The 144,179-nt window shown below is 41.5% G+C and overlaps 1 protein-coding gene across 1 annotated transcript; it reads right to left on the reverse strand.

Annotated features, from left to right (window-relative positions):
* Positions 1 to 28,921: 28,921 nt before the first annotated feature.
* LOC134338037 (protein tyrosine phosphatase type IVA 2-like) lies at positions 28,922 to 116,109 on the reverse strand. The gene is made up of 6 exons (XM_063033551.1): positions 115,966 to 116,109; positions 57,775 to 58,313; positions 54,752 to 54,844; positions 31,524 to 31,654; positions 30,160 to 30,234; positions 28,922 to 29,414 (listed from the first exon to the last, which is right to left on the reverse strand). The coding sequence occupies exons 2-6, from the start codon at positions 57,868 to 57,870 to the stop codon at positions 29,303 to 29,305; spliced, it is 507 nt and encodes a 168-aa protein (XP_062889621.1). The 5' UTR covers positions 57,871 to 58,313; positions 115,966 to 116,109; the 3' UTR covers positions 28,922 to 29,302.
* Positions 116,110 to 144,179: the final 28,070 nt, after the last annotated feature.

Consider the following 144,179-nt stretch of genomic DNA (forward strand, 5'->3'; position numbering starts at 1 on the left):
CAGCCCAGGGCATATGGCATCTGCTCCACACACTGCTTCAAGTACCGGTCTGAGAAAATCTACAGCACCAGCCGAGGAAAATAAACAACCCCTTCGCCATAATGTGGGAGGTGTTGTGGGGTGTTGGGGTGGATTTCAAAGCCGGACCAGAGAATCCAGAATCTGGACCGGGAAAACCTGGGGCAAGTTCGAAATCTAGAGAGCGAAACCTCTAGCTGCCAGCCCAGGAAATAGGCACCTGGTACTCACCCTGTGAAATAATGTATGGAGTATCTAGCCACAGAACTTTGGGTATATCTCCCAGCCAGGAAGTAGTCCACCTGCTCCTCAATCAGGGGAATGCTGCTCTCGGATCCAAGTTAGCAAATGTGCAACAGCTGCGCGTTCCTGCACCTAGTCCTGCTTCTGGAGGTATTGCACCTGCCCCCCAGGTCTAGAGAATATTGCACTGAGAGCTGCATCAGGTTCAGATTTATCTATCAGGTGCACATTGAAACGGAGCGCGAAATGCATCACTTGCGTGAACATCCAGGGATGTGCTGGGGGCAGTCCGCAAATGTCGCCAGACATTCAAGCTAGCTGGATATTGCATGCCCACAATGCTCGGCAGAACAACACAAACAGCAACGAACAACAACTGCGAAACAAAGTCTCTTTTCCCAACCTCCCACTTCCACCCACACACAGAAAGGTCTGACCTCGGGTTGGACAGACCTCCCACTTACAAACGCACACACACACACACACACACACACACACACAGAAAGGTCTGTCCTAGGGTTGCACAGATCTCCCACTTACACACACACACACAGAAAGGCCTGTCCTAGGGTTGGAGAACAAGTTTCTTTGGATAATCAAATTCCTAGCCTTGGGAATACCATCTCCCTTGGTAGATCCAGCCCTGGGAAAGCACCAGTCTCTTGTGTACTCATCCAGGACACAGCACGCCTGGTGTTTATGAGCACACCGCATTTAGTACCCCTCCTGAATAAAGCACCACAGCAATTGATCTGAACATATTGAACCCAGTCCTTACATCAAAGCAAATCCTATTTGCACTTTGACACCTAGAAGTGTACTTGAACTTTCATGCACATTGTAGGGTTTATTGGCCATATTTACTGCATTTATTTTTGTTTTTGTTTATTCAGATAGACATTTTACAATGAGCAATTAACCTACTAACCGGTACGTCTTTGGACTGTGGGAGGAAACCAGAGCACCTGGAGGAAACCCATGTGGTCACAGAGAGAACATATGAACTCCTTACAGGCAGCGGTGGAATTCTCGCGATCTTCTCCTTAAGGACGTGATAAATATGCATACAGTATTTCCCAGTATGATGCCACCAGAGCTATGGAAGGTTTAAACTTTAACAGCATAAAAATTCTATCCTTAAAATGTTTGTGTGCTTCTTCATCTGGGATTTGCCTGCTCCCTGTGTTTGACATACAGACACACTGAGACTACAGGCTCTGAACATATCCCTTGTGCAGAGTCATGTTGCGCACACAAGGCCCACAGCAGCAAGTGTCTCACAGCTTGATGCGGTTTAGATCAGCAATGAGGGCTGCTTTGATGTTAGTCAAGATTGCCTGGGCTGCTGCCAGGAAGTCCAGGTGTACTTCTGTTTCATCTTCACTGTACATGATCGTCTTCACGTTTCTGCCCGTTTCTGTCATTCCCATCACTGCCACACACTCACTTCCATTCACCTTCCTGAACATCCTTGCAACCTCCAGGATCACCGCACGCACTTCCTCATTTCCACCCGAGTCTCACCACCCCACCCCAGTCAGCTCTGCACCCTCTGAACTCAGCACCAACCCTTCCCTGCTACTACCCCCAAACCGGATCTCTGCACACCAACTGCATGATCAGCGGTGGGAAGTGGTGGAAATAAGCCCTTTGTGTGTGCATAACAAGCAAGACAAGGCAAACTGATGAAGGTAGAATGGCAGATGTGGTGTATATGGATTTTAGTAAGGTGTTCAGCAAGGTTTCCCATGGTATGCTCATTCAGAAAGTCAGGATCCAGGGACACGTGGCAGCATGGATTGGGAATTGACCTGCCCACAAAAGGCAGAGGGTGGTGGTAGATGGAGCCTATTCTGCCTGGAGGTATGTGACTAGTGGTGTACCACTGGGATCTGTTCCGGGACCTCTTCTCTTTGCAATTTCTATAAATTACTTAGATGAAGAAGTGAAAGAGTGTGTTAGAAAGTTTGCAGATGACATGAAGGTGTTGTAGATAGTGTAGAAGGTTGTCATAGGTTAGAATTGGACATTGACAGGATGCAGATCTGGTCTGAGAAGTGGCAGATGGAGTTCGGTCTGGAAAAGTGTGAAGTCATACATTTTGGCAGGGCAAACTTGAACACAGGGTTCAGTGATAACGGCAAGATTCTTAGCAGTGTGGAGGTACAGAGGGATCAAGTTACTGGCATGGTTTGAGCATTGGCTGATTGGTAGGAGGCAGTGAGTGGGTATAAAAGGATCCTTTTCTGGTTGGCTGCCAGTGACTAGTGGTGTTCTGCAGGGGTCAGTGTTGGGACCACTTCTTCTTATGCTGTATATCAATGATTTAGATGATGGAATAGATGGCTTTGTTGCCAAGTTTGCAGATAATACGAAGATTGGTGGAGGGGCAGGTAGTGTTGAAGAAACAGGTAGGCTACGGAAGGACTTATACAGATTAGGAGAATGGGCAAGAAAGTGGCAAATGAAGTATAATGCTGGAAAATGCATGGACGTGCACTTTGGTCGTAGAAATAAATGTGCAGACTATTTTCTAAACAGGGAGAAAATCCAAAAGTTTGAGATGCAAAGGGACTTGGGAATCCTTGTGCAGAATACCCTAAAAGGTTAACTTGCAGGCAGAGTGGGAGGTGAGGAAGGCAAATGGAATATTAACATTCATTTTAAGAGGTCTAGAATACAAGAGCAAGAATGAGATGCTGAGTCTTTATAAGGCACTGGTGAGGCCCCGCCTTGAGTATTGTGAATAGTTTTGGGCTCCTCATCAAAGAAAAGATGTGCTGGCATTGGAGAGGGTTCAGAGACCGTTCACAAGGATGCTTCGAAGAATGAAAGGGTTATCATACGAGGAACATTTGATAGCTCTGGGTCTGTGCTCACCAGAATTTAGAAGGATCTGGGGGGCACTCATTGAAACCTTTCAAATGTTGAAAGGCCTAGACAGAATAGATGTGGAAAGGATGATTCCCATGGTGGGGGGAGTCTAGGACAAGAGGGCACAGCGTCAGAATAGAGGAGCATCCAATTAAAACAAAGATGCGGAGAACATTTTAGCCAGAGGGTGGTGAATTTGTGGAATTTATTACCACAGGCAGCTGTGGAGGCCAGGTTGTAAGGCAGAGATTGATAGGTTCTTGATTGAACATGGGATCAAAGGTTACGGGGAGAAGGCCGGGAACTGGGGCTGAGGAGGGGAAAAAAGAGGATCAGCCATGATTGAATGGCGGAGCCTCGATGGGCCAAATAGTCTAATTCCATTGCTTTGTCTTATGGTCTTAGCTTGGGGTCCAAGTCCATTGATCCTTGAAGTTTGCTGCGCAAGTTGATAGTATTGTAATGAAGGCATATTGTCTGTTGGCTTTTGTTAGTCAAAGGATCGAATTCAAGACCTACAAGGTAACGTTACAGCTCTACAAAACCCTGGTCAGACCGTAGGTGGAGTATATGCTGAAATGTTTATGGTCCATGTTCTAAATACAGTTACATCACTTACAATGTTTTGAGACCACAGTCCACAGTCTAGAATCTCAGTACCTTACAAAACAAAGCTGTTTTCCTTCTCTCTCGGATGATATTCGAAGAATAGTCAGGGAATTTTCCTGGTGTTCTTTCCCATATTTATCCCTCAAGTAACATTACTGACAACACAATATCTGATCACTTTGCACTAAGTCACTGATTCAGTTCGTAGGCTGTAATGTTGATCTTTCAGATCCACGTTATTAGTTATAAAGCTCTTTGGTAGCTTGTGAAAGACGCTGAATGAATGCACGAACTCTCTTTACATCTGAGCAACATGACACGCAGGTGAAATGGTCATTAGCAAAATGGCACAATCCAAGCTGTAGAGGTATGTACCGTCGGAAACCTGGTGCAGTCACCACAAAGGCTCTCATAGCATTACAAAGAGAGATAGTATGGAAACAGACTGCTGCCAAATGCCGGTTTCATCAGTGTGGACTTAGCTAAGTCCGCTCTGAATAAATCACTCACACCGATGCTATTTAATTCCACTCTATTCTCCTCACATTCTCATCAACCCCTCCCAAATACTACTACTCACCTACATGAGGTGACAATTTAGAGTTGCCAATTCACCTACCAAAACCACACGGCTTTGGGATGCGAGAAGGAACCGGAGATCCCAGGGAAACCTGCGTGGTAACAGGAATGACCGAAGTCCATATAGGCAGCACCCAAAGTCAGGATTGAACCCGAGTCCTTGGTGCTGAGAGGCAGCAGGTTTGCTAGCCCTACCTCTGTTCGGCAGAACCACAGTGTGGACTCCTGCCACCGCTGAACTGTGAGGGGGCTGGGCACTGCGTAACAGTCACGCACACAACATGCTGGAGGAGCTCAGCAGGCACACAGTACACAGTCGATGTTTCAGGCCAAGGCTCTTTATCAGGACGGGAGAGGACGGGAAGAAGTCAGAATAAGGTGGTGGATGGAGGCTGGAGGAAGTACAAGGTGGCAGGTGATAGGTGAAACCAGGGGAGGCGGGGTGGGTGAAGAAAAGAGTTGGGAAGTGGATTGGTGAAAGAGACAAGGGGCTGGAGAAGGGGGGAATCTGATCGGACAGGATACAAGGACCACGGAAGAAAGGGAAGGGGGAGGCGAATCAGAGGGAGCTAATGGGCAGGTAAGGAGATAAAGTAGGAGAAAGAAACAGGAATGGGGAATAGTGAAGGTGGGGGGGAGGCAATTACCGGAAGTTCAAGAAATCGAAGTTCATGCCATCAGGTTGGAGGCTGCCCAGATGGAATACGAGGTGTTGCTCCTCCATCCTAAGGGTGGCCTCATCGTATCTGTGTAACACCACCCAGACTCTTCGCTGGACGAAGAGACTTCAACCTAGAACATTATTTTTTCTTTCCATGGATGATGACTGTTTGGCCACGTTCTCCCCACATTCCTGCCTTTGCTTCATGTTCCAGCATGGGCCGTTTTATTTGCTTTTCTTGTAAGAGAACACACTGACCTGATGGTGCAATGAACACAGAGAAAGACACAACCTGAGGAGTCTAAATGTAAAAGTAAGTACATTTTGGGCCGAGACCCTGTTGGGTCTCCTTCCTTTGCAGACACCTGTCACTTTTTTCAAGTAATGTGTAGCATACACAGCATATTTGTAGAACTGGTGTGCCCCACTATCTGAATGATGTTCATAATGTCTTGATGGCAATGTATTTAAATGCCTCTGTAATGGTGAGGCTTAATGAAGCACTGGTGAGTTTTCAATTGGACTATTGTGAGCAGTTTTGGGCTCCTTATCTAAGGAAGGATGTACCGACACTGGAGAGGGTTCAAAGGAGGTCCGCGAAAATGATTTCTGGGATTAAAAGGCTTATCACGTGAGGAGTGGTTGATGGCTCTGGGCCTGTATTCAGAAGAATGAGGGGGGACCTCATAGAAACCTATCAAATGTTGAAAGGCCTCAAAAGGGTGGATGTGGAGAGGATATTCCCTATGACTCTACGACCAGGGGACACAGGCTCAGAATATTGGGACGTCCATTTAGAACAGAGATGAGGAGAAATGTCTTCAGCCAGAGAGTGGTGAATCTGTGGAATTTGTTGCCACAGGTGGCTGTGGAGGCCAAGTCATTGTGTATATTTAAGGCAGAGGTTGATAGATTCTTGATTAGTCAGGGCATGAAGGGATACGTGAAGAAGGCGGGAAATTGGGGCTGAGAGGGAAATAGATCACACGTGATGAAATGGTAGAGCAGACTTGATGGGCCAAATGGCCCAATTCTGTTCCTATATCTTACAGTCTTAAAAATCACTTGCAAACGTACAATGACATAATGTTAAATCATGGACAAAAAACTTTTTTTTACATCACTATCGGCTCATCCACGGAGATGAATGCAGAGCAAATATTTCTTATTTGTAAACGCAAGAGATTCTGCAGATGCTGGAAATCGGAGCAACACACCCAAAATGCTGGAGGAACTCAGCAGGTTAGGCAGCATCTATGGAGGGGAATAAACAGTCGACATTTCAGGCCAAGACCCTTCATAATGAAACGTGGACTGTTTATTCTTCTCCATAGATGCTGCCTGACCTGCTGAGTTCCTCCAGCACTTTGTGTGTGTGTGTGTGTGTGTGTTGCTGTTTCTGATTTGCCTTGCGCTTCCCAATGTCAGAAACTGTGTGCCCTCCTGCATATATCAACTGCAAACCAATGCAGACCGAATATGTTGTGGGGGAGGGAAGGGTAGGGGACAAGTTGCCTGCGCTTTACAAAACCCTTGTCAAGTTCTCATTACATTTCCTTATGATACAGAGCAAGGCATTAATCACACAATGCAAAATAAAAACACCAATACAGAACTTTGCAGGATAATTAAAGGCAAAACACCATCATTTTATGATGATTTAGTAGGTGAAACCTACTAATTTTGGTCAAAGGCTGAGCCTGAGCGCCAAACATCCCATGCTTTGAATGAGGTTCTGTCTTCATTGTCTTTTGTTGTAAGGGACGAGGCCACTTTACCAGCACTTCTGAGTCTCTGTCTGCCGTCATGGTGATGGTGCCCCTGTGGCCAGAAATTTCTAGAATTCCATTTAATTAGAAGCTCCTGCAATAGTCTGTGGCCCTGTTTGTGCAGACTGCTCCAGGAGGAACAAAGGCAGGAAGAAACAGGCCAAGACAACTAAAAATAAGTTTCATTTGGAATGCATCGAGAAAGGGCTGGCACTACGATCACTTGCTCCACTTCCTCTCCGTTCCTGAAATGGCTGAGCTGCTTGACTGGCTTTTCACAGAAGTGCCATTAAAACAAACGTGAGTCGCTCGGTAAGTTATGCACAACGATAACGTTTTCCCCCCTTGACCTCTGGCATCAGGAAGATGTGCATGATGCGAGAGTGAGGGCGACATTTCAATGGGCCCGCTACTTACCCAGCCTGGGCGAGCTGGTGGCAAGACTGTGAATCAGCATGCGCAGTGTGCGGTGGGCTCGTGCCATACTTCACGGCGGACGCAGCTACATGTCCACCCAATTCAAGTGATATAGATTTTATAATTATTTAGAGATACAGAACGATAACAGGTCTTTCCAGCTCAATGAGCCCATGCTGTCCAAATGCACCCACTTGACCAATTAACCTACTAATTGGTATGTAGGAGGGAACTGGAGCCAACCCACACGGTCACGGAGAGAACACACAAACTTCTCACAGGAATTGAACCTGGGTCACTGCACTGTAAAGTAAATGCCACAACACTGTTTGTGGTTTCAGTGCTTAAATAGGCTCTAGAAGTTAGCTTTTATTGTTAGCCCTAGATACAAGGCTAGAAACCACCGATTGTGATGAAGGCTGAAAGTATTCCTGCCCTCCTAAGTCAATGATGTTGTCACTCACCCAACACAAACCTGGACAACACAAGGAAACAATCGGAGACAGGAGACCTCAGTCCTTAGAAGCCCATCTCTCCAGGACCTTAACGGTCCGACCTCAGCAATCTGACTGGCTACAAGCCTCACTGATTTTGGATCCGTTACCCCAGCCAGTAACTCGGCAATCTTTGTGAGAAGAATTCCTTCCTGATGTAAACGACAGTGGTGGATTAGTGATAGCAGTCAAACAAGAAGGTTCTGGATTCTATCCCATCAGCACAGAGGTAAGCAGTTGACCTGGACTCCAGTGCTGAACAACACAATGCTCCCAACAATCTTGCCCTTTAAGAGGATTCTTCAAACTTAAAACAAAAAGTTCTCTTACTACCTTGGAGTGCACACACATACTATGTCTACATTTCAATGCATTCAGTTGGCTGTGCCAAGTTTTGAGATGGCTTCTGGTTGTGACAAGCATTGTATCAAAGATGCATGTCCTTTCTTTTCACATCTTCTCCAGCTTACTCATTTTAATTAGCATGATATTGGTAGAAATATTAAATATTTTCAGATTTGTACACTTCAGTGTGGATCCCCATTCACCACCATCTTTATAAATTACTGAGGGAAAGAGGAGGGTGGGAGGAATTAAAAAACAAAGAAGGATTTAATTTGTAGAAGAACTTTGGTCTTAAATTCTGGAATTCAGTCCCATTTCCTATCTGACTTTCTTTCATTGAAACTACCTTCTTGTGAGACCTCAGTCATCAACTCTAATATCATTTCCCATTGACCATAATAAATTTATTTACTGTGCTCCAGTGAAATACCCAAGGTTCTTTTGTATGAATGCAAGTTTTCATTGTGGTTGACCTTTCCAAACCGTGAACAGGCATTTCTTCCTCATTCAATAGATGCTAGAAAAGGATATTGAATCTGGTTAAATTATTTTTTTAAAATGCCAACTACTGTTAAGTTAGCTGCGTCAGTTCTTTTGAGTGAATGTGGAAGATCTTGCATTACTATTCAAAGAAAGGTTGTCTTTCTGGTATCCAGGACAACATTCTTCTCTCAGCCAAATTAACCCATCATTATTTTTGAGACCTTCCTCTATAAAAATTCACTCAAGTGCTTCCACACAATCATCCTCTTTGGCAGTCCCTTCAATTCAAGACTGCGACCTTGCTGGTAGTACTAATACTTTAGGGCAGTTTCTTTCATAAAGAAGTTGCTTGCCTCACATACGAGAGGTCCCCTGTTTGATCCCAGGTAGGAAGATACTTTCCAAACCAGTAATAAACCAAATCAATCCTGCTTTGATCAGTGGTGAGGTTAATAATGTGCGATCTGCAGACTTCAGCAGGTCTGGTCTCACTGGATATTCCTGTGTTTGCAGTAGTGCAGTGTAAGTTCACTCCAGGTTGTTTCATAGAACATTACAGCACAGTACAGGTCTTTCTGTTCACGATCTTGTGCTGATCTTTAAATCTACTTTAAGATCAATCTAACCCTTCCCTCCTATACAGTTCTCCATTTCCCTATCTCTATTTGTTTATCCAAGAGTTTCTTAAATGCCCCTAATGCATTTACTTCTGTCACCACCCCTTAGCAATTTATTCCACACACCCACCACTCTTTGTGTAAAAAGCAGAACTCTGTCATCCCCCATATACTTTCCTCCAATCACCTTAAAATTATGCCTCCACGTATTAGCTATTTCTACCCTGTCGAAAAAGTTGCTGGCTGTCTATTCCACCTATGCCTTTTATCATTTTGTAGCCCTCTATTAAGTCAACTCTCATCCAGCTTCACTCCAGAGAGAAAAGCCCGAGTTCACTCAACCTACCCACATAAGGGATAGTAGGTTCGCAGATTATACAAGAAGAGCCTGCAACCAGGAATGTAAACAGAAAATTCTGAAAACACTTAGCAGCTCGGGAAACACCTCTAGAAAGGGAAGGAGTCAGGTTTGAAGACCCCCTTTTCAGAACTGCAAGGACGAGCAGATTGATCTTAAGTTGCAGAGAGAGTGAAGGAGGGATGTCAGGACAAAGTGAGTATCTTTATAAGGTGAGGCCAGCGACCCATGGGGAGAAGCTGTCAACAAGGTGAAATGGTTGACTGGGTTCTTTGGACTGCCCTCATTAGCCAAAGGAACATAAAAGCTGAGAAATGGAGACAGATGGAGAGTGAGAACACAGGGTACTCAGAAACTGCAAAATGCAGTGCAGCAGGATGTGACAGGAAAACTGAGCCACTATCACAGACAGCCGGTGCAGATAGACACAGCAAAACTGCAATCAAGCCCAGGAGGGAATGGCAAATTGTTAAGGCCTTTATCCCATGGTAGAAATGTCGAATGCTAGAGGTTATTGCTTTAAAGCTGGGACAGGGCAAGTTTCAAGTCTTTTTTTTAAATGACACTGGCAGTTGGGCTTCTGGGATAGTGGTGGAAGCAGATTCAATAGTGGGTTCAAAAGGCTTTTAGATGAGCGTATGAATAGGCAGAGAATGGAAGGCAGGAGAACATGCAGACGGAAGTGATTCGTTTAATTTCACACATTGTGGGCTGAAGGTCCTGTTCTTGCATTGTACTGTTGAGTGTTCTATTTAAGGCTGTAAATTGCCCAGGCAGAGGATGAGGTGTTGTGATTTTGGCTTCTTTTGAGGCCCTAATATAAACAGTAGAGGAATCGATGGAGAGACGGGACAGAAAATCAGAGGAATTAAAGTGTTAGGCAATACGAAACTCAGGGTCACCCCAATGGACTAAGCTCAGGTTCTGCTCAAGATCCAACCAAATCTGTGATTGGTTTGTTCAACGTAGAGAACACTGAATGCTAAACTGGAAGAAATACCGCTTCAGCTAGAAGACTGTTGGGCCCCTAGTTGATGTGATGGGAGGAGGTCAAAAATAAAAGGACAAGGCAGCTGCCAAAAGAAATGGAAGGTCGAAAACAACAGATTGGGGAGTAGCTTGTTGAAAACACTGATGAGGAGGTGTGTTTGGTAGTGGAATATTGTTGACAGAAATTGTGAAGGACAATTGGTTGAACATGAAAGTTGTTGGAGTGGAACGTGAGGACCAGGGAAAGTGTATCTTGTTTGGTTGAGGAAAGGAGGAAAGGAAAGTTGTAGGAAATAGATGTGACTTCAGGTAACTTGTTTGGACAAGAACCGGCCAGCCCATCGGTGATATTTTAGTTTTATTTAGTTTTAGGGATACAGCACCATAACAAGCCCGCGCCATCTAATCACACCCACGTGACCAATTAACCTACTAACCCATAGGTCTTTGGAATGTGGGAGGAAACCTGAGGACCAGGAGGAAACCCACTCTCTAAACTGCCCCAATAACCCAGAAGTCAGATGACCTTGTTCATTGCTTATTCTCACAGCAATCTTGGCCTCACCTTATCAGAGATATCTACTTAGCCCTATCCATCTCTCTCCCATTCACCTTCTGCTATTTCAAACCAATTTGTTTTCTCCAATTAGCATTCAACCATGCATGGATGCAACCAAACAAAACACAGCTCCTCTGGGACCAAGGTGCAAAACATACAAAAAAATTACATAGTCACGCAAAAGGAACACATATATAGTCCAAGACCCACAGCGACATTTCCTGCAAATTGGTGGTACAGTTTCCTGCCACTGCGCAGGCATGCCCAATCCAGCCTGTCATTCCACTGATCAAACACAGGAGGGCAGCACTGATGGGAAAGGCCAGCTCCCAATAGTGTATGGATGCCACACTGCACCACCTCCAGCATCTCCTCATCTGGACTGCAGCAGCAGGCAGGCCCGCAGCTTGAGGCCTAGTCCTCACTATAACTGAGACCACGCAGCTCCCACACCGCCTGTCTTCCCACCAAACAAGAGAAACGGGCCTTTGGCATCTTAAGTTATCAATATCCACCAGGGTCTTGCAATTGCAAGAGAAACGTCCAAGGCAATCACCCACGGTTACACCGCATGCTGCCTTTGCACTCTAACTCCAATGCCTTCGAGCAGTAGGCAGCTCCTCCAAACTCAATATGGCTCCTCCACCAGCACTCCAGCAGCCAACTCCAGTCAATGAGCAGCTCACTGATGCAGTAGACCTGTTGTCCCCAAAGTTCTCGGAGTCCAGTATTGTCTTGCGATCATAAAAAAAAGGCACATTTAAAGGAAAAAAAACACCTTTGGTTGGCCCCCAAAAGGCCACTGCATCTGAACACGCCACCATCTTACTTGAAGAAAAGAAGTCTCCAGTTCTGAAGGTCTATGACCTGAAACTTTAACTCTTTCTCTTTGTATAGATGCTGTCTAATCTGCTGAGAGTTTCCATCACCGGCAGTTTCTTGACTGTCGACTACTGGATCTATAGCTTAGGAAAAATGAGAGATCTCACTGAAGTGTACAAAATTCTATGGTGCTTGACAGAATTATTCAGGGATAATGTTTTCTTTGGTTTAAGTGCTTAGAACCGGGGATCGCAGTCTCTTTAAAAAAAACAACCCATTCAGGACAGAGATAAGAAATGTATTTACTAAGATAATAGTAAATCTTCAGAATTCTCTATGTAAGCAGCAGGTGAAGACCCGATTGCTATGTATGATAAAGAAAGTGATCAATGTCTTTGAAAAGCAAGTAAGAAAAAAAGGAGCAATGGAGTTAGCGAGGAAAGGGACACAGAGGTTTAAAAAAAATCAGCCTGTGTCATAGTGAATAGCAGAGCAGGGCTGGGTGGCCTATTCCTGATTTATGTCTCGTTCTATTGTGCAAAGGGAACGATTACAATGCATCGAAGATTCTGGGTCTGATCCTCAAAAGAGTGAAGCATAGAGTAAAAGAGCAAGAAGATAGTAATGAATGTTTATTGAACATTGCAGATGTGACTGAACCAATACTGTGTCCAGCTCGGAGCACCAGACTTCAGGAAAAATACAAAAGGTTGGGAAATACGTCAGGGATCAGTGACTTTATGGACAGACTGGAGAAGCTGAAGTTGTTTCTCTTGAAACAGAGGTAAAGATAAAATTAGTCTTATCTGTCACATATATTGGAACATACTGTGAAATATGTTTGCGTCAATGACCAACACTGTCCACGGACATGCTGGTGAGCAGCCTACAAATGTCGTCATGCTTCCAGTGCCAACATCAGGTGACCTCAATATGAGGTGACCTGATAGAGGTGTACTAGATGATGAGAGGCATTGATTGTGTGGATAGTCGGAGGCTTTTTCCCCAGGGCTGAAATGGCTAGTGCGAGAGGGCACAGTTTTAAGGTGCTTGGGAGTAGGTACAGAGGAGATGTCAGGGGTAAGTTTTTTTACGCAGAGAGTGGTGAGTGCGTGGAATGGGCTGCCGGTGACGGTGGTGGAGGTGGATACGATAGGATCTTTTAAGAGACTCCTGGATAGGTACAGGAAGCTTAGAAAAATAGAGGGCTATGGGTAACTCTAGGTAATTTCAAAGGTAAGGACATGTTTGGCACAGCTTTGTGGGCCGAAAGGCCTGTATTGTGCTGTGGGTTTTCTATGTTCTATAATATGCCCACAACTTACTAGCCCTAACCCATATGTCATTTTGGAACGTGGGAGGAAACCGATGTGGTCACAGGCAGAACCGATGTCCTCACAACACTCACAACATGCTGGAGTGTTGCTTTGATCCCAGCATCTGCAGATTATTTTGTGTTTACAAACTCCTCACAGACAGTGGAGAGCACTGACTCCCAACCGCCGATACTGTAAAGGCACTGCCATGAGTATCAGAGGAGACAAACTTCATTATAGTCTTCAAACGTGGGCAGGGAAAGGAAATCATTTGTAGGACTATGCAGGGCAGAGGAGTGGGACGGCCTGGGTTGCTCTAAGATGGACCTGTAAAGAATTCTTTGTGTAACAAGGCTAGGTGTGTGATTCTGTGGCAGGATACCAGATCCATAGCAGAGTCCCTTAGAAGCTTGTAGCAAAAGGCAAGCACAAAATATTCATAAGGTTTATACCTGATCTGGACCAAGCCACCGTTATGCTTGCACCATGCAAAAAATGCAGCCGAGCCGCTTTAACAATTCAGAGACAGGTAGCCCTGTAAATCTGTTCCCTGTGGCTGTGCCCCCCAATAGAAATGCATTAGAAAAGCAGAGACTTAGAACACAAAGAAATAGAAACCAGGAGTATGTCACCAAGTCCCTCAAGCCATTCAATGATGTCAGCCTTAGCTTCTCTTCTGTCTGTTCCTCACAACCCTCAATTCCTTAATCTTTCAAATATTTATATATTCCCACCACTATCATTCTGTAGGACAGAGAATTCCAGAAACACATTACCCTCTGAAAGAAATTACAACACAACTGAAATTTAGCTGAGTTCCATTGTTTCATGGCTCTCTCCACTGGTGGAAACAGCTCAATGTTCAAAGTTCAAATTAACTTTATGATCAAAGTATGCGTATATCACCAGATACAACCCTGAGATTTATTTTTGTTCTGGGCATTCACAGTAAGTACAAAGAGACACAATTGAACTATTGGAAAATTGCACACAAGACAAACAAATAATCAATGTGCAAAATATGACAAACTGCAAATACAAAAAGAAAAAAATAATAATAATTAATTAATAAGCAAGAAATATCAAGAACCTGAGATGAAGAATCCTTGAAAGTGAGTCCATTGCTCGTGGGGACAGTTCGGTGTTTGGATGTGTGAAGCCGAGTGACATTATCCCCTCTGGTTCAGGATCCTGATGGTTGAGGGGGTAATAACTGCTCTTGACCATGGTGGCATGGGGTCCGAGGCTCCTGTACCTCCCTCCTAAGGGCAGCAGCGAGGACAGAGCATGGCCCGGATGGTGGGGGTTCTTGGTTATGAATGCAGCTTTCCTGCAACAGTGCTCCTTCTAGATGTGCTCACTGGTGGAGTGGGGAGGGCTGTATCCATTATGGATTGGGGTATATCTATTATTTTTTATAGGTTTTTCCATTCAAGAGCTTTGGCATTTCCATACCTGGCCACGTAACCAATCTGTAAATTCTACACTGCATATCTATAGAATTTGTCAAAATTTTAAAAGGTGTGCTGAATCTTCTCAAGTTTCTATGAAAGTTGAGGCACTGCTGTGTTTTCCTTGTAATGGTGCTTATGTGCTGGATCCAGGCCAGATCCTCTGAAATGATAATGCCGAGCAATTTAAAGCTGCTGGCCCTCTCCACCTCTGATCCCTGATGTGGCCTGGCTCATGGACCTCTGGTTTCCTCCTCCTGCAGTCGACTATCGGTTCGTTAGTTTTGCTGACACTGAGTGAGAGGTTGTTGTGGCACCATTCAGCCAGATTTTCAACCTCCCTCCAATATGCTGATTCATCACCACCTCTGATTTGGCCCAGTTGACGGTGGTGTCGTCAGCAAACTTCAATGTGCTTACCCTCACAGTCATAAGTATAAAGTGAGTAGAGCAGGGGCTGAGCACACAGCTTTGTGGTGCTCCCGTGTTGATGGTGATTGTGGAAATGTTGCCAATCCAAACTGACTGGAAGTGAGGAAACTGAGGATCCAATTGCACAAAGGTGTATTGAGGGCCAGGTCCAGGAGCTTACTGATTAGTTTTGAGGGGGTAATGGTATTGGAGGCTGAGCTGTAGTCGATAAAGAGCATCTTTGCTGTGCAGATGTTTCAGGGTTAAGTGAAGAGCCAACGAGATGGCATCTGCTGTAGACATGTTGCTTGGGTAGGCAAATTGGAGTGGATCTTAGCCAGTTCTCATGCAGGAGTTGATATGTTTCATTGCCAGCCTCTCAAAATACTTCATCACTGCAAATGTAAGTGCCACTGGACGATAGTCATTAAGGTAGGACACCACATTCTTCTTGGGCACTGGTATGATCGAAGTCTGCTTGAAGCAGGTGAGTACCTCAGACTGTCAGAGCATGAAGGTAAAGATCTCAGTGAACACTCCAACCAGTTACCCAGCACAGGTCTTCAGTACTCGTCCAGGTATCATCCAGACCAGATGCTTTCCATGGGTTCCTGAAGGGTGCTCTCACTGCGGCCTCAGACACTGAAATCACTGGGCTGTCAAGGGCTATGAGTGTTTGTGAAGGTACCTCTATATTTTGATGGTCAAAGCAAGCATAAAAGACATTGAGCTCATCTGGGAGTGAAACCTTATTGTCACATATGTCATCTGGTTTTACCTCGTGGGAGGTGATAGCATTCAAGCCCTGCCACAGCTGTCGAGCATCCTTCTGTGATTCCAGTTTGACCCTGAATTGTCACTTTGAGTGTGAGATGGCTTTCTGGAGGTCGTACCTAAACTCTTGTATTTACCTGGTCGCCAGACCTGAAGGTCACTAACCTGGCCCTCAGCAGAATGAAGATCTCTTGGTTCATTCGGGGCTACTGGCTAGGGGAAAACTCTACTGATTTTGGGGGGACATCCTTGTCCATGACTGATTTATAAAGTCAGAACCAACAGTGGCATATTCATCAGAATCAGAATCAGGTTTATTATCACCGGCATATGACGTGAAATTTGTTAACTTAGCAGCAGCAGTTCAATGCAATACATAATATAGCAGAGTGAGAAAAAATAATAATAATAAAGTAAATCAATTATGTATATTGAATAGATTAAAAACTTGCAAAAACAGAAATACTGCATATTTAAAAAAAAGTAAGGTAGTGTCCTAAGACTCAATGTCCATTTAGGAATCGGATGGCAGAGGAGAAGAAGCTGTTCCTGAATCGCTGAGTGTGTGCCTTCAGGCTTCTGTACCTCCTACCTGATGGTAACAGTGAGAAAAGTACATGCCCTGGGTGCTGGAGGTCCTTAATAATGGAGGCTGCCTTTCTGAGACACTGCTCCCTAAAGATGTCCTGGGTACTATGTACAGTAGGCTAGTACCCAAGATGGAGCTGACTAGATTTACAACCTTCTGCAGCTTCTTTCGGTCCTGTGCAGTAGCCCCTCCATACCAGACAGTGATGCCGCCTGTCAGAATGCTCTCCATGGTACAACTATAGAAATTTTTGAGACAAGCCAAATCTCTTCAAACTCCTAATAAAGTATAACTGCTATCTTGCCTTCTTTATAACTACATTGATATGTTGGGACCAGGTTAGATCCTCAGTGATCTTGACACCCAGGAACTTAAAGTTCTCATTCTCTCCATTTCTGATCCCTCTGTGAAGATTGGTACGTGTTCCTTCATCTTACCCTTCCTGAAGTCCACAATCAGCTCTTTCGTCTTACTGACGTTGAGTGCCAGGTTGTTACTGTGGCACCACTCCACTAGTTGGCATATCTCACTCCTGTACGCCTTCTCGTCACCACCTAAGATTCTACCAACAATGGCTGTATCATCAGCAAATTTATAGATGGAATTTGAGTTATGCCTAGCCACACAGTCATGGGTAATATAGAGAGTAGAGCCGTGGGCTAAGCACACAGCCCTGAGGTGTGCCAGTGTTGATCATCAGCGAGGAGGAAGTGTTATCACCAATCCACACAGACTGTGGTCTTCCGGTTAGGAAGTCGAGGATCCAATTGCAGAGGGAGGTACAGAAGCCCAGGTTCTGCAACTTCTTAATCAAGATTGTGGGATCATTCAGATCCTCTGAGTCCTTGAACATGGCCCAGTCCACTAACTCCAAGCAGTCTGGTATTAGCTCCTCTGCCTCTATTGGCCACTTCTTCATTCTCCCTACTTCTCTTGATTGTCTCTTGGTTATATACAGACTGCTTTGAGATTCCCTTCAACTCTACTTGCCAAGGACTTTCCTTGGCCCCACCTGGCTTTACTAATTCTGAGGTGTTTTTTTTAAAAAAGTAACTTTATATAAATTGCATGGGGTGTCCAAGGAGGGATAACACATCTGGTGAAGGGGCTTGTCGCGTCCATATCGGGGCAGCTCACTCGGCTTTGGTCCCCATTGGACACTCAGTTCTCACCTGTGGCTCCAAGTAGCTCTTTCGCATGCGATGTGGCCACACCCCAGTACAGCGCTTCAACAGGCGGGCTTAAGCAGGTGAGGGGGGTAGCCTGGTGACTTAGGGACATGCCTATCCCAGCATTAATAGTCAGCTCCAGCGGACTGGGCAGATGAGATCTACGGTGAGAGCCAATGACCAGGAACTCAGTACTACAACACTCCATGGACGTGACAAGGTACAGAAGACGTAATGGTCATCCTCCACAATCAAGGAAGACCCTAGTTTGTGATGCTTACTTGTACCACTGGACTTGGACTTCTGAGATCAAGAGAGTGGAACTGCCCTAGTTCAATAGCTCTTCCACTCTCCCGCACAGGTTTCCTGTCATCATCGGACATTAACAGATGCCAGGAATTGTCAGGATCAAATGGAGCCCCTGTAATGAAGCTTAAAAATAGCTTAAGAGCTGTCTGATACCGGAGGGCATGCATTTGAAGGTGAGGGGAATCAAGTTCAAAAGTGAAATGTAGGGCTTTTTTAAAAAATAGAGTGGTACACGCCAGGAACACACTGGCAAGTAGGTTGATGGTGTTAAAAGGATCTTAGGCACGTGAATGCGCAGAAAATATAAGCATACAGACATTGTATAGGCAGAAAAGATTCGTTCAGTTACGCGTTTAATTATGTACTGTTCCATGTTTTCAATTTCCCCCTCACCATCCTGTGACATCACATTTTCATTTCCTCTTTATCGATTTAACTGCCTGTTCCTAGAAAGCATAGATTTATTCGTACCGGGCTCTGCCTTATTCGAGTGACTCAATGCTGAATTAGAGAGCCTTCCTGAAATCCCACGTGTAGCAGTGGGCTCCAAGTTAGCCACAGATGTCTGGGAGGCTCGGAGAACAAAAAGCTCAAGGCTGCCATGCCTTAACCACTTCAGCTCAAATACTTTGGGTACAGTTCTCTCATAACATTGATATCACAGGAAGACTGATATTAGACTCTTCTCATTCGACACTTACGAAATGCAATTGTGCGAGATAAATTATCTTGAGTTGCAATCATCAGCAAACATCCCTATGTCTGAATTTATGACAGAAAATATACACAGAAGAAACTGGGGGAGTTGAGCATTTTTCGATTTTTATATTCATCTAGCAGAGATTAAATATACCATGTTGTTCTTTTTTTCAAATATATACTTTTGCTTTCTGAAATTGTGTTCGTATTACTTGTTAATAAGTAGCTACAAGTTTTTAAAAAAGGCCAGTACAGGTGATCCTGCATTACTGCAGTGCAGCTAATGGAAATTTTCCATTAGACTTCACAAATCACTACCAATCTAGAATGTGGAATAAACATACATTAATACGTAATCTGTGAAAAAAGCTCGACTTGTATTTCTTGACACAAATGCAGCAGAAATAGATTCTGATTATAGTAAATTGCGATGCACTTTTTTTTAGTAACACGCTCCTCTTCCACCCCCCCCCCACCCCAACACGTGGGGGTGCCTGTGTATTTGCGTGACATTGTATTGCGCTGCCAGGTCCTTACATGTACATTTTCTTCCAGTATCCCAAAAGCAAACTATTTAATATTTGTTTTAAGCCAAGGAGTTGCTTTGTGAAAGCACCAATTTACTTCCAAATAGTTTTATTAGGTACCTGTTGAGCACAAGCTGAAATTACCTGTTTTACATTTGCTTTTCGTTATATGAAAAGGGTTTGCGGGATAAGAATTAACACTTTGGGTCCAGTAATAACACAGTTCAACTGTTCTCTGAGGGTATGAACTAGTGTTGAGTTCTGCTGAATGTTGTGAGATATCATGGTTTGATTTGGCATATGATGCAGACTGGTCAAAACACTGGACAACAAACTTTTTCAAAAGTGTTACTTCCTCAGAATTTTTTTTTGTTTATGATAGACTGCTTGAAGATGAACACAAGTATAATTTCAGACTACTTGTATCACGTAGGAATTTTATTGAATATAATGTGTTTAATTGCATAATGGTGCTGATGCTTAATAGTTCAACTAAGTTAAAAATATTTTGTTAATGATTTTCATTTGTACCCAGTGTCTGAGGCTTCTCGCTTAAGTGTCCAACAATAATTCACCAGCATTGATGGATTCCAGCTGCCCTGGTATCTTTGCTCCATGACCACAATGTCCTGGTGAAACCTTTCACCATGCTCATCACTAACAGCACCAAGATTTGCAGGGAAGAAGTCTAAATGGGAATGCAGAAAATGAATCTTCAGTGACATGTTGCATTTCATGGTTTTATATGCTTGAAGCATGCTTTCAACCAGCTGCATGTAGTTTGGTGCTCTGTAGATGCCGAGAAAAATTTCAACAACTTCCTTGAATGCCTTCCATGTGATTTTCTCCGGTCCCACTAGAAATTCTTCAAATTGCCTGTCATTGATGACCTGTTTGACTTGTGGAGCAACAAAAATGCTTTCCTTAATCTTGGCATCAGTTATTCTGGGAAGCATCTGTCTCAAATATCAAAATCCTTCATAGAAACTTTTGTGCCTGGTGATAGCAAATTCCATCCTTACAGGCCTGAACCCAATGATTATTACTAAAATCTGTCCTGCCATGCAGCAGCCACGCCGCCCAAGCATGCCTGGACAAGATAGGAAACTTTCCAGCTTATATTGCAGGCAACATTTTAATTAACTTGAATTATGAATTGAAATAATAAACAAAAGTTTATTTTAAAAAGGTGCGCGATAGGGAAATTTCATGGTGATTTTCATGATCAGTAGCCCAAAATTCATAAGATACACCTAAAGGTATTCAGGAAGCAAAACCTTTGTTGTCCAGTGTAATCTGACCATAAATTTAGGTATTCTATTCTATGAGGAACACGAGATCTGTACACACTTTTCCAATTGTAGTAAGGCATCTCAACACTGGCACTTAATCTTGCAACAAAGGCACACACGCTACTTGCCTTCCTATTTACTTGGTATGCTTGTAAGTTACCTTTCAAACTTTCTCGGACACCCAGATCCATCGGAACAAAAACAGCCTCACCATTTCTAGTTTTTCCAACTTGGATGACCTCATATCTTTCCACGTTATATCCCATCTGCCACATCAACCACACATTAGAACTTGCAACATCTATACTCCAGAATCTAAAAAAGATCAAACAGAAGAGTTCAGACATATAATCTAAATCTCCTGTGCAAAGACTCAGAAGGATCTGCCCAGCTTGCGAAGCAAGTTCCTGTAAACTCAACTCTAAAGGCTAATAAGAATGAACAGAAAAATGCCATTGAAACACACAATCATTATCTGTGAAGAGAAGAAACAGGCACTGGCGTGTACAAGGCAAAATTGTTTCAGATGAGTACACACACACTACTCTCTTCCAGATTTTGACTTCCATGGCAGATAAAGCAGACCTTTATTTGTAAATTTGTGTGTTGCATTTGTTAGGATTTTTATTTTAGTTGCATATTCAAATCGACTGAATAAGAAACATACAGAAGACAGTTGTGGGTGGAGGGGATTGTGCATAGCAACCTAGTTTGCTTACTTTGAAATTCTAGTGATTTTGATTTGAGAGTGGGATTTGGCTCCTATGTTAAAAGCTTTCACTATTAGCCTGTATTTAAGCAAAAAAAATAATAAAAAGGAAGTTATCATTCATGCTTAAGAGCGAAACCATTACATCTAACTCTCCTTCACTTGCAAACAGGTGTCATATTGTTAGCATGGATCAATGTTGGGATTAGCTTGATAAATAGGGAGTCCACATAACTTATATAATGTTACAAGAATAGTTTTGACAAGAGACCCAGAGATATATCACTTCTTGATGACATGTGGTTCCATTAGAATATTCATCACTCAAGCATAGTTTTAGGTCTCGTACAAAGATGACAAGGCAATGCTCCATTATGAGCACACACTCCTTCTCGCATTCACATTATAGAGATCTGAGGCAGGACACTGGTTATTTACTTACCCTCAACTCAATTGCACAAAAAGTTAAAATAATGGTTACAGTAAATGACTCAAAGATCAATGAACTTAGCTGTGGAACTGTAATGTGCTTCAGGTAGTCACCAAGAAAAATTGCTCTGCTCTGTCTGCACCCATAAATGTGTGGCTAGGCACAACTCAAATGTCATCTATAAATTTGCCAATGACAACTATTGTTGGCAGAATTTCAGATGGTGATGAGGTTACAAGCGTGAGGTAGATCAGCTGATTGAATGATGTTGCAATATTAACCTTGCACTCCACCTTTTGTAAGACCAAGGAATTGATTTAGAATTCTGGAAGAGGAAGTCAAGAGAACAGACACCAGACCTCATTGACAGATCAGAATTGGAAAGGGTGGCAACATCTCTGAGGATCTATGCTGGGCTCAACATATTTACACAATTACAAAGACACAACAGCAGCTACATTTCATTTGAAATTTGGTATATCACCAAAGTCACCAGCAAATTTTTACAGATGTACCACAAAGAGCACTAACTGGCTGCATCACTGTCTGGTATTTGGGGTGCAGGGGGCACTGCACAGAAAGTTGCAAACTCAGCCAGTTCCATCATGGGCACTAGCCTCCCCAGCATCGAAGACATCTTCAAAAGGCGATGCCTTGAAAAGATGGTATTAAGGCTTTAAGGACCCTATCATCTAGAACATGTCCACTTCTCATTGCTACCATCAATGTGGTGGTACAGAAGCCTGAAGACTCACATTCAACATTGTATCAACAGCTTCTCTCCCTCCACCATCAGATTCCTGAACAGAGAAAGAATCAATGTATTCTACTGTGCTTTGTTTTTGCTCTTTTGCACTACTTAATTTATACACAGTAGACTCCAGTTAATTGGGGCGGCCGCTTATTTGGGACAAAAAGAACAAAGAACAAAAACTAATCGAGAAAAGAGTCTGGAAAGTTCCCTTTGTTTATTTGGAATATTATGCCACTTAATTGGGAAAGGAGACCCAAAGTTGCTGAAGTTTCTAACTACGTTAGACAATACACTGTGCTTAGACAAAAGTTTTTAAATAGCATCAGTGGCATGTGTTTGTGTTCAAAAAGCAGTGATTTTTTGTCACTGAGTGTTGGTGAGAAATAAGCAGTAAGACAATTTAGAATTGTTTTGTTTATTGTGATGTCAAGCATTTGGGCTTGGATGCCAGAAGTGACCAGGAGTGAAAATGAAATGATTTCACTTCTTGAACGAGTGAGGAACAATGGAAAATTTTAAAGTATTATCATCTCGAATGTTACAATGAAAATGAAGTTTTGGAGGATGTAATCATTGAAAACTTGTACGAGGGCAGTCAACTATCTGCACTAGATGTCTGCGCTGATTTTGTTCATTTACAATCAAAAGAACATGGCAGCATACAGTGAATAAATTTCTCCACTGATAACTATTAGGAACAAATAGTTTTATAATATTGTAATAGTATTGGTAGTGTTTGAATTTGTTCTGTAAATATATATTTATTATTGAAATTATGTACTGCTGCAGCAAAACAACACATTTCATGACATATGCCAGTGATATTAACCCTGATTTGAATTCAGTTGGCCTGAATGGGATCGAAACCTAGGAACTCTGAAATCTGGTAATTCACACAAATATTCAACATGCACAATGGTTGCTGTTCTGCTGGAACTCTATCCTGTTTCAGTATGTGAAAGCAGAGAAGGAATAACTTTGAATTTATGGCTCACTGATCAGAGGAACAGGAAGACAAATCTCAAGCTGCAGCAAACCTGATTTCTATGTCAGTTGTACATGTCAGTATGTCAATGGCAACATACTGTACATGTTACTTAGTCAACCAGCATCATTCTATATAAATGTTAAAATAATCAAAGGAAAGAAGGAATCATTAAAGTTGTTTTCAGTTTTGTAATTTCACGCTGACCTACTACACAAAATTGATCAACATAAATTGTTCACTATAATAATGTTCTCAAAACTGGATAGTGCCAATAAATCTGAGAATTAGAAATACTGTGGTGGAACTGTGCATTTATAAAGTCAGGCAATCGACACCGATTATATAATCTGAGATGTGTTTTGCTGGAGACTGAAGGTTATTCAGTAATATTGCTGAAGCACTGGGTTACACGTGACTGCATGGCAAAGGAACTTGGCTCATTAACTACAATTACAAATGCCAATCATTTTGTGGGCTATTGAATGGCAACTTAGAGTACCAAGTGATTGTGTTTTAGCACGGTACTTCATTGGAGATTTTTGGCAAGCACAAGTAGCTTTTGTTAAATCAAACTTAAAAATTCTCAGTGCAATTTGAATAATTGACTCAATTCAAAGGACACAAAAACAAAATGAACAGGGGAAGAGTGGATTGAGATAAAGGAGACAGAAAAAAAGTTAATTTATTGTAACTTTTAAAATGACCACACAATATTGAAGATACATTGAGACAAGGTTTAAGTTACACACCCAGGAAGGTGAGTATTCACTAGCCCTAATTTCTACTCGTGTATAGTGAGCTTTGTTTTAAGTACTGTAACATAATCTTTGTATTTGACTGCCAAATCTGATAACTGATACGTTGCCTGTAACAGGAGGAAATTAAAGCTCAAACCATTGCCATCCAATTATATTTAACTATGCACATGCAGATCTTAATAATAGCTGAAATGAAGACAGAAAATGTTGTAAATACCCAGTTCAGATGAAAAGATCAATCTGAAATACTAACCTTGTTTCTCTCTCCACTAATATTGTCTGATCTGAGTATCCAGCATTTTCTATTGATAGAGGTCATTACAACAGTATCTCTCCTGTTGCAGCTGCCCAATTAATGGAATAATGGCTAGTGCTGATTGCCCAGATTTTGCCAACACAAAAAGGGTTATGTGTTCCTGTTCATACAAGACTTGTGACTTGGTGGCCAAACTGACACACTGGGTTGTAGCTTAGAAATATTATACGTAAAGCTCACAAAATTGCTTGGAAACAAGTACTTAATTTTATTAAAATGTTTTCAACAAGTATCGAGAACAATGGAAGTAGTCACCTGATACAAAGGCTTCATATGGGTTTTTCCCCACAACAACTGACCTAATTGAGCAGTATAGCCACATCAGTTAGGTATCAGGCATGGCTCAGTGTTAATGCAACTGCCCAAGTCAGGAGAATGTGAACTTAAGTCATTCTTATCAGAGGGCTATACAAAGGCATTTTTCTTTCCATCATGTTCTATTCAAACATTACTTGTTGTGAAGAAGTTTACCTCCATCAGACCCGAGCATGCATCCTTCATTTCCATCAGTTACTGCGTAAACACAAGCATGACCACCTATAGAGGCAATCAGTTGATAGGCTTTAAGCAGCCGACAAGAGAGAAACTATTTTTTGTTACAAATTGAGAAAATAAATGGATGACAGATCCAATTTTTGGTATAGTGATTACTAAATCCAGAATGAATTGCAACATTATAAATATATTTTCTAACATTAGCCCAAGTTGCAAAAACCAATGAAACAGAAACAGTGAGAGTGCTCTAAAGCTGAAGTCAATTGATCTCTTTAATATCAAATCAATAAAAGCAGTATTTATACCAGAAATACTATTCCAGAAAGACTGAATCCCTTTGGTCTACAAAGAAGGTAAAGGCAGCTCACAGCAGGGACAGTTTTCCTGCAACAATGAGCTGTAGTTCCAATGCTATTTTGTTCTGCAAAATGAGAAATATATACTTGGAACATAATTGGCTTAAGTTTCTTTTGTAATAAAGCTGAGTGATTGCTAGTATACATACATACATACACACACGCACACAAACAGCCCCTTACCCCAGGCATACACAGAAAAGGCAGATCAGTGGTGTTGACACAGAATTACCTAGGATAGGTATGAGATCCATGCCACTCAGTCACTTAAAAGACACTTCAGTTTAATTCAAATCACAGGCAACAGAATGTCAGCACTTTCTCTCTCTCTCATTCTCAGTGCCCACTTTCAACAGGAAATACCACACTCCAAGGCCTGCTCAAGTTTCAGATTTGGTTAACCATTTTTGTCAATTTGAGCTACCTTTGAGAAACAACATGTGCCAATTAAAAGGAATGCAGTCTTTCTAGGACAGGCATCACTAAGTTCTTCAACAAATCACCATTTAGAATAGTATATTCATTTTGAAATGACAAAATATTGATTAATCTTACATGTGAACCTTTTGAAATCATGATAAGGAATCTTATCATTTCACTCGTGCATGTATTTTAGCAGCCAAAAGCACAAGATTGGTAACATGAAAATCCACAGAAAAATCTGGACCTGTGTATAGCAGTTGGGATATCAAAGATCATCACTGGAAGTGACTGGGTAAAATACACTGAGACATTTTCAGCAATGAGCTGGTGGTTGCAGTACCTTGCTTGCAAGTGCCAGTCCATTATTCCTACTGTTCTTTATTTCTTAGCTCCATTAGTAACTGTCATGAGATGTACACAAATAAAATAGTACCCAGCTGATGGCTGCAGACAAAAAATACAAACTAGCTCAAGGAAATAGAGAAAAAAAAACACCTGCACATTGGTGCTCATGAATGCTTTGCAAATATTTTCACCAAGAACCTAATTCATTTCCAACGCACAAGATGCATTTGGTGCAGCACCAAACCCTCTCAATGTTAGGGCCTGTAAATTCTTACTGGTTAGGGCTCTTGAAGATGGAGGCAAATTTGACCATGTGAAGTTGGTTCAGTGTTTAAGCATAACAGATGAATCATTAGTTAATTGTCCAATGTAGCAGAATTTTGTAGGCCCTTGTAATACTCAAATACAGGAGATCTTGATCTTGCCCTTCCACTGAAAGTGCAAAACAGCTTGCCCATATTGACCTAATGCAGATGGTGTTATAGATCCTACAAAGGCCTCCTTCCTGGCTTACATTAATTCCCTAGTTTAGTCAGTAAATACAAGGCACTCAAAGAGCCCAGTTTTGCTTACCGTGTAACTGATGTTTCAAATAAACCCAAGGGTAACGACATATTAATGATAAAGCTACCCTGAATGCCCAAGTCAGAGTGCAATGCTATTAGACTTTTGTCTCAGTAACATGTCTCAAGTCTGTGTGCTTCTTAACCGCGCAGCTACTTCTGAAGTCATTCCCACTGACAACATTTAACAGCGTGTATATCTAAGACTAAATGGAATCAGTATTTTAACACATTCATTGTGCTGCAAATTAAGGCAAAATCCTTTGGATTTTTTTTGGAGACGTATGGGAGTTCACCTTCTAACAAATTTCTGTGATGTACACTTAAATGTTGAAAATATAATAAACAGTTTAGAAAATTCTGCAAAAGGCTTGCCTAGCATTGGGGAAAAAAGCAAATCACAAGAGCCATGAATTAGTAATGGACAATTTTAAAACTAACACTGTTCCAAGGTTGTATCAAGTTTAATGTGGAAAAATGAATGTTTGAATCAGGGTTAAAAATGGCACAAATTCATACTCAACAGATAAGTGCAGTTAACGATTAGCCAGGCTTTAGACAATCTAACTGATATGATCTAAGCTACCCAGTTCTTCTCATAACGTGTTACATTTTTCATATTACAAGATGCTGACATGAGGTTGGCCACAAAACTAGTGCTTCCAATAGAAGAAACAGAATTATAAGCATTTTTCAGGGACCTTTAGTGGGTTTAAATTTCGTTACACATTTCTGTACCGGATTGTATCCCTATAATCATGTATTTTGAGCATACAAGTCATGGCTAAAGGATGGCAGCAAGAGGCAGTATAAAGGATCCTAAAATGTTTCAAAAACAGGAAGCCCTCCATTAAGTGTGTTACTTTAGCTACAGACTCTGGTCAGTTTATCTTGCAAAGCTAATCACCAGCTCAGCCTCACATTTAGTGAGGAACATTGAAGTTCCTTCTGTTAAAATTAAGACCCAACAGAATTGAATAAGGATTTTTTTTAAAAATTATATAAAAAAGCTGCCCATTAGTTCTGCAGATTCTGCATTGTACATGCATTGCAGTGCAACTTTGCATATTTGGCCACGAGTGTTGGAAGCTCTTGCACCAGCCACACCTGTGGTATTACAATAAAACCACAAAACAGTTTACTGAAGCAACATTTCAAGCTGTTTTAAACCATTGGGCTGGTACATCTACTGCTGTTCATCCAGTAGCAATGCTTTCCGTAACACAAAAGAAGTTCCCGTACAGAAATAAGTTTGCAACAGATAAAAATTAAAGCGTTAAAAAGAAAAAAATTTAAAAATTAAACCGCAACTCAGAAGCATTTTCACCTTAAGATGATCGTTGGACACAACTAAAAGTGCCTCCTTTCCCCAAAGATTAAACAATTTTCATTTTACACAAGCCATCTCACAAAGTTCCTGCCCCTATGCTAAAATGGAAGTGAATAAAAATTAAATCCAGTTCAATTTGCCTTTTGATTTGCAATGGCTGGAAAAGTTTCATAAGAGAAAACAATAAGTCTAATTTTTAAGGTGAATGAATGTTAAAGACAAACAAAGCTTTAATATGAATTTAAATGGCAGCACAAAATAGATGTCCATTGTTAGACATGTGCTTTCACTGTACTAATAATTCCACTTTTTATCTGTCTCCTCTAAGCTTCCTTCAGCTGGTTGGCAAAACTATTCAGGCTGGCTGTTATGCAGATATAAAGTGGATCGATCCTCCTATACTACCAGCACACTGCCTGTCTCAATCCACTTCACTTACCATTATTTTCCTATTTAGAATAAATTGGTAACAATGATTAAAGAATAACATTACTGTGGCATCATTCTTCTGTGCTCAAAGAGCACAGAAAAATGCATTAACAGCAAAATATCCACCTGGGTAGACTTCCCAATTAACAACACTGCTGCAAGGATTTCTAATACATACAAGTCATTGTCCAAGTGACTTAACTATTTTGTTTCCCCACAGAAGCCCATGTGATGATTTTCTCTATTCCTCTGATCAAGTCAGAATACCCAGGGATGAATGAAGTGTGAAACATTATCCAGTTGACCATAAAGATTCTAATCATATTAAGGGGATCTTTCCTAGAAATGGAACTCAAAGCCAAAACTACAAAATCTAACAAAAACTTTTCAGATTTTGGGAAATGTTTCATGTACACTAGAGTGCCACTGCATAGGCACTCCAAACCAAAAATTGTTCAGCTTTTATTGAAAGGACAGATTCTTCCTTGCTTCTCAAACATATTGAACGAAAAAACGCTGGCAGATTTAAAAAGAGATTAAAATACAGATGTTATTCCAGATTTAATTCTTATGTTCTGTAAATATATAAATCAAAACAATGATTACTTCTAAAGGATGGCATCATTTCCCCGAAATCAAATACAAAACAATTACAGTGCCAGATTCCACCTTTATTTTGCCTACCTGTAGCAATCAGAAGGATAAACTATTGCATCAAACCATATCCTCATCAAGTTATTGTGCAATACAAGTGAGGTTTACAAAGTGAGGTGACAGAGTGCGGGGCTTTGCACAGACATAATCTTAACCTCCTGTTCACAGAGGTAACGGATTCCTTTCTATAGACTCCTTGAACCTCCCTGATAAGATCAATCATAATATGAAACATACACAATTCCTTCACCACAAAAGACAGATTTCTTTTTTAAAAAATTCACTCCAAGATTGACGATCTTGACTTCACCACAGCGTGGATACATCTCAATTGTGTGTTCGTGTCACCAGGATGTCTACAGTCTGGTCTTAGAATGCTACTGGATGCAGCAGCTGGTACTATTAGGCGCCCTGAAGCGCAAACGTAATTTTGGCCGATATTTCTCGAGGTAAAGTAGTTGCTTTGAATTAAAAGCTCCACGTCTTTTCCTGAAGTGCAAAAAGAAGTGTAACAATATGGTTTCAGCAGATTTACAACAGAAGTGAATTGAACTTCATAATTATAACTTTTTCCTCCCCAAAACAGCCTTCCCTTTTCTGCATTTGACATTTTTGATGCAACATTAAATTTTAATCTGCACAAGTTACTTAATTTCACAACTGATTGTTCCTATAACCAGAGGTCAATTTCAGCATTCCCTTTGGGAACAATATAGAGTAAAAGCCCAGAACCCTGCACTCTGATTGTTTAACTGCAGTTTCTACCCTGAGATGCTAAAGTGCAGCTGTTGCGGTTAATACATTAATCGCTTGCCACATCAATTGAATAGAAATTAATTTTGCATACAGTTTGATCATTTGGACAGGTCAGATTTCCAAGTTGCTGCATACACATATTAGCTGAATAAACTTGGATAAAAATGCTGCAAAGTTTAGCAGCTTTCCGGTAACATGATAAAACATGACTCTGATAGCAGACGAAGCAAAAAAATCCCCACAAGCTGCTCATTACTGACGTACAAATAGCTGTATTACTGACGTAGCTGTAATCGTATGTATGCCAATTATTTGGGGACAGATTTAATTCTTAAGGAAATTATATTTCTACTTTCTGGCACAACCTACTTCTGATTCAGTTTTGAAATTAAACACTCCCTCAGACTAAATTCTATAGTCTACCACTAATAAGCAAAACTTTAAACATCCTAACAAATAACGACTCTGATTTACTTACTGCCGGATAAATTGAACTGCATCTTCATACTTCATTCCTGATTCAATCAACGCTAGTGCAACAAGAACTGGAGCTCTGCAAAGCAAAACGGGTAAACTGGGTAAAACTGGTGCTTATTCAGTGAGGCTTTCGTATCATATCACAAACAGAGAATAGGAACAAAGAAAATGGCAAGAACCCGATGAACCCAGTACACCACAAACCACACCATCTATTATTCTATCCAACAATGCACTGTCTTATTTAAAAACATTTCCATTTAATTTATACATTTATTATGAAGTGTCAGATTAACTGTTTTCTCCACTAGGACCCATCTTCATTCCTTCTCTCTCTCTCTCCTTTGCAAGTGGCGCAGTGATCAAACAAAACTAAAACTTTAAGTAGCTAAAATATTACAAATTGTCAATGCTTCATACTTTTTAATCCACTCTTTTTAATTCATAATTTCCTTCGAAATTTAATATTGATATTATCTTCAGCTAAGTGTACTTCAGGGTCTCTTTGGCATTTCTAATAGTGCTTAGAAACGCTTTAAAAGAAATTGTTAATGCACTTGCTGCAGATCCCTTTCCCTAATTTTAGTGGATTATTTGTAGAAATTTCCTTTATTGAACTTTTCCAAGAAATAATTGTCAGAACAGTTAGTTTAAATCTATCCTTTGACTGTTGCTAATAATGCAAAACTCAATACTGCAATTCTATGTTGTTTTTCATTAGTCTTCAGTTAATTTATTTTAGTTCCTCAAGCTCCTGTTGATCTTTTCTTTCAAAAATATACATCTCTCGTGTGCCTTTTACAGGTCACAAAATGGTTTAATCAAACATATTACTAAAACGTCATTAATCACATTTTCCAAACCACATTGTAAATAGCTGATGATTCCCAAACTCGAGAAGTTTGACAAAGACTTAGAATTTCAACTACTTAATGATGCATACTTATCTTCATCAGGAATTTTTTTTTTAAAAATAGACAAGCAGGAACGAGATGACCACTTCAAAAATTATGATGATATCAGCATCAGTTACTAATTTGTAAGATTTTTATGGAACCGGATACAAAACTCTGGAATATAGCACTTGATACCAAAACAGAGCAGTTAACATTTGAAGACTACTATTGATAAAACGTTGCACCCACAAGGACGTGATCTGGTTGGTATGCAAGATTTCCAGTTTTGGTTGGTTTGATCAGATTGAACAGTAGTTAGGGCAAGTACCTCCCCATAAAATGTATGCAAGGCTAAGCTGAGGCCATAGCATTAGCAGCAGGGATCTAGGATAAGCTGCTGGCATTGCTTCCAATGGAGTCCTTTATTAAATTCAGCTTTTGAAAACTATAAAATGAGTCTCTTTCTTACCGTCCCAGTCCTGCCACACAGTGCACAGCAATGCAGCATCCAGGATCATTATGAAATCTCTCTCTCAACAGATTTAACCAATCATCCACAATCTGGGTAGGAGGTGGAGCACCATCATCGAAAGGCCAATCCTAAAACAGAAGAGGTGTGAGATTTCCGCAGAACCAATTGGTGCAGCATATATTGCAGTTGAAAGGATCCCTTGCCTACTCCCGTCTCATCTTAAATGCAGATCACTAACTTAGCATTGGTTGCTTAACATGAATGCAGTACACATATAAAAGTGCCAATAAAGTAAACCTGTAATTAGAAGCATATTACTCTGAATCATATGCTATTAAATTACATAAGGAAAAACAGTAACATTCTTGTCACATCACATCTTATTGAACATAGAAAACCTACAGCACAATACAAGACCTTCGGCCCACAAGGCTGTGCTGAAAATGTCCTTACCTTAGAACTACCTAGGCTTACCCATAGCCCTCTATTTTTCTAAGCTCCATGTTTCCATCCAGGAGTCTCTTAAAAGACCCTATTGTTTCCGCCTCCACCACCGCTGCCGGCAGCCCATTCCACACACTCACCACTCTCTGTGTAAAAAAAAACTTACCCCTGACATCTCCTCTGTACCTATTTCCAAGCACCTGAAAACTATGCCCTCTCGTGCTAGCCATTTCAGCCCTGGGAAAAAGCCTCTGACTATCCACATGATCAATGCCTCTCATCATCTTGTATACCTCTAACAGGTCACCTTTCGTCCTCCGTCACTCCAAGGAGAAAAGGCCAAATTCACTCAACCTATTCTCATAAGGCATGCTCCCCAATCCAGGCAACATCCTTGTAAATCTCTGCACCCTTTCTATGGTTTCCACGTCCTTCCTGTAGCGAAGCGACCAGAATTGAGCACAGTACTCCAAATGGAGTCTGATCAGGGTCCTACTGGGGTTGTATACACTGGAATTTAGAAGGATGAGAGGGGATCTAATTGAAACATATAAGATTATTAAGGGATTGGACACACTAGAGGCAGGAAACATGTTCCTGATGTTGGGGGAGTCCAGAACCAGAGGCCATGGTTTAAGAATAAGGGGTAGACAATTTAGAACAGAGTTGAGGAAGAACTTTTACATACAGAGGGTTGAGGTTCTGTGGAATGCTCTGCCTCAGAAGGCAGTAGAGGCCAATTCTCTGGATTCTTTCAAGAAAGAGTCAGATAGAGCTCTTAAAGATAGCAGAGTGAAGGGATATGGGGAGAAAGCAGGAAAAGGGTACTGATTGTGGATGATCAGCCATGATCACAGTGAATGGTGGTGCTGGCTCGAAGGGCAGAATGGCCTACTCCTGCATCTATTGCCTATACAGCTGTAACATTACCTCTTGGCTCTCAAACTCAATCCCACAGTTGACGAAGGCCAATACACCGTATGCCTTCTTAACCACAGAGTCAACCTACGTAGCAGCTTTGAGTGTCCTATAAACTCTGACCCCAAGATCCCTCTGATCCTCCACACTGCCAAGAGTCTTACCATTAATACTATATTCTGCCATCATATTTGACCTACCAAAATGAACCACCTCACACTTGTCTGGGTTAAACTCCATCTGCCACTTCTCAGCCCAGTTTTGCATCCTATCAATGTCCTGCTGTAACCTCTGACAGCCTTCCACACTATCCACAACACTGCCAACCTTTGTGTCATCAGCAAATTTACTAACCCATCCCTCTACTTCCTCATCCAGGTCATTTATAAAAATCACGAAGTGTAAGGGTCCCAGAACAGATCCCCGAGGCATTCCACTGGTCACCGACCTCCATGCGGAATATGACCTGTCTACAACCACTCTTTGCCTTCTGTGGGCAAGCCAGTTCTGGACCCACAAAGCAATGTCCCCTTGGATCCCATGTCTCCTTACTTTCTCAATAAGGTTTGCATGGGGTACCTTATCAAATGCCTTGCTGAAATCTATATACACTACATCTACGGCTCTACCTTCATCAATGTGTTTAGTCACATCCTCAAAAAATTCAGTCAGGCTCATAAGGCATGACCTGCCTTTGACAAAGCCATGCTGACTATTCCTAATCATATTACTCTCCAAATGTTCATAAATCCTGCCTCTCAGGATCTTCTCCATCAACTTACCAACCACTGAAGTAAGACTCTCTGGTCTATAATTTCTTGGGCTATCTCTGCTCCCTTTCTTGAATAAGGGAACAACATCCACAACCCTCCAATCCCCTGGAACCTCTCCTGTCCTCATTGGTGATGCAAAGATCACCAGAGGCTCAGCAATCTCCTCTCTCGCTTCCCACAGTAGCCTGGGGTATATCCCATCCGGTCCCGGTGACTTTCCTAAAGCTCCAGCACATCCTTTTTCTTAATATCTACATGCTCAAAGCTTTTCAGTCCACTGCAAGTCATTGTTACAATCGCCAAGGTCCTTTTCCATGGTGAATACTGAAGCAAAGTATTCATTAAGTACCTCTGCTATCTCCTCCGGTTCCATGCACACTTTTCCACTATCACACTTGATTGGTCCTATTCTCTCACGTCTTATCCTCTTGCTCTTCACATACTTGTAGAATGCCTTGGGGTTTTCTTTAATCCTGTCTGCCAAGGCTCTTTCATGGCCCTTTCTGGCTCTCCTAATTTCATTCTTAAGCTCCACCCTGGTAGCCTTATAATCTTCTAGATCTCTATTTTTGAACCTTTCACAAGCTCTTCTTTTCTCCTTGACTGATTTACAACAGCTTCGTACACCATGGTTCCTGTACCCTACCATCCTTTCCCTGTCTCAATGGAATGTACCTATACAGAACCCCATGTAAATATCCTCTGAACATTTGCCACATTTCTTCCATACGTTTCCCTGAGAACATCTGTTTCCAATTTATGCTTCCAAGTTCCTGCCTGATAGCCTCATATTTCCCCCTTACTCCAATTAAATGTTTCCCTAACTTGTCTGTTCCTATCCCTCTCTATTGCTATGGTAAAGGAGATAGAAATGTGATCACTATCTCCAAAATGCTCTCCCACTAAGAGACCTGACACCTGACCAGGTTCATTTCCCAATATCAGATCAAGTACAGCTTCTCCTCTTATAGGCTTATCTACATATTGTGTCAAGAAATCTTCCTGAACACACCTAACAAACTCCACCCCATCTAAACCCCTCACTCTAGGGAGATGCCAATCAATATTTGGGAAATTAAAATCTCCCACAACAACCCTGTTATTATTACACCTTTGCAGAATCTGTCTCCCTATCTGCTCCTCGATGTCCCTGTTACTATTGGGTGGTCTATAAAAAACACCCAGTAGAGTTATTGACCCCTTCCTATTCCACCCACGGAAACTCTGTAGACAACCCTTCCATGACTTCCTCCTTTTCTGCAACGGTGACACTATCCCTGATCAACAGTGCCACGCCCCCACCTCTTTTACCTCCCTCCCTGACCTTTCTGAAACATCTAAAGCTTGGTACTTGAAGTAGCCATTCCTGCCCCTGCATCTTCCAAGTCTCTGTAATGGCCACAACATCATAGCTCCAAGTGCTGATCCACACCCTAAGCTCATCCGCTTTGTTAATAATACTCCTTGCATTAAAATGGACACACCTCAAACCATCGGTCTGAGCGTGTCCCTTCTCTATCACCTGCCTATCCTCCCTTTTGCACTGTCTCCAAGCTTTCTCCATTTGTGAGCCAACCTCCTTTTCCTGTCAAAATTATTATAAAAATGTAATAATTGACCCATATTACATTTTTAAAAATGTCAAATGGAGGCAAGCTGCATTCATTCTACATTCTGCCCACAACACAACTGTCACTGAGCAATTTCAAGCAGTAATAACTCAGGAGAATACAATCCTCCAGCTTTACACAATGTCAAAGAGGCCTTAGTTCACTTCTGTAAAAGCTTCAACAAAAGAAAGCAATGGCAGACTTGCGTGTCTAACAAGCAGGAGTTCTCTGATTTTCCTCCAAAACAGTGAACAGCAGCAACTTGGCACATTACTACCACTCTCCAATACAGCATACCACTAAACTCCAATGTTTAACTTTTCAAACACAATTAATACAGACTCTTAGAACAACTGATGTTTTGACTGACCAACAAAAGAATCAAAATGTAGTCGAAGACAGACATCTAAATGATTAGAAGGATAGACAACAAGTGCAAGTCATGTATGGTGAGATGTCTCGCAAAGGTTTCTCAAGGCAAGAGAAAAGGAATTTAAAAAGTAAAACCTAGTTCCTGTGGTCGATGATGCAACAAAACAACAAGGTAAAAACAGGAAGGTGATCCTACAAGAACTTAACAGGAATTAAAAATGAAATTAAAAACAAAAGAAAGGTGATACTACCTGGATTGCTGCAGAAACAAATGCAAATTTATATATGAACTGGAAAATGAGCATGTGACTAAATGGGTCATCAATCCATCAGTACCTTAGCAGCAAAAGTCTAAGGCATGGGGTTCCCAACCTGGAGTCCACAGACCCCTTGCTTAATGGTATTGGTCCATGGCATAAAAAAAAGTTGGGAACCCCTGGTGTAAGAGAAAAGTTCCCTTAGAAAAAGGCATAAATGGAAAAATTACAGTATTTAAGTTTGAAAGACTGGCATGGAGGATAAAGGGCAAATCGACAAGTTATGAAACAGGTCTAAAGTACTAAATAGGAAAACACATTCTGAGCAAAGTTGTTGAGTTCAAGCATAAAAAGTCAATTAAATGTAATGCTAAACAAATTGTTAAAAAAAACCCGTCAGACTGTCAAAACTGCATCTGTAGTAAGAAGCAGGCAATTGAATCACGTTTGGGATTACCAAAATGGTGCTGCAGTAAAATCAAATGTGGAGTTGAACACAGTGGAGCACATTTGGGAATAATGGGAGATGGAACAATTGCATTCAGATAGCAGAGTAACAGAAGAAAAAAATTGATGTGAACTCCAATAGGACAGGGATACAAAGTATTTACCCGTAAAACAAAAAGCACAAGTCCACAGACCATGAAAATGGAAAGCAATGTGTAAAAAATGTAAGTATGCTAGGAAAATGACTAAAGAAAAACCATGGGAAATTTGAACTACTCCAAAATTGCTTGGCTACAGGAGTTAGGTAAAAGGGGATAATGGAATGGTGCTCCTACAAGGAGAAAACATTTGATAAGAAAACACATGTTAGTGAGGAATGAGCCAAATTGAAACAAGCAATAGGGGGAAAATACCTAGGTAACAATGACCATAACGTTATATGATCAAGATGAACTTCTGAGAAAATGCCGATTTTTAGGCCACTGTGGATATTGAATAAGAATGGATAAAATACCAAAGGTGCCTATATCTGGGAATGTGATAAGAGTTAAGATGGCAACTGTGGAAAAACTGATCAGAATCTGCATGTCTAGCATCATTTCATGTTTCTACTAAAGCATAGGTCTTTCCATCCCATTTTATTTAGGCCATACATAAGTATATGATTTCAATTCAGTGTCCAGAGAGAACTAATTCAGATTCAGATTATACATCAAAACAAACAGTGAAATGCAGTGTTTGCATTAACAAACAACAAACTAAAGGATGTGCTGGGGCCAGTGCACAGGATCACCACAAATTTTGGCGCCAAAACCCACAATGTTCAGTAAAGTATAAGCAACACAAAACAGACAATCGCAAAACAAGCAAGCCCCTTTCCCACCCTCCCACACACAGGCATATGCCACTGACTATAAATCCAATTCTGGCCTTTCCCATCTCTCCTCATAACTTATACACTAGCCCTGGCAACATCAAAATATTGATTTACATTCTAGTTATAATTCTGTTAGGGAGTATTCTGGAGTTATATGAACATAAACTCTAGTAAGAACTAGTTTTCAGTTCTTATGTAAATTGTAAACTGCAAGCAGTAAATTGAAGTTAAAAGCACACCTCTGCATATAAATAATACTATCTGTGAAGCACAGGTTGGTCCACAGACTCACAAATATGGCTTGCAAAAATGGTGACCATGATTATTTACAGATGCATCGGCCAAACGTTAAAAACAATGGGTTTGTGTTAATTACCCAGGAGGCTATGGATTTAAGTAATTTGCATCATTGTAAACAAATTCAAGGAACTTTGTAGACCAGACTGATACTAACAGCACATCAAATAGCTGATCTATCAATGGTTGGGAGATTTGGGTACTCAGAGTCAGCTCTCTCAACACTAATTTTGGGTGTCTGGCTCTCTGTCCTCAGATGTATTTAGAATATCTGTATCAATTAGTTTGTCCCAGCAAAGGTATTTGAACATTCAGAGATGTCTCCCACTCAAGGGAAGCATTATCAACCCAAAGTATTGAAGAAAATATTGTCATTGTAACTTCTGAAATTGTATTGAATTACCTACTTAAAGTTATAAAGATGCAATGTACTTTTGAGCTTGTGAGAGGGGGTCTCCAAAAGAATACCTGCTTGTCATGATGAATAGACTTGATAGTGCCTATAAAAAGTATTCGTCCCCCTTGGAAGTTTTCATGTTTTATTGTTTTACAACATTACAACATTAATTAATTTGCCTTTTTTGACACTGATCGACAGAAAAAAAGACTGCCTTGTCGAAGTGAAAACAGATTTCTACAACGTACAAAGCGATCTAAATTAATTACAAGTATAAAACACACACTGATTGATTGCTTAAGTATTCACTCCTTCAAGACAGTATTTAGCACCTCTGGCAGCAATTACAACCTGGAGTCTGTGTGGAAAGGTCTCTATCAGCTTTGCACATCTGAACACCGCGATTTCCCCCTATTCTTCTTCACAAAATTGCTCATGCTCTGTGTGACTGAATGGTGATCGTGAGTAATAGCCCTTTTCAAGTCCAGCCACAAATTCTTAGTTGGATTGAGGTCTGGACTCTGACTTGGCCACTCCAGGACAATAACTTTGTTTTTAAGCAATTCCTGTGTAGCTTTGGCTTTATGCTTGGGGTCATTGTATTGCTGAAAAACAAATCTTCCCCCAAGTTGCAGTTCTCTTGAAGACTGCATCAGGTTTTCCTCCAGGATTTCCCTGTATTTTGCTGCATTTGTTTTACCCGCCACCTTCACAAGCTTTCCAAGGTCTGCTGCAGTGAAGCAGCCCCACAGCATGATGCAGCCACCATCATGCTTCATGGTAGGGATGGGGTGTTTTTGATGATGTGCAGTGTTTGGGTTACGCCAAGCTTCGGGTATAGCCTGATGTGAAAAGGCTCTATTTTGGTTTCGGCAGACAACAGAACTGAATTCAGAATCTCCCACGTGCCTTCTGGCAAACTCTAGCTGAGATTTAATGCGAGTTCCCCCCACCCCGCCAATAGTAGCTTTCTCTTTGCCACTCTCCCATAAAGCCATGACTGATGAAGCACCTGGGCAACAATTGTATGCGCAGTCTCTCCCATCTCAGCCACTGAAGCTTGTAACTCAAGAGCTGTCATAGGTTTCTTGGTGGCCTCCCTCACTAGTTCCCTTCTTGCAGTCACTCAGTTTTTGAGGACTGCTTGCTCTAGGCAGATTTACAGCTGTGCCACATTCTTTCCATTTCTTAATGACTGACTTAATTGCACCCCGAGGGATATTCAGTGACTTGAAAATTTTCATGTATCCATCTCCTTCCTGACTTGTACTTTTCAATAACCTTTTCCACAGAGTAGCTTGGAGTGTTCTTTTGTCGTTATGGTATAGTTTTTGCCAGGATACTGACTCACCAGCAGCTGAACCGTCCAGATACAGGTGTGTTTTACTACAGTCAATTGAAACACCTTGACTGCACAGAAATCTCCATTTAGCTAGTTATGTGACTCAGAACATATAACATAGAAATCTACAGCACATTACAGGCCCTTCGGCCCACAATGTTGTGCTAATCATGTAACCTACTCTAGAAACTGCCTAAAATTTCCCTAGCACATAGCCCTCTATTTTTTAAGCTCTACGTACCTATCTAAGACCCTCTTAAAAGACGGTATCGTATCCGTTTCCACCACTGCCACCGGTAGTGCATTCCACGCACCCACCACTCTGTGTGAAAAACTTACCTCTGACATCCCCTTGGTACCTATTTCCAAGCACCTTAAAACTATGCCCCCTTGTGTTAGCCACTTCAGCCCTGGGAAAAAGCCTCTGTCTATCCACACAATCAATGCCCCTCATCATCTTATACACCTCTATCAAATCACATCTCATCCTCTGTCGCTTCAAGAAAAGGCCAAGTTCACTCAACCTATTCTCATAAGGTACACCCTCCAATCCAGGCAACATCCTTGTAAATCTCCTCTGCACTCCCTCTATAGTATCCACATCCTTCCTGCAGGGAGGTGACCAGAACTGAACACAGTACTCCCAAGTGGGGTCTGACCAAGCTCTTGTATAGCTGTAGCATTACCTCACGGCTCTTGAACTCGATCCCACAGCTGATGAACGCCAACACACCATACACCTTCTTATCAACACTGTCAACCTGCACAGTAGCTTTGAGTGTCCTTATGGACAAGGACCCCAAGATCTCTCAGATCCTGCACACTGCCAAGAATCTTACCATTAATATTATATTATGTCTTCAAATTTGACCTACCAAAATGTACCACTTCACACTTATCTGGGTTGAAGTCCATCTGCCACTTCTCAGCCGGTTCTGCATCGTATCGATATCCCACTGTAACTTCTGACAACCCTCCAGACTATCCACAACACCCCCAACCTTTGTGTCATCAGCAAACTTACTAACCCACTCTTCTATATCTTCATCCAGGTCATTTATAAAAATCACAAAGGGAAGGGGTCCTGGAATAGATCCCTGCAGAAAACCACTGGTCACTGACCTCCATGTAGAATACGAACCATCTACAACCACTCTTTGCCTTCTGTGGGCAAATCAATTCTGGATCCACAAAGCAAGGTCTCCTTGGATCCCATGCCTCCGTAATTTCTAAAGGAGCCTTGCATGGGGAACCTTACCAAAGGCCTTACTGAAATCCATATACGTTACTGAAATACATTACGTTTTGCATTTTGTTACATCCTCAAAGAATTCAATCAGGCTCATAAGGCACGACCTGCCCTTGACAAAGCCATGCTGACTATCCCTAATCAGATTATGTCTCTCCAAATGCTCATAAATCCTGCCTCTCAGGATCTTCTCCAATAACTTGCCCATCACTGAAGTCAGACTCACTGGACTATAATTTCTTGGGTTATCTCTACTCCCTTTCTTGAACAAGGGAGCAACATTTGCAACCCTCCAATCCTCCGATACTCCTCCCGTCCCTATTGATGACACAAAGATCATTGCGAGAGTTCAGCAATCTCCTCTCTCACTTCCCACAGTAGCCTGGTGACTTATCTAACTTAATGCTTTTCAAAAGTTCCAGCACATCCTCTTTCTTAATGTCTATACGTTCAAGCGTTGCAGTCCACTGTAAGTCATCCCCACAATTGCCAAGGTCTTTTTTTCCTGGTGATTACTAAAGCAAAGTATTCATTAAGTACCTGCACTACCTCCTCCCCTCCATGCACACGTTTTCACTATCGCACCTGATTGGTCCTATTCTCACACAGCTCATCTTCTTGCACTTTACATACTTGTAGAATGCCTTGGGGTTTTAATTCTGCTCATCACGGCCTTCTCATGGCCCCTTCTGGCTCCCTTAATTTCATTCTTAGCTCCTTATTAGCAACCTTGTAATTTCCTAGAGTTATAACAGTACCTAGTTTCTTGAACTTATCGTAAGCTTTTCTTTTCACTAGATTTTCTACATCCTTTGTACACCATGGTTCTTTAACCCTAGCATCGTTTTTATGCCTCAATGGAATATACCTATGCAGAACTCCATGCAAATGTTCCCCGAACATTTGCCACATTTCTGCCCTGCATTTCCCTGAGAACATCTCCTTCCAAGTTCTTGCCTAATAGCATATTTTCCTCTACCCCAATTAAACGTTTTCCCAAATTGTCTGCTCCTATCCCTCTCCAGCACTATGGTGAAGGAGATAGAGTTGTGGTCACTACCGTCAAAATGCTCTCCCACCGAGATCTGACACCTGACCAGATTCATTTCCCAATACCAGTTCTCCTCTAGTCGGCTTATCTACATATTGTGTCAGGAAACCTTCCTGAACACACCAAACAAACTCCACCCCATCTAAACCCCTTGCACTAAGGAGATGCCAATCAATATTAGGAAAGTTAAAATCTCCCATCACAACAACCCAATTATTATTGCACCATTCCAGAATCTGCCTCCCTATCTGCTCCTCAATATCCCTGTTACTATTGGGGGGGGGGGGGGAGGAGGGTCTAGCACCCAGTAGAGTTGTTGCCCCTTTACTATTTCTGACTCACCTACACTGACTTCAGTAGACCATCCCTCCATGACTTCCTCCTTTTCTGCAACCTTGACACTATCCCTAAATAGTAATGCCACGCCCCGACTCTTTTGCCTCCCTCTCTTTTCTTTTTGAAACATCTAAAGGCTGATTTATACTTCTGCGTTAACTCGACGCTGTAGGTATGGCGTAACCGCGAACCCTACGCAGTGTCTACGCGGATCCCTATGCCGTAGCCTGACGCGCACCTCTCCCAAAATGTAACTACGCATCGCGGCAATGCAGACCGCAACAGCTGTGATTGGTCCGCTTGGTAGCATCGCATTTCCTCCTACGCTGCAATAGCTTCCCGTTAGGCGACTGAAGGACAGGGAAGGAACCCTGACTGCAATGCTTTCCATAAAGCTTAACAGATCTCCGAAATTATGGAGGACACATTTCGCTTTTACAAAAAAAGACGCTCGCTTCTTGTTTTCCTGAGAAAGACTACCATGACCAGGAAGCCTTGCACGGGCAGGTGTGTGCACATGTGTGACGTGCGCAAATTGCAGAGCGACGCAGACACACCAACGCACAAGTATAAATGCTCACAACGCGCGTAGGTCACTTGCGTAGATTAATCAGCCTTAAAGCCTGGCACACTCAGCAGCCATTCCTGCTCCTGAGACACCCAAGTCTCTGCAATGCCTTCTACAATCAAACGGCTACACCAATAATGATTTGGTGTGTCATATTAAAGGGGGGGTGGTGATTATTTATGCAATCAATTATTTTGCGTTTAATATTTGTAATTAATTTAGATCACTTTGTAGAGATCTGCTTTCACTTTGACAATAAAGAATCTTTTTCTGTTGATCAGTGTCAAAAAAGAAAAAAGCGAAATCAAATCCAATGTGATTCAATGTTGAAAAACAATAAAACATGAAAACCTCCGGAGGGGAAGAAATGCTTTTTATAGGCACTGTACATCAACAGCTTCAGTGTGGTTTCGATCACAGTCACAACTCCATTCGTTTTTTAAAAATCCTACCAGAATGTAATTAACATTACATACAGTTCTAGTTTCTTATCTCTTGTATTCTTTCACAGACTAGACAATGATATTTAAAGATGCCTTTCTTTCCCATCTTTCATCAACATCATGTTCTCAGGGTGGATACAGACCTGTGATCCTTCAAGTGCTGTGAATAACAATTATTTTTTCTATGGCTTATCTTTTGGGGAGATGGTTTGACGTAAGCTTTGCTTCTTATTTATAATCATGCTAGACATTTCACTTCAAAAACAAAAATTTCTGTTTGTTCTAAACTGTCAACGGTACGTGCACCAGATCTCTACCCAGTCTTTCTGGCTCCCAGAATCACAAGAACAAGAGTTTGTAAAAGGTGGCTCAAACATACTTCTCAGAATTTGATGCTATAAATATTCAAAATTAAGAATTTGCAGGCAGGATATTAAAGTAAAAAGCTGAGCTAAAGCCCAAATTGTCTACATGCTTCCTTATCCCACAAATCAGTGATAAATATTAGGTAAAAACACAAACGCAAAAAGCTTATCAGCACCTTAACAAAAGTCAAAACAATGCAATATTTAATTAACTGTTTCTTAGTGACATTGTTCCAGAAACATCAGCAGAGGCATTTTAATACAGTCTGAAAAAAAATTGTTTATTTAAAAAGCTGCTATCAAACATCATCAGACAGGGAGAGCAAAATGTAAAACACCAAATCTCTGGCAATTCACGTGGACCATCATCGTTGTTCAGAGATTCACACCTCATGCGCTCTTATCTACCAGTTCTTCAAAATCAGGCAGTTTCCAAATACAAAAACCTTTAGGGTCTATCAAGGAGCTCAGCTGTATGACCCTACTTTAATTATAATTAATGCTTGGATAGATAGGCATTAATGCACCTTTGAAAAGTTACCCTATTCTGCCCTCGCTCAAGAGTTTTCCCTGTTTTCTCAAGCTAGACAGATAGATAACTCCAGTTCCAGTGTAGCTATAGTTGAAGGGAGTTTTATTATTCATCAACGCATTACAGTACGCTAGGAGCTGGTGTAAAAAGACAGTACTTCTCATCGTTCTAACAAAAGGCAGATTCAAATATTGATCGAAATTCCTTTGACATCTAACAATTGCTTCTAACTATTAAATGAAATGTACAAACAATTATATAATGGCCGGCCTAATGTCAAAAGCTAATTGCTTAACAATGCGGTAATAAGTAATCAACAACAGCTGTGAACTTACAAGTAGTGAGTTCTAGTAATTAGAGAAAAAACAGACCACATCAGGTAAGCTATAACATACCCATTTAGATAAGATTTGTGTACAAAATACTTACCTCTTAATTTGGCATGTCCCCATTAATAACAGATAAGGATCATATGCACACCATATCACCATATAAATGCAGCCATCTAGATTAGATTAGATTATGAGGACACTCAGTCCTCGTTAATTGTCATTTAGAAATGCATGCATTAAAAAAATGATACAATGTTCCTCCAGTATGATATGAAACACAGGACAGACCAAGACTAAAACTGACAAAAACCACAATTATAATATATAGTTACAACAGTGCAAAGCAATACCGTAATTTGATAAGGCAGACCATGGGCACGGTAAAATAAAGTCTCAAAGTCCCGACAGCTCCAACATCTCACGCAGACGGTAGAAGGGAGAAATTCTCCCTGCCATGAGCTTCCAGCGCTACAAACTTGCCGATGCAGCATCCTGGAAGCACCCAACCACAGTCCAACTCTGAGCCCGTCCAAAAACTTCAGGCCTCTGACCAGTCCTCCAACACCGAGCACCATCTCTGCCGAGCGCTTCGACCCCACCCCGGCCGCCAAGCAACAAGCAAAGCCGAGGATTCGGGGCCTTCCTCTCTGGAGATTTCGGATCACACAGTAGCAGCAGCAGCAAGACAGGCATTTCAGAAGTTTCACCAGATGTTCCTCCGTGCTCTCACACCTACCTCCATCAAATCAGAATTGTGCACGGTATCCTACTTGACAAATAACAGATATTCATCACTGGAGAGGCCACACGCGCTGCGTTGCGCTGCCATCTTCTCCTCCTCCTCCATCTGGGTACATCATGGCTTGGTATAGCAACTGCTCCACCGAAGACCACAAGGACCTGCAGACAGATGTGCATGTCTACATGGACTGTCTACTCTCACTGCCTTGGGAAAGCAGCCAACATAATCAAAGACTCCTCCCACCCAGAAATTCCACCTTTTGGGAGAGGGAGAAGATACAAAAGCCTGAAAGCACATTCCACCAGGCTTAAGAACAACTTCTATCCTGCTGTTATAAGACTTATTTAACGAACCTCTGGTATGACAAGATGAGTCTTGACCTCACAATCTACAGCATGGCTTTGCACCCTACAGTCTAACTACACTGTACTTTCTCTGAAACTGTAATGCTATATTCTGTAGTTGCCTTTCCATTATACTATCTTGACGTGCTTTGTATCTTGGTACATGTAAATAATTACTGATTTAACATCGCAGCAAATATACTTACACTTAAGAAATACCTTTATTCCTCAAAGACTAAGGATTTATATTTAAAAGACATTTAGCAATAAAAAAAAACTGTATCTGGCTAATTTCGTCCTGGTCCACTTCTTAGTTACAAAAATCACTAATGTAGCATTGAGCAGGCAGTAACAACCTTAGTTCCTAATCCCCTTACTGAGAACAGAATCTGGAGATTCAACATGAGACATTAAATTATCATTGGGTAAATAACTTTTATACAGAACTTCTAATTTGTCTTGTAATTTTAAATGGGTCACTGAACAAAAGTCATACCGTGGTTTTCCTTTCTCTAAAGTATCACTGCTGCAGTTAATGACCTAAACTTTATCTGGAAGTCTCACCAGCTGCAAAATTCAGTTTATATTTTATTTACAGATTGGAGGAGATTTATATTACATTGACTTTTGCTTTGTAAATACTATGAGTTTCTAAATAGATTGGAAGCTTTTCACTTGTAAAGCTATTAATGGGTCTTAAATTCTTGACAGGCTGAAGTGACAACCAGAGTTTTAGACTCTTGACAATACCTCGTCATGGTACACAGACGTGTCTCAGTCCTGCTCACCTGACCTCAGACATCTAGTGATCAAGCATCATCCACTTTATCAGCCAAGGGAGTTTTCAGCTATCATCCTGGTAGTGGTATACATTTCATCTCAGGCCAATGTCGGATAGGCTTTGGAGGAGCTGAGTATCATAATCAACAGCACACCCTGATGCCTTCCCCATCATTGCAGGGGATTTTAACCAGACCAACTTGAAGCCTCTAAACAACTACAACCAACATATCACCTGGAGAACCAGAGGAGCCAACACACTTGACTACTGTTATACCACTATCAAGAATGCTTACCATACCATCCCACGCGCACATCTTGGAAAGTCCGATCACCTGGTTGTACTTCTATTCCCGGTGTATAAGCAAATACTAAAGACCACAGCACCACTGGTGAGGCCCAAGAATGCATGGTCAAAAGAGTGCTTTAGTTGGTGACTGGACAATATTCAGGAACTCGCCTTCAAGTCTGAATGAATATGCCACAGTTGTCACCGATCTCATCAAGGTATGTGTGGATGAGTGTGTGCCTTGGAGTACATACTGGACATACCCAGACCGAAAGCCATGGATGAACCAGGAGACTTATAGTCTGCTGAAGACTAGATCGGTGGCATTCAAGACTGGTGAACCAGAACTATACATGTCCAGGTATGACCTATGGAAGGCTAAGTTAAGAGACAGAATCAGATGCACGTCAGCTCCGAAAGGATTTGCAGGCCATTACTTCCTTCAAAGCGAAACCCAACATCATGGATGGCCGTACTGCTTCACTCACTCAATGCCTTTTATGCACACTTTGAAAGGGAGAATAAAGCTACACCTGTGTGAATCTCTGCAGTATCTGGTGACCCTGTGATCTCTGGTTTGGAGGCCATTAACAGAAAATCTTTAAGAGGTTCGACCCTTGCAAGCCTTCAAGCCAAATGGTGTACCAGGTAGGCATTAAAAAACTGTGCCAACCTACTAGGAGTGTTTGAGGATATCTTCAATCTTTCACTGCTGCAGTCAGAGATTGTCACCTGCTTCAAAAGGGCATTAATTATATCAGTGCAGAAGAACAGCAGGGTGAGCTTCCTCAACAACTGTCACACAGTTTTACTCACCCCTACTGTGATGAAGTACCTTGAGAGGTTGATCATGGCTGGAATCAATTCGTGCTTAAGAAGCTAGACCCATTGCAATATGCCTCTTGCCACAATCGGCCGAAAGCAGGTGCAATGTCACTGAATCACCTGGACAACAGCAATACCTATCTCAGGCTGCTGTTTATCGATTACAGGTCAACATTCAACACAATCTTGCCCTCAGTTCTAATCAACAAGCTCCAAAACCAGGGCCCATGTACCTCCCTCCGCAAATGGATTCTTGACTTCCTCACCAGGAGACCACAGTCGGTGCAGATTGGAAATAACATCTCGCTGACAATTAACACTGGCACTCTTCAAAGTTGCATGCTTAGCCTACTACTTCACTCTCTGTACCCATGACTGTGTGGCTAGGCATAGATCAAATGCTATCAATGAATCTGTTGATGACAACTATTGCTGACAGAATTTCAGGTGTTGTTGAGGTGGCATACAGGAGAGAGATAGATCGACTCATTGGTGTCACAACAATAACCTTGCACTCGGCATCAGTAAAACCAAGGAACTGATTGTGGACTTCAGAAAGGGAAAGTTGGTGGGGGGGGGGGGAGAAACACCAGTCCTCATTGATGGATCAGTGGAAAGTGTGAACTTCAAGTTCCTGGTGTCAACATCTTTGAAGATCTATCCTGGGTCCAACATATTGATGCAGTTACAAAGAAGGCATAACAACAGCTATATTTCATTAGTAGTTTGAAGAGACTTGGTATGTCATCAAAGACTAGCAAATTTCTACAGCTGCACCATGGAGAGCATTCTAACTGGTTGCATCACCATCTGGCATGGAGAGGAGCCACTCTACTAGATCAGAAAAAGCTGCAAAAATTGAAAACTCGGCCAGCTGTGTCATGGGCATTGGCATCCTCTGTATCACAGATATCTTCAAAAGGCGATGTTTCAAGAAGGCAGCATCCCCCATTAAAGACCCCCATTACCCAGGACATGCCCTCTTTTCATTGCTACCATCAAGGTAGTGCCACAGGCACCTGAATACACACACATTTCAGGAACAACAACCCTTTATCCTCTGCTATCAGACTTCTCATTTGACAATAAACCCATGAACACAACCTCACAATAATTTTTTTGCTCCTTTTTGCACTTAATTTTTTATATATTTCTTATTTGAAGTTTAGTTTTTTTAAATTATGTACTGCAATCTACTGCTGCTGCAAAACAAATTTCATCACATATGCCAGTGATATTAAACCTGATTCTGATATTGTAGCATTAAATGTGTCAACTATCTTTTCTATGAGTGCTCTAATATTAAATGGAAGCGAAAAATTTCAGATCTCCTGTTAAGAAATTTAACAGGACTCGGTTTTAATAGATAATTGTCAATATTCTGCAATTTAATGTCGTTCTTGTGCAAAACCACTGAAAAACAATCTTCCACTGAATGCCAGAGGATGACTTGTTCAGGTAGTATAGCATTACTGGTATAACTGTGAATGAATCAGGAAGGATGCATGTGATAGTCTATTCAGTGTAACCCTCAGCAACTGCTCTGTTGTACAAAAATGTTCATTGTAGCAAAGTTGTACTTCGTTCTTCCTGGCTAACAACAGACATTCTTAACCGAACACAAGAGGCAAACTAATTTAGTGTCCAATCTCCCCCATATGCAAATCACATAACCCAAGTTAACTAATCATTCAATCGTTTTTACTGATTAACCATCGCCTCAATGGAATACGAATACAAAGTTGTTAGGGAAATGAAAACAACTAGTAAGGCCCTTATCACAGCACAGTTATTAGCTAAGTTACTTAACTGACATTCCTCTTTCCAGAATTAATATACACAGGTTATCAAGAGAACGAACACCTTCCATCTATGTGGTTTCCAAAGAACCCAAACTGATTAACCAGAGGAAACTGGACTAATTTCAGAAACACAGAATTTAAAGAAAAACATTATTAATTGTCTAAAACAACATTTGCTATTTTTAGAAGAACTCAAAACCAACCCAATTAAAAGGGAAATGAAAACAAAACTTATGCCCTTTTTAACCCCCACCCCAAATGAACCATGGTACAAACTAATTTACCAACTTATTTACCATCACATCCCAAAGCATGTCATTGCTCAGTTCCCTTATTACTGCATTTAAACTATGATCCTGAAGTATGACTGTGTGGCTAAGCACAGCTCCACTGCCATATTGAAATTTGCTAAGGACACCACTGTCACAGGCCGAATCAAAGATTGTGACAAATCAGCAGATTGGAGAGAGACTGTTAACTTCATGGGAAGGCCCATGAACCAGTCCTCATCAGGGGAAATCAGAGGTGGAGAGAGTAAGCAACTTTAAATTCCTCAGTGTTATCATTTAACACGACCTGGCCTGGACCCAGCAAGCAAGTGCAATTACGAAGAAAGCAAAGCAATGCCTCTACTTCCTTAGAAGTTTGCGAGGACTCAACATTACATTTAATACTTTGGCAAACTGCTACAGATGTGTGGTGGAGAGTATATTGACTAGATACATCATGACCTGGTACGGGAACACCAATGCCATTGAATGGAAAATCCTAAAAAAGTAGCGGAATCAGCCTAGTCCATCACATGTAAATCCCTCCATGCCACTGAGCACACCTACACAGAGTGGTGTCACTGGAAAGCAAAATCATCAGGGAACCCCACCAACCAGGTCATGCTCCCTTCTCGCTGCTGCCATTAGGAAGGTGGTACAGGAGCCTAAGGACTCACACCACCAGATTCAGGAACAGTTATTACCCCTCAACCATCAGGCTCTTGAACCAGAAGGGATAACTTCACTTTCCTCATCACTGACTATTACTCAGCCTATGGACTCACTTTCAAGGACTCTTCAGCTCACAATATTTATCATTCTGTTTTTCTTTCTTTTTGTATTTTCAGTCTGTTGTCTTTTACACACTGGTTGTCTGCCTTGTTGGTGTGGTCTTTCATTGATTCTATTATGGTTATTGGATTTATTGAGTATGTCCACAAGAAGATGAATCTGAGGGCTGTATATGGTGACATACAAGTACTTTGATTTGAAATTTACTTTGAACTTTCAACTCTGGGCTGATAGTGTTTACATTGAGACAAGTATTACTTTGGTAAGATGTCACTATATAGGTACATTAGATTTAATCAGATCTTGTGATGTTCACAAATCTACATAACCATTGATGCTTTTCCTCTTTAGGGTGGCTCAAGACAACCTAGGTTCTTCAAGAGATTTTGGGCTTCTAGTCTTTGTGTGATATTCATCAAATGAGGATTCAGGGCTGCCGCTCCTCCTCTGCTCTCCAACCAAAATATTTACTGAGAGCAAAACCTACCCTAGGACAAATGAAAGGAGCGTAAGTAGTCCTGTAGGATAATACTAATACCTTCTGGCAGAAAAGTAGAGTCACAGAACACTAAAGTGCAGAAATGGGCCCTTCAGCCCATCTAGTCCAGGTCAAACCATTAATATGCCTAGTCCCATCAACCTGCACCCAGACTATAGACCTCCACACTCCTCTCAATCTAACTATCCAAATTTCTCATATTGAAATTCACCCTGCATCCACCACTTGCACAGGCAGCTTACCCCACACTCTCAAACCCTCTGAGTGAAGTTCCCCTCATGTTCTCTTTAAATATTTCACTCTTAACCCATGGCCTCTAGTTGTAGTCTCACCCAACCTGTGTTAAAAGCCTGCTTGCATTTACCCTATCGATGCCCCTCAATCTTATATACTTCTATCAAATCTCCTCTCAATCTTCTACATTCTTCCAATCAACTTCCTAGCTCTCAGCTTCATCCCCCCTCCTATCCAAGTTTCACCTATTGCCTGGCCTTTCTCTCCCCACTCCCCACACCCAGTTTTCAAATCTACTCTGCAGCATTTTTTCTCCAGTCCTGTCGAAGGGTTTCAGCCCGAAACTTGACTGTGCTTTTTTTTTCCCTATAGATGCTGCCTGGCCTGCTGAGTTCTTCCAGCATTTTGTGTGTGCTAATTCTAATTCCTGTACTCAATACAATGATTTGTGAAGGCCAATGTGCCAAAAGCTCTTACTTTTGACCCTATTTACCTGTAACACCAGTTTCAAAGAATTACAGATCTGTATTCCCAGATCCCTCTGTTCTACCACACTCCTCAGTGTTCTACCACTCACCATGCAAGACCTAATTGATCTTCCCAAAAATTGCAACACCTCACACTTGTCTGCATTAAATTCCATCTGCCATTTTTCAGCTGGTCCAGATCCCAATGCAAGCATTTTTAGTATTCCTCGCTGTCTGCAAAGCCCCCAATCTTCATGCCACCCGCTAATTTACTGATTCAGTTTACCACATTATCACATCACTGGTGTAGATAAGGACCCAGCACCAGTCTCTGTAGCACACCACTAGTCGCAGGCCTCCAGAAAGAAGCAATCATCCTACAACCACTCTCTGGCTTCTTCCGTGAAGCCATAAATAAGCTTATTAACTCACTGCAACATTCTATCACTCAGGAGCCATTTGACAAAGCAGTAACTGACCCCCAGCCACACCGTTTTAAGATGTTCGAGGAAACTCAATGACTCTGAGGAAACTCATCGCAGGGAGAACATGCAAAACACATGCAGACAGCCCCCAAAGTCAGGATTGAACCCAGCTCTCCAGCATTGAGGGACAGTGGCTCTGCCTGCTGTATCATGTGCTGCCAGAGACCAGAGTTGTTCAAGTACTTGAACAAAGTTCAGAGTCTGTAATAAAAAATCCCTGACTAGGAGTGAAACAACAACCACAAACATGTGTGCCTTCAGCACATTGCAGCATAGCGTCCTTCACAAAATATTTGAGCAAAACCAATTTAACCGACCCACCAAATTCATTTCAATTCAAGCAAACATTGCAAAAAGGATTAAAACCTGACAAAATTCATGTAACACAGGGGGAAGTTCAAGGGTTGTTTAGTAATAAGCACTGAAGAGTTGATTTTCAGCAAATTCATTAAAGCTCCACAGCTTTTATTATCCAACTGATATAGAACACTATTGTAAAAGCAACATCTGTGAGGTGATCAGAATGTTTTAGAGTGTACACACACACTTAAACTCTAGATCCAGTTAGTGCTGCTTCCATTTAGTAAAATAAAATGCAACATAATTGTAAATTTAAATACACACATAAAAACAGTATTTTACAAAAATTACATCCTAGTAGACTGTTCAGCACAAACAGTCCATTCTGGCTCAATGGAAGATCAATCCATTTGTTGCACTTCCCTGCCCTCTCCTTGCAACTCTGCAAATTCTTTCAAGTTCATTCACGTCATTCAGTTTCCTTGATTATATTTATTTAACCTGCCTTCACTGGTATCTCTAAAGGTGTATCCGAGACCATAACCATTCGCTGTGCAAAACGTTATTCATGATGTTACTGTGCTCTTTTATCAATCACTTTCATTTACCTGGTCCTAAAACAATGGGAGCAGTTTCCACCTACTGTGTCAAAAACCCTCCACAATTTTATATACATCTAATAGATTGCCTCCAAATGTCACCTTCTTCATTATAAGCATATAATTAAGCCCTCTTCAGGAATCATTTAGTAAGTCTCCTTTGTACCCTCGCTTAGGTCCACAGATCTTCTCTAAATGTGGTGTCCTAAACCTGACACACTGGATAAATTTAACAATTCTTATTTAAGTGGGATAAATGACTAGAAGACAGGTAATGAGGCACAGTGTTTAACAGAATAACTGTGGAATTACTGAAAGCGAAGAATAAAGTTCATGCAATTTAACATGACATCAGTTCCCCTTTTCTGAAGGGGAAGGTCACCGACTCAAAAAAGATAGTACTTTTTGCATGATATGCGAGAATACTACCAACATTTCCAGCAAGCATTTAAATGTTTCTAACAGCTAAAATAATTTGTTTTCATGTTATTTTCTACTTGAAGCAAAATATTCATTCAACTCAAATTAGGGGGAAATGTGGACCAGTTATATACAGAATAGTTGGTACTCAGATATTAAATTGCAGTTGCATTGTTGACTTTTATGCATATGCAATCAAAAGTGGAAACCTGGTACTTGCTGACAAATTTGGAATGTTGAATCTATGTGTTCCATCCCAGGAGTTATTCAGTATTAAGTATTACACCTAGGGATCACAAGAACGACAAAGTCATAGTCATAGTCATACTTTCTTGATCCCGGGGGAAATTGGTTTTCGTTACAGTTGCACCATAAATAATAAATAGTAATAAAACCATAAATAGTTAAGTAGTAACATGTAAATTATGCCAGGAAATAAGTCTAGGACCAGCCTATTGGCTCAGGGTGTCTGACCCTCCAAGGGAGGAGTTGTAAAGTTTGATGGCCACAGGCAGGAATGACTTCCTATGACGCTCTGTGCTGCATCTCGGAGGAATGAGTCTCTGGCTGAATGTACTCCTGTGCCCAACCAGTACATTATGTAGTGGATGGGAGACATTGTCCAAGATGGCATGCAACTTGGACAGCATCCTGTTTTCAGACACCACCGTGAGAGAGTCCAGTTCCATCCCCACAACATCACTGGCCTTACGAATGAGTTTGTTGATTCTGTTGGTGTCTGTTACCCTCAGCCTGCTACCCAGTAAGCACACCTTAAATTATTACACCTAACTATGCCGGAGCTAATGTTGTTATATTGTTTAAGAAAAGCTCTAAGAATAAGCCAGGGAATTATAGGCTGGTGAGCCTGACATCAGTAGTAAGAAAGTTATTGGAAAGTATTCTAACAGACCAAATATACAAGTATTTGGATACGGAGACTGATTAGGGATAGTCAACCTGACTTTGTGCATGTTAAGTCCTGTCTAACAAATTTTAAGAGAGTTTTTTTGAGGAAGTCACCTGGAAAGTTGATGAAGGCATGGCAGTGGATGTTACCTTTAACATCTGTCGGACGATGCTGAGGATGTTCTACGAGTCTGTGGGGGCCAGTGCTATCATGTTTGCTGTTGTGTGCTGGGGCAGCAGGCTGAGGGTAGCAGACACCAACAGAATCAACAAACTCATTCGTAAGGCCAGTGATGTTGTGGGGATGGAACTGGACTCTCTCACGGTGGTGTCTGAAAACAGGATGCTGTCCAAGTTGCATGCCATCTTGGACAATGTCTCCCATCCACTACATAATGTACTGGTTGGGCACAGGAGTACATTCAGCCAGAGACTCATTCCTCCGAGATGCAGCACAGAGCGTCATAGATAGTCATTCCTGCCTGTGGCCATCAAACTTTACAACTCCTCCCTTGGAGGGTCAGACACCCTGAGCCAAAAGGCTGGTCCTGGACTTACTTCCTGGCATAATTTACATATTATTATTTAATTTTTTATGGTTTTATATTGCTATATTTATACTCTATTCTTGGTTGGTGCAACTGTAACGAAACCCAGTTTCCCTTGGGATCAATAAAGTATGACTATGACTATGCCTACGTGGACTTCAGCAAGGCCTTTAGCAAGGTCCCGCATGGGAGCTTGGTTAAGAAGGTTCAGTCCCTTGGCATTCAAAATGAGATAGTAACTTGCAATTCCAGAGCATCTAACACAAATTCTGCACTTCAACAAACTTCAAACATTTTCAATAATTACTCACCAAAACCCTGATGCCTTCTTTTTCAACAGGAGCTTTGTCATAGGTTGCTTCACAAACTCGAACCAGCGTGGTAACACCATACTTCTTGAGCTCCTGTAATGATTCACATGAAAGAGATTTGCAACAAGTGTCTCTGACCAAATACTACCTTAAATGAGATTCAAAGAATAAATCTTGTGGTTCATGTTACCACCAAACCAATGACTTTAGAACTTTGGATTTTTTGATAAATGAATGTAATTGCAAGTTTAACTGAAAACTTTAGTTTTGTTTTCCCCAAAATATTAAAAAAAGGGAAAACCTAAAACTGAAAATCAAGTTAAACTGAAATTTACAGATGTGTCATGTAGGCAAACGGAGAAAAAGAATGCATATCTAAGAATTACAGAACAATGGAAGTCTGTGGATCCTTCTCGGCATTTTACTTTTTGAAATTAGGCCTGGATAAGAGGGATATCACGCGGTTAGAAGAGTAGTCCAGTCAGAGCCCTGACCTTAACCCGATCGAATATCTCTGGTAAGACCCTGAAATGAGGAAATCTTGCTCCATCACGTTGTGCAAAATAGAGACATCAAAAAAGACTGTAATAGATGCAAGAGATGGTTCAACTAAGTACCAAAACTGGGAGGGGGGGGATGGGGGCAGGCGGGAAAGAGATTATTACTTTTGAACAACTGGCATTTCAGTTTTTGAATTTTTAAGTTTTTCATGCTTTACAATTTTCTGTTTTATGGACTCTTCTGTGGAAAAAAAAAGGAGCATATGATTCATAAATAAAAATTCTCAGTTGAATTGATCAAGATCCCTGGTTGTAATACTCACTTATTTGAATAAAGGGCTGGGGCTGAATACTTTTACAAGGCACTGTATATTCTGCTGTATCCTCTGACAATCTTTCTCGCTATCCATAACTTAACCAATTTTCACCTCTGTTGATGCATCTGTACAATCTGTTTTATCCTATATACTGTATCTTTCAACCTAGAGATTTATACAACTTAAACCATCAGGCAAAGGATTCCTTCCACAGACTGTACTCTTGGAGGCATTATTTCTTTGCTGGTTCAGTATTTGAATGGAACGTCAGACTAACTACAAATTGAGCTTAATAGTTACTTAAAATCTCATTTACCAACATGAAAAATCTAGAATCAATTTCATTACATTGTGCAAAATATATGCAGATGAGTGATTATAGAGAACAAAAAGCATACAAATTCCTACAAGCTATTCCATGAGATCTGCTTAGCTCAGAAAACAGATTTGTTGAGCAAAAGAAAGCACAAAATACATATAATTGAAACTTTTCAAAAATTTTACACATTGACAATTTAGAAATTGTGATGAATTTAGAAAAGTAAGCCACTTCATTATACATTTCTTATTCAAGATTAACATCTTTAATTGAGGATCTGAAACCCAAAACAATTTATAAATTGATTGTTTACCTTAAACTTGCTTGACTTCAAAGCACTATACAATATAAATGCATACTTATGTGATATGAAATAGTTGTATGTAGCTTTTACCAAGTTTCAAAACAAAGTAGATTAATTTAATTAAGCTCTATATCAAATATATCTGAACTGCTAGATTTAGATTTATGCAAAAAATTTAATAAACGGTAATGATTACAAAATATTCCTTTAGTAAATTGAACCCTGCAACATGGGGCAGCAAAGAATGGGCAAGGAGGGCAGGCAAAAAAGATAGGTGACTTAGCTGGAAGTTTCCAGCTATTTGTTTGGGATAGAAAAGGAACATTAACTAAATTAAAGTTTTAAAACATAAACATTTTACATTAATGCAAAAAAATGCTAATACATTTCTAAAAAATGATTTTCTAGCTTCTGCTCATGCTTACTTTCTAACCAGTAATTTGTGACCCTTTAGTATGATCACCCACATGAGAAACAAGAAATAAAAATTTCAAGTACAGTGCAGAAGTGTCAAACAAGTTGTTGGTGACTAACCAGCTGTGGCTACTATTTCAGTAGCGACAATCAAGTATTTTTGTTTAAACACTTCAGATTCAGGTTTATCACCACCGGCATGTGACGTGAAATTTGTTAACTTCGCAGCAGCAATTCAATGCAATATATAAAATAGAAGAAAAAAATAATAATAATTAATAAATCTTATTCAGTATACTTTATACAGTATACGTATACTGAATAGAATAAAATCATGCAGGAAACAGAAATACTATATATTAAAAAAGTGAGGTAGCTTATTGTTTAGAAAATCATATTACAGATTAGGTTTGTGTCCGGAAGCTTTGCAAAATTAAATGCAGAAGTCAGGAAACGCTTCATCATATCAAGGATAACCTGTGTAACAATATTGAATAAATAGTTGATGTTTTGGGTCGAGACCCTACATCAGGACTGGTAAGAAAGGGGAAAAATGCCAGAATAAGGAGGGAAGGGAAGTAGTACAAGCTAGGTGACTAGTAAAGCCAGCAGGGTGAAAGAGGGATATGAAGTAAGAAGCTAGAAGGTGATACGTGGAAAAAGTAAAGGGTTAGAGAGGAAGAAATCTGATGGGAAAGGAGAGTGGACCATGGGAGAAAGGGAAGCAGTAGGGACTCCAGGGGAGGTAAGGAGAAGAGAAAGTTTAAGATGCAGGCTATGTGGGGAAGGGGGGAAGGGGGGAAATTATCAAAAGTTGGAGAAATTGATGTTCATGGCATCAGGTTCAAGGCAGATGGAATATGAGGTGTTGCTCCTCCAACCTGAGAGTAGCCTCATCATGGCTCTAGAAGAGGCCATGGACCAACATGTTAGAATGGGAACGGAAATTGGAATGGTTGGCCACTGGAAATCCTGCTTTTTCTCCTCCACCTAAGCTGGGTTTGAAACCTACAGGATGAAAAGTTATCACTAACTACCAATTCCTTCTAAACTCTCTTTTAAAAATAACTATCAACCAAAAAACTAAGCAAGGACAAGAGTACATCAAAAAAACACTGGTTGCTCTGATAAGTTATCAATTGGCTTATAAGACAAATTTGTTTTTTTACCTCTGTGAACTTGTTGAGAGTAGCATCAGTTGGGTTGTGTGTGATGAGAAATCTCATACTCTCGGAGCGTATTTCTACTGGGGCTGGGCGGTTCATTGTGGCTGCAATACTTAATTCAAGTTTCAAAAATGGGGAGACGAAGCAGAACTGTGTTTGATTTCACCGTTGGTACTTGTGCTTTTAAACCTCCACTGACAGCTGGATATAGAACGCAGGATATAAAGTTGGTGTCCTTGTGCAATGGTGCTACTTAAAGCATCCAAGTGCACAAAACACCAGTAGATTTACCCCATCCAGACAAGGTCACTGAAAGAACAATTGCCCTCTTCTTCTCACAAATTATCCAATTTTTAAATCCAGTATCCAGAGGAATCCCAGTTTGTTGATGCCAATTTTCCGTTTAAAGTCGTTTCCCAATGGAATGGTAGGAAAGAGACCCAAGTTCACTTGTCAGCGAGGAGGCCGTGCTGTGCCTGGCAATAATCACTGCTGCCCTTCAGAAACTCCATAAATGAGCAACCGGAAATACCGCTGAATTGCTGTTGAAGAGAAAGAATCACTCATGAGTACATCTTGTTTAAAATGCATGCAAAAATATACTGTTTTGAATATTGATATTACACTAAAACGTAATATACTTCATATTACCTAGAAAGAAACATACCGAAACATTCAACCCTTTGCTAGTTGTGTAAAAAATTTTAATCCCAACCCAATATCATTTCAGTATTTACTCTTTCAACTTCTTCCAAAAATGTCATTTAGTGGACATCAACACATCTTAAACAGTTTACCCAATTCCTGACAAAGTTACTTTTCTCAGGGCTTTCCAACGAAATTCTGCCTTGACAAATGCATTTCAACAGCTTGGATTACTGAGTTTGGCACTGTTACTCGATAAGACATAACTGAAAAGTTATTTGGAAAATATATACCTCTCCTTAATGTGTCCAGATTCTAACTCCTCCCTTGAGCTTCCCTTGGAATCACTATGACTCCTGGGGCTCTACAAGGTTTCCTCTAGTAGTACTGCATCCAAGTTGGTTGTTCTTCATGTACAAACTTAGCAAGCCAGTAAATCTTGCCAAGAGTCAGCAACACATCCTAGCATTACATTTAAAGCCACCACAAATGAATATACTTTTCAGCAGCAATAAAAGGCCTTGTTTGTTGACAGCAACTGGTGAAATAAATGTATTATCACCACCCCCCCCCGCCCCGTGTAGCTTTATAAACTGAGCTGTGCCACTGGAGAAACACACAATCCAAAATTCTGTCACGATTCCTCTCCATATCCAGTGTATGCTTAAAAATGTAGTGAATGATATACAGAACCACTACTGCAATGATAAAAAGGCAAACAAACTTCCACTGAAGAGCAAGTGGGGGAACTTTAACAAAATCAGGACCAGGAAAGAAATAAAACTGGCAGTGTTTGCCTCAAAATAATCAAAACAGCCCATGAGCTCAAGGCAGACAGGAAGCTTCAGTTCGTATATTGGCAGCAGTTCGAATTATTCAAATTAAAAATAAACTGCACCAACCATCTAGGATCAACTTAAACTTCAATTTAAAGAAAAGCAGCTTAAATTTTACAATTACATGGCAATCATGTCATGCACTTACTGCGCACAGCCTTCTAGCATTAGTTGTTAACTAGAATTCAAAAAGTATGAAGCCTAACGATATCTACATATAACGTTTGAGTACATCAGTGCTTTCAAAAGTTACAAAGTGCAGCTTTCAAAAACATCTGCACACCTAAGCAAAGTTGCAGATTAAACACCTCTTCATAACCAGGCACATACTTACCCCAAGTTTGAAATGAGAGATTTAAAAGATTGTACATCATACAGAAAATCAATAGATGGTCATAACATAAGTTAGTTTTGAAACTTTTTATATAAAATGGTTATCAAAGTACAGCATCAAACAGGAGTGTTGATACCCAAATGAAAATATGGAACTTGTCTAAAGAATGACAACTTGAAGACTAGATTGCAGCTGGGTTAAAACATTCTTTCTAAGAATGATGGCAAAGTAAAATGCTTATTGCCTTCAAAGCCCAAGGAATCCCCAAACTGCTGCATCTGCAAGCAACAGAAACAAAAAAAAATGCAGCTACATGCAGCATAGACCTCTGTATTTTCACTATGACAGTTTAAACAGTGCAACCTGCTTTGCAGACTTTGAGACAGATTAAGTTACCGAATCAGCCAGCTGACTTCTATCAGGAAAGTAAAACACCTTGGAGTAAGTGACAAAACCTGCAGTTGCAGGTTTGTGCACATTGTTTTACTGTTGTCTTTGGGCTAGCAAAGCTCCAACCGGTTGCTATAAATGGGCCACTTTGTTCCTCCCTTTCCCTCCACAACCCTAGAACATCCTGGCTCAGTACTGTAACCTGCAATTAAGTTTTTCTCTGGTTACTAAATGCCAAATTTGTTTCCTACATCATTCCGTTCTGGTTATGCAGCAGACATTTTTCAGAACAGAATATTATGCGCTATGTGTACAAGACTCCCACAGTACACACCAAAATCTGCAGCAACCACCACTGAAATGTGGTTAAAATATTAACTATTAATGTAACTTCAAAAGAAATGCATCAATCAAGCCTGACGCCAGCTCACATTCCATTCACATCAATGGTATTTTTGTAAGTGTCACAAGATATACTTGCCTTAATATTAACTTTGGAATTTTTAAAGTTTGTAACAGTAACAAGACCACGTCCGACTAGAGGCCAATACAAGTCATCTGAATTTCCGCTCCTTTGGTTAGACTTCTGACCTTAATCCTTGTTTCACTTTCTTATGCTATGGACATTGAGAAATTGGCTGTATTTATGTTTAAAAAGCCTTCCAACATCTACCTAACAGTATGCTGTTAACCAGGAGGATGATAACACAAAGTCTGGCTACATCATACATCTTCACCCTGACACATTTCTATCTTCAGGAATGCAAAAAAAAAATTAAAAACATGTAGCAGTTCTTCAGTATTTCACCCAGGCGCCTACATGTGTGTTCCCATATGGGCTGATGGTGATGGATTGTTTTACTGTTGAGGACTGGAGGGTCGTAAAATGACACATTCCAAATAAGATTTCTGAGAAATCTGACTTTTTCTTTCTTCTCTCTATTCTGATGTTATCTCAGACCATCAATAGTAAAAGGTGAATAATTGCACAACACAGTCACAAAATCACATCATGAAACAAAAATAACTAAAATTTTGAAACTTACAGAAAATAACTATAAAACAACCAGCATCTTGAATTTAAAAAAAAGTGTCCGCCCTTGGGTAGTTGTAATCTGGCAGTTCATACAAATCATGCTTCCCTGATAAACAAACGGCAGCATTGAAATACACCCAGTTCAAAGACATGGGCAACCAGCAGTTCCTACTACTCGATGCTCAGGTATTCCTTATTAGTTTCACCTCTCAGTACATGGATTATAAAACTGTTTAAAATGACTTGTGTTCTTTCTTGTAGGAATTGAGTACAATTTATGTTTGTATTTTTCTTGAGAATTCTGTTTTTCTGATACTATATTTTTGCAATAATGTGAGAATTTTATTGTGCTTGTGCATATACATACTTGTGCATATGACAATAAAATCAAGTTTAACAGATTAGCAGCAACATTTATATGCCTCAAATACTTTTTAAAAAACCAGTGCAACGTATTTCCCAAAACCCTGGTTACTCAATGCCAGCAAGAGCAAGGAGCTGATTAGAGACTTCAGGAAAAGGAAACCAGGAGGTCCATGCGCCAGTCCTCATCAGAGGATCAGAGCAAGAGAGGGTCAACGATTTTAAATTCCTCAGTATTATTATTTTGGAGGGCTTGTCCTGGGCCTAGCATGGAAGTGCAATTACGAAGAAAGCACAGCAGCGTCTCTGCTTCCTTAGGAGTTTGCAGAGATTCTGCATGACATCTAAAACTGACAAACTTCTATAGATGTGAAGTGGACAGTATATCAACTGGCTGCATCACAGTAACACCAATGCTCTTTAACGAAAAATCCTACAAAAAGTAGCAAATACAGCCCAGTTGATCAAGGGCAAAGCCCTCCCAACTGAGCACATTTACATAGAACAGTGTCACAGTAAAGCATCACCCATCATCAGGGGCATGCTCTCTTTTCACTGCTGCCATCAGGAAGAAGGTACAAGAGCCTCAGGACTTGCACCACCAGGTTACTACCCCTCAACCATCAGGCTCTTGAACCAAAGGGGATAACTTCACTCGCCCCATCATTGAAACATTCCCACAACCATGGACTCACTTTCAAGGACTCTTCATCTCATGTTTTTGACATTTATTGATTATTATTGTTCCCTATTTCACATTTGTGTACTTTGCTGTCTTCTGCACTCTTGGTTGAACGCCCTAGTTGGGTGGTCTTTCATTGATTGTGTTTATTTTTTTTGGCGTGTGCCTGCGTGCGTGCAAGTCTGTGCGTGAGTCTGCGTGTGCGTGCGTGTCTGCATGTGTCAGTGACGATATCTTTTTCATGGCTTTTACAAGGCGGCGGAACAAGAGAGAGACTGTGTGACACGCCACTCCTCACACAAGCATTTTCGCAGTATTTTTCCCTTTATTTTACAAGGTCAAGTTGCGATCTCGACACTCAACCCAGCACAGATGGAAAGCGTAGTGGACACAACTGGTTTCGAACTCGGGAACCTCCCCTCCCGGGTCCAGCGCCGAAGTCATTGCGCCACCAGCCAGCCCCATTGATTTTGTTTACGTCTGTGTCTCAAATTATAGTTCAACCAAAATTTTTATTTCTTCAATCATCTGTATATTATCATACAGTTTTGACAGCTTTCAAATTCAACACAGATTACTATTTTAAAAAATGATCTATAAATTTGCAGAACATTTATGAAGTCTGAAGGAGGAAATCTACATTACCACATATACTACTGTTGAATGTTAAACAAGTATTCTTTCTACTGATGAGTATTCTTGCGGCAGAATGAAAATTATATGAATGCAGAAAGCCTTCTTGTGAGATTTTTTTTAAAATCACACAAGGATGTACATTTTGAAATTTTAAAATGGTATGTTTAAACAAAAGATCCAAACACATTGCAGCATTAAAGTATTAGAAATCATTTTCAGTGTACATATCTATTTTCTTTCTACATCTGACACAAGAGCCAAGTTGTTGTTGATCTTTACACATTTCCCATTCCTCTCAGTGTTCACGGTAAAGAGACTTCATATGTAGTGTAATACTCAGGCTTGGCTCAATAGTAGCATCTTTACGAAACCCGTTGGAGATATTAAGCAGGCTATCTAGTTTGACACCTCAATGTAGGACAGAGAGAATGCTGCACCATCAGTGATACTAACATTTGGATGTGACATTAAATTGTGGGCACATCTTGGCTAAATGCAAAACAATTGCCAAAATGCTATTTTGGAAGACAGTAAACACCATCTGGAACAATATTCATCCAGTTTTTTTAAAAACTACGTTTGCAAAAAATAAAACCCATATCTTGCTTATTTAAAATTATATTCAAATCTTTCAAGTTTCATTAATAACACCATTTAAATTATCACACTGCCACGTCCAAAGTAGATGTGCACCATACTTAGCTTCCTTGATACTGACAGCTCAGCAGATTACTCCGTGATTTCCAAGGTTAATTATTTAGTTTGTTGTTTATATACCACGCTTGGTTCCCTGTGCGCAGGAAGTAGTTGATAAAGGAGGTTTATGGCTAATAAGGATTGTTATCCATTCACGGAATGCAGAATTTCTGGCAACATTACAAGATCCATTGAATAAAAATTCAAGTTGCAACTATTACTTCAAATAGGTCAAGACAGATATATATAATCAAATCTCCTGAATTTGTCACCAACAGCATGCTTGTACTTTTCCTGTTTGATTTTATTGCTGCATTAATGTTCCATCATTCCTGACAAAACCCAATATTTGGAAACAGGCATATCCTGAATCTTCTCTTAGAAACTGCAGAACAATATACAGCAACCACATATATTCTTCGTCAATAATACAAAATGCAATCCTAGTGTGCTTCCTACCAACTTTTATCCATTCCATAAACCACACACATAAATATGATGCAAACCTCCCACTTCAGCATGCCCAGACTTAATTGCTTTTCCTCACTAACAAGATCCAACAGATTTCCTGACCAACCTCTCTATGGGCCTTTAGAGTCTAGGCATTATGACCTCCATTGCCATTTCTCTTTGATACTCCCAAATCTCAGTCCTGACCCAAAGCCTTGTTTAGTCTATAATAACTCTGCCCACCACCAATAACAAACCTTTCGTTTGAATAGACTCTGGAAATAACCCCAAATTTAATGTTGCTTATTTGTAGATTTTGTTTTGGATGCTAAAGTGAAATGGAAGAGAAAATTAGAAGTCGAGTTTCTACTCTGAAAAGCAAAATTAACAAATAGAATTATTCAAAAGATCTAAGGCCTGGTGACATTCAACATCCAACAGCAACACCCCATAATTAAAAAAAGAAGTAAATTTCAAGTAGTTCAACACTTTAAATTGTGACATAATGTGCTTTCAGTTTTAAAAAAAGTTCAGACAACTGCAATGAAGAATTGCAAGTTTCCAATATACTGTAGAAGCTTGCTTTGTGAAAACTGGCTCAAGCAGATTTTTTTAAAAAATCGTTAACACTGCAAAAAGGAGTATAGCTTTGGAGTGCAGCAAGACAATGTATGATACTCCTCAAGCACACACACACTATAAAAGAGCATTCATTAGAAGGAAATGTGAAGTTATTAATTTATCCTATTCATTCTTCAATAGAAACAAACTATGAGGCCATTACTACAACTGACATGAGTGGTTAAGAATTCCAAACAAAATTTCCTTGAACTCTCTTCCATAGTAATGCTCAGATTAAATTAGAAATACTACTTGGGACTGTCAAAATGTTAAAAGGCCTGCAGTTGCCTCTCTGGAAAAAGTCCAAAGCATTGTCGTGAACTTGTCCAATATCACAAGTGTTACACTTAACATTACACATGGAGGTCCAGCTTCCTCAGCAAAATCTGAGGTTTTGTATAGTATAAACGAAATACTGGTTTCCATTTCACCATTAGCAACACAATAACCCAGGTTACTATGAAGATCGACCATTAGGCCAATCAAGACACTTGTATTTTTAAAACAGCATTTGTGAGAGGATAAATAATATATTAAAAATAGATTTAATGTGCTTTCTTACAAAAATTAAAGTAGCAGCAGTAGCAGTCAAGAATTGAATACTTGCTAAACATTAAATTGTATCAAACATGAGTTCAATTATATATGCTTTTAGTCATCATATTACAGGAAATTTTTATATAGAATGAGAGAGTATAGAAATAGTTCGTCATGTCAGTGCTGGATAATTATTATCCAAAAGTAAAATACAGCAGATGGTGGTGAAGGTCAGCGCAGGAGAGAGACACACACAATGAAATCAGTTTCAGAATAGTGACATTTTATCAGAACATTTGAGTAATTCCAGTACTTTCTGTATTTTTCCAGAACTAGTTATGGCAAAGAATGAAAAGGCTGTGTTCTTTTTCACTGGAAAGGTTAACGAGTGGTGATTTATTTGAATTGTAGGTCTTTTCTGCCTGTTTATTCCCCTTAACATAGAATTAGACTACTGACAAGACTGAATCAGAATCAGGTTTATTATCACTGGCACGTGATGTGAAATTTGTTAACTTAGCAGCAGTTCAATGCAATACCAAATATAGAAGAAAAAAGATAAAATAATAACAAGTAAATCAATTACAGTATACATATATTGAATAGATTAAAAATCATGCAAAAAACAGAAATATATTATATTTAAAAAGTGAGGTAGTGTCCAAGGGTTCAATGTCCATTTAGGAATCAGATGGCAGAGGGGAAGAAGCTGTTCCTGAATCGCTGAGTGTGTGCCTTCAGGCTTCTGTACTTCCTACCTGATGGTAACAGTGAGAAAAGGGCATGCCCTGGGTGCTGGCAGTCCTTAATAATGGACGCTGCCTTTCTGAGACCTCCAGACCTCTATTAATAACCTCCATTATTAATGCTCCTTGAAGATGTCCTAGGTACTTTGTAGGCTAGTACCCAAGATGAAGCCAACTAAATTTACAATCCTCTGCAGTTTCTTTTGGTCCTGTGCAGTAGTCCCTGCCTGCAACCCCCCCCCCCCCGCCCCCATACCAGACAGTGATGCAGTCTGTCAGAATGCTCTTCACGGTACATCTGTAGAAGTTTTTGAGTGTATTTGTTGACATACCAAATCTCTTCAAACTCCAAATGAAGTATAGCCGCTGTCTTGCCTTCTTTATTACTGCATCAATAAATTGGGACAAGGTAAGATCCTCGGAGATCTTGACACTCAGGAACTTGAAGGTACTCACTCTCTCCACTTCTGATCCCTCTGAGGAGTGATAGGTGTTCCTCCGTCTTATCCTTCCTGAAGTCCACAATCAGCACTTTTGTCTTACTGATGTTGAGTGCCAGGTTGTTGCTGCAGCACCATTCCACTAGTTGGCATATCTCACTCCTGTATGACTTCTCATCACCACCTGAGATTCTACCAACAATGGTTGTATCATCACCAAATTTATAGATGGTATTTGAGCTATGCCTAGCCACACAGTCATGCATACACAGAGAGTAGAGCAGTCGGCTAAACACACACCCTGAGGTGCGTGGGTGTTGACCATCAGCGAAGAGATGCTATCACCAATTGAGAAATAAGTTTTCATGTATCCAATGCTGGGAGTCTAGAACTAAGGGCAGGATCACTGCCGCATTTTAAAAAAATTACAGGAGTAAGTTCAAAATCATGTGGTAATGTTCCAGCTTTATGAAACTCTGGTTAAACTGCACTTGGAATATTGCATTCAATTCTGTTCACCTCCTCATAGGAAGGATGTGGAAGTTTCAGAAAGGGTGTAGAGGAGATTTACCAGGATGCTGCCTGGATTAGAGAGTATGTCTTATGAAGATAGGCAGAATGGGCTAGCGCTTTTCTCTTTGCAATGAAGGAGAATGAGAGGTGACTTGATAGATGTGTGCAAGATAACAAGAGAAGTAGATAGAGTAGATGCTGCCTGACCTGCTGAGCCCCTCTAGTACATTGTGTGTATTGTTTAATGTCTTCTTCTGTATTCAAGGTTAAACACCACAGTAAATTACCCATTGTAAATAAATGGATAGTAGAACAGGGCGGAGTGGTTGGACACGAAAGGTTACAGGGAAATACCTATAACTGGATGAACAGGATTGATGGGATTGTTCTGAAAATTGATATAGAAACCACAGACTAAATGGCTTGAGGAATAATAAAAGGTTATACAACATAAGGGTGGTTGGAAAAGTATCAAAAAGCGAAAAATGGAAAATCAATGTGGCTCAATTGTAGTGAAGTTTAAAATCTGCATGTGTAAACATACATGAATGAGAAAAGCAAATATTTAAGTGTGAAATGATTGAAGACTTAATTCTAGTCCAAATACAAAGAATGGTCATGTTTTATACTTATAATGACATAGGTGGTAGTTTGTAAGCACTGAAGCAATATTTAATTTGCATGATGCTTCTACACCTACACTTCCTGCCAATCACTATATCTCATCCATGAATGACAGGCAACACAACTGTTGACCAGACCACATCAAGATGAACGAAGATAACTTTAAGACACACCATATTTTGAACTGGTGGTTCACTTAAGACTGTTACATTGATATTTGTCTTTACAAGTCATATACACATTCCAACATACCACAAATCAATGTTAGTTTAACCAGAATACATAATCAGCAGTGGTCAGAAGTACAGCGTAAACAAGTCAAATGATTTTTCTACCCACCAACTAGACTTAAACTGCTTTTAACCAAACATACACCAAAAAAAATGCCTTTAAACAGCAGAGATCTCACCTTCATGCCTTGCGTTAAGAAAGGTCACTTGAAAGTTGCGGCTCTAAGATGACAAAAAGCAAATGCAGCTCGAAGGTCATCAACTATTAATGGTCTCTTTTGTTTTCTTGGAGTTTGTTATTCTTCCAGTGCAATGAATAGTCCACAATTGAATTATGCAGACTGGCACATTCCAAGATTCAGGAATACATGCTGGGGACACAAATCTTTATGCAGCTGCTATAAAGGGTCCAAGAAGGAAGCCTACAGTTTCAGATTCCAATCTTATTGCACACAGTGGGACTGGAAAAGTAAATGACATGATGATATAATGGAAATCCAATAAATGGAATGACGTGGTCTGACTGAAAATGGTGACATAAGTACTGCAATCTATACGAGTATAGTAAATAATAAATACCTTGAAAGTAAAGTTAATACCATCTCTGACTCCTGAAATCTGGGTTTTCAAAAATAAAAAGTTTTTGAGAATCAGAACCCTTACCGCGGAGAGCATTCTGACAGGCTGCATCATTGTCTGGTATTGGGGGGCTACTGCACAGGACTGAAAGAAGCTGCAGAGGGCCGTAAATTTAGTCGGCTCCATCTTGGGTACTAGCCTACAATATACCCAGGACATCTTCAAGAAATGGTGTCTCATAAAGGCAGTGTCCATTAAGTACCCCCAGAACATGCCCCTTTCTCACTGTTACCATCAGGTAGGAAGTACAGAAGCCTGAAGGCACACACTCAACAATTCAGGAACAATTTCTTCCCCTCTGCCATCCGATTCCTAATTGAACATTGATCCCGTGAACACTACCTCACTTTTTTAAAAATATATATTATTTCTGTTTTTGCAATGTTGTTAATCTATTCATTATACATATACTGTAACTGATTGACTAAATTTACAACCCTCAGCAGTTCCTTTCGGTCCTGTGCGGTAGCCCCTCCCATACCAGACAATAACGTAGCCTGTCCCCAAACTCCTAATGAAGTATAGTCGCTGTCTTGCCTTCTTTATAACTGCATTGATATGTTGGGACCAGGTTAAGTCTTCAGAGATCTTGACACCGAAGACCTTGAAACTGCTCACTCTCTCCACTTCTGATTTACTTATTTATTAATTATTATTTTTTCTTCTTCTATATTATGTATTGCATTGAACAGATTTCATGACACATGCTAGTGATAATAAACCTGATTCTGATTCTAAAGACTTCAGAAAGAGTATAGATTTGCATAAATGATTTCAGGTATGACAGACTTATAAATGGAGAAGATGGAATTGTTTTCTTTGAAACAGAAGAGTTGGTAAAGGAATCTGAAAGGGATACAGTGGATTTCAATTAATATAGAAAAAAATAAATAAATCAATTGCAGTATACATCTAAGGAACAGATTAAGAATTGTTCAAAAAAACAGAAATAGTATATATTTAAAAAGTGAGGTTGTGTCCAAGAGTTCAATATCCATTTAGGAATCGGATGGCAGAGGGGAAGAAGCAGTTCCTGAATCACTGACTGTGTGCCTTCAGGCTTCTGTACCTCCTGCCTGATGGCAACAGTGAGAAAAGGACATGCCCTGGGTGCTGGAGGTCCTTAATAATGGACGCTGCCTTTGTGAGACACCACTCCTTGAAGATTTCCCGGGTACTTTGTAGGCTAGTACCCAAGACTAAATTTACAACCCTCTGCAGCTCCTTTCAGTCCTGTGCAGTAGCACCACCCCCATACTAGATAGTGATGCAGCCTGTTAGAATGCTCTCCAAGGTATATCTACAGAAGTTTTGAGTGTATTTGTTGACATACCGAATCTCTTCAAACTCTTAATGAAGTATAGTCGTTGTCTTGCCTTCTTTATAACTGCATCAATATGCTGGGATCAGGTTTGGTCCTCAGAGATCTTGACACCCAGGAACTTGAAACTGCTCACTCTCTCCATTTCTGATCCCTCTGAGGATTGGTATGTGTCCCTTCGTCTTAACCTTCCTGAAGTCCACAATCAGCTCTTTCGTCTTAATGACGTTGAGTGCAAGGTTATTGCTGCGACACCACTCCACTAGTTAGCATATCTCGCTCCTGTACGCCCTCTTGTCTCCATCTGAGATTCTACCAACAATGGCTGTAATAATTAGCAAATTTATAGATGGTATTTGAGCTATGCCTAGTCACACAGTCATGGGTATAGAGAGAGTAGAGCAGTGGGCTAAGTGCACACCCTTGAGGTGCACCAGTGTTGATCATCAGCGAGGAGGAGATATTATCACCAATTCACACAGATTGTGGTCTTCCGGTTAGGAAGTCGAGGATCCAAATGCAGAGGGAGGTACAGAGGCCCAGGTTCTGTAACTTCTCAATCAGGATTTTAGGAATGATGGTGTTAAAGCTGAACTATAGTCGATGAACATCATCCTGACATAGGTATTTGTATTGTCCAGGTGGTCTAAGACTGTGTGAAGAGCCATTGAGATGGCATCGGTTGTTGACCTATTGTGGCGCTAGGCATACTAAAGTGAGTCCAGATCCTTGCTGAGGCAGGAGTTCAGTCTGGTCATGACCAACCTCTCAAAGCATTTCATCACTGTAGATGTGAGCACTACTGGGTGATAGCCATTAAACAGCACACATTATTGTTTTTATAATTGCTGCCTTTTTTGAAGCAAGTGGGAACTTCCGTCCGTAGCAGTAAGAGGTTGAAAATGTCCTTGAATACTCTCACCAGTTGGTTGGCACAAGTTTTCAGAGCTTTACCAGGTACTCCATCAGGACCTTCTGCCTTGCGAGGGTTCACCCTCTTTAAAGACAGCCTAACGTCGGCCTCTGAGACAGAGATCACAGGGTCACCGGGTGCAGCAGGGATCTTCACAGCTGTAGTTGTATTCTCTCTTTCAAAGTAGGCATAGAAGGTGTTGAGTTCATCTGGTAGTGAAGCATCGTTGTCATTCATGCTACTGGGCTTTGCTTTGTAAGGAAGTAATGTCTTGCAAACCTGCCAGAGTTGCCGTGCATCCGATGTCACCTCCAAAGTCGTTCAAAATGGTCTCTTCACCCTTGAAATAGCCCTCCATAAATCATACCCGATTTTCTGATACAGACCTGGGTGGCCAGACTTGAATGCCACAGATCTAGCCTTCAGCAGACGACATACCTCCTGGTTCAGCCACGGCTTTTGGTTTGGGAATGTACAGCAAGTCTTTGTAGGCGCACACTCATCCACAGAGGTTTTAATGAAGTCGGTAACACCTGCAGCATACTCAACCAGATTCGAAGATGAATTCCTGAATACAGTTCAGTCCACCGATTCAAAGCAGTCCTGTAAGTGCTCCTGTGCTTCTCTTGTTCATTTCTTCTTGGTCCTCACTACTGGTGCTGCAATCTTCATTCTCCGCCCATACTCAGCGAGTAGAAGTAAAGCCAGGTGATCAGACTTCCCGAAGTGAGGGCGTGCTTGATGGTGGTGTAACAGTGGTCCAGTGTGTTGTTTCCTCTGGTATTGCAAGTGATCTGTTGATGGTAATTGCTTAGTGATTTTTTTCCAGACTGACCTGGTTAAAATCCCCCAAAATGATGGTGAAGGCGTTAGGGTGCGCTGTTTTGCGCATGTTGATCCTATTGCTCAGATCATCTAAAGCCTGATTGACATTGGCCTGAGGTGGAATGTATACAGCTACCAAAATGATCCCGGAAATCTTCCATGGCAGGTAAAATGGACGGCACTTAACTACAAGAATTGGGACAGCACTGATATATTCGTGCACCACCAAGGGTTGATCATGAGGCATACTCCTCCACCTCTGCTTTTAAGAGACTCTACAGATCTATCCTGACAATATATAGTAAACCCATCGATCTGAATCACTGCATCTGGTTCAGAAGGGGCTAACCAGGATTCTGTGAAACAAAGGACACACGTCGTCCTAACGTCCCTATGATTCAGCACCCTAGCTCTGAGATCATCGATTTTATTCATCAAAGACTGCATGTTTGTCAGCAAGATAGTTGGCACTGGGAGTTTAAAACCCTGTTTCCTTAAATGCACTTGTATCCCTGACCTGCAGCCACATTTCCTGCGTGGAATCTGGTGAGGGGTACGTCCACAATCGGCATTGTTTCTGTCAGTTTTAAGCAGCGATAGTTCCTTTAATCGCATTAGGAAATCTTTGTTGACTTTACTGACCATGGAAGCAATTGTACTTTTTAGCTGTATCAGGCTGAAACGAGAATATTTAAATCATATCCATTAAGAGTTTTGCTGCCACACGAGTCGCCTTGAGGCACCCCGGAAGTCTATTTATACATTTTGTCTGCAGCCACAGCAGAACAATATTGTAATTATGGCCAATCAAGGCTTTATAAAAATACTTCACATCTTTCTTCCTCCTGCACTCAAATGTTTCCATTTATTCTGAATACTTTTTCCTGATTGTCTCAACCCGTCTTGACAAATTTCACAAACTATTCTCATATAACACAAGCTCCCTCACTATTCTTATACGGTTTGACAATGTGCCTTCTGGTTTATATTGCCTCGCCTCATTATTTTCACCAAAATGTCATACTGCATTTCTCAGTATTTAATCTCAGCTATTTCTTACCTGCCTTTCCAGTAACCTATGTTCTTGAGGTTGTTTACTAACTTCCTTCCAGTTTATTATGCTCCAAGTTTTGTACCATGTACTGTACAAATGGGAAATTGCGTGCTGGGACTCACCAATATGCTCACAAGAGCACAGGGAGACCATAACCTCCTGATGCCTGAATAGCACCAGGTGATGAACTGAAAATTCTCAAGGCTTTCTAAAGAGATCCAGAGGTTTTACGCTCGGCTACAAGTGGAGAAGCTATTGGTTCACAGTGGAACTGGTGGTGGTGGATACGAAGGTAGAGGAGGAAGGAGTTGTTTCAACCAAATTGTTCTGAAAGGAATAGGCCCCCAACAACTACTTGAAACAAAGGAGAAAAACAAATACCATGCACATGATCAAGGTATTTTTAGCATCCCACTGGGTACCTGAGAGATTCAAGCTGTTTTTAAACATGCACAGGCACAAGTCGGAGAATGGCCACAAGCACAAAGTATTCTCTAGAGCAGAGAAATATCTACTGCAGTGGAACTGCTAAATTGTAATTTTAACCAGCTGCAAAAAAAAACAGGAAGTCTTCTCAATGCTATTGTGAATCAGCTCTTCCAAAACCGTCTTATTTTTCCCCTTGCTGTGTCTTCACCCTCACTTCTTTCAGTCTGAAAATTATATTCTACTTTACCCTTCACATTATCTAGGATTACCACAAACCTGAATTAAAATGGTAAACAAGCTTAAACAAATCAACTCCAAAGATATGCCATCTTGTGTTTATATTAAAACAAATGCTTTCAAGTGAAAAGTAAATAGGTGTGCAAACAAGTGACAGAACGGGTACACAAGCAAAAAGGATGATTTTTTTAAAATAGTGAATTAGTTCAGATCAATCATGTTTCTTATCTGGTCATCAGTCACTTGCTGAGGTTTACTCCTTCTGTCCTACATTCAAAACAAGGGGAAAATTGAGAACAACAAATTAACTTCTTAGTGCTCTGGATCAGAGACAGGCACAGACAACTTCAGTATTTTCAAAGTAGGTAAGATAATATACAGTCCTATTAGAAATCTGCTTCATTCCCAAATACAGAACACCAAATATGAGCCACTTGGCATGATCATTCTAACTTCTCCCCAAAAATAATTACAAAAATACTTCACGCAATACCAAAACATAACTTGTCACATTACACCCTAAAGCTGTTTAACTGTGCACTGTGTCCTAACTTTTTAAAAGTTTGTCTTGATAGTCAATGACTGCTAGGAGCCAAGTAGCTTCCTGAACCACCACACAAGTGCTATTGAACAGCCCAGTATATCCGAGAATAGGAGTTATCAGGCCCTCAGGTCAGCCTCTTGGCTGATCTAGCTTCTTTCAACTTCCTTTCTATGTCACTTCCACATTGCTCTCAGTTGCCTGACCTTTCAAAAAAAAATTCCTCTTCTTTCAATACCTCCAGACTTTTACTCTGCACAACATCTCAGGTTACAGAATTCCAGATATTAGCCATATTCTGCAAGAAAGTGAAGGGTGGACCTTCTCAACTTTCTATTACTTTCCCTAGGTCCCTTCATCCTTCCCACTCTCCTCTCCTATTAGATTCCTTCTCCAGCCCTTGACCTTTCCCACCCACCTGGCTTCACCTATCACCTTCCAGTCAGCCTCCTTCCCTTCCTCCAAAATTTTTATTCAGGCACCCTTCCCCTTCCCTCTCAGTCCTGAAGAAGGGTGTCAGTCTGCAATGTCAACTGTCCATAGATGCCGAGTTCCTTCAATATTTTGTGTGTTGCTTTGGATTTCCAGCATATGCAGACTTTCTCATGCCAGTAATCAGTGTATTTTTTTCTGGACTGCTTCTAATGCTAGGATATTTCTTAAGTAACTGGACCAACGCTGTCCACTGTATTCCAGGTGTGGAATCAATAAGCTGTACAACTTTTTTTTGAAGAAGCTCCAACTCCCTTGCAATAAAAGCCATTTTTTCTTAGTCACTTGCTACACCTGTACACTGACATTTTGTGCTTTTCTGCTTACTCTGCACATTTGCAGTATTCCTCCATTTAAATTAGTCACTGTTTTGATTCCTCATACTGAAGAGTGTTACCTCACATCTTCCTACATTAAACTCCATTTACCAACTTTCTCGCCCACTCAATTTACACCCACTTATGGCATCCAAATATTTACATCCCATCATGCCCTCCCACCATCAGCTAACTTGGTTACCTAATAAATGGGAAATTACTGACGGCCAATGACTGATCCTTGGGACACTCCATCCATTATTTATGTCGCTCTAGTTTGGAAACTATGCATCGATTAACTCTCTGCCATCTTGTGCATATAAATGAATCAATAGATTTGTATTGGAATTGGAACATAAAACCTTTTGCTCATTTCAAAATAACTTGCATCTTTAGCTTTAAAAGGGAAAGTGAGCAAAGAATTTCAAACCATAACCAAAGATTGAAAACAACTCCCATCCACTGTCACTAAGAAAATTGAGGAAAAACGTTTTAAATATGATTTACTTTTAAAGTCCTTGGAGACCATTTTAATAAAAATAATTGGGTACACTCCGGATTGAAAGTAATAACAAGGGATCAGATATCCTTAGATCAAACAAAATCATAGACAAAGAACATTAGGCAGATTCAGCACATCCAAGCTCTTCTTCAATGACATGGGATTTTTCTTCTTATTTTAAAAAAAACACACTTGATGATCTTGGTTTAATGTCAGATCTGAAAATGCCAAGCTCCAAAGGAGGATGCATTGGGGTATTGGCCTGGATATTGTTTTCAGGACTCTTGAATAAGAGAAATCCATAACCTTCCGGCTTGCATGCAGAAGTTTTACATCCGAGCCAAGGCTAAAATTTAGTATGTTCCATTTTCTTTTGCTGTATCATTAAATGTGAAAATTACAGTGGATCGAAGTTCAAGTACCACAATCTCCACTAACTACATAACAAGTATACATAGATCTGTGACTCAAATTTTGTATTTTAAGCACTATTATTGTCACTTGCCATGTTCAGTGCTTTCTAACACCAAAACACCGTACTGAATTGAGATTAACAACACAGCAAAAAAATAAACTATTATAGGAACTTAGTGTAACAGGTAGCATCAGCAGAGGGAAATTGACAGTCAACATTTCGGATAGAGGAAAGCCAGTATGAAGAGATGAGGTGGGGCAAGAGCTAGCAAGTGATAGGTGGAACCAGCTGAGAGGGGTCATTAGCAGATGAAGTCAGTGGGAGTCAGTGACAAAGGCTGGGAGGTAACAAAGGGGTGAAAATGGTAGAATTGGTTAAGGAAAAAGTGAAGTGTGGAACCAAAGGAAGTGGGTTAGGAAGATGGGAATTGACAGTGGGAGGGGCCCCAGTGGAAAGATTGGAGTAGGTAAGCAAAGACACTGGGTGATGGGAAACTGGGTGGGGGGGGGGAATTGTTCATGTCATACGTCAGATTATTTAGGTGAAATTAGGAAGTGCTAATATAAACTGCTGCAACAACTTTGTTTTTCCTCTAGTTTGTATTTGGACTCACCCTGACAGTGTGTGAATGGATGGGGCAATTGAAATGCTAGCAACCCAGAGATCCAGATGGCCCTGGCAGTTGAAACACTGGAGCTTGGCAAAGCAATCACCTATATTCTAACAGAAAGAAAAACTGAATGCTACTCTACCACAGAAATAACAAGGCAAGACAACATTGACTAAAAAAGGTCATGCAGGAATGGAGGGACTTCCTAGCACACATGCACAGGTATTTGAGAGTAGTAAGGTATGTTGAAAGAGTGGTTAATAAAGCATACGGAATCCTGGAATTCATAGGAGTACAATAACGGAAGTTATGTGAAACCTGTAAGTTACTGGCTGAGTGAATTATTATGTTCTACTGATATGATACACCCATCAGTGCAGCAAAGATTTATTATAATAGTTCGAAGGATAAGGGATTTCAGGGACAAGGCTAAACTAGAGAAGTTGGGTTGGTTGTCTTGGAGGAACAGTGTAAGTACTTTGAACAGAATTACAAGATTAGGACCAGTTTAGGTAAGATAAAAAGATGGACACTCAGCAGCCTCAAGAATAACACTCCCTGTATCTTTTTTAATGCTGCGTGGACCAAACATTTCTCTGAGCAGGACTTTTCCCCCCACAGCCTGAAAACAGCACAGCACTTTAAATTAACATTATATAAAAGAAATTTCATCTCTGCAGTAACAAAGGTTATGTGCATGGAAGCATTTCAGATACTGCATGGCCGCACAACCTCGCAATTTAGAGGGAACAGTGTTCAAGAACCAAGAGGCACATCCCATAATTTCTTTACGATACTCAATAGGTATATGGTCTCCTATTGTGGCACTATGATTCAACATTACTTATACAGCCCATGTCTGAGTATTATCTAGATCTCACCACATGCAGGCACAGCTAGTTTCTTTACACAAATGCACAGGCTTTCTTTGAAAATTTCTGAAATCTCTTTCCCAACATTACCTTGTACAATTAATAACTACATTCATGCATCTATGTTTGGGAATCTTTAACTAGTTGTTCATCTGGATCTATCAGTCTTCCAAAGAAACATTCACTTGCAACACAGGGCCCAAAGTGGTGAGAAAACCTACTTAAAATTCCGCTGCTGCAACAACTTTGTTTTACTGGGAATAGATTGCTAATTACTAGTGAATGCAAAATAGACTAACTAATCCACAGACTGCAGCCATGCAGAACGAGGGACAAAAATAGCAAAATTACAGGCTAAATTGAGTTGTTCGCCAGCACAAATATAGCCTAGACAGATCTAGACAGAAATTAAGTGTATCTAAAGAATTGTCTGGGCACTCACTGTGGATTGATGTAATCAACCAATGGTGATAATTCAGCCAGCTCCTTTCAATAATAGCGATAATAATATTTAATGGTTAATAGAAGTTCTTTATATATAAACTTCACCCAAAACTTGTGAAATTCCTGCAACACCTGATGAAGCATTTGCGTACTGTATATTAACAACCAGAAATGAACAACCACTGTTATCAAAATAAACAGAGACATTTTCCAAGGCGACTCCAAGTCCACTATGGTTCTGTCAAGCTTTAAACCCATTCTCTAATTTACTGAATCAGACAAAAATTGGGTATCAAATCAGAAACAACGAAATGAGCCATACCTTAGCACACCTTTTATACGTGGATGATTTGAAATGATACGCTCCTTCATCAGTTGAGCTAAAGCAATTAATTTAAATAGTAGAGCTATTTTCCAAAGATAAACATGAACAGAACATTAAACATAAAGGTGCAATAGAGCTTATAGAATACAAGACAGAGCAGCAGGGTACAATACTGCCAAAGGATGAATATGAAACACAAGTATCTGGGAGATCAACAAGAAAATAGATCATAGTGAGTGCAATCATCAACAATAGCCAGATCAGAAATGCTGATCAAGTCAACTAGTTCCCAAAGAGAACTCTGACAGGCCAATCAGATGGTTCACTGCTGCTCAGTGATAGAACACAAAACAAGCACAAAGGTTGCTAGCCCCTGTACCCCAGAAACACACCTGAGCGGTGGGGCAGAGGTATGTGCTATGCATGACCTGATCTGAAAGCATCATGTTGACTCATAGCAGATCGTGTTCACGGTGGAACAGTTTAGTCAAGGATGGGGTGATCAGCACAGATGGACAAATTATGCCTCCACTACCCCTTAATACTGACAGAATTTACTTCAAAGCTTAAGAAAATCTGCCAATCAAAGCCCAACAGTAAAAGTATAAGGGAATAAAAACTTAGGCTAAACCTATATTAATATATCCTTCGGCATGATATCTTGGTCTGAAACAAATGTGGAAAATTTACAAAAATAAGAACTGAAATAACAAATTTCAAAAAACATTATGTACACTCAAATGTGTTTAGATTAAAACTACCTAAAACAGAAAGGGGAAAAAGGAATATCAGACATTAAAAATCTACACAACAGTCAGATAAAACTTCTAAGGATATACTTTCACCAACGAAAGCAGGAATCAGCACTCCACGCAAGCATATGCAGTTCTGATAACAAGTATACTGTGGCGACCCACTTTCTAGCACACACGAACCGGCTCACGAAACAGTGTGCACAGGCAAGGAGGGTGGCCCCAAAAAGGGCGCCAGGCCATCTTCACCAGCAGGGGAAAATCCCGCGCGCGGAAAGGGTCTGGGAATATGCATTCCCCACAGCAGTCCCACCCAGGGAGGGCGGGAACGGGAAGGCTTTAAAGCAAGCCGCGAAGTTTGAATAAACCTCTTTTATCGCAACTCCAACTCACCGACTACGTGTGGTTATTTTAGCGCTGTGTGTAGCGCACCACTACATTTGGTGACCCTGATGGCCCAAACGATAACTGGACCAGAGATGACCGACGCCACATCTGTTCACGCAGTTTCGTTACAACTGCCAAGCTTTTGGCCGCTGCAACCTCGTCTGCGGTTCGAAAAAGCAGAAGCTCAATTCCACATTCGACAGATAACCTCGGAGTCCACTCGCTACTACTACGTGCTGAGCTCCCTCGACCGGGAGACAGCTGCACAAGTTGAGGAGTTTATACAGTCGCCCCCGGAGGACGGCAAATACACAGCATTCAAAGCCCTGCTCATAAGGACTTTCAGACTCTCACGGCGCGAACAAGCACGCCGTTTAATGCACCTGGATGGTTTGGGAGACAGGCCGCCGTCAGCATTAATGAACGAGATGCTGGCCCTGGCTGAAGGACACAAACCCTGCCTCATGTTTGAGCAGGCGTTCCTAGAGCAACTGCCCAAGGACATACGCCTGTTGCTGTCCGACGCAGATTTCAGCAACCCCCGGGAGGTGGCGGCCCGAGCAGATGTGTTGTGGAATGCCAGGAAAGAGAGAGGGGCATCCGTCGCACAGATCACCAAGCCGCATGCCCAACGACAGACCAGACCAGGCCCGGCAGCAAAGCCTACAAAACCCGGCGACGGGAGTGAGGAGCCCAATGAACAATGGTGCTTCTACCACTAGCGGTGGGGCACAGAGGCCCGCTGCTGTAGACCACCCTGCAAATTCCCGGGAAACGCCAAGGCCCAGCTGCCGCTGATGGCTACGGCGGCTGGCCATCAGGACAGCCTCCTGTACGTCTGGGACAAGCAGTCGGGACGCCGCTTTTTGGTCGACACCAGAGCGGAGATCAGCGTCTTACCTCCAACGAGTTACGACATCCGCAACAGAGAACCGGGACCCACCCTGAGGGCCGCAAATGGCAGCACAATACGAACCTACGGCACCCGCACGGTGCGGCTACAGTTCAGCTCCAGCCGGTTCACGTGGGACTTCACACTGGCCGCCGTGGCCCAACCACTCCTGGGGGCGGATTTTCTACGAGCCCACAGCCTGCTGGTCGACCTGCAAGGGAAGCAATTAGTCCACGCCAAGACTTTTCAAATGTTCTCCCTGGGTGAAGCGAAGTTGCCAACCCCACACCTGGACTCCATCACGCTGTCCGACGATGAATTCACCAGGGTCCTGGCAGATTTCCCATCAGTACTGACACCGCAGTTCATGGCAGCCATGCCCAGACATGGAGTACAGCACCACATCCCGACCCAGGGACCACCCCTCCACGCCCGTGCTCGAAGGCTTCCCCCAGACAAGCTCCGACTGGCGAAGGAGGAGTTCAAGAAGATGGAGGAATTGGGGATCATACGACGGTCTGACAGCCCATGGGCCTCCCCCCTGCACATGGTGCCAAAGGCAACGGGGAGCTGGAGACCATGCGGTGACTACCACAGACTGAACGAGGCTGCAACGCCAGACCGCTACCCTGTGCCGCACATTCAAGACTTCGCAGCAAACCTACATGGCGCAAGGATCTTTTCCAAGGTAGACCTCATCCGGGGATACCATCAAAACCCGGTACATCCGGACGACATCCCCAAAACAGCACTCATCACCCCGTTTGGACTTTTCGATTTCCTCCGAATGCCATTCGGTCTAAAGAATGCCGCACAGACATCCCAGCCGTTAATGGACGCGGTGGGACGCAACCTGGACTTTGCATTCATATATTTGTACGACATCCTTATAGCCAGCAGTAGTTATCAGGAGCATCTGTCCCACCTCCACCAGCTCTACTCCCGCCTGAGCAAATTCGGCCTTACAATCAACCCAGCCAAATGCCAGTTCGGACTCGACACCATCGGCTTCCTGGGCCACAGGATTACTAAAGACGGGGCAATCCCGCTGCCCGCCAAGGTAGACGCGGTCCACCACTTCCCCCGACCCAACACAATCAAAGGCCTGCAGGAATTCGTGAGTATGGCGAATTTCTACCACCGTTTCCTCCCCTCAGCAGACCGAACCATGCGCCCCCTGTTCACTCTGATGTCGGGTAAGGGCAAGGACATTACCTGGGACGAAGAGGCCGCAGGCACTTTCATTATAACCAAAGAAGCCTTGGCAAACACCGCGATGCTAGTGTACTCCAGAACGGACGTTCCTACTGCCCTCACGGTGGACGCATCCAACACAGCAGTCGGTGGGGTGCTGGAACAACTCATCGAGGGTCGCTGGCAACCCCTGGCGTTCTTCAGCAAACACCTACGACCACCCGAACTCAAGTACAGTGCTTTCGACCAGGAGTTATTGGCACTATACCTGGCAATCCGACATTTCAGGTACTTCTTAGAAGGTAGGCCCTTCACCGCGTTCACAGACCACAAACCGCTTACCTTTGTGTTCACGAATGTGTCCGACCCCTGGTCGTCCCGCCAGCAGCGACATCTGTCCTACATCTCCGAGTACACGACGAACATCTGGCATGTCTCTGGAAAGGACAACGTCGTGACGGACGCACTTTCCAGACCTACCATACAGGCCCTGTCCCAGGGGGTGGACTATGCAGCGCTGGCAGAGGCACAGCAGGCAGACGCTGAGATCCCCAGTTACAGGACTGCAGTCTCCGGTTTGCAGCTCCAAGACCTCCCCGTAGGCCCAGGTGAGAGGACCCTACTATGTGACGTAGCTAATGGCCAACCCCGCCCCGTCGTCCCAGCAGCCTGGCGCCGGCGGGTTTTCGAGTCCATTCACAACTTAGTGCACCCCTCCATCAGGACAACCGTCCGGCTGGTCTCCAACAGGTTCGTGTGGCATGGGCTTCGTAAACAGGTCAGTGAATGGGCCAAAATGTGCATGCAGTGCCAAACGGCCAAGGTGCAGCGGCACACCAAGGCTCCGCCACAGCGGTTCGAACCCACCCGCCGGAGGTTCGACCACATCCATGTGGATATCGTGGGGCCCCTGCCAGTATCACGAGGAGCACGGCACCTCCTAACTATGATAGACCGGTTCACCAGATGGCCAGAGGCGGTCCCGCTCACCGACACCACCTCCGAATCCTGCGCCCGAGCACTGATCGCAACCTGGGTAGCACGCTTCAGGGTACCAGCCCACATTACCTGAAACAGGGGCACCCAGTTCACCTCCAGCCTGTGGTCAGCTATGGCCAACCTTTCAGGATCGCAGCTACACCACACAACTGCCTACCACCCACAGTCGAACGGACAAGTGGGGCATTTCCACCGTCACCTGAAGTCGGATCTCTTGGCCCACCTGGAGGGGCCTAACTGGGTGGACGAACTTCCCTGGATCCTGCTCGGAATCCGCACGGCGCCCAAGAAGCATCTGCACACCCCGTCGGCCAAGATGGTGTACGGCGTACCCCTGGTCGTCCCAGGAGAGTTCATACCGGCCCCAAGGGGGCAAGAGGAAGAACCCACAGCAGTCCTGGACAGACTACATGAGAGGCTCGGTAACCTGGCTCCCATCCCTACTTCACAGCTCAGACAGAGCCCGACCTGCGTACCCAAAGACCTGCAGAACTGTAAGTTTCTTTTTGTACGACGGGGCGGACACCAGGCACCGTTACAGCAGCCCTACGAGGGGCCGTTTAAGGTGATCAGGAACAATGGGTCCACGTTCGTGCTGGACATTGGGTGGGGGGGGGCAGAGAGGAGGTTTTCACGGTGGACCGACTCAAATCGGCCCATGTGGACTTGGCGCAGCCGGTCCAGGCTCAGGCACAGCGGCGGCGCAGGGGCAGACCTCCCAAACAGAGGCCGATCCGGACTGTGGACATTGGAGGTGGTATCGCCAGCTTTGGGGGGGTTATGTGGTGACCCACTTTCTAGTACACACGAACCGGCTCACGAAACAGCACGCGCAGGCAAGGAGGCCAGCCCCAAAAAGGGCGCCAGGCCATCTTCACCTGCAGGGGGAAAATCCCACGCGTGGAAAGGGTATGGGAATATGCATCCCCCACAGCAGTCCCGCCCAGGGAGGGCAGGAATGGGAAAGCTTCAAAGCAGGCCGCGAAGTTTGAATAAACCTCTTTTATCACAATTCCAACTCACCAACTACGTGTGGTTATTTTAGCGCTGTGTGTAGTACATTGCTACACCACTAAACTTAAATGAGAGCACAACCCAGAAAAATGGAAGACATTATCATTATTGAAGAAAAAGTTAACTATTGGAAGAACATGACCCTCCATGGAAAACATCCCCATGATCTGAGCAGACTAGATGTCGACAAGGAAGCATCAAATGCTGGCTCAGAGTTGGAGGCCTCTTCCTAGAAACAGAAGGGTTCCTTGTGGCAATACAGGACCAGGTGATTAACACAATTATCAAAAATACATAATAAAACACCAACAAATTCAAGATGACAAATGAAGTACCAAGAAAAACCAGAAACAATCCAACACATCACAGCATCCTACAGCAATTTAACACAATCTGATTACTTACACAGGAACAATCAAGTGGCAAACAGTCTTCATCAAAATCTTGCTTTAAAATACAAACTCACAAATGAAATTACACCTTACTATAAATACAAGCCTGATCCAGATTCAGAGTCAGAATACCACAAATTATATCATGACTGATTAATTACAGATAGCATAAATCCATAAACATCGTCCAGATAGAATAATTCAGGATAAACAAGAACAACTTGTTTAATGGATATAGAAATTCCAAACACCCATAACATACAGACATCAATAAGTGAAAAACACCAGAAATATGCTGAATTAAAAGAGGAAACTGAAAGACTTTGGAACATGAACAGGGTATACATCATCCCGATAGTAATATTTACCACTACTGTCATCCCAAAGGCACTACACAACAGCATTAAACAATTAAGGCTTCACAGTAATATCTATGTAAATCTTCAGAAAGCCACAATACTAAAACACTACTTGAATAGTCCAAATGTTCCTCGCAATTGACAAATGAGTGTGCTTGGCTATGCCCACACCTCAAGTTTTAACAGCTTGAGCTGAGAAATAATAATATTCTGTGACTCCATTAATTATTAATTCCAAATGAGTATTAAGTTCAAACAAAACTATAGAGATTACAAATACAGTGAACTCCAGTTAGTTGGGACAAATCAGGACCAGTACATTTTGGTTTAATTAAGGAACTGCCCCAATTAGCTGAAGTTTTATGAAAGTAGTTAAAAAAGTATAAAAAAGAAATTACCATTTAACTGATAAACAAATTAGGTATTTAAATGAAATACCCAACAAATCAGAACACTCCCGATGCTACTAAAGTATAATAAAACTCTGAATTAGTTCCTAATAGTTACTGACAGTGGAATTCATCCAGTGTATGCTGCCATGTTCTTTTGATTTACTGTAAATTAATAAAATCGACACAGACCCCTAATACAGATAATGGACTGACTTAATACAATGCTTTCAACAGTTGCATCATCCAAATCATTTTCATTGCAATATTCAAGGTGATTTTCGATACCTTCAAATTCTTCGCAGTTTCTGACTTGAAGTGAAATAGTTTCATTTTCAACCCCAGCTATTCCCCCAAGTCTGAATGCTTGAAAATGCAATGAACAAAACTGTTCTGATTGCCCTACTGTTTATTTCTCACCAACTATGACAGAAACTACTGCGTTTTGAACACAAACACACTAGCTGATGGTCGCTAAGCATGGTGTAGTGTCCAATGGCCACACAAGAACACACAACTGATGCTAGTTAGAAACTGTTGGGCAAGTCTCCTGTCCCAATTAATTGGCACATTGTACCAAATAAATGAAGGGCATCCCGTCTATTTTCCGAATTTTTGTTTCTTAAGAGTTGTCCCAAATAAGCTGTTGTCCTGATTAACTGATGGCCCGATTAACCGGAATCCACTGTGTATAGAAGGCAGTGAAGCATGCTGAAGTCTGAAAAGGCAGAGCTGCTCTAAATTTAAAAACTTAACGTTTCAAATTAATTGGATTTACTCCTTTATTTTTAATATCACAATTCACCTGAAAGCTGCATTATTTAATAAACACTTTTTAACGGCTTGCATTACCTTACATTGGAGGTATTTGTTTAGTGATTTGAAGAATTCAATATGGCATCATGGAAATACCAATGCTCAGGAATGGGAATGGTTCCAGAAAACGGTGGATACTGCACAGTGCTACAGGCAAGGCCTTCCCCACAACTGAGCACATCTACATGGAGCACTGTCACAAGAAAACAGCATTTGTCAAAGACCCCCACTACGCAGGTCATGCCCTCTTATCCCAACTACCATTGGGTAGGAGGTATAGCAGTCTTAGGTTCAACACCACCAGGTTCGGGAACAGTTACGACCCCACAATAATCAAGCTCCTGAACCAGCATAGATAACTTCTTTCACCGCTATTATGAAGTGCTTCTATGACCTGCAGACTCACTTTCAAGGAGTCATTAAAACTCGTGCTCCCAATATTATTTTTATTTGCAATTTATCTTCTTTTGCACATTGGTTGTGTAGGTTTTCATAAAATTCTATTGCAATTCATTCTTCCTGTAGATGATTGTATGAAAATTAATCTCAAGGTAGTATATGGTAACATATACATACTTCAGTAATAAATTTACTTTGGTCTTTGCTATATAAATAGAAACATAAATAAGTTTGTGCTAAAGATGTAAAATCAGAGCTATTATTTCCCTTACTTATCATTACTTGCATATAGTACTATTAACAATTAACGATTATAGTACTATTACTATTACTTATGGTTCTATTACTATTTATTATTTATGGTGCAACTGTAACAAAAACCAATTTCCCCCGGGATCAGTAAAGTATGACTATGACTAAAGTCTGTCATGAGCCTTGTGGCCCATCAGGCTGGTGCTTATGCCAGTTTCCGTGGAGTGAAGGGACAGAGTATGAAACTCCTCCCCCAACCCCGGATAGGATGCCAGTCTATATTGTGAGGTTAACCCCCCAGTATTTTTGCCGGTGCCCATTCTCAGCTGGTAAACTGGAGCATCGTGTGGTTAAGTGCCTTGCTCAAGGACACACACGCTGCCTCGGCCGAGGCTCGAACCCACGACCTTCAGATTGCTAGTCCAACGCCCTAACCACTTGGCCACACACCACACATATAGTACCATGCAAATGTAAAAAAAATCTACCAAGCAAAGATGCTTTCAAAAATAATGAAGTTTCTAAATAGCAAAAAAATTACTATAAAGAGCAGTAAACAGGAAATAACTAAATTAAATCAATTGTTAGTGTGATCACCCTTTGCCTTTAAAACTGTATCACTTTTCTCAGGTATACTGTCGTGCATTCTATAAGAAAATCAGCTGGGTTAGGCTGTTCCAAGCATCTTGGAGAACTTGCCACAGTTCTGCAGACTATGGCTGTCTTGTTTGCTTCTGTGTCTCTGTAATCCCAGACAGCCTCGATCATGTTGAGATCAAGGCTCTGTGGAGGCCATAACGTCCGTTGCAGAGTCCCCCTTCACTGAAGATAGTTCTTTATGACCTTGGTCATATATTTGGGGTCATTGTCCTGCTGCATCAAAGTTGGTATCGATCAGACACCTCCCTGATAGCATTGTGACAGATGAGAATCTGCTTGTACTCCTCAGCATTGAGGATTGCATTCATTCTTACCAGATCACCAACTCTATTTGCAGAAATGCAGCCCCGAACTTTCAGGAAACCTCCACCATGCTTCAATATTGGCTGCAGACACTCATCCACGAAGCGCTCTCCAGTTCTTCTATGGACAAACTGCATCCTGTTTAAGCCAAAAATTTTAAATCTTGATTCATCAGTCCAGATCATTTGCTGCCATTGTTCAGCACCCCATTCCTTGTGTTTTGTCTGTAGGCGAGTCTCTTGGTTTTGTTTCCACTTCGAAGGAATGGCTTTTTGGTAGCAACTCTTCCACGAAAACCACTTTTGACAACACTTCTCTGGACCATAGAGGGGTCTACTTGGGTTCCACTGGTTTCTGTGAGGTCAAAGCTGATAGAACCACTGGACTTCTTCTGATTTAGAAGGGACATCATCTCATCTGCTGCACTCAGTTTCCATGGCCAATCACTGCATTTCAGGCCCTCAACCTCGTCTGTTTCTTTGTGCTTTTTCAGAACAGCCTAGACAACACATCTTGAAACACCTGTCTGTGCGAAATTTGTTTGGGAGAGACCTTGCTGGTGCAGAATAACCACCTTGTCTCGTTATCATGCTCACTCCTGCCATGGTGTAAGAATTGATGATTTAAAGGTTAAACTGTCACATCTACCACACCCTCAACCTTTTAGTTTGGTTGTCCTTCACCCAGTTTGATTCCTTCTATACCTGTTTCCATTTCAGTTTCATTCATTCAACTCATTACATCATTGATCATTAGCACCTTTGTTATCTTCATGCACTGGGGTATGTATCTACAAAGTGATCAAGTATTTATTTGAAATAAGGGGTATAGATAGGGTAAATGCAAGCAGGAATTTTCCACTGAGGTTGTGTGGGACTACAACCAGAGATCAGGGGTTAAGGGTGACAGGTGAAAAGTTTAAGGAGAACATGTGAAACTTCTTTACTCAGAGGGTCGTGAGAGTGTAGAATGAGCTGCCAGCACAAGTAGTACATGCAAGAAAGTGTGCAAGAAAGCTACCCCAAAATTTTAAACATCTTGTTAAAGAGCAAAGCTTAATTTTTAAATTTCAAGAGATTGTGCAGCTAAACATTTTGACGAAAGGAACTTCAGCATTTGTTAACAGCAGCATCGGTTTTCATAACAGGTTAAGTTTGGCTCTGTAGCTGGAGGTGCTGCAGATGATCAGTCAATAGTAGAATTTAAGAGTAGCTAGCACATTGGAAAAAAAATTATCTTAGGTGCAAAAGAAAATATGTCTCCAACTGTTAAAAGGCTTGAAGCTTTTGGCAAACTGCTTGTTGTGCTTGTCTCTACAAGACAAATTCGGATTCAAGCTCATGGTGTAATCCAGATATGCATTACTAACCCACTTAGACATAATCATGCAGTCTGGGACACAGTCCACCCACTTCTGGACTGAGAGACGTGGCCTTGTAGAGCAAGTGACTGATCATGTGTCTCACAAATCAGAATCAGGTTTAGTATTGCTGACGAATATCACGAAATTTGTTGTGTTGTGGCAGCAGTACATTTAATTAGGCAAAAAGAGATCAAAAAGAAAAAGTAGCATACATGGACTCATTATCTATTCAAAAATCTTATCATGGAGGAGAGGAAGCTGTTCCCAAAATATTGTGCGTGTCTTCGTACTCCTGTACCTTCTCCTTGATGATAGCAACCAGAAGAGAGCGTGTCCTGGGTGACTGGGGTCTTTAATGACGAATCATCCTTTGAAGATGTTCTCTAAGCTGGGGAGGTTAGTGCCCAGGATGGAGCTGGCTAAGTTTGTAACTTTCTACAACTTTTTCCGATCCTGTGCAGTGGACTGTCTGCTAGAATCTTTGTTGAAATACCATCTCCTAAAACTCCTAATGAAACATAGATGCTGTCATGTCTTATTTGTAACCACATCAATATCTTGGTCCCAGGATATATATCTTCTGACACCCAGGAACGTGAAATTGCTCACCTTTCCACTGCTGATCCCTCAATGAGGACTGGTATGTGTTCCCTCGAATTCCCCTTCCTGAAGTCCACAATCGATTTCTTGATCTAACTGACATCGAGCACAAGGTTGTTGTTATGACCACACAACCAGCTGACCTATCTCAATCCTGTACACCGCCTCATCATCATTTGAAAGACACTGTTGTGTCATTGGCAAATTTATAGGTGCCACTTACGCTGTGCTTAGCCACAGTCGTGAAGATAGCAAGAGCAGAGAAACAGAATAAGCACATATCCTGAAGGTGCGCCAGTATCGACTGTTAGGCAGGAGGAGAAGTTACTTTCAATCGGCACTGACTGCGGTCTCCTGATGGGGAAAAGCAAGGATCCAGTTGCAGAGGGAGGTATAGAAGCCCCAATTTTGGAGCTTGTTGATTGGTACTAATGGTATTGAATGCTAAACTGTAATCAACAAGCAGATAGGTATTGCTACTGTCCAAGAGATCTGAGGCTGAGTGGAGAACCAGTGGAATATTATTCACTGTAGATCTACAACCTGCCTCCGATCCTTGTTTAGGCAATAGATGACAAACCTCTCAAAGCAATTCATCATGTAGATGCAAGTACAACTGGGCAATATACTATTCAAGGTTTTAATAAAATGAAATTAAAACTAAAAATGCTGCAAGCACTCGGCAGATCAAACATTATCCTTGAATTGAGAAACATAACATTTCAGTCCACAACACTAACTCATCCAGAGATGCTGTTCAACTTACTGAGCATTCTCATTTTTCTCTGCAGATTCTAGCAATTGTAGAATAATGTATTTGTTAAAACGAAATACGTTTCTTTGCCTTCACCAACTTAAGATCTTTCAGTCATCTCTTCCAAGCCAGATATTTTTTAGCTTTTGAATTTTTAATACAAATTGTTTTTATAATATAAAGTGTGCCGTTTTTATGCTTGAAGTAGGCACTACAAATTCCTTGCAAATGGACACCCATACTAACAGGAGGAATAGACGTCCAAGTACGCTCAATCTGCTTGAAAAATGCTCTAAGTCCTAAATATTAAAGTCTATTCAGTAAAATTATGTTGCTCCAGCAGTTTAAGATGAAGAACCAATATAAATTATGTTTGCATAATTCAAATTAATTCCTCAATTAGAATGAGGAACAAATTATGTATTGCAGTGTAGCGTACATTTGGGGCCATAACTTCCTGTAAAGTTTACTTCGACTATCACTTCATTAGACAGCACAAATTTGCTGTTCTCCACTGTAAGAAAAGGGTCTTTGAGGTATCTTTAAATACAGCTACAATTTTCAACCATACAGAATGCTATGACATCATGTCATATCATTCTTAGAGAACATAACAAGTAGAACAGATAAAGGGGTAACATCTACTGGTGCTTTTTTTTATTTCAAAAGGCTTCCAATAATGTCTGTGACAGGAATACACATAGATTAAGATGTTAGCTGTCCTGTGGAATCAGCAGTTGGTCTGCCACCTGTCTTCAGGAGAGAGAGAGAGAGAGAGAGAGAGAGAGAGAGAGAGAGAGAGAGAGAGAGAGAGAGAAGGAAAACAATGGAGCAGCATTTGGAGATGTGTAATGAAGGGACGGGAGAGAGAGTAACAGAAGGAGGGAGCTGTCAAGAGCGGCTCCCCCTTTGAACCCTGAACTGTTTGAAGTGATGGACAGGCGATACCCCAGCAGGGGGATAAAAAGGGACAGGTTCGCTAAGGCAGGACACACACGACACCCGAGGTAACAAGACCCTGGAAGCCGTGCGTCTCTCACAAGTCGGTGGGAAGTACTGGGCCATAAATGCACAGGGTGGAAAGGTACGATCGGCGGGAACCTGGTGTGTGTCCACCCTTGCCTGGGTGCCAGGGTCAGCGCAGGAAAACGATCGTGTCTGGAAACGGAGGGGTCACGGTCAGTGACCTCAGATGACATCACAAAGGACTCACCCGAAAGCTGACTGCGAAGGTCTGTGTGTGGAAGCCTTGAATATTCAATCGTTTTTGCTCCTCTCTCCTCTCCCCCTCCCCCCACTGTCCATCGCCACGGCAGTGATTACTGCGAACTGAACTGAACTTTGCGTTACTTTGAAACTGGTCATTTACCCCTAGACAACGACAGAGCTTGATTGATCCTGTTATCTTAATTCTGTGTACATGTATGTTTATCATTGCTGAACTGTTGCATTCATTATCCTTTTGATTAGAGTACTGTGTTGCTTGTTTCTTTAATAAAACTTTCTTAGTTCTAGTAATCCAGACTCCAACTGAGTGATCCATTTCTGCTGGTTTGGCAACCCAGTTACGGGGTACGTAACATATCCCACACAGTTTGGTCAACCAGGTTATAGCACATGGTATCACAAGAGGCTGCAGATTAAACAGCATCTGTGGGAGGAAAAGAATTGTTGATGTTTCAGGTTGAACCCCTGCATCAGTTTTGGAGTGAGTTTGTTATTTTTAAAGAAGGAGACCCAATAGGTGCCTGCAAAGTGCTGCCAGGAGAATGAGTGGAAACAGATATGTTAGCAACACTGAAGAGGCACTTAGTCTGTTTTCCTCAATTCCCTGCCTATGTGTAGACAGGTAGGAATATCACCACATATCAGGGCTGAAAAGCCTGTTTTTGTGCTGCTCTGTTCTTTGTGCTTGCCAAGATAATCTCATGGGTCCCCTTTTGCCCTCCTAAATCCCCCAACAGATCCTCACTACCTTGCTTTTAAATGCCTTCCAATTAATTGATGTCACTCCCCCGCCCCCAGTAAAGTACTCACAATCTACCTTTCCAAGCCCTTCTTATACTATTGAAATTAGCATTCCCCTAGTTTTACAGCCTAACTTGAGGACCAACTTTCTACAACTGTCCAAAAGCTTATTGAACTACTGCCACAGCCCAAAAGATTCCCCCAGACACTACACTTGCCTGTCCTCACTTCTTGAGATCATAAACAGCCTCCTCCCCAGTAGGACTCTATATACTGCTGCAGAAACCCCCTTTGAATGAAATTTATGAATTCCTTCCTACCTAAGTCTCCAGCATGAAGGCAATCACAGTTAATGTTTACAAAGTTATGATTCCCTTCTACACTGCTAGTACTTTTACATTTATCTGCAATCTACCCCACTAATGGACTACTGGGAGGCCTATATAACACCAAGCAACGACCAATTTCTTAGTCACAAATTCTACACATACAACTTCTTTGCCATTCCCTCCAGGTAATCCTTTTAATGATTCAAAAATAGTTCAGAAGAATTTCAGTAACTGTAAGTATGAATACAGCAGGTTTCCATAAAACTTTGTAGCAACACACATCAAAGTTGCTGGTGAACGCAGCAGGCCAGGAAGCATCTGTAGGAAGAGGTGCAGTCGACGTTTCAGGCCGAGACCCTTCATCAGGACTCTTCAGGGTCTCGGCCTGAAACGTCGACTGCACCTCTTCCTACAGATGCTGCCTGGCCTGCTGCGTTCACCAGCAACTTTGATGTGTGTTGCTTGAATTTCCAGCATCTGCAGAATTCCTGTTGTTTAAACTTTGTAGCAGGTCCCTTGATGTTCATGGTGCATTCAAATTTGAAAGATTCAGCTGTGTTAAGACGAATGTAAAAGCGATCAAGATTGATAGTGCAACTGATGGGTAAGAACATTGATTCCAGGCTGCAGGAACATGTTAAGGTCAGCAATGAAATTTAATCTCAAGAAATGCAAGGTATACATTTGGGGAAGAGTATACAAAACAAGGAATTACACAATGAATTGTTAGTCATAAAATGTAGCAAAACAGAAAAATAAAAAACTGCAGGTGGCAGAACTCTGGAAATTCACAGCAGCTCAGGCTGCATCTACAAGAGGAATAACAGGAGGAGACTGACATACACGCCCAAATGCAATGACAAAGGGTTTTCAACCAAAAGCTTTAGCTTTGCTTCTCTTCACATAGATGCTGTCTGATGTGTCGAGTAAAAGGAAGAATTTGGAGTCCATGTCCAAATACCTCTGGAAGTATCAAGGCATGTAGTTAAGATGCTGAAGATAGAACTGTGGGATCTTTAGCTGAGACACTTAATGCAGTCATGCTAGGAATAAACAAAACAGTGGAGACTACACCTACAAGCTAGAGTAGAGGAAAGATGTGATAGGAACAAAGTTTAGAAGGCATTACATACAGTCTGGCAGCATCTTTGTAAAGTTTTATGTGTGTGGAGGCAATGCATGCTGAGTTTATTTATTGTGGAACAAATGAGACTGAAGGGAGGCTTAACACACGTGGGGGACAGGTGAATCATAGGCAGGACGTCCTGCTCACTTAAGGAAGGTGAAGGGCCGCCCATAACCTCCTTCCCAGGTGTGGTGATCACCACAGAACCACTGTTTGGCTTGGCATGCAGGAAATCACTCGCATATGGCCTCTCCTACACTACTGTATCCATAACAACATCCTCACATGGCATCCATGTTTTTACTATGTTTGCCAAGACACGACGCAAACGAGTGTCCAGCGGTATAACTGGGCAGGCAGGCGGGGCTCATTAGCCTTGGCTGGCAGCCAGCCTAGGAGAAGGACAACTCTTAATTCGAAACATACGCAGATGGGACTCGTTAACCTTACCAGGTAGTAAACTGACACTCAACCTACAGCCCAGCAATCGCTGCAGTCGTCGTAGCTTACTGTGCCGTTGTTGAATATTGCTTGGCTTAAAGAGCACAATCCGTCCACACGTGCCGATCCTCACTATAAACCTACATAGTGCAGGCAGGAACTAAAATTCTACAGCAATGGAGTTCCCTCTTGATCTTCGCAGTGAAGAACCAGCCATCATCATAAAATGAGTAACTTTGGCAGGATAAAGAGTGGGCAGGATCAATGGAAAAAGAGTACAATTGACATTTCGGGCTGACACCCTTCATCAGGACAGTCTTGCTGAAGAGCCTTGGCCCGAAACATTGACTGTCTACTCTGCCATAGATGCTGCTTGGCCTGCTGAGTTCCTCCAGCATTTTGTGTGTGTTGCTTGGATTTCCAGCATCTGCAGATTTTCTGTTGTTTGTGACTAGGATTAAGTGCTGGCATGGACATGGGAAAATGTGTAAAGATCAAGGAGACAAAGAAGATCAAGAGATTTTATTTTCCTCTCAACATGTTAAGAACAGTTCCATGGCTTAGTTCAAAACAGGTTACCAAGTGGTTGGACACAAGATATAGCACATGCTGTTGGTGAGTCATTTCTCATTATGTTAAGCAGGCTACTGAAGCAGATCCATGATATAATCTCGTAATAGCATCATATCCATTCTTTCAAGGTCACAATGCTTGCAAAAATACATTTTCTAACAGGAAACTTCACACAGTACATTTAATGTGAACAATAAAACATTTAGGGAGCTGCAACTGGACAATTCCATGAGGTTGTTGATTTCGGAACTAACCAATCCTTGTAATTATGCCGTTTGTCCTTCAACTTGACTTTTAACTGCAGAATTTTCAAGAAACCAATAAGCAGCTGTCAAATGACTCTGTGGTAGAGTTTCCAGCTCTCAGCTATTTAGAGTATTTGGAAAGAGACCAGTTTAAATCCCTGGACGTGGTGACCTATTGCTTCGGCTGACTTGGCCAAAATTCATGCTGCAGAGTTGGATTCCCCATATTAGGGATGCCCAAACCAGTTACATCTGTCACCCTTATCTCCTTACGTTCACCACTGCTGGGATACCCTGTATAACAGCAGCTGTAACTGGAATCAGGTCTTGAAGTGAAATTGTTCACCATCATGGGATCAATTATCAAGATTCAATCACAGAAACAAAGAAAACAAAAGGAAAGTAGAAGACAACAAGACAACAAAACTCCCAGGTTACGAATTTCTGATTATATATACACAAGTCATATATACACAACCCATAAAGAGAAGAGCATTTAAGATACTGGCAGGATGGATTTGTTTACTACCATGGGTTTGCAGGTACCTTTTGGCATGCAAGAACTTAGTTCATGGCAATATAAATGAATCTTGTAGATAGATCTGGTTGCTTCAGATAAACAACCTTTTGACTTCAGCTTGCCCTTGGTTGGTATATGTTTTTATTTAAATATTTTACCTGGCTGCTGCATCTCTGGCATGCAAACTGTTAAGGTTTTGAAGAGTTCTCAGGAATCAACCCCGAGGACCTGTATGCTACAACTTTTTAAATCCATTCCTAAGATGTGAATGTCATCAGCCCAATAACTTTATTATCCAGTTAGATGATAACATATACAGTGGATTCTGATTAATTGGGCCCACCATTTATTTGGTAGAACTCTTAAAGAACAAAAACTAAAATCAGGAAAATAGCCAGGATTCCCTTTATCTATTTGGGACGCTATGCCACTTAATTCAGGCAGAAGACTGTTGCCGAACAGCTTCTAACTAGCCTCAGTTGCATGCACTTGTGTGGCTGTTAGACACTACACAGTGGTTAGAGTGATCAGTTTTTAAATAGCATCAGTTCTCTGTGTGTTCAAAAAGCAGTGAATTTTGTCACTTATAGTTGGCGAGAAATAAGCAGCAGGACAATTCAGAATTATATTACTCAGTTTCAAGCATTCAGGCTTTGCGATGCCAAAAACGGCTGGGAGTGAAAATCAAACCATTTCACTACTTCAACAAGTTAGGAATTATGAAGGTATCAACAATCATCTCAAATGTTATGATGAAAATGAAGATTTGGAGGATGCAATTGCCCAAAACATTGTATGAAGGCAGTCCATTATTTGCACTGATATTCATTTACAGCAAATCAAAAGAACAGGGCAGATGAGTTCCTCGATAATCATTAGGAACTAATACAGTTCTACAGCACTACCTTCTCTGTGGATTGTCACCTTGTCGTGGTGAAGAAGCTTGTGTGGTCCTGTGATCCTGACAGCGATGCTGTCTGGAGCTATGCTCCTGGTAGGGTCACCCATGGCGATAAGGTCGAGGGTGAGGTCCCTGACAAAGAACAATCCAACCAAGACCTCAACGTGGAACAGGCGAACAAGTTACTTCCAACTCAACGGCTGTAAAGGCGGATGAAGGCTGCAACAAATTCATCAGCTCCAATCGTCGTGGTTTCCATGCCATTGGAATTAGTTGGTTGATTTGTGAAATATCGTGTGCTTCTTGGAGTGCAACATCAAGTACACGTTAAACAAATACATGCACGGGCGTCTTCGCTCTGTGGGCCATTTCTTCAGAACGAAAACCATCATCCTCAACCTCGAGGGATAGCCACGACGACAGTACTATGCAGATACTGGTAGCATTCTAATTTGTTCTGTATTTCATTTAAACACATAAATTGTTATTTGATTAAAAGGTAGTTTGTCTTTTTTTTAAATACCTTTTAAATATTTCCATGAAACCGGCTAATTGGAGCAACTGCTTAATTGTCCAAAATGTATAGGTCCGATATGTCCCAATTAACCAGAATCCAGCGTATCCCGGAGTCCTGCTGAAAAAGGCCTTCACAACTCATTATCATAATGATTTGGCAGAATCAAGTTGCCAGTCAAATTTGACAATAACAATTATTTTTAAAAAATGCTACCTTCAAAATATTCCAGTAAAATGTTATACATATATTTTCAACTCCAAAAGGACTCATCTGCATACATGAAATAGCTGTTCCATTAAAAAAATCACTACTATTACAATTATTGAAACATACAATATTCTTATGGGATTTAACAAGGTAGACGTGGAGTTGATGATTCACATGATAGCAGCGGCTAGAAACAGGGATCTCAGTCTCAAAATAAGGAGACACTCATTTAGGAAAGGTTTGAAAAGGATATTTTTCACCAACGGGTTGATGAATCTTTCGAATTCTCTACTGTCGAGGGCTGTGGAGGGTCAGTATATTAGCATATTTAAGAATGTTCTAGATACCAACAGAATGAAAGGATACGAGTGGTTGGGATCTTACATAATAGCAAATCATCCACAAGGTGCCAGCTTCTGCCTCTATTTCTTTTGTCCTCAGATACATTAAATACTCATAATTGCCCCCTTTCTTTCTTGTTCTAAGTGTCTACTTTTGACTTGTAGCAAAGCATATCTCATATACAAGATGCTACTTGCAGGTTTGCATTACAGCAATGCAAGTACATACACTACATGGCCATACATCTATATGAACTCAACACAAATGTGACAGTGTTTTTGCATTTAACCCAAGTGAACCTATCACAAAAAAATCAAGATAAATCAAAGCAAATGCCCAAGCACTGAACTGCATGTTAAACACAGTTGAATAATACTTAAAAAGTGGAACATTTTCCTGTTTTCCCCCAAGGTTGATCTAGATCAGCAGAGAGTGGTGGAATACAGCATAATTTCAAGAGATAGCTCTTCCACAAAACTAAATCCTTACCAATACCAACCTAGGTTTGAAGATAATTTTAAGGCCCAGGCTGTACATTATTCTGACATTAAGAATTTTAGGAGCAGGTGTAAATTCAAGAACATGGCAGCTATTCCCAACTTTATCACAGAGTCAGAGTTGACACCAGCAACCAAAGGTGATGTTTTCCAGACAGCTCACTAAACTACTGGATACTCTAGTAGATATCTTATTTCTTCTGGACTGCAATCACTGCAGCCTGCAATTTCACTTTTAAGAACGTTCCTTTAATTGACCAAACGATCTAGTGCTTTTTTTTTCAACCCTGCTCTCAAAATTTCATTCCAGGACGAGGGAGATGTCCTTTTTTAAAGAAAGGGGCTTCCCTTCCTCCGCCATCAACTCTGCTCTCAAATTTCATTCCAGGACGAGGGAGATGTCCTCCTTTTTTAAGGAAAGGGGTTTCCCTTCCTCCACCATCAACTCTGCCCTCAGGATGAGGCTTTTCATTCCAGGACAAGGGAGATGTCCTCCTTTTTTAAAGAAAGGAGCTTCCCTTCCTCCACCATCAACTCTGCTCTCAAACGCATCTTCCCCATTTCACGCACATCCGCTTTCACTCCATCCTCCCACCACCCCACTAGGAATAGGGTTCCCCTTGTCCTCACCTACTACCCCACCAGCCTCTGGATCCAACATATAATTCTCCATAACTTCCGCCACCTCCAACGGGATCCCACCACTAAGCACATTTTTCCCTCCTCCCCCCCCCCGCCGGCTTTCCGTAGGGATCACTCCCTACGCGACTCCCTTGTCCATTCATCCCCCCCATCTCTCCCCACCAATCTCCCTACTGGCACTTATCCTTGTAAACAGAACAAGTGCTACACATGCCCTTACACTTCCTCCCTCACCACCATTTAGGGCCCCAGACAGTCCTTCCAGGTGAGGCAACACTTCACCTGTGAGTCAGCTGGGGTGATATACTGCATCCGGTGCTCCCGATGTGGCCTTCTATATATTGGCGAGACCCGACGCAGACTGGGAATGGTTTCGCTGAACACCCTACACTCTGTCCACCAGAGAAAGCAGGATCTCCCAGTGGCCACACATTTTAATTCCACGTCCCATTCCCATTCTGATATGTCTATCCACGGCCTCCTCTACTGTAAAGATGAAGCCACACTCGGGTTGGAGGAACAACACCTTATATTCCCTCTGGGTAGCCTCCAACCTGATGGTATGAACACTGACTTCTCAAACTTCTGCTAATGCCCCACCTCCCCCTCGTACCCCATCCGTTATTTATTTATATACACACATTCTTTTTCTCTCTCTCCTTTTCCTCCCTCTGTCCCTCTCACTATACCCCTTGCCCATCCTCTGGGATTCCCCTCCCTCGCACCTTTTCCTTCTCCCTGGGCCTCCTGTCCCATGATCCTCTCATATCCCTTTTGCCAATCACCTGTCCAGCTCTTGGCTCCATCCCTCCCCCTCCTGTCTTCTCCTATCATTTTGGATCTCCCCCTCCCCCTCCCCCTCCCACTTTCAAATCTCTTACTAGCTCTTCGTTCAGTTAGTCCTGACAAAGGGTCTCGGCCCAAAACATCGACTGTACCTCTTCCTACAGATGCTGCCTGGCCTGCTGCGTTCACCAGCAACTTTGATGTGTGTTGCTTGAATTTCCAGCATCTGCAGATTTCCTCGTGTTTGCGATCTAGTGCTTTTGCAATCTCCTGGAGGATTCTGCAAACTTCGGCTCAAGAATGCAGGTGCTGCTGGGTGGCTATCACTGGAGGTGGACACTGATGGCAGAAGACTAACCCATGGTTGGCCACATTACTTGGCACTGATTAAAGCATTGTGCAAGATTAAACTCAAGAGTGAGTGAGTGGAAAACAAATAGGTGCTCAGCGCTGTTGGCATGCACTTGACCAGTCTCCTTCTCTTCCTGCTGCTACTGTCTGGCAGGAGGCACAGGTGTCTTGGCTCTACACACCGCCAGGTTTGACAGCAGTAGTTGCCCTGCAGCCATTGGGCTTCTGGACTTGCTCCCCTCGCCCCAGCGCTGAACAGGCTCCACAGCTGTGGACTCACTTTCAGGGACGGTGCAGTTCATGTTCCATGTGTTGTTCATTTACTTTGTACTATTTGCATGATGTGATCAAGATGTCAAGGCAGGGGATAACCTGTTTACTTACTTCAACCCTGAACTGACTCCGCAGCTGTGGCCTGCAGCCACCAGGCTTCTGAATCAGCCTCACTTACCTCAACGCTGAACTGACTGCATGGCTATGGCCTCACTTTGAGGATTCTGAAGTTAATGTTCTGTGTGTTATTTATACGCTTTTCTATTGTTTGTACAGTTTGTTCTCTCCCCCCCCCCCCGCACATTGGACTGTGTGTGTTCGTGTTTCACAATGGGTTATATGGTGTTTCTTTGTCTTGTGGCAGCCTGCCTGCAAGAATTCTTTGATAATAAATATACTTTGAGTCAGATTGAGTAAGCAATCAAAACGTATGACGTCAAACAGTAATCATGGCCGCTTTACAGCTAAGATTGTGTTAAAATCGGAAGTGTAACACTCTTAAGAAAACGTCTATACAAAATGCTGGAGGAAAGAAAAAGCTTTAAAGATTTAGATTGGAATAAAAGGCAGGGAATGAAAAGTCAGCACCCTATAGACGTTTTACAGCTAACAAAGAGAGAAAAGGCACTGAAGACACTCAAGGATTGTTTTTATAATTTGTTCTCTGAGAGCAGCTGCGAAGTGGAAAAGAACAAAATGGAAGGAATTCGGAATGAATTTAGCAACAGAGGATGAATTTATAGAGACTTTACATCAGAGTATAGCACAGGAATAGGCCCTTTGGCCCACGTCTCTAAGCACGATAGCAATTTAAACTAATCCTGTCTGCCCGCACATGGTTTAAATCCCTCTACGCCCTGGCTGTCTAAACATTGCTATTGTATCTCCTTCTACTACCTCCCTGTCAGCATATTCTATGCACCTACCAGTATAAAAACTTTGTAAATCTCCTTAAATCTTTCTCCCCCTCTGGCTGTAAATCTCTGTGCTCTTAGAAACAGAAAACCTGCAGCACAATACAGGCCCTTCGGCCCACAAAGCTGTGCCAAACATGTCCTTACCTTAGAAATTACCTAGGGTTACCCACAGCCCTCTATTTTTCCAAGCTCCATGAGACTATCCAGGAGTTTCTTAAAAGACCCTATCATATCTGCTTCCACCACTGTTACCGGCAGCCTATTCCACGCACTCACCACCCTGTAAAAAACATACCCCTGACATCTCCTCTGTACCTACTTCCAAGCACCTTAAAACTGTGCCCTCTCGTGCCAGCCATTTCAGCCCTGGGGAAAAAGCCTCTGACTATCCACACGATCAATGCCTCTCATCATCTAGTACACCTCTATCAGGTCACCTCTCATGCTCCATCACTCCAAGGGAAAAGACAGAGTTCACTCAACCTATTCTCATAAGGCATGCTCCCCAATCCAGACAACATCCTTGTAAATCTCCTCTGCACCCTTTCTATGGTTTCCACATCTTTCCTGTAGTGAGGCGAACAGAACTGACCACAGTACTCCAAGTGGGGTCTGATTAGGGTTCTATATAGCTGCAACATTACCTTGTATTTGACATTTCCACCCTGAGAGGAAGAGGCAGACTATCTACCCTATCTAGGCCCCTCAAATTGGATATACTTCTGTTAGGTCACTCCTTTGTCTCTAATGCTCCAGAGAAAACAATCCAGCTTATCCAATTTCTCCTTATAACTAATACACTCCAAGTACCTGAGGGTGCACCTGGATGACAGACTTGAATAGAGCACTAACACAGAGGCTGCATACAAAGGTCAGAGTCGCCTCTACTTCCCAAGGAAACAGAAGTCCTTTGGAGTATGTAGGCCTCTCCTTCACATGTTCTACCAGTCTGTTGTCGTCAGTACAATCTTCTACGCAGTCGTCTGCTGGAGCAATGGCATCAACAAGGGTGATGCCAACAGGCTGCAAACTGATTAGAAAGGCTGGCTCTGTTATAGGAATCAAACTGGACACACTGGAGGCTGTGGTAAAACAAAGGACCCTACGGAAAATCCTGGCAATTCTGGAGATGTTTCTCACCCCGTGCATACTAACTTGGCTGAACAGAGGAGCACTTTTAGTAATAGACTAAGACAACTGCACTGCTCCAAAGAGCGCTATAGAAGGTCATTCTTACCCTCAGCCATTAGGCTCTATAATGAGTCAACCTATAGCCGGAGAATTGACAACCCCTTCCTGTTAGACTGTTGTAACTTACTTTTTTATTCTTTCTTAGTTCTCATCTAATATTTGTATATTTTTATATCTGTGCACTTTTAATACTACTGTCACACTGTAATTTCCTTTGGGATCAATAGAGTATCTTATCTACTCTGGTCGACATGACAAGCTGGTACAACGACTTTTACAGTTTCTACAAAGCCTCAACATCCTTCCTGTTGTGCAGCAACAGCAACAAGACTCACAATAAAACAAATAAGGTCTAACCACAGTTTTTGTACAGCTGTAACAAGACTGACCAACTTTTACACTTAGTGCCTTGACTAAAAGGCAAATATGCTACACACCTTCTTATCACCCCATCTAGTTATGTCTCTACTTTCGGAAACTATGGACATACACCTGTACGTCAATGCTCCTTAGGTCCTGCCACCTGAATATACCAATGTTGGTATGGCAATTGCTCTGTTCATGACCACAAGGAAGTGCAGAGTTGTGCTGAGCTATGTCCATATCACCAAAACCAGCCTCGTCTCCATGGACTCTATCTACATTTCTTACTGCTCAGTAAAGAAGCCAGTGTAATCGAAGGTGTGCTCTTTTCTAAACCCCTCCTCTGCCCCCCCCCTCAATTGGACAAACAATACAGAAGCCTGAAAGCACATACCTCAATTCTCAAAAACAGCTTTTACACAGCTATTATAAGACTATTGAATATTTCCCTAGTGAAATAAGATGGGCTCATGACTTCACAATCTACTTCACTGTGACCTTGAACCTTACCTGCACGGCACTCTTTGTACTGTAACACTGTACTGCAACACTGCACTCTTTCTACTGGAACACTCTGTACTGAAACAATAACTGCACTGTTATTGTTTTACCTTGTACATCCTTAATGCACCATCGTAATGAATTGATATACATGGATAGTATCTAAGTTATTCACTCTACCTTGGTACATGTGACAATGATAAACCAATTATTTATTGACAAACAAGAGAAAATCTGCAGATGCTGGAAATCCAAGCAACACACACAAAATGCTGGGGGAGCTCAGCTGGCCAGGAGGCATCTATGGAAAAGAGTAGAGTTGACATTTCAGACCAAGACTCTTCGGTAGGACCGATGAAGGGTCTCAGCCCAAAATGTTGACTGTACTCTTTTCCATAGATACTGCCTGGCCTGCTGAGCTCCCCCAGCATTTTGTGTGTAATAGCATTTATTGTACACTTTCCTCTTACATTTGATCTAAAGTACAACATCTCACACTGTCCATTCAGGATATGCTTTTTCAGTGATATCACGAGGATGTACAAGAGCCTGAAGGGACACACTCAATGTTTTAGGAACAGCTTCTTCCTCTCTACCATCAGATTTTTGAATGTTCCATGAACTGTACCTCACTACTATCTCTTTGCACTATTGTAACTTACAGTAATTGTATAAGTTGCATTGTACTGCAGCTGCAAAATAACAAATTTCACAACAAATTTAGAGGGACAAATATAGGAAAATGTGACTAACACAGGTAGGTACCTTGGTTGGCATGGATGAACTAGGCCAAACAGACTGTTTCCTTGCTGTATGACTATGACTTAACCCACACAAAACTAAGCAGGCTTGACTAAATCCATGCTTTTCCAGATGCAAATTTTTACCCTGAATCACCTTCACCAGTAATTTCCCTACCACTGATGCAAGCCTCAGCAGGTTAAACATTTCCTGGTTTATCCTCACTGTCTTTCTTAAATAAAAGGATTGCCTATTCACTACACTTTCATATTGAATGAGATAAGTAGGCTTGGTCACCAGAAAGCAAGTCATTTTCTGGGTCATGATCAGTACATCTTCTGCAACATTCTGCACTAGGACCAACAATATATTGATTTAGTTATGAGCTAGATTTACTTGATTGTCCAATGGTACACTGATATCTAATTGTCTCAATACAAGCTTAATGCATTGTTTCAAAGGGAGCTATTACAACTCTAGATTTATGCAAGGCTCACATCAATCTGATAAGATAAAGCTGGATCATTACTAGTATTTAAAGTGGAGATAGATGAAGATTTAATAGATCAAAGAACAAAAGGGCATGGAGAAACGGCACAGAAGGTGAGTTGAGGCCAGCAATGATCAGCCATAATAATATTAAATGGTGGGACAGGCCTGAAGGCCTATTCATGCTCCTATTTTCTTGCGTTCTGATGTAAAGACTTCATTAATGAATTGGGCAAATGAAGATAGATATTTTCAGAAGTTGAAGTGATGCAAAACTAATAAAGGACAGATCAACTGCAAAAAATAATTTGTAAACAAACATAGTAGCGCACTAAATATCAGCCTCATGGATATAATGGCAGGAAAACTATAAAGCAAGTGGTATTAAAGACATTATGTCTTCACTGCAGAGGTCAATTAATGCACATAAATTTATACAAAACAAAGTATCCAATGACATTAAGGAATTAATTTATTCAATACTGTAATATTAATTGTTGTAAAACTAGGCTCATCCCCAAACCTGATGGGATGCCCAGTGTGTTCCAAAATAGGCAGTTATGGAGATAGCAAATGACTAAGTTCACTAGGTTCTAAGACAGATACAAACAGATTGGAGGTTCAAGTTTAATGATCATTCATCCACACATGAATACAGTCAAACAAAACAGCATTCCTCTAGGGCCAAGGTGTGAAACATAAACAGCACAACACCAGGCACACACAGCATACTCAAATGCAAGAAAATCTGTAGATGCTGGAAATCCAAGCGACAACACAAAATGCTGGAGAAACTCAACAGGCCCAGCAGCATCTATGGAAAACAGTAAATAGTGGACATTTTGGGCTGAGATCCTTCATCAAGATAGCAAGCAAACATGCAGTCACTCAAAATATATATACCCCATGCCCTTGACTGACACATCTTGCAAATTGATGGCGCAGTTCCTGGCAGTCTGCAGATGAATGGATACAAGCTAACTTAGCATTCCACTGATTGAACAGTGGAGGGCAGCACCGATGGGAGATGCCAGTCCCCAACCGAGCATGGATGCCACACTACACCACCTCTGACGTCTCCTCTCCTGGACTGGAGTTTCAGGCAAGCCCACAGCTTGAGGTCTAGTCCTCAATACAACTGAGGCCACACAGGTCCCTGCCGTCTGTAGCACCAACAAATAAGGGAAATGGGCCTGGGTATCTTACATTATCAATGTCCAAAGTCTCGCAATCACAAAAAAAAAATTCAAGACTATCATCTGCAGTTACACCACATACTGCCTTCTTGCACTAACTCCAACATTCTCCTGTAGCAGGCAGTAACACAGTCTGCACCAAGTCCAGCTCCTCCGCCAACAAGCACCTCACTAATAGGGTAGACCAGCAGCATCTTAAGTACTTAAAGTCCAGCATTGACTTGAGACTGTAAAAAAGACATACAACAAAAAAGACAAAAACCCCCTTGGTTTGCCCCCGAGAGGCTGCTGCATCTTACTGCACCACCATCTTACCGGAAGTGCAATTGGAAGGAAGCAAATGCAACTTCATTGTTGAAGGAAGTGTGAGAATTTTTTAAAAATCATTGCTTTATTAGCTTGACTTATGTTGCCTGAAATTCAACATTACCAAGGCAAATCATGATAATACGCAAAGTCAACGTGGTTTAATGAAGTGAAAATGATGTTTAAAAATGTGAGTATTCATGACAGTGTAACAGAAGGATAAAGTGGCCTGGGATACTGTGAACATAATGTATACAGATTTCCAAAGGGCATTTGATAGGAAACTACATGAAAATAATAAAATTACAAAGAAAAAGGCATAAATCAGGACTTGAAAAGTTGGAAGATTGTTGCACTAATGGGTTCCACAAAATTCTGGTCTAGTGGGATCATGGTGCACTAGTTCACATGCTGAAGAAAGGTTTATCCAGGTGTAGCAGGCAAATTAGGCAGGAAATGCTATACTATTGAGGCGTTGGAACACAAAGGTCATATAAAGCTTTGGTGAAACTTAACAGTTTTATTTCTATGCATGGCTTGAAATAGTATTGATAGCAGGGAGTTTGGGACTTGGTCTCCCCTCACACTGGACTGAAGGAAGCATAAATGAGACATATGGCCCAATGTAGCCCTTGAAATAAGACTCACTGGCCTGGTGACTGCCTTAGTTATGATTGACCGACAGCCCTGGTGAGACCAAGGCACTGACAGACATTGTGCCTAATCTAAAAAACACAGCATGGTAACAGAGCCTTTCGGACCGAGTCCATGCCACTGATTTACACTCATTATCCTACAAATCCATAAGTCTTTAGAATGTGGGAGGAAACCTCATCACCCAGAGGACACCCACACGGTTACAGGGAGAACATATAAACAGCGTTGGGAATTGAACCCAGGTCACTGGTACTGTAAAACAATGCACTAACTGTTTTGCTACCATACTGTCCACTCACTGTCACTCTGGTTCCTGCATTCCTTTTAATCTTGTTTTTTAAAGTGCAATTTATTGGAATAAAACTAAAAATTGGAAAATATGCCAAAAGGAGGAGAAGGAAGTAAAGTAATTGTTGCGAGACTGTTTGCACACACAGTTGGAACATCCTCTGTTGGAATAAAACCCTTTCAAGATTATAATTGGATAATTATTCCCAAGCACACGATGTGTGCAGCAAGCAGCACGAACATCATGCACTGTGAGCAATTACACAAGGATCGCAGATCTTGATTTTTAGTGCCAAGTTCTTACAGGAAGCAAGAACTCCCGCCAAAATTAAAGGGAGTGGGTAGATTACTAACCGTGAAATAGTTTTCTATAACATTGGAAAGTGCATTTCAATCTCCTTGCTGAACTCCTCCGAAGTTAGACTAGTAGATTTAATGTTTATATCAAAACATTTAAATTTCCCAAATTAGAAGCATAAAATAAAACACAGACTCAATATCGATTGCAAGATTCGAAACATTTACCAAATCTTGGGTCATTTTAATTCAAGGTAAAGATAATCAATATCCATAATCAAGTTTGCAGACGACACCATGGTGGTCGGCCTGATCAGAGGGGATGACGAGACGGCCTACAGGGACGAGGTCCAGCACCTGGCCGCGTGGTGTGCCGATAACAACCTGGCCCTTAACACCCAGAAGACCAAGGAGATTACTGTGGACTTCACACATGCTAGGAGCCACACTCATGTCCCCATCTACATCAATGGAGCTGTAGTGGAGCGTGGACATCAAATTCCTTGGTGTCCACATTTCCAATGATCTCAACTTGTCCCTGAACTCCTCCATCCTGATCAAAAAGGCGCAACAGCGCCTTTATTTCCTGCAGAGCATCAAGAAAGCTCACCTCTGTCCCAGGATACTGACGGACTTCTACCACTGTACCATTGAGAGCATACTCACCAACTGCATCTCAGTGTGGTATGGCAATTGTCCCGTATCAGACTGCAAAGCACTCCAGCGGGTGGTGAAAACTGCCCAGCGGATTATCGGCACCCAGTTGCCCACCACTGAGAACATCTACCATAAACGCTGCCTGGGCAGGGCGAAAAACATTATCAAGGATGCATCTCACCCTAACCATGGACTTTTTACTCTCCTTCCATCCAGTAGGCGCTACAGGAGCCTCTGCTCCTACACCAGCAGGCACAGGAAGAGCTTCTTCCCTGAGGCTGTGACCCTGATGAATCTCACATCACAGTGCTAAGCAGTATTGCACCCATATTGGACTGTCTCAGTACTTTTATATTTGTGTGCTGTAGCATTTACTTTTTATTCGCAGTTATTTTGTAAATAATACTATTCTTTTGCACTTCTGGTCAGATGCTAATTGCATTTCACTGGCTTTGTATCTGCACTCGGCACAATGACAATGAAGTTGAATCTAATAACTGATTTTCTCTAACCAGATATTTTTGTGTATGCATCTCTACAATTCTTCTTCTTCCTCCAAGATCCTCTGAAAGTTGTTTTGATCGAAGTATGGTGCACATAAACAGATCTTTCTTGAGAAGAGCAGGCTGTCAGCAGCCTGACTTTGTGTGCCTTTTGTACAGGGCAGGGCACCTCACCTCTGCAACCAACACTTCCAGTCCCATCTCATTGACTAGAACACCTAACTCCAAAAGGCAACCAGAGCTTCACATACTTTTTCCAACAAACACATGTAATATTGGAAACAACAGGAATTCTGCAGATGCTGGAAATTCAAGCAACACACATAAAAGTTGCTGGTGAACGCAGCAGGCCAGGCAGCATCTCTAGGGAGAGGTGCAGTCGACGTTTCAGGCTGAGACCCTCTCAGCCTGAAACGTCGACTGCACCTCTCCCTAGAGATGCTGCCTGGCCTGCTGCGTTCACCAGCAACTTTTATGTGTGTTACATGTAATATTGGATCATTTTTCTCAATAAGTAAATTAGTCTAAGTTTTGTTATTTATTTAATTGAGATCTCTATCTTGTTTTCGGACTCGTGATTAGATCTTCACATTTTGGGTTGTATTAATGCAGAAAGGAAATTCTACAGGGTTCACAAACACACACCACTGTACGTACTTTGACAATAAATTTACTTTCAACTTTAAAAGAACCATTATAAAATCCAAAAGTTTAAAAATCAGTCATTTAATTTTTTTGTTCATGCTAACAGATAATATGAACAGAACCTAATAATGGTACTTTTCAAATTGTAAAGACACGGCAAAGGGGGAGCATTTGGACAAATGTATAAAGGAAAGAGTGTGTCATTGAGCACAATGTTTCCATTTTGTCATGCATCTTCCCCAAGTTTCGCCAATGGACCAATCAAAATTCTAACAGTTTATTTTTATGTATTTTTCACTCAAAGATTGAAAGATATCCAATGAGGGAAAAATTGACATTAAAACTGATCCAGAATCATTTCCCTAAATTCCAATGAGCAGCAAAATATTCACTGAACATTTCGATTGCAGACACAAACAATAATCCTCCCACATGCTTTATCCAGTTTTGGCAAAAATTACACATTTATGTAACAAAAAGTGTACTAAACTGTTAGATAATGTAATTTATGTACTACCCTACTGGACAATTCCAGGATAACATTAAATCATACCAGAAGGTCCCTGGCTCAATTCTCAAAGTAAGTTTCCCTTGAATATACATGCATCTTTCATGGGGATTTCCCAATTTGCATGTTGTTAGTGAGGCCAGCATTTAAGAGCAGGTATTAATTTTGCACTAACTTAAAAATCCAGAAGTTTAAAGTAAATATTATCAAAGTACATAAATGTCTTCATACACTATCCCGAGATTCATTTTCTTGTGGGTATTTACAGCAAATACTAAGAAACACAATCGAATTCATGAAAAACTGCACACAAAGACAAACAACAACGTGCAAGACAAATTCTAAAAATACAAAAAAGAAATAATATATAATGTAATAATTTGAGAACATAAGGTGTAGAGTCTTTGAAAATGAGTCCATAGGTTATAGAATCAGTTCAGTGTTGGGGTGAGCAAAGTTATCCACTCTGGACTGAGCAGCTTGCCAGCTTATCTCAGAAAGCAGTTCACCAATAGTCAGCAGTCTGGCATCACATATTAGGCAGACCAATTAACAGTAGTAAAATGGTGTAGCAGTTGGTGCTGCTGGTTACAGCTCCAGCGACCAAGGGCTCAGTTTAAACTCATCCCCAAATAAACAGTTCAGTAACCATGATATTTTCCTTTAATTTTGCTCAATTTTTTTTTTCAGGACAGAATCCTTAAAAATTTCAGCTTCACCAGAACTTCCAGGGACATCTCCCTTGCCCAAAAAAATTAACTTTAATTATTCACATTATTAAACAAATAATAAATTTCTAAAGACATAGAACTAGCCACTAATGATACACCACCTTATATCCTGTTTGCATATTTAGAGTTACTAACTCAACAGGCAAAAAAAAGTCATGGAATAAGGGAGTTTGAAATAGATTTAATTAGGTGGTTTTATTTTAGCTCAGATCTTATAGCATTAATGACTGTTTTGAATGGAGTAAAAATTGAAAGCAGTCAGGCTTGTTCAAAGTCCAAATTAGGCCAACTCGTGTCTTATTTTTGGAAAGGAAGCTTCATGAGCACATCATACCACTGATATTTTAAACTTTTGAAAGTTGAGTACATGTCACTTAATCAAATACTTAGATATAAAAGGGCCCACTGCTACACCTTGGATCATAGGCCTGGATTTTATGACATGATTTCTGATGATTCTGTTGTGCCAGATCAAGTTGCAGATTTAAAAATTATTACAGTGGTCTTCTGAAAAGCCACCAAACTTTCAAATTTAATACTTTATGGTCAATGGATAAATGGAATTGCATTTCACCAGTCCACTTAACCTAAAATTTTAGATATTCTCTGCCTATCTTTTCAGTATGTATATGACAATTTCAGATCCAGTGCATGGCTGATAAAAATGTTATGTCCTGCAAGTCTCACCAATGAACCACTGAACAGGACTTGCAGTATTCTCCATTACCAACATCCAATACCTTGCAATTACAAGGAAAACATCCAAGACCATCATTTGCACCATTCACTACTTCCGTACACTGCAAAGAATCCATTTGGTACATAACAGCTCATCGAAGTATTGCATTACTGGTAGCAAAAGAAAAGCCTTGTAGATATTGTGGTTTATTAAGCTGATCTATTCTGATGTAGTGGTGATATTTTCTGAACTTCCATATTATCAAAGATAGTAACGTGAGATAGGCAAGCAAAGGCAGCTAGGGTGGAAGTGAAACTGTTTCAGAAATGCACTTAAGCATAGAAGTTCATATATTCTTCAAACTTTTTGATGGAATCTATTTGATGATGAAGACTAACGAGACACTATAAACATCTGTATTAATTGCACTTTGTAATGAGCTTGTACAGGTCAAGCTGTAAATAAACAACACAACTAGCAGAGATACTTGTTTTACAGCCCAGCCCTACAACTCTTCCTGAGTATGCAGCTGCAATACATTCGCAGTGGACTCTGGGCCAAATACAAGGCTTATAAATAAGAATATTTAAAAGGCCACATTCCGAGAAGTGATTCGTTTACTTATGTGCAAAGCTTTCACTAAGCGTATGCAAGTTCAGTGTACGCTTAATGAAAATCATTGGAAGTCTTACATTAGTTTTTTTTTCCCTCAGGCTGTGATATTAAGAAAGGAAGAGAACATAAATTCAGACCTCAAGAACACAAGATAGGAGCAGAGGCCTTCAAGACTGTCCTGCCACTCAGTATCTTTTCCATAGCAGCTCTCCCTAATCTTTCAGATATTTACCCACATCTTTCCAGCATCCAATGCCACCTTCTGGTAAAGAATTCCCGAAATTCATCACCCTCAAATCAAAACCCAAAAAGTACATACTGTATGAAAGAATTCCCAATCATATTCTATTTACCTAATTTCTAAGGTAAGGACATGTTCGACACAGCTTTGTGGGCCAAAGGGCCTATATTGTGCTGTAGGTTTTCTATGTTTCTGTATTTTAATAATCTTAAATTATATTTTTCATATCATACAAGTATTTTCACATAATATGCTAAAAAAGTGATGGTGTTATTCCATTGAAAGGCTAATCAAATCCATCAGAAATGGATCATTCCTGCGCCCCCCCACCCCTCAAAGAAATAAAGGCATAACACATGGTACTTCTCCATCTAAACTAATTAAATCAATCAACAGTTGCATATTCAAAAAATAAAAATTATTTTGCTAATATCCGTTTTCCATTGACTGATAATTGCAAAAACTGTAAAAGTTTTCACTCCTATTAATCATGCGTAACGTTTGAAATAGCTTCAATAAAAGCAAATAATGTATAAATTTACAAAATAGTATACACATTTCTCAAAAATGGAATCAGAGCAATTGCTATAACATGGTAAACATACAAATGTTCCCCTCCCTGCAAATATATTCACGCAGATTTATAAAAAAAAGCTTCCAAAATTAAACCACTGAGCCTTCCCGTGTGTAACTGTAACACTGTACTAACTGTAACTGCAAATAACAAATTAAAATTGGCCCACAGCTTTTGTTACATGCCAATCACTGGTTCCTAAAAGCAATGCATTAATCCTCAATAACCTGAGCACAATAGGACAGGCTGCAAAGTATCTTTGGTTTCAAAACAGTGCCTTCGAGAACTCAACATTCCAAGTTAAAATACCAACAGAAAGCTCATTAAAATGCCATTATTAATAAGCAACTTTCTGATTTATATATTTACTGTGTTTTTGTTAGTGCCAGTTGCAACACAGGTGATCCTTTCAATTGAGCAATTTATTCTGTTTCATTTTGGCTACATCAATGCTTCATAAATCAGACAGGAAACATCGTCCTGTGAGAAACTTCAAAATTTTTATTTGAATTTCTATTTCCCCCTGTTGGATTGAATGTTGAATAAATAATAATTCTACACCACAATCCAACATCCCACTACTCTGGCATAAATTCTTAATATTAGCATCACCATGCCACGTTGAATATCAGCACAGTGATCCACTGGAGATTACTGCCAACACAGAAGCTGCTGGCATGTGATCCGATCAAAATCAGTTGGTTAGTTTCTACTTTTATTGCAGCATTGTCAAGAACCAAATCATGTTTGGTATTCACTTCCTTTATAACACGAAAACAACTTTCTATCCCCATTAGGAAATGGGTCATTATAAGCCCCCAGATGTACTTTGCACCTTTGCCAAAAAAATTACAATGGCACATATATAGAGAGTTTTACAGATACAGAGTCTCCTTAAACTGTTAAGATTCACATGTTGCAGAGACTAATTCGTCTCTAACAATGAACCGCACTGAACAAAAATACACAATTTTTGAATAATCACCATTTAAGTTGATGAACAAGGACTTTCATCATTTTTAGCCATAAACCTTACTCAGCATAAAATTCTACCAAAGCATTAAAAATTGTTTCATTCACAAGGTCTCAATTCCCTTTCAAAGTACAACCATTTTTCAGGAATTGATTGGTTAATCGAAAACCTTGGCTCACAATTTAGTGAAATAAAACACCAGAGATCGCAATAAAATTGAAAACTTTTTTAAACAAGCTTTCAAAAATCTGTATTTCATACATTATATTGTTAGTTGTTTTCTAATTGAAATGGCACAGCCAAATGAAGGAGATCTGATCACAGCTTCTCATCAATCCCACTGTAAATGCAGTTTATCAGTAATCTCACAACCTAGTACAAGAAGCAGGCATCTTATGAGCAGGTCTCCCAATCAAAGACCACTTTGCTCCAGGTTATCCACCTGAGGTACCCCAAAAGAAATAATAATCCCAGGCCGGATGCATTAAAGTTTCCTTTTGAGAAAGGCATACAGCCACACCCAAAACATGATTACAGTGAGCCACTTACAATGTTTTAAACAGTCAATAGCACCCTGCTTCATCCCCATGACCAGAGGGCACAATACAACTTGAACCTCACGTGTATTGTAAAATGGCTGAATCCAACACAGAATCGTAACGCATATCCCACATTTTGCACAAGTTGAATTTTTATGTCATTTCCAGATGTCAAACATGAGAAACAACTCTATGAAATGACTAGCATGAAAAATGTTTGAGTTCAGACGATGCTGAATACCATGCATATCTTGAATTAGACATGATTTTTTCACATAATTCATTTCTGTCCCATAAGATTATTCTGACAACACATTCACCTTTCCCTCTGAGGGTTTATAAAGAAAACATTTTCAGCATAAACATGAAACAGTAAAAATTTAAAACTCTGAAGCGTGCTACTTCAATTTCATCCCTTAAATTCAGAAAAAAAAGGTAATTTGGTAAAAGGTAATAAAAGGTAAAAAGAAATATGTTTATTGGTGACTGACCAGGGCACTGTGTTAATAAACCTAGCTAGTAACAGCACAGATAAAATTCCCCATTTATTGTTGCAATGTTCATCAGATGGACTAAATTTCTGAATTACTTTCTTCTCAAAAAAGGATATATAATCATCATTAGATGGGGCAGCAACACAGCTTTTTAAGAACACCTATGTCATGCTCTTTTCTTGCTACTGCCACCAGGCAGGTGGTACAGGAGGCTCAGGACTCACAGCACCAGATTTGGGGGTTATTACCCCTCATCCATCAAGCTCTTGAACCCGAGGGGATAACTTCACTCACCCCAGTGAACTGTTCACACAATTGATGGACTCACTTTCATGGACTCCATTTTTTTCCCTTTTTGTATTTGCACAGTTTGTCATCTTTTGCACACTGGTTATCTGTCCCGTTGGTGCTGTCTTTCATTGATTCTATTATGATTATTGGATTCATTGAGTATGCCCGCAAAACAAAATGAATTTCACGGTTGTATATGGTGGCATATATGTACTTTGATAATAATTTTACTTGGGACTTTGAGTCGCTGACCCTTCATGAGAAGTGACAAAGGATCGTTGACCTGAAATATTAACCGTTTCAATGCCTGTTCTCTTTCCATAGATACTGCCCTAAATTTTGTTTATATTACTTTTTTTGTCTGCATATTTACTGGGGAGTTCCTTGGATATGAAAGTTATACAAATACATAACTCTTACTTAAACCATCAGCTTCTGTTTTACAATCACTCAAAATAATTACATTTCGTTCTTACTCTCATTGGGCAGCATTTTTTGATAGCTCCTTAAAGAGTCTGTTTCTGACTTTGAATGTGTTTTTACTTCTCAGCAATACTTGCTCCTCAGTCTGTCATCTTCATTTCTAAACAAGTTCTGCCCTGGCATCCAGTATATCACTTCTCAGGGAAGCCGATCTGGCATCTCATTCTTGGGAGCACGTCTCATTTAAAATACTGGATAAGTGCCACCAGGATAAAAGACTATAACCCGATTATCTGACAAGAACTAAGATTGCATTCCAGTAGTCCAGTAGTCAGAAACAACGGATTGCAGTTGGGAGTTCAAATCTATACTACAAAGCAGATTCAAAACCTGAACTGCAGTTTACAGAACACACAGAGACATAAATCCATAAAATACAAAAAGCATGAACTTATGACATTTGGTTTTCACAAGAAAGAGCTTTCTGCAATATAATAGGATGCACCTTTAAATGTATAGAATTTCAGTAACTAAACCATAGGAACAGCAAGTTTAAATAACTTTCATGGCTAAAAATACTTTCACCTGCAAAATGTCACAACAGTAGCTTCAGAGAAAAATCCACCAATATCACTTTGAACTGTGTAACTAAATAAATATTTTTAAATTTTAAGATATCATACTATAAAAATGTACTTGTTTCTTTATAAGAAAGATAATCTGGCAACTCTTAACTACGTACTAGACTTCTAAGGCTCTGAACTTTCTCTTAAATGCTCAATGTAAAAGTTCACCTAGATACAGTAGTAAAAGAACTGTCAAACTATATTCTGCTCACTCCCAAGATTTCTTAGAAATGATGCCTGTTCTATTCAAGGCTATCATTCAGTGAATACTCTTCCCTCTAGTATTGTGTTTATCTAGCTTCTGTGATGATGCAGGGACTCCAAATACACATGCTCTCTCAGGATCAAAGCATAGCTGTGACCCTTCTTCCTTCCACTATTCTTTAATCCAAAATCCTACTTTTTGCACTTTAGAAAAACAATTAGGTCATAACTGGAATACTGCATGTTTTCTGGACTATAACACTAAAGGAAATGTGCGATAATCCAAGGGGGAATGAGGAAAGGACTGACTCCATGGATCAGGGTTTTCAGCTACAAAGTTAGACTAGAAAAAGTGTGGTTGTTCTTGGAGCAAACAGGATTTGATAGAGGTGTAAAAGATCTTAATGGATTTCAAATGGTGCAGAGAGAAGTCATTTTCATTATGGTTGGCAGCATGGGGAACAGTATTACTTATGTATTAAGGAGGCATGCGAGCAAAGACAAACTACAAAAGTTGGGGACAAAGGTGAAGGAGAACCCATTTTGTTTACAGAATAAAACTGTCCAGAAGAGTGGGGAAACCAAGGGCAATTAAATAAGGGCTTTCAAGGTGGAATTAGACAAGCACTTGAGGGAAAACTTACACATTGACAAAAAAAAACTGACTGAATTGTTCTAGAGTTGGTTTGTATTGATAGATCAAATGTTTCCCCACTTCCACAGATGCATCTCTATTACTCCATAGGTACACAATTTTAATGACAGTCGACAAGAAAGTCGTAGAATTGCATGTATTCTTCCGCCTTGCTTTGCCTCAAGACCATGTTTCATTTCTTCCACAAAGCTACGTGCCCCCAATACGTAGGAATTGTTTAATCATCTAAGATCATAATAGTTATATAAAAATAAATCTGTCGGCTAGTATTGGCTGTGACAGGCAGAAAAAGTTACGTGCTAGAGTTTTTGGAGACAAACCCAGGGTAGTTCGTTCCGCCTAAGCACATTATATTCTTCTAGCTTTCAACCCCATGCTTCTAATCAAGACAATGTGATGAACTTTGCTGTATCTAACTCCACCCCACTCCACAAAAGAATTCAAATACCTACAAAAATGAACCAGACAACAGCTCGCATCCCTTTCCTCTTTCATGGGCTTGGGCTAACTCCCTTAGTAACCCGGAAACAATCCGGGAGTCACTCCCCGATCTACTTCGCATTTTACTCCCGATTCAGACCTACTCTGATGTGGCCGGTGCCTTGCCAGTCTCAGCTCGGCCCAGATGCCGCCTGGTGCCTCCCTAGGCCTGTCTGTCGCGTTGGCCGCGTTCCCCTCTGCCTTTCCTCCCTCTCTCCCTTCCACTAAATCGGGGGCCCCAGGCAGCAGTTGAATGCCCAAGCCACATCTTGTCGGCCAGCATGCCGAGAGTCACGCCGCCGCCGCCGGCCCCACAACTCGCTTCAGAGGGTCTGGGTCAGCCACTGACCCGGACCCGGCGCGCACACGAGCCGACGTGCCCGAGGAGAACCGGCGGTTCCGCCTTCACTTCCATCCCGTTTAATCGCCGCACGAAGGCTTAACATACTTACAGCGACCAGCCCGTTCATTGAAAACTACTGAAAGCCGTGCGGTTCCGAGCAGCGATTCCGACACAGACCGCCTCGTACGCAGCGTCACACGGTTTCAGGGCGACTGGCGGCTCCAAATCTCCGAAAGTTCACGACTTACCCAGAAGGTTGACGAACAATACCGAGTCTTGCCGAGCGTGGCCGAACACCTTCGGCTGGGAGGAGCCATGCTTACGAATCAAGTCGAGTGCAGTGTGCTGACTTGCCTTGTCGGTTGTGAGCGTCGCAAGACGGCGCCGTGCACTCTCTAAGGGTGGAAAGCCTGGCGAAGGGATTTGAGTTGGATTACTGGTTCTCATTTCAATGTAATGCTGATTGGGAGAACAGATGAGATTATAACGAGGGAAGGTGTGTTAAGACTTGTACCGCCCTTTCTCCTGCTCCACTCCAATGGCGCCGATGATTCTTGCCGGAGGGAAAAGCTAATTTTCCCGCCTGTCACGGTTCGAGCTGCTTTAGCTCATTGGTCGTAGACATAGTCTGTGGCCATTGGCCAGCATTGTGCTGCTGATGATGTTTTAACTTCTTCAACCTTTTTTGCTGACTGAAATTCTTGGGTCAGCATCAGCATTGCCTCAAGATCCGACCTTGACTGTTGGTGGAGACGCCATTCCCCTGTCCCTGCCCAGTCTGCTTCGATGATAAGGCATTTCACGCATGTTCCTTTAAAATGTTTCCCTCCGCCAAAGTGACCACTTCTCACCTACTTCCTCACCTCTGCTGTCTCCCATTTGCCTCCTGGACAGATCAAGGATAAAGTTCCTTAGGCCTTGTTTTTCATCCTTTCAGCCTGTGCATTCAACAGATCAATCCTTACAATCTCTACCACTTCAGTGATAATACACAACTAGGTACATTTTTCCTCTTGATAAACCCCTGCATCTCCTTTGCACTTCCATCTCCTGCAACCACTCCACTTCCCATTACAGTGTACATTTGTAACTGCTGGAGATGTAACACTTGTTACATCTTACTATCTCTTGGTTTCTAACACCTAGGGACCCAAATAGCCCAAGGTGAAGAAGGAATTTCTTCCAATTAAGAAGAAATCCCTCAACCATCAACCTCTTGAACCAGCGGGGATAACTTCACTCAGCCACACTTGTCCCATCACTGAACTGTGTCCACAACTTATAGATTCACTTTTAAGGACTATTTATCTCATGCTCTCGATATTTATTGCTTATTTATATTTCTTTCTTTTCTATTTGCAATTTGTTGTCTTTTGTACATCAGTTGTTTGTCCGTCCTGTTGGGTGCAGTCTTTCATTAATTCCATTGCGTTTCTTGGATTTTCTGAGTATGCCCGCAAGAACATGATTCTCAGGGTTGTATATGGTGGCATACATGTACTTCAATAATAAATTTATTTTGAACTTTGAACTTGTTTGTAGTCCAGGTTAGCAAACGCTTTCTGTAGTGAAAACTGAAGAGTTTACACTTCCACTTTAAACCACCTTTGCTACTGATTCTATCTGTCCTGGCCTCTGTCATATGTAGTTAGATTGTTACCAAATGCATTAGTCCTTACTTGATCAAAGCTGGGTTTTACAAACCATTATCCTTAAAAAACAGTGGTACTAATTTCACGTTATCTCCAAACCCATTTGCCTGCTGTTGGAACATGAATCTTAGTTTTCAATAGATTTCAGATTGATCAGTGTTCTCCCTATTAACAATGTCTTCATAGATCGTCATTCCTCAGTGATTCAGATTCCTAATATAAAACCCTACTTACCTAATATAAAGAGTTTATAGAGTTAAGAATAAATGTCATTTTTCTTTATTTCTCAATTACCAGTTACCATAATTTTCTCATCCGAAGTGTAATCAAACTGAATTAACACGTTATGACTTTAATGTTATTTTATAATTAGGAAATTATAAAATCACATTAAATTTACGGTGTATCACATTATTATAGTTTCTTCCTGGTCCCTACTTAGAAAAGTGTATAAATGCCTTTTCTATAAGAAGAGGTACAGTTGATGTTTTGGGCTGAGACCCTTTGTCAGGACACCTGAAACATCGACTGTACCTCTTCCTATAGATGCTGCCTATCTTGCTGCGTTCACCAGCAATTTTTATGTGTGTTGCTTGAAATTCCAGCATCTGCAGATTTCCTCGTAAATGCCTTTTCTAATGCTTTCTCTACCAGAAAACTTTGCAGGAATTAGATCCGTGCCTTTGATTCTCCACACTATTTGGTGATTAGCCATTCAATTCCATCCTTGTTTTTCTTCCAAAATCTGCTGCCTCACTTCTCCACATGAATTGTTCCTTTGGGCCATTATGCTAGTCTGCTTAACATTTGCTGGACGTCATTCCAGTCTACTTGTTCCACATCTTGGTAACATTCCACAGGGATAAACTTTATATCCCCTAGTTCTATAGAACATAGAATAGTACAGCACAGTACAGGCCCTTCAGCCCACAATGTTGCGCTGACCCTTGAACCCTGCCTCCCATATACCCCCCGCACCTTAAATTCCTCCATATACCTGTCTAGTAGTCTCTTAAACTTCAGTAGTGTATCTGCCTCCACCACTGACTCAGGCAGTGCATTCCACGCACGAACCACTCTCTGAGTAAAAAACCTTCTCCTAATATCCCCCTTGAACTTCCCACCCCTCACCTTAAAGCCAAGGAGAAGGCAAGAGAATGGGATTGACATGTTCCTCTCCTTATTCCCTCGATGTTGTGCCAACCTTTTAACCTACTCTAAGATCAATCATAACCCTCCATTCTTCTATCATCCATGTGTCTGGATAAGATTAAAGGCTGTCATGAGCCTTGTAGCCCATCGGGCTGGTGCTTATGCCGGTTTCCGTGGCGTGAAGCGACTGAGAGTACCATCGTAAGAAGATGTGTATATCACGTTCCACTTAACGTAAATCAAATATCTTTGATATCCATGCTACACTCTTCCAATAATTGCTTATTTGGAGTAACGTATATTGCCACTAGCCTCATGATTCCTATTTTTAATTGACTTTCTTTCTAATGATTTGGCTCCAACAGCTCATCATCCTAACAACCCTGGACTTACCCTAACAAAGGCAATCCCTTGGTGTTAACAATCTGTCTTCCATCTTCTCTGCAAACTTAAAACTAGCTTGATTTCTTTCAAAGATATGATGAAAAGAGATCAGTCATCATGATCATTGAAAAGGAGGTACCAAATGTCTTAATGGACTTAAAGGTGATTAAATCCCTGGAGCCTGATAAGATGTATCCCAGATTGCTGTATGATGAAAGGGAAGGTATTGAGGATCTAACCTCATCTTAACATATCGATGCAGCTATAAAGAAGGCAAGACAGTGCCTATATTTCATCAGGAGTTTGAGGAGATTTCATTTGTCACCTAAGACACTCAAAAACTTCTACACGTGTACCGTGGAGAGCATTTTGACCAGTAGCATCACCATCTGGTATTGGGGGACGTTTGCTACTGCACAGGATCGACATAAGCTGCAGAGACTTATAAAATCAGTCAGCTCCATCATGGATACTAGCCTCCGTAGAATCTAAGACATCTCAAGAAACGGAGCCTCAGGTAAGTGGTTCCCACCACCCAGGACATGCCCTCTTCTCATTGTTACCGTCAGAAAGGAGGTACAGAAGCCTGAAGGCACACAGTCAGCAATTCAGGAACAGCCTCTTCCCTTTTGCCATCTGATTTCTAAATGGACATTGAACCCATAAGCACTACCTTACTACTTTTTTCTAAATTTCAGTTTTTGAGCTACTTATCTTAGTTTAACTATTTAATATACATATATGATCGTAAGATATTTAGGGGCAGAATTAGGCCATTTGGCCCATCAGCTCTGCTCTGCCATTTCATCGTGGCTGATCCAATTTTTCTCTCAGCCCCAATATCCTGCCTTCCCCACCCCCCCCCCCATATCCCTTCACACCCTGACTAATCAAGAATCTATCAACGTCTTCCTTAAACATACATAAAGACTTGGCCTCCACAGCTGCCTGTGGCAAAGAATTCCACAGATTTAACACCCTCTGACTAAAGAAATTCCTCCTCATCTCTGTTCTAAAAAGACACCCTCTATTCTGAGGCTGTGTCCTCTGGTGTTAGACTCTCCCACCATAGGAAACATCCTTTCCACATCCACCCTATCAAGGTCTTTCACCATTTGATAGGTTTCAATGAGGTCACCTCTCATTCTTCTGAATTCTAGTGAATACAGGCCCAGAGCCATCAAACACGCATCATATGAAAAGCCATTCAATCCTGGAATCATTTTTATGAACCCACTTTGAACCCTCTTCGGTTTCAACATATCCTTTCTAAGCTAAGGGGCCCAAAACTGCTCCAAGTGAGGCCTGACCAGTGCTTTATAAAGTCTCAACATTACGTCCTTGCTTTTATATTCTACCTCTCTTAACATTGCATTTGCCTTCCTCACCACCAAATTAACATTTAGGGAATCCTGCACAACGACTCCCAAGTCCCTTTGCACCTCTGATTTTTGAATTTTCTCCCCATTATAAAATAGTCTATGACTTTATTCCTTCTACCAAAGTGCATAACCATACACTTCCCAACACTGTAAATCTGCCATTTCTTTGCCCATTCTCCTAATCTCTCTAAGTCCTTCTATAGCCTCTCTCTCTACTTCCTCAAAACTACATGCTCCTCCACATTTCTTCATATCGCCTGCAAACTTTGCAACAAAGCCATCAATTGCAACATCCAAATCATTGACATATAATGTAAAAAGAATCGGTCCCAACACAGACCAATGCGGAACACCACTAGTCACTGTGCAGCCAGCCAGAAAAGGCTCCCTTTATTCCCACTCTTAGCCCTTGCCAGTCAGCCACTGCTTGATCCATGCTAGAATCTTTTCTGTAAACCATAGGCTGATAGCTTGTTAGGCAGCCTCATGTGTGACACCTTGTCAAAGGCCTTCTGAAAATCTAAATACACAACATCAACCAAATCTTTTTGGTCTATTCTGCTCGATATTTCTTCAAAAAATTCCAGCAGAATTGTCAGTCAAGATTTTCCCTTGAGGAAACCATGCTGACTACGGCCTATTTTATCACATGCCTCCTAGTATCCTGAGACCTCATCCTTAATAATCAACTCCAACATCTTCCCAAACACTGAGGTCAGACTAACTGGCCTATAGTTTCCTTTCTTCTGCCTCTCTCCCTTCTTGAAGAGTGGAGTGACATTTGCAATTTTCCAGTCTTCCAGAACCATTCCAGAATCTAGTGACTCTTGAAAGATCATTACTAATGCCTCCACAATCTCTTCAGTCACCTCTTTCAGAACGCTGGGGTGTACACCATCTAGTCCAGGTGACTTATCTACCTTCAGACTTTCAGTTTCCCAAGAACCTTCTCTCTAGCTATAACTTCATACCGTAATTTACTGTATATACTTACTGTAATTCAGTTTTTCTTCTATGCTTAACATATATTGCATTGTAGTGCTGCCACAAGGTTAACAAATTTCACGACATATGCCGGTGATATTAAACTTGATTCTGAGCTACTTCCCTTCAGCCATGTGCTTCTTGAACCAGAAGGCACAACTCTAATGAGTACAGTTTAGCAACACCATACCACTTTTATCACTTAGCACTAAAGTGGACTTGTTTTTTATGGTTCTCATTATGTTCTTTCTTGTCTTGTGTACAAGTTACATTACTGATGAAGGGATCCAGTCCTGATGAAGGATCTTGGCCCAAAACTTTGACTGTGTACTCTTTTCCATAGATGCTGCCTGGCCTGCTGTTCCTCCAGCATTTTGTGTGTTGCTTGGATTTCCTGCATCTGCAGATTTTCTTGTGTTTTAATTTAAATTAATTAGTTTCTTTCATCTGTGCTGCTCATATTGTTCTATGTACCTGTGATGCTGCTGCAAGTAAATTTTTCAACACACCTGTGCATACATGTACTTGAGCACATGATAATAAACTCAATTGATGAGCATGAATAGGCATCATTGGCATAGTTGAGGTGGCTGAATGAATCTGTTTCTGTGCTGTATGTTTTTGTGATGTATCAGGTAGCGAAATGAATTGATGAAGGCAGTGCGATTGATTTAATCTACATGGATTTCAGTAAAATCTTTGATAAAATCACACATGGTCACCCTTTGGATCCAGAGTAAGTTGGCAAAGTGGATCAAAATTGACTTGGTAATAGGAGGCAAAGTGTGATTGTTGTTTTTTGATTGAAAACCTGTGACCATTGTAGTATGACAGTAATCAATGATGAGACCGTTTCTGTTTATTAAGTACATTAATATTTTGAATATGAATATGAGAGGTATGATTACTAGGCTTATCCCTATGATAGGGCCCTTGGTTTACAAGTCCATAGAACCTTAAAGGTGGACGCACAGGTGGACACGTTGACGAAGAAAAGCAGGATGCTGGGCTTCACTAGTCAGACCATTGAATATCTACATGGAGTCCATGGTACAATTTGATAAAACATATCAGGTCAGGCTCCAGCTGGAGTACTGTGTTCCAGTTGCTTCCCACCCTAGGGAGCACTGGAGAGAGGACCGAGGAAATTAATACAAGGATGTTGCTTGTGAAGGAGCATTTCAGTTATGAAGCAAGACTGAAAAAGTCTTGGTTTGCTCTTCTTGGACTGTAAAGAGCTGAAGATAAATCTGATAGGGGTATACAAAATTATGAAGGGCATAGATGGTGTAGATAGTAGGAAGCTTACTTCCTTTGGGTAAGGATTAAGGAATAAGAAGTTTAGATGGCATCAGAGGCAGAACTTTTTCACCCAAGGGGTTGTTGGAATGTGGAACATTCTGTCTGAATGGGTGGTGGAGGCAAGTAATCTCACATTTAAGAAGTACTTAGAAGAGCACCTGAATCATCAGTCATTTGAAAGCTTTGGCCAAATACTGATAAATGGGATTAGTAGATGTGTGATGGTTGGCATGAAACAGAAGGGTTTGTTTCTTTACTGCATGCCTTTGTGAGATGTTGCCTGTTCAGCTGAGGGTTGCCAGCATATTCTATTAACACATTTACAATACCTCCACTATTTGGATGTTTTTACTTACTATGTTTCTTTTAGATTTTATTTCGTACAGTATACTTGAATTGTTGTAATTTCTTTCCATGAGATACTTTTTTTATGGACATCATGTTTTAGAATTTATTTTACCTACACTCAGTGATCACTTTATTAGGTACCTGCTATACCTGATAAAAGTTTAGCAGGTTGGCGGGCTGGAAGTACATCTCTACTGAGGGAGGTGTAAGGCACTGTTTCCCTTTGCTAGCCTGCAGGTCACCCTTGGGCAAGATGTGGCACCTGCTTAGCCCCACACCCCCAAGCAGGGTCACGTGGAGCCTTGGGAGCAGATGGTGGATGGTTGTATGAGCAGCTGGTGCATATCACAAGTCCTGGTTATCCAACCACTGATGTCAGGCAGACAATCTCTGAAGAGTACTGATAATGGCTAGGGTCACCCATCTTGTAAAGACACTGCCCAGAAGAAGGCAATGGCAAATGGTTCTGGAGAAAGGACCATTTTCGCCCATGTCATATGACACGGCATATAACAAACGAACAAATGAATGTACCAAATAAAGTGGCCACTGAGTGTATGTTCGTGGTCTTCTCAAAGTTTGATGTGTCGTGCACTCAAAGATGCTTTACTGCACACCACTGTTTTAATGTGTGGTTATCTGAGTTACTGTCGCCTTCTTTTCAGCTTGAACCAGTCTGGCCATTCTCCTCTGATCTCTCTGTGGCACTTTCACCCACAGAACTGCAATTCACTGGATTTGTTTTTTTTTCGTTTTATGCACCATCCTCTGTAATCTCTTGACTGTTATGTGTGAAAGTTCCAGACCAGCAGTTTCTGAGATACTCAAACCATTCCATCTGGCACCAACAATCATTCCATGGTCGAAGTCACTTAGATCAAATTTCTTTCCCATTCAGATGTTTGGTCTGAACAACAACTCAACCTTTTGACCATGTCTGCATGCTTTTTTGCATTGAGTTGATGCCATATGAGTGGCTGATTAGATATTTGCATTAACAACCCTTTAATAGTAGAAAGAACATTTACCAGACAATCTGGCTATCTTTGATTATTCTATTAATCAGTAAATACTATCAAATCATGGATTCTTGCGAGTTTATCAACAACTAACATTAGACTAATTGATTTGTATTAAAATATAATCTTCTCTACGTTGTATATGTGTCACATTGAAAACCGTCCAGTTTACATATGAAAACAATGGACTGGTAGTAATTATATGCTGTGGATGTTATGATCACACAACTGAACATTTTACTATTGGATAACCCTTCTGTACAATCATAGAGATCAATATTTTAACCATATCTTTACGTAACTCAAATCTTCCCTGTATTTCTGCTCTGCACATGGTTTTCTAATTGGAGGCAAATACCTTAAGAATTCCACATAAATTTGATGCTTAGTTTCACCTGATCAGAGATGCTTGTCATAGTCTGTTCTTGACTATCTGCCCTAACAAGCAGATTGGTCCAAATTCAGTTTGTCCAAAAAGAATATTTTTGTTTTCCTGTAAATGTGCAAAAAGTATATTTTCTTGATCATTTAAGTCCCACAGTCCAGAGCTTCATTTTGCCTGAATGTTAAGGATCTGTTAGTAAAGGTCTTATCTTGCAAATTTGCTCTTTGCACTTCTGTGATAGCACCTCCATATTTTTATGAAGCTTCTATTCACAAGCAGACTCATCCTTCATGCTCAAATACTAAATATTCTTATAGAAGGACCAATAATTTGTGAGATTAGGGCAACACAATGGCATAGCGGTTAGTGCAATGCTTTATAGCACCACTGTAAGATCGGGTTCAACTCCCACCACTGTCTGTAAGAAGTTTGTACCTTCTCCCCATGACTGCATGGGTTTCCTCCAGATGCTCGGGTTTCCTCCAGATGCTCAGGTTTCCTCCCACATTCCAGAGACATACAGGTTAGGGTTACTGAGTTGTAGACATTCTATGTTGGCGCCAGAATCATAGTGACACATGCAGGATGTCCAGCACAGCTCTCACGCAAGTGACGCATTTCACCGTATGTTTTGATGTACATGCGACAAGCTAACATTTATCACCTTTTTTTTTCTTTATCTTGAGATTTCCTTTGTTAATCACTTTTGAATTATAGCAAAAGCTCAATGTGAATTAATTCATTAAACACAAAATAATATCTAAAAATGAAATGTTTATTATTGAAAGGTGTGAGTATTAACATCTTCACCTCGCATTCTGTGTACATACATCTACTGATGCTTCTGGACACATCTTCAATGATGTTCCTTGAATCATCGGGTGTTTTGGGTCTTTCAACATCATACACTCTTCTCCAGGTGACCCAGCCGGGGCTGATCAGACCCCAGCTTGTGTCCAGATGGCTAGCCACTTATGACTCCATGGCTCCCCTCTTTTGAGCCACAGCCATCTTGAAGCCCTCTCTGCTGCATCAGTGGTACTGTGGATGGCTCTCCTCTTCCTCTCTCCCTCGATGCCCAAATTGCTGAAGGCTCTGGCTAAAGAACGGGCTGCGAATCCCCTACAACCAACCTCCACTGGGAGACACTTCGCTCTCCATCCAGCCTGCTGACAGTTGCTGACCAGTCCAGCATACTTGGAGATCTTCCTTTCAAAGACGTCTTCCAAGCGATCTTCCCATGGGACTGTCAGCTCCAGCAGCACCACTTGCTCAGTAAAATCAGACACTAGGACAATGTCTGGTCGCAGGGTGGTGGCTGTGATATGGTTGGGGAACTTCAGCTTCCATTTGAGGTCCACCAACAGCTGCCAGTCCCTTGCAGAGGTCAGAATGCCTGCAGATGTTCTTTTGGCAGGTATTGGCTGCTCCCCAGCTCTGACAAAGGCAATGGTCTGCTTGGAGATTCGGGACGGCTTCGCCCACTCAACTCCTGCGCTGATGGCTTCAGCGATGGTCTTCAGGACCTGATCATGCCGCCATCAGTACCGTCCCTCACCAAGTGCCCTTGCGCAGCCGCTGAGGATGTGCTCCAGGGTTCCTCGCTTGGAGCACAGTGGGTACACGGATGACTCTGCCTTGCCCCATGTGTGCAGGTTTGATGGGCTTGGAAGCACATTGTGCACTGCCTGGATAAGAAATTGGATGCGGTGTGGTTCGGCTTTCCAAAGATCAGCCCCGGTCACTTTCCTTTCAACTGCATTCTCCCATCTTGTCCAAGCTAAAAAAGATGTGATCGAAAAGAACCCATCTCATTTAACCAGTATTAGTATCGAAATGAAAGTCTAAACATTACAGGATGAGGAATGAGTATTACAGGGATGACATAGGTCTAAACATTTAATATATTTCAACAGAAGGTGCAATGACTATAAATTATTTAAGACTGGCCACTTTCCAATTGGCACAAGTTAATAACTTATAAAATTGCTCATTATGTCATGTCCTGGCAGTTGAGTTTTGTGCAGGTTGAGATGTTGATTGAAATATCCTTTGAAGCTAGAAGGTAAATTGGTACGTGGAACCTATTATCTACAAAATGTATAGCAAGCTCTAAAACAAGTAATTTTTAAATTCTACCCAGCTCTAGTTGAGCTGCTGTGTTCATAGCTTGGATCAAGAGCCATTCTACCTTTCTCAAAATATTGCCGATTACTTTTCAGGCATTGAACATGAAACATATATTTAACATTCCCTAAAACAAATAAACAGAGCAAGCAAAACTAAAAGAAAAACAGATATGAAACTATCTGAAATTAAGTAAAGTAGCGAAGAGATAAAACCTGAAGTGAAGAAAGATAAAGAGTGTGTTCTTAAACAATAAGATTGCTGAAGAGTGTCAGTAAGGTTTGGAAGAATTACATCCTCTCGGCATTGAAATAGTTCTGATACTTAATTATCATTAGAGAGTTTCTCAAAAATTACACTATTTTGGCCATAAATTAGTTCAAAAGTGCCACTAATCATTTTGAAAAATAAAATTTGTATTACATTTGGTCAGAAATTCTTTGTTTATACTTGGACAGCATCCTGTTTTCAGACACCACCGTGAGAGAGTCCAGTTCCATCCCCACAACATCACTGGCCTTACGAATGAGTTTGTTGATTCTGTTGGTGTCTGCTACCCTCAGCCTGCTGCCCCAGCTCACAACAGCAAACATGATAGCACTGGCCACCACAGACTCGTAGAACATCCTCAGCATCGTTTGGCAGATGTAATGGAGGAAATTATTAAATTGTTATTTTCTCTTTGGTAAACACGGACAGTCTTGGTATAAAAATAAATGCAAAAAGATGTATGTGCAAGTTTAAAGTGGGTCAGCGCATTGTTGTCTCAGAGCTCCATTGACCTCAGTTCCATCCTGATCTCGATCGACCTCAGTTCCATCCTGATCTTGACTAGGGCCTGTGCAGATCGTACATGCTCTCCCTGTGACTGTGTGGCTTACCCTCAAATGCTCCAGTTTTCTCCCACGTCCCGAAGATGTGCTGACTAGTAGGTAATTAGTTACTATAAATTACCCATAGTGTAGGTGGGGAGTTGTAGAATTAGGTGGGAGTTGATGAGAATAGGTTATAGGAAAATAAATGGGTGATTGGGTTTGCTATGAATGTGTTGAGAGCCAGCAGTGATGTGTAGGTCTAAATGGGCTCATTATATGCCAAGAGAAAGTAGTAATTGACTAATTTGAATGAATGATGCTGCATACACTTTATGGAACTGAGCTACAGGCAGAAGACATTAGTTACCATGTACCTTGTTAAATATAAACCTGACATTTTACTGTTGTTAGATGCTTGGTAATAATACCATTCCCCTCTCTCTTTCCTTGCCTTGTACCAATACACTTGGGTTTGACAGGCTGGGAAGATGGTCGAAGAATCTAGAATAATGATCATTGTCCCAGAATAAAGCATGGGGCTATTTAGGACTGAGATGAGAAGAAATTTGCTCACAGAGAAAACGCAGAGATAGTGCAGAAAAATGATGTTGATATAGAAGCTCAGTCACGATCATGATAAATGGCGGAGCAGGTTTGAAAAGCCAAATCATTTTACTCCTGCCATTAATTTTTATCTTCTGATGCACTTGCTTACCCATATCAAAGGAAAATTCCCCATTGTCACATCTAAGTCATCACTCAAATTAATGGAGTGCTGATTATACTTCCTAGACCCTCCGGAAGACTGCAATTCAGTTGCAATTATACATGATACCTTCGACCACATTTAGTTATTCCCTACAGGAGAACACTTTGTCTTCAGTTAACAATAAACAAGTAACAAGCAATAAACAACAGAGCTTGCAGAGTAGACTCGATTGGCTAAGTGGTCTGATTCTGCTTCTGTGTCTTAAGGTCTAAAACACAAAAAGTAGAAACGGGACGAGGTTGTATGGTCCCTAGAGACTACTGGTCTACTTAATTATGCCTACCATCTAATGTCCATTTCTTCTAGTCTTAATATTCTTCAAAATTCTGTCAGTCTCAGCACTGAATGTACTAAAGCAGAGCTTTTTCTGGTGTGTACGTTTTTTGACTTCCCCTTCCTGAAGTCCACAATCACTTCTTTGGTTGTGCTGACATTGAGTGCAAGGTTGTTGTTGTGACTCTACTTAACCAACAGATCTATCTCACTCCTGTACATTTCCTCATCCCCTTCTGAGATTTTGCTGACAGCACCGGTGTCATCAGAAAATTTTTGATGACATTCAAGCTGCACCGAGCCACACACTCATGAGTGGAGAGGAAGTGGAGTAGTGGGCTAAGCCCACATCCTTGACGTGCACCTGTGATCATTATTATTGAGGAGGGGATGTTATTACCATCCCACCCTAACTGTGGGCTCCCAATGAGAAAGTAAAGGATCCAGTTGTGGAAGGAGATACAGAGGCCCAGATTTTGAAGCCTGTTGATTAGCAGTGAGGGAGTATGGTGTTAAATGCCAAGCTGTAAGCGATAAACAGCAATCAGACACAAGTATTGCTATCGTCAAGGTGCTCCAAAGCCTTTAGGATTTATATCCATAACAATGAAATCTAGTATTTTCAGGAAGGGTATCTGGTCTGCGATCATTTCTGGCATGTGGGTAACACTGATGAGGCTAGTATTAGTTATACATTTCTAATTGCCACCTGAACAAATTGCTGCTTCAAGTGGAGCACACTGGAGTGTCAAGGATCAAAGGTGGGCGAGGGTAAGTAGGTAAAAAAAAGCACATTTCCTTCCCTGAAGGTCATCAGTGAAACAATGGCATTTTTACAACTAGCCTTCACAATTAATGTAGTTTTTGCTCCTGATCTATTCAAGTATGTGAATATTAATTCTTCAACTGTTATAAAGGGATATGAATTAATGTAGCTTTTTACTCCTGATCTTTTCAAGGATGTGAATATTAATTCTTCAACTGTTATAAAGAGATATGAATTCTTGCCTCCTGATGAAAAGTCCAGGCCTTTATTTTGTTACTTCTCTCTGCTTTCTGGAGCAGGAATTTTGTACTTGTTTTCTTCTAATCTGCTGATGTTGGTCTGGAACGTAGGAAGATCACCACTCATGCATCTACCACTCCTAGATCTCAGGCTACTGCCTATCATGGGCAGGAATTTTTTTGGCTTTTCTTCATTGTTATTGGCTCTTAATTTTCCTTTCCCCTTTATTTTACAATAAAGTCAAATGCAAAATAACTCTTTAATTCCCCAGTCACTTATTTATTTACCATAATAACTTCTCTTGCTTCTGAGAAACTCAGTCTTACATTTGTACTCTATTTCTTCTTATATACTTGCAGTGATTCTGAAAATCCTTTCTAAAGTACTTCTTTCACAGCTACTTTAAATCTTCCAATTTATGTTTACAATTTTGGTTATATGTCGTGGTTTCCAAAATTCTCTCAACTGGGCACTGATTTTAGTCCCTGTATTACCCTGTAGTCATAGACATTTCTTCTGAAATTCTTATTTTTCAGTAAAATTTACACTTGCTGACTATAATGAAATGTTTCTTTAAAGGTTTATCATTTTCATTGATTGGCAAAGATTTTAATGTAATTTTCCAGTTTTTCTTAGCCTATTTAACCTCATCGTACTTTTATTTTGTCAATTAAGTTCAGAACGCTAGTTTTCAACTGAACTTCCTTCTCAAAATGAATTTCAGGTTATAATGTAGTATTCCCCTTAAAATTATACTATTCAATTTTATTTCCTTATTTTTCCTTCCAAAATTTATCAATTCATAAAAATGTTGATGCATTCACGTTTTTATCTGCTTTTTTATTTGCAACCACCTTCGTGAGTGCTTATCTCATGATTAACATTTAAATCATCTGTAAACTATACATAAGTAGCTCAAACTTAACAACAAAGCAGGACTTCGTGCTTACTATTAATCGTGAATAATCCTGAAGTGTTCGGTTTTGCGTTGCGGTTAGCGCAATGATTTACAATGACGGCTGTAAGCTTGGGGGTTGATTCTTACCACTGTTTTTCTCGGAGTTTATACGTTCTCCCCATGACTGCGTGAGTTTCCTCTGGGTACTCTGGTTTCCTCCCTTCCTCCTATGGTTAGGGTTAGCGACTTGTGGCACTGGAAGTGAGGTAGCACTTGCAAGATGCTCAGCACGGTCTTTGCTGATTTGATTTGACCCAAGCGATACATTTCATTGTATGTTTTGATGTACAGGGTACGGGTGACAAATAAAGCTAATCTTTAATCTTAAACTTGCACTTAGATTAACAGCAAGATCTTAAGTAGCCTGATTAATAATGCAGGCTTTTTTTGTCAATGACATTTGCTTTCCTTTGTAAGTTTTAACTACATAGCAGCTTCAGTAATGAGGGAACTGTAAGAATATGGGTCAAATAGAGCTTTACGATTATTCACCATGACAACACTTGCCAAATAGGGTTGATCAAACATTTAGGTAGAACAGCTTCCAACAAGCTCCATTCCTGTGGTTGCAATTGTAAATAAACTACTTGTATTGTGGAAACTTACTAAAAGCCTCAGGGTCACCGTTAAAAGTGTGCATGCATACATTAGATACTCTGTGCTTCCTGCACAAGGACATTAAATCTAGCACATACGTGACATGCCAGCACTCACTTGCACTAAAGGGGAATTGATCGTCCAAGTGCAAGATCAGTCTCTGCATTAATATCACATTTTCCTGTAAATAACTAATTGTTTCTTGTAACAAGCAATCTACTGGAGGAACTTTGCAGGTCAGCAGGGTTCTAAAGCAGGGTTTCAATGTCCCGCCCTAAAGATGCTACTCGACCCAGTATTTCCAGTATTTTGTTGCTCCAGATTCCAGCATCTACAGTCTCTTCGGTTTCCAATTGCTTTTCATACTTGGCTCCTTATCTGGTAAATAGGATATTTATTTGTTCCCGTGATAACTGTGAGGTTTTGTGAGATATTTCTCCCTGTTCCAAACCAAATCACTAGATAGCTTTCTGACCTCTAACTGCTTAGACGGTATCTGGGCTAATGGTGTCCTTCGAACCACAGATCCATGTTATTGCTAAGACTGGCTATATCTCTTCAACTGATCTGACATGCAGATTAATATAGATTAAGATTAGCTTTATTTGTCGCATGTGCATGCATAGAGTGACATGCATCATTTGTGTAAAATCAGAACAGTGAGGATTGTGCTGGGCAGCCCACAAGTATCACCATGCTTCTGGTGCCAGCATTGCATGCCTTCAATTCACTGTACGTTTTTGGAATGTGGAATCAAATCAGAGCTCCCAGAAGAAGCCCATGTGGCCACAGGGAGAACGTACAAGCACCATACAGACAGCGGTGGGAATCGAACCCAATCTTACAGCTGGCACTGTAAAGTACTGCCTTAATCCTATGCTTACCATGCTGCCCTTTACTGAGCCAGCCCTCTGTAGAGTATATAGTGCCACAGAGTATCAGGGAGAGGAGATCTCATCCAGTCAGGTGAATCTGTGGTTATGGAAAGGTCCTTTCATACTGGGCAAAGCACTAGTGTTTGGTGATTTTATCCAGGAAGACAATGGGAAATAATATTTTGAAAGCCCCACGATGATATGGCCGATATAATAGTTCAAAGTTTAAAGTAAATTTATTATCAAAGTACATACAGTATATCTCACCATATACAACCCTGAGATTCCTTTTAGATTAGATTAGATTAGATTCAACTTTTTTGTCATTGTGCCAAGTACAGGTACAAAGCCAATGAAATGCAGTTAGCATCTGAACCGAAGTGCAAAAGAATAGTATTATTTACAAAATAACCGTGAATAAAAAGTAAGTGCTACAGCATACAAATATAAAAGTACTGAGACAGTATAATATGGGTGCAATACTGTTTAGTGCTGTGATGTGAGGTTCAGCAGGGTCACAGCCTCAGGGAAGAAGCTCTTCCTGAGCCTGCTGGTGCAGGAGCAGAGGCTCCTGTAGCGCCTACTGGATGGGAGGGGAGTAAAAAGTCCAGGGTGAGATGCATCCTTGATAATGCCTTTCGCCCTGCCCAGGCAGCGTTTGTGGCAGATGTTCTCAATGGAGGGCAACTGGGTGCCGATAATCTGCTGGGCAGTTTTCACCACCTGCTGGAGTGCTTTGTGGCCCGATACGGGACAATTGCCCTACCACACTGAGATGCACTTGGTGAGTATGCTCTCAATGGTACAGCGGTAAAAGTCTGTCAGTATCCTGGGACAGAGGTGAGCTTTCTTGCAGGCAATCACAATAAAGACAAGAAACACAATAGAAACAATGAAGAACTACTCTGGGGGTGGGAGGGGGGGATTGATTGTTGTAGCTGAAGACAGCACAGATGAGGAGTGAAGACCACCTTTCAAGATGTATCTTTTCAGATGGTGTCAGCAGTTTCTGCCGTGCCCCAATGTGAAGCCTCTGCATCTGAAAGTTCAGATCCCTCTTTCTATCTGCTCCTCTTGATGTTGGCTGCTAGTGGCCACCTGGCAACCCCGGTATGGAGGACGTTCCTTCTCCACTCCAACTCATTCATGATGATGGCTAGGTCATGGGCAGTGGAGCAGACGGCCTGCCCTTTAATCCCCCTGTGTCAAACCTATGGATGATCTAATGTGCTTTCGTTTCATTCTGTAAAAGCAATAAAGAGATGTTTGAAAAAAAACAAGAAGTGCAGAGATTATGTGGTTTAAGGGAGAGTGCCCACTAAGGATTAGAAATCACATAAATTAGTGCAAGAAAGTAGGCCAGTGAACCACAAGACATAGGGCCAAATTAAGCCATTTGGCCCATCGAGTCTGCTCCATCATTCCATCATGGCTGATTTATTATCCCTCTCAGCCCCATTTCCTGCCTTCTCTCCAAGACCTTTGACGCCTCTTCTTATCAAGAACGTATCAATCTATGCTTTAAATATACCCAATGACTTTGTCTCCACAGCCACCTATGGCAATGAATTCCACAGATTCACCACACTCCAGCTAAATAAATTCTTCCCCATCTCTGTTTTAAAGGGATGTCCCTCTATTCGGAGGCTGCGCCCTCTGGTCCTAGACTCTCCCACCATAGGAAACATCCTGTCCACAGCTCCTCTTTTAAGTATGGGCTGCACTAAATTTAAGTATTATTGCCAGGACTTGCGCAATCTGTCATAGCACAGTTGCACTGTAGAGGAGTACCTGAGCTCTACCCTGATTAGCATGCACATGTTAACAACCCTACTTAGCAATCATCCAGTTTCTGGTTACCTTATTTATAATCTCATAGATTTCATCAAAGCTTTAAGTTCAAGATACTTCCCATTTTTCTTTTATTTTCTTTTTTGTTCAGTTCTCAGTGCTTTTCCATTTTCAGCAGTATTTATCAATAGGTGTTAGTTTTAATTGCTAATAACACACAATCAAACCTCCAGCTATTTTCTCAATTCTTTCAAAACACAGAAGAGCTTCAGCATGCAGTTGGCAGAATTAGTGCACACAAGTCACTTTAGTCCACAACATTTTGAAAGTGCTGAGAATTAATCCAAGCAGTATTGCTGAAGAGAAGGAGTTACATACTCACAAAATTTCCATGATGCTCATTAGAGCATTCTTCCCATTTCTGTGCAGATGGTTTGCCATTTACTTGAGGGCTTTCGACCTGGATAATTAATGTCTTTCTTCCATTACTCAGTGTGCTAACAAATCATTTTCAAAAACTGCCGAATATTTGCTGTACAGGTGACATTTGTATGGAAGATTCTCACTGCTACTGTTGTTGCTTAACAGTTCACCAAAGTGTCCATCCACTTCAGTCGAGCTCCTACTGCCAAAAATGTTAACAGAATCCTCCTCGTCATCCTTTCCTTATATTTTAACTTCAGTTTCCGTTAATAATAACTTTACTAGTTAGATTTAGATTGACATATTTATCACACGTATATTGAAACTTAGAGTGAAATGCATTTTTCGTATTAACAGCCAACAGGGATGTGTTGGCGACAGCCTGCAAGTGTTGCCACACATTCCAGTGCCAGCATAGCATGCTTACAGTGCTTGGCAGACAGCACAGAACACAACATGCAATAAAACAAGTCCCCCTCCTCCCCCCTATCCACCCACACTCCTCCAGTCTCCTGGCTTCTGCTTCCAAACTGCTGATTGACCGTCGGGCTCTGATCTTCAGTATCCACCCTTGGACCAACGGATGGTGGGAGCCCGAACTCTGGGCGCACCAGCCGATGGGCCCTAGGGGCCTTTTGCTTGTGGTCACTGGCCTCCGACCATGGAGCAGAGGCCTGGACTGAGAATGTCCTTCATCGCCCATCCACATCGCTGGACTTTGCCTTTTCTCTCCTCTGTCTTTCACCCCTCCTCGGCATCTCTGTGTAACTCTCCCACTCTCTCTTTGCTTTCCTCCCTTTCTATCTCTCTCTCTCTTGTTATATGCTCTATTTCTCTCTTGGACATCTTTTCACTCACTTCCACTTATTCTTTGTATACCGTACCCTCTCTGAATCCTTTATTCCCTCTCTCTCTCACACACACACACACACACACACACACTTTTTTGTTCCTTGCTGTGGTGATATAACATGTTACATGTTAGAACGTGATTGGACAGAGTTCGGAGCATGCGCAGTAATGACAGAATGATCGAGAAACTTGTCTGATAAAACGTGATTGCTGTTTACTGTTGTAAATAAAAGTTCTAGTTTTAATTCTCCCAGAATATGGTTTGTTCTTAGTAACCCACAATACGTATAAAGAACACAACACCTGCCTCCCTTGAATACAAAAAAATAGGGAGGTCATGTTTCAATTCTGTCAGATAATGGTGGGATAGTATCTGGAATACTGTGTATAACGTTGATATCCTTATTTAAGGAACAGTATAAATATGTTGGAAACAGTTTGGAAAAGGTGTACCTGACTGATACCTGGAATGGAAAGATTGTTGTATGAGGAATGGTTGGACAAGTTAGGCCTGTAACCACTTCAGAAGAAAACAGTTAAGTTATGGATACGCAACTCCTGATTCACCCATCAGGAGGTGAAGTCATGCTGAGTAACGGCAGAAGTAACTCTAGGTAGTAACTTTATTAACAAAACCAGTTAGCTTTAATTGCAATAAGGCCTTAGAAAAGGGTTTTGGCGTTGATCCATATCCATCATCCAGTACTTGTTCTGAAGAATCCTTTCAGTATTGTTGTTTCATGTTTGCTGCATGGTTTAAAGATATGAAACATGAGTCAAAATTAATTGATATAATTGAGCTTACAGATTCTGACCTGGTTTTGCCTATGAAGTTCCATCACTAGACCTTTGCCATCACCTCACACAGCATTCCTTCCAACCCTTACACCAGCACAGCGGAGTGAATATCACTGTCAGACTAATATCTGGTCTATTGTATACAATGCTGCAACGTAGCTGGATTTTCACAATGTGTCCTGTGTGTTGTGTATGTGCCCAACTACATAGCAATTAAATAAAAGCACACACATGGGAGATGGCTTTAACTGGCGTATCCACATTGCAACGAGAGAGAGAGAGGGCATGCACATGCGTAGACAATGGCGCATGTGTAGACAACAGGTCAATATGTAGTGCTAAGGGGGTGTCATTGCTCAATAAGAAATAGATCCATACATTATACTCTCCCCCTTTAGATTAATACAACATAAAACTGTATATGTACAAAACATACAATTTCCTTTACATAAACCATATTCCAAATAAACATGCTTTCACAATAACGGTCCATAACTAACTTCACTATTCTAAAGTTTCATCCTTTTGGATGGTGCTCTGTTTCTTTCAGGGTAATGCCTCTGGACCTGTGGAGTGACATCAGGTTTCGTAGCTGTCTTGTCTAAGACAACATTCTCGGTTTCCAGTGTCCTGTTGCCGTCAGTGACATGACCATCAGTGAGGGGTAAGTCCAGCGACTGTAATGTATCTGTCTTGTTGGATGCAATCAACTCAGGTGTGTTCTTCAGTTGAGCATCCAGTCTCCATGTCTGATCTCCAACATCCACTGTGTACATCACTGGTCCATTTCTCGTAGCTATCTTACCGGGTGTCCGCTTGTCTACTCGGCAATCCCACGCTAGGAGATCCTGTCCAATCTCGAAGCTCCTTGCTGTTTCACTTGGCAACTGGCTGAACTGCTTATTCTGTACTTCCTCCGGGAATTCTGGTTTCAGGAGGTCTATGCGAGATCTCAGATTCCTGCTTATGAACAGCATTGCAGGTGTTTGATTTATCGTCGCATGAACTGAGTTCCAATACATGAAAAGGAAGTTGTCCACCTTGTGCTGTCCTCCTCGTCCATCATTTTAATGGAATTCCTGAAGGTTTAGATAAACCTTTCAGGTATCCCATTTGTTGCAGGGTTGTGAGAAGCTGTCTTGAAATGTCTGATGCCTTTTTTTCTTCATGAATGGTCTGATTCTACTGATGTGTATTGTGGTCCGTTGTCACTCACAATTTGTTCTGGGAAGCCGTTTCTGGCAAAGGTAGTCCTCAGAACGGAGACCATCCTTGCTGAGGTGGTTGGTTTCATTGGTATTAACCTCCGGCCACTTCGAATGAGCATCCACAGCAATCAGGAACATGGAGTCCATGAATGGCTCAGCAAAGTCAATGTGTACTCTTTGCCATGGTGAAGACGGCCACTCTTTGCCATGGTGTAACGATCCTACGGGGGTGCATTTTGAACTTTTTGGCATTCTGAACAGCTTTTGGCCAATTCTTCAATCTGTTTACCTATTCCCGTCTCAAACACCTTCTCATGAGCATTAAGCAGCTGTGACAGTTAGTGCTACCATTTGGGCTGCCGTTGCCTGTTGATGCCACACTGAGAGCGTTGATTGAGGGCCAGTCTAGTTGGATTTTTCTCAACCATTCACATCCAGAAAGCGCTGGCCATCCACTTTTCAATACATAAAGCTCTAACTGCTGTGTTTGGCCTCCACAGACTACTTTCACTTTTAGTTTGTCTTGCGGGACACTTTATCGCCTGTGTAGGTCTTTAGCATCACTGAGGTCTTCTCTAATGGCATCTGAGAGAACTGTCTGTTGTAGTCAGCCTCTGGATTTATAGACAAGGCTGACCCTGTATCCATCTCCATTTTCAGTTTCACACCAGACACATCTATTGTGATTCATATTACTGCTTCAGTAATACTTTGCAGTTCTAGGCATGACAGTTCACCTTTGTCAGACTCTATGTTGTCTGATTCCGCTTTACATTTGGTAACTTAATGCATTTGCTTCGTTTTGCGTTTGAGACTTTTCGCTCAGTTGTGCCTTTTGTCTGCCTTGCACACACCTTCTATGTGATTTTGTCTGTGACACTTTCTTCAGACTTTTTCTTTGAACCAACAGTCATTTGCATCATGGGAGGATTTGCCACATCGATAACATTTTTAGCTTTTTGCACAATTCGGGCAAATTTTGTGCATTTCACATTCTAACCTCAATTTCCATAGTTCTGCTGCATCCCTTGCTGCAGTCTGTAATGATACTGCTATGGTCAATGCCCATTCTAAGTTTAGGCCTCTTTTGGACAGCAGCCTCGTTTGAGTGCTTTGATTATGCATGCCACGTACAAGCCTGTCCCTTAATGCATCAGAAAGTCCATCTCTAAAGTCACAGTACTGGGAAAGTTTGCACTGTTTTGCAATGTATTCATGCTTTCATCCTTTGACCGGTTCCTTTTGTAAAATCTACATTCTCAGCTATTACCAGTGGTTTAGGGCAGCGGTCCCCAACGACCGGGCTGCAGACTGGTACCGGGCCACAAAGCATGCGCTACCGGGCCGCGAGAAGATGATATGATTTGGTGATATGAGTCAGCTGCACCTTTCCTCATTCCCTGTCACGCCCACTATTGAGCCATTACGCATGCGAGGTCATCACCCACGCGTCGTCCATGTCAGCGCGGGAAGAAGATCAACTCCTCAAGCTTGCGAATGACGGCGGGCTGAAAAGTATGTTTGACATAACATCTCTGCCTGCATTCTGGATCAAAGTCAAGGCTAGATATCCTGAGATAGCCACAAAAGCACTGAAAACTTTGCTTCCATTTCCAGCATATCTCTGCAATGAATGCAATGAGAACTAAATTGTGGAATAGACTGGACATAAGGAACACCCTTCGAGTATCGCTGTCTCCCATCACCCCTCGATAGGACCATCTTGTTGCAGGGAAACAAGCCCAGGGCTCCCACTGATTCAGTGATATTGGTGTGTTGCAGTGATTTTATATGTTCATACGGAGAAAATTAGTGCTGTGTGTTTAATATCCAAATGTTACTTAAAATGTTATGATGCTATTGACTTATAAGTGACTTATATGTTGTTGTTGTTCGTCCATTGTACGTCGATGAGGACTTCGACACCATTATGATGGTGTCGAGACTAGCGCGTGATTTGGATTTAAGTGAGGGACAGTTGCGCAGCGTCAGCCTCACTCTCTCTTCCCAATTCCCATCTGGATCCAGTGGCAAGACAGAGTCGAGACGGCTGGAGATGGGACTAGGCGCAGTGGATGACCAGGATGTCTTCTGTGTCTTGTCCTGCTCTACACGTTCCACGACGCTTGCAGAGACCGCCTTCTTGACCGTTGGACCTTCCATTGGTCTCATCCGCTCAATCCGCCGGAGTCTGTCTTCACATGCTGGGATAGACAACTCCCTATCTCACTGAGGGTTTGAGACCCGTCGGCTACCCTCACCTGGTTTAGCCGGCTTGTCGAAGCCGTTGCCCGGGGTGTGGCCGCTGTCGCATGCAAACAGCTACGGGGAGCCACAGGTGAGAGCTGAGTGCCAGGTGGGAACCAAAGGTGGACTAACTGCCTTGAAAAGAACGTGACATGTTACCCCACCAGAGGTGCTACCCCTCCCTGACACCCCATACACCCCAAGTGACTTATATAACCATATAACAATTACAGCATGGAAAACTGGCCATCTCGGCCCTTCTAGTCCATGCCGAACGCTACTCTCACCTAGTCCCACCGACCTGCACTCAGCCCATAACCCTCCATTACTTTCCTGTCCATATACCCATCCAATTTTTCTTTAAATGATAATATCGAACCTGCCTCTACCACTTCTACTGGAAGTTCGTTCAACACTTACTTCAAGCTCCCCTTATAATTGACGTATCATTATATTCATGCGAGGAAAATATGTGCTGTGTTTAATATTAAACTCATTAGATAAACCCTTTTAGAAATGAAATTGAGTATATTAGCCACTTATCACCTATATTCCGGTCGTGATTAACACTCCCACCCCCCGAACAGAATCGCCAAAAACGATTTGTAGAAAAAAATCGGCACGTACACACATATGCAAGTCATGCATGTGCACTGGTGCCCGCGTAAGGCTTCATGGTCATTGTAGTCTTTCTCGGGGTAAACACAATATAATCGACTGCTACTCTTCTCCGTCGGCAGCCCTACCCACCCCCCCCCACCCCCCGTCGGCCGGTCCGCAAGAGTATTGTCAATAAGAAACCGGTCCGTGTTGCAAAAAAGGTTGGGGACTTCTGGTTTAGGGCACAAGTGATTTTGTAAAATTGTAACAATTTTGTTAAATGCCTTGCTTGCTGGCTTTTCAGGGGCTACTAAGTTGCGTAAGAAACTGTACATTCTTGGGCCTATTGAGTTAAGAAACATGGGGGCTCCCTTTTGCTCCTCCACATTGTTCATGTTACAACACGGTTCTACCCTCTCGATATACAACTCTCAACCTTCATTAGTGCTATCAAATTCGTCAACTTTCCCGACTGAAGCCATTGCCACATTATTTTCACTTTAAATTCAGTGCATCATTCACTGTTACTCACACGTTTGTTGGCGTCTGTTGACGGCCTTCTCGTGCTGTTTAACTCTCGCTGTTTCGTCCCGTAACTGTCAGTGCAGTTCATGATATTCTCTGGCATTTGGGTTCATACTCGTTGCCAATTTGTTGAGTACTTACACAACTAAATATCAATTAAACAAAAGCACGCACGTGGGAGATGGCTTTAACTGGTGTATTCACCTTGCAATAAGAGAGAAAGCAAAGAGCATCCATAGCCAACAGTGCATGTGCAGAAAACAGGTCAATACATAGTACTAAGGGGGGGGAGGTCATCGCTCTTCCTACAGTAGACAGTGCCTCTAAAATGGAGTCAATGTTGCCTGTAAAGCCGCAAGCTGGTGCCTGTTTAACATTGTACAAATCACACCCATCACATTAGATTCTTCCATTTCCATCCAGCAAAATGATATTTGTCCCTAATGTCAAATGCACTTTGATGCTTCCAGTTGACCCTGGGATGCTCTGGCACCATGCAGGGGCCATTCTCGTGGAGAGGTGCTGTGTGGTCTGCCTCTTTCTGGGGCCCCATGTCTCAGGTCTGGTGGAATATCTCCACATCAGTTAACCTGCTGTCTTAGGAATGGAGCTGGTTTAGGACGTCCAGGTGGTTGAACTCCCTTGTCAACAATGCACGTTGGCAGCAAGGCCAAAACATATCCCATACCTGCTATCCGTGGAGTTTTCTGCCTGTGTTATAATGAGGAAGTTCCTACATGACTTTGGCTGCCATGAGTTGACTGCATATAGAGTGACTAGTTCTGTTTCTACTCGACTTGGCCAGTCTCAGTTCTCTGATGTGGACGTGGATGAAGGGGTCCAGGACTCCGCTTCACACTCAAAGGCCAGTGATGTGGCCGGGTGACAAAGAACATCTGAGGAGGTCAGGCTGTCCCAGGTCGGTGGGTCCCAGGATTGGAAGGGTCCCTGCCAGCAGGAGGTACAAGGAGACCCAGGAGCCAGTCAGTCGGGGTAGCTGGAGTTTGGGGTCCCATCATCGGCCCATCTGGGGGGTACTGAAAATCAGAGTCTGGACATTGAGCGGAAGCCGAGAAGTGAAAGCCTGATGGCCAAAGACTGGAGACTAGAGGACTGCTCTGCGGTTCGAGGACTGACTGTGCGTGCGGCTGGGTGAGGGGAAGGAAGGGGGATTGTTTTGCTTTGTTGTTCTGTTCAGAATGGCTTTGTCAAGCATGCTGGGTATGTTACGCTGCCAACACTTGTGGGTTACCCCCGGCACAACCCTAGCTGTGTTGGTGGCTAACGCAAATAATGCATTCTATTGTGAGCTTTATTTAAAAAATAAATCCGAGCCGGAATCTGTGAGTCTAGTAAAGATTTTGGTTATATGGAGTTGTTTTCTTTGGAATAGAGGTCTATGGAGAGATTTCCCTGAGGTTATATGTAGGAAGGACCAATTTCTCTTAGCAAAGGGTCGTGTTGGGTAATGGTTGAAGTAACTTTGACAATAATATCAAATGTGTATTGAGTGACCACTTTGAAACACTTCCACTCAGTGTGTGAGATTTACTGGGAGCTTCCACTTGTCAATTCCTCAAACCACTCTCACTCCAACTTTTCTACTTTTGGGCTCCTGAACCATCCAACCAGGCTAAGCATAAACTTGAGGAAAAGGATCTCATATTTCTTCAAAGCTGCTGCCATCTCTTGGGACAATATTGAATCCAACAATTTCAGAGAACTGGATTTTCTTTTTTGTATCAGATCAGGCCTGTCCTGATATAAGGTCAAAATTAAAAAAAAATAATCGGCAGGCGCTTCAACTCTGAAAAGAAACACACTAATACTCAGAGAGTCAGGGTGAGTCTGCACAAAGGGAAACAGAGGTAAAATTTCAGGACCAAGATCCTCGATCGCATCCAGAAAGGAGGCAAGTAGCTTGCTATGCTGCGGGGGGGGGGGGGAGGGGTGGAAACGGGGATATCTCTCCAAGGGTAAATTTGGGTTGGCTGTGGTTCAAAGTTTATTGATTTACTTATTGAAATACAGTTGGGAGTAGGTCCTCCCAGCCCCTCAAGCTGCACTGCCCAGCAAACCCCCCCCCCCATTTAATCCCAGCCTAATCACAGGACAATTTATAACAACCAATTCACCTACCGACCAGTACACCTTTGGACTGTGGGAGGAAGCCCACGTGGTCACGAGGAGAACATACAAACTCCTTACAGGCAGAAGTGGGAATTGAACCGGGGTCTCTGGTACTGTAAAGCAATGTGCTAGCCACTACGCTACAGTGCCACCCCTGTTATCTGGAAACAGACAGAGAGAGAAAATAACATATCAGGGTGGACAGATTTAACCTGATCTCCATTCTAAGTGGATGAGGAAGTATTGTAATTATTCCCAATTCCTCAATCAGTGCCTCTTGGTGAAGATGGTAAACTACTGACCTAGGGCTTTTCTCTTTGGAGTGAAGGACGATGAATGGAGATTTGATAAAAGTGGCTTATGGATGACAGGAAAATGGAGAGCTATATGGGAGGGAGGGGTAAGATTGATCTTAGTGTCGGCACAACGTGGGCCATAGGGACTACTATTCTATGTTCTATATTCTAGGTGTACTAAAGACACAGATAGAGCAGACCCTTTTCTAGAGTGGCATAGCTAATACAAGAGGGCATACTTTTAAGATGAATGGAAAGTGTAGAGGAGGATGTCAGAGGCAGGTTTTTTTTTAGAGAGTGTTAAGTGATTTAAAGTGGAGGTTGATAGGTTCCTGATTATTGAGGAGGTAAAAGGTTATGGGGAGAAGGCAGGAGAATGGGGCTAAGACAGATAATAGATCAGCTATTTGGGAATAGTAGAGCAGACTTGATGGGCCAAATGACCTAATTCTGCTCCTATGTCTGTCTGTCTTATCCCCATATGCTACAACCCTGGGACTCTCCAGCCAGGTACTCCAACTAGAATTTTATAGTACGTATACCATGTAATTCCCCTCACTAACACCAATAAATATAAGCCTAATGAACCCAGTCTGTCCACATACACCAACACTGCTATCCGAGGAACACACACTGCAGGCATCTGGCATCTACAGGTTTTCTCGTGTTTGTGTTATCCGAGGAATCTGTCCAGCACACTTCCCTTGCCCTCCCTCCATGGCAAGTGAGTTCCTCCCCAAATGAAAGCATTCAAACTGCAGACAAACATCTGGATGGGCATTCATCATGGCCCTGTGCAGCCGCATCACGGTGTGATTCCGAATCGGAATCACAGGCACATGGCATGAAATCTGTTTTGTGGCAATACATAAAGTATACTATAGATTACAATAAGACATTTTAATGCATATAAAATATTAAATAAGTAGTGCAAAGAGAGGGAGGTAGTGTCATGGGTCGGCTCATTGCCCATTCAGAAATCTGATGGTGGAGGGGAAGAAGCTGTTCCTAAAACATTGAGTGTGTACCTTCAGCTCCTGTACCTGTTCCCTGGTGGTAGTAATATGAAGAGAGCGGGTCCTGGGTACAGTACACAGTAAAAACGAAACAACGTTCCTCCAGGACCATGGTGCTACATGAAACAACACAAAACCACACTAGACTACGTGAAACAACACAAAATTACACTAGACTTCAGACCTACATGGGACTACATAAAGTTCACAAAACAGTGCAAGACAGTACAATAATTAATAAACAAGACAATATGCACAGTAAAGGACAAATTACAATATAATAATAAATGATGTAAATGTAAATGTAAACTCCTGCCACAAGCATATGAGCTTCATGTTTCATCTGAACAGATGCTTTCATGCACCTGTACACAAGGATACCTGATTTTCCTGTTGCAACTTCCTCTGT

Source organism: Mobula hypostoma, chromosome 26 (genome assembly GCF_963921235.1).
Source record: "Mobula hypostoma chromosome 26, sMobHyp1.1, whole genome shotgun sequence".
Classification (NCBI taxonomy): Eukaryota; Metazoa; Chordata; class Chondrichthyes; order Myliobatiformes; family Myliobatidae; genus Mobula; species Mobula hypostoma.

What these genes read in the sequence shown, in the direction of transcription:
- LOC134338037 (XM_063033551.1), bottom strand. Translation starts at nt 57,870, where the DNA reads ATGAACCGCCCAGCCCCAGTAGAAATACGCTCCGAGAGTATGAGATTT. An exon ending in AAGAAGGCATCAGGGTTTTG is followed by an intron (nt 31,655 to 54,751) that starts GTGAGTAATTAT and finishes CTTCTGTTTTAG; the next exon opens with GATTGGCCTTTCGATGATGG. An exon ending in TGTGTGGCAGGACTGGGACG is followed by an intron (nt 30,235 to 31,523) that starts GTAAGAAAGAGA and finishes TTTGCTTTGCAG; the next exon opens with AGCTCCAGTTCTTGTTGCAC.